The sequence below is a fragment of the Eublepharis macularius genome, chromosome 17 (assembly GCF_028583425.1).
Source record: "Eublepharis macularius isolate TG4126 chromosome 17, MPM_Emac_v1.0, whole genome shotgun sequence".
NCBI lineage: Eukaryota > Metazoa > Chordata > Lepidosauria > Squamata > Eublepharidae > Eublepharis > Eublepharis macularius.
Genome location: NC_072806.1, coordinates 28,630,136 through 28,771,773, shown reverse-complemented (window position 1 = coordinate 28,771,773; position 141,638 = coordinate 28,630,136). Strand labels below are relative to the sequence as shown.

At 48.6% G+C, this 141,638-nt stretch overlaps 3 protein-coding genes across 5 annotated transcripts; all 3 read left to right on the top strand.

The window, feature by feature from the left end:
- The first annotated feature begins 53,466 nt into the window (after positions 1-53,466).
- Positions 53,467-76,520, top strand: SEZ6 (seizure related 6 homolog). Its single transcript, XM_055001564.1, has 14 exons — positions 53,467-53,581; positions 55,495-55,680; positions 55,780-55,948; positions 57,011-57,177; positions 59,408-59,602; positions 62,945-63,083; positions 66,443-66,639; positions 67,337-67,531; positions 69,638-69,829; positions 73,784-73,981; positions 74,483-74,521; positions 74,765-74,885; positions 74,960-75,062; positions 76,488-76,520. Exons 1-14 carry the CDS (start codon positions 53,482-53,484, stop codon positions 76,518-76,520), a joined length of 2,034 nt encoding a protein of 677 aa, XP_054857539.1. The 5' UTR covers positions 53,467-53,481.
- An 11,314-nt stretch (positions 76,521-87,834) lies between these two features.
- On the top strand, positions 87,835-118,338 carry PHF12 (PHD finger protein 12). Of its 3 annotated transcripts, none has more exons than XM_055001629.1 (15): positions 87,835-88,195; positions 88,296-88,615; positions 102,206-102,278; positions 103,647-104,040; positions 104,369-104,489; positions 104,982-105,114; positions 105,242-105,406; positions 105,725-105,886; positions 106,751-107,543; positions 112,518-112,628; positions 114,051-114,194; positions 115,622-115,720; positions 116,031-116,113; positions 116,229-116,367; positions 117,121-118,338. In XM_055001629.1, the coding sequence occupies exons 1-15, from the start codon at positions 88,130-88,132 to the stop codon at positions 117,486-117,488; spliced, it is 3,171 nt and encodes a 1,056-aa protein (XP_054857604.1). In that variant the 5' UTR covers positions 87,835-88,129; the 3' UTR covers positions 117,489-118,338. The 3 variants fall into 3 exon arrangements, with proteins under 3 accessions (XP_054857604.1, XP_054857603.1, XP_054857605.1); XM_055001628.1 differs by having other exon boundaries at positions 114,048-114,194; XM_055001630.1 differs by lacking the exon at positions 115,622-115,720 and having other exon boundaries at positions 114,048-114,194.
- Positions 118,339-121,102: 2,764 nt separating this feature from the next.
- On the top strand, positions 121,103-129,528 carry LOC129344692 (dehydrogenase/reductase SDR family member 13-like). Its single transcript, XM_055001527.1, has 5 exons — positions 121,103-121,251; positions 124,771-124,889; positions 127,448-127,571; positions 127,789-128,100; positions 128,963-129,528. Exons 1-5 carry the CDS (start codon positions 121,122-121,124, stop codon positions 129,223-129,225), a joined length of 948 nt encoding a protein of 315 aa, XP_054857502.1. The 5' UTR covers positions 121,103-121,121; the 3' UTR covers positions 129,226-129,528.
- Positions 129,529-141,638: the final 12,110 nt, after the last annotated feature.

Sequence of the window (141,638 nt, the reverse complement as noted above, 5' to 3'; positions counted from 1 at the left end):
AGTTTTCCCTCACTTTCTTTCTCCATTGTGAATTGTATGTTCAGGTGGATGTTGTTGAGATGATTCAAAAACTCCCTCAATTCTTCCTCCCCATGGCTCCAAATGATGAATGTATCATCCACAAACCGGAACCATACACTGGGTTTGTGGGGTGCTGATTCTAGAGCTGTTTTTTCAAAATGTTCCATGTTCTCCGGCCGTGAAAGCCTTCGACAATACATCAATAACCCATCTCCATCAGGAGTTGCGGTCCATCCCAATCTGGGGAGGGGGGGGAACAACCCTGGAACCGCACTCCTGGCATTCCCACCCCACTTCTCTCCAGGATCTCAAAGAGGACATTGTCCATGTGTCTGCCCCCAGCCCAGTCTACCAGACATGGGCTCCAAGCTCCAAGCTCAAAATTGAATTTCCAGGCAGGTGGGGGCCAATTTGGATTGGGAGGGCCACGGCACATAAGAAGAGGAGGGCTGAGCCTCCCCGGTGCCATTTTCCAACCTGAAGGGGCTCCAGGAAGCTGCTGTTTGCCCCAGTGGGAAAAGTTATGCCTACCAATGGGAACCTCAGATCATAAGAGGGAGGACAGGAGGGGTTACATCAGTGCTTAGTTCTCTTGGCTTCTTCTTACATGCTCAGGATTGGGCCCAGTGCCACCTTGGGGTCAGGTAGCAATTTCCCCCAGGCCAGTTTGGCTAGAGATCCTGACTATACTTTGCCATCTTCTGGGCACGGAGTAAAAGTCACTGGGTGTGTGTGTGTGTGTATTTGTGAATTTCCTGCATTGTGCAGGGGGTTGGACTAGATGACCCTGGAGGTCCCTTCCAATGCTATGATTCTATGAATGAGACCTGGGTGCATCCTGGCCTACGTGCTTTTCCCACTGGGGCAAACAGTGACTCCTTAACGCTAGGGAGGCTTAAGTGCTACGATCCCAACCGGATCTCTGAATGCTTCGGAAGTCAGTTCCCAGTGCGTGCCTGGCAGACAGGACCCGTGGCCATGGGGTGGGGGACATGGGATGGGCGACAGGCGAACCATGCAATTAGCACCACAGTGCCTGAGCTGGGTTTGGGCAAGCCCGTGTGGCTCTGTAATGAGCGCTGCCCGCAACTGCAATCCAGGTTGGGAGCCCAGGTTTGCATTTGCAAGCCCACGTCCCTCGACCCCCGACCTGAAATCGGCCTCCGGATTAAAAGGCTTTCCAGATCCTCCATTCCAAGCGCCGGCTTTTAAGCGCTGATCCGGTGAATCCAGACTGTGCACATTTTGCAATGTGGTTCAGCCCGCTTGATCCGCGGCAGCGTCTGCCAGGAGCCGCCGCGTCCGAAGCCGAATTTCGCGATGGCAGGAGGGAGTTTGGGGCTCGCCTGACACCCGCCCCCCCCCTCCTCCTCCTCCTTCCCAGGCAGGCGAAAAACAGCCGTGGGCAGGTCCGCAGCTCTCCGGCGCTTCCAGCTGCGCCCAGCCGCCGCCGTGAATGTAACGAGGCCACGAAGTCTTCGCGCACCCGCGGGACCGTCTGGGGGCTGCGCGCGGCTGCCGAGGAATCTCGGGCGAGCTCCGCGGAGGCTGCGGCGGAGAGGCCGGCGGAAGAGCCGGTGCCGCTGCCTTTGTTAGTCCCCGGCCATTAGCCTGCCTGGGAGGCCCGGGAAACGCCGGCGCGCCTGGGTGTGAAGCGCGTTTACTTCCCTGGCATGAATAAGGGAAGGCAGGGAGGAGAGAGGAGGCGGAGAGCCCAGGGGAGCCGCGGCCCGAAAAGCAACCCAAAAGCAGCGCCGGGTGCCCTCGTGTTGCGGGCAGGGTGGCCCCTCTGGGTTAGGAAGTTCCCGGGGGGGGGGGGGATGCAACCTGAGCGCGTTTGGGGACGGGAGGGACCTCAGCGGGGTATAATGCCACAGAGCCCGCCCTCCAAAGCAGCCATTATCTCCAGGGGAACGGATCCCTGCTGCCTGGAGATTAGTTGCCATTCCGGGAGATCTCCAGGCCCCGCATGGATGTTGGTAACCATCTGCTGCCCTCTTTCTGCAGCAAACCCCAAGGATTCTTGGGCCGGACCAGCGAGGGAGTGGGGGGGGGGGCTTTCGGACCCCAGGGGCAGGGGCGAGACACTGTAGGGCTCTCCGCAGCGCAAGGGGTCCGTTCCCGAGAGCGAGGGCGGCCGAGGGGGGCTTTTACACAGCGCCGATAATGCGCCGCCGCTCCTCGCTCGACGAGAAGATCGTTCGGCCGCCGATCGATGCTTTAAACACGCCCGATTGAAAGATTGCCTTTGAAAAGCGGCCCATACACAGAAGCGCCTTAATGGCCTGGTCTCTTGTCTGCAGTCAGCCTCCGGAGCCCCAAACGAGGCAGAGCGGCCACGGCAGGGCCCTGAAACCGCTTCCTGGGAGGAAATGAGGAGGGGGCAGCTGCCCCTTCCAAGAGACCCCACACACACACACACAGCTGGGAGAAAGGACTGCCCCTCCCCGCTCTCCTATCCTCTTGGTACATTCCCAGTCCTTCAAGTTGAGGATAGTTGGGTGGGTGTCTGTCAAGATGAGAAGGCAGTGATAAGGAGGGCCCTACCTGGACCTCATGGAAATGGCCTTCTCTGGGGTGTAGCCTCATAGCCTGTTTTGAGCACCATGACTTAACCTTTGGACTCCTGAAAGCCTCAGACAGCACCTTGGTGTACCTGCAGTATGCAGACTTTCATGTTTAAGGAAGTCGAGGAGCTATCCAGAACCCTGGGGTTTTAAGAAGCTGGAGTTTAGCATGGCATCAGAGCCGTCCCTAAGAAGGGCCAAGAATCTTGACCCTTGGATGAGCCAGGCCTGGCGGAAGACAGAAGTGGAGCTGGGCTTGGTGGAGAGGCATTTGCAGGTCTGGGTACAGCTCTGGGTCTCAACAATGATGGTGCAGAGCTTAGAATGGGCAGGAAACGGCATCACCAAAGAGGAAGGGAGGCACGGTTGGGGAGTCTGGAGTGTTTCGGCCTAGAAACAAGATAAAGAGAGGGCTATGGGGTAGAGAATGTAGACAGAGAGGACTTTTTCTCCCTCTCCCATAATACTAGAAATCAGGGGTGCCTAATGAGGTTGTGGGTTGCCACCTATCAGGAGCAGATAAAAGAAAGGACTTCTTTGCCAAATGGCTAATTAACCTGCAGGACTCACCACCACAGAGTGTCATGATCACCACTAGGTTAAAATACTTTAAAAGGAGATAAGACAAACATGACAAACTCCACGGATGGCTATCAGCCACGATGGCTAAATGAAACCTCCATATTCAGGGGTAGTCTGCCTGTGAATTATGGCTGCTGGAGGAGGGCAGCAACAGAGGAAGCTGTATGCCCCTGATTATCGGCCTTCTGGGGCATCCAGTTGGCCACTGTAGGAAGCAAGACTAGATAAACCTTGGCCTCATCCCATCGGGATCTCGGTCTCACTCCTGTTTCATTTCGAAACTGCAGAAAATTCAAAATCTAGTCCTGGAATTCTGCGGAAACATTCCCCTCGGAGCAATGTAACCCAAGCTGTGTGCATATGGGACAGAGGCTCTTTCTTCCAGCTTGGCTCAGTGCAGTGTGGGCTTGTGAGTGTGTATTTACCTGCTCCATCCCTCCCTGTAAATCATGCGCTCGAGCATGATAGAACTGCTCTTGCGTCGCGCTGCTGCATGTTGTGGCACGGCCCTGGGCCTTCTAATAAGAGAGGCTGCTTGCTGGGGAGGAATCTGCAGCAGTTTGCTGGTGGAGAGAAACGGTCTCTGCTCGTGGGGGCGAAGGGCCTGGCGGAACCTCTGGAATTCATTGAAAAGCCATTATGGGGAGGCTCGCAAGCGCCGAATCCCATCGGGGGCTGTTGCATATATAATTCAAATCCAGTAACAAGATGTGCTGGAGGGTTAAAATATTAATCAGCCTGGAGAACGTCACTCTGACTGGGGGAGGAAAAAAATGGAGCGAGGCGCTTGAATTTAAGATTGGTTGTTGCTCAGGTGATCGCTCCAGTGACCGAATGTCTTTCCATGCCTTCCCCAAGTCTCTGCTACCCCCCCCCTTGTCTGAGCTTCTCCAGGTGTGGAAGGTGGACTCAGAGCTGTGCAGATGCTTGATTTAAGAGAATGCAGGCAGAAGGGCACCTTCACCAGCAGCTGCAGCTTACCCAGGCACGAACTACCTCTGCCTTCTTTAAGGCAGTAATTCTTAATTGCGTCAGCCATGAAAAACTAGGTTAGTTAAATAATTCCACAGAAGGGTCTGCCTGCTGCATCTCTGCATGAGTCACTATGCAGGCCTCACCTCCTTGGGATCAGCCTCCACAAACAAGGAGAATCTTTGCAATGGGTGTGATAAAACCATGCATGGAGAGCTCTTGGAGGAGGCTGTTTGTTGCCTCCCTGCAGGAGTCATTGCTCATTGCCTTGTCTCTGTCTGATCAACCATGTTGAACAGGATGGCACTATGGGTCAGTAGCAGAGTGCCTTCTTTGCTTGCCAGACACCCCAGATTCAGTCTCTGGTGTTTCAGGAAAGGGTTTTGGATGGCAGGTGCTGGGAAAGACCTTTTCTGTGTTTGAGACCTTAGAGAGTGCCTGCTGGTCACACAGACTCAGAAAAGGGGAACTGAGGGAAACATTGTGAAGGTCATAGATCTAGAGGGAAGCTGCTGAATTGGAATTCATATGTAAATTTGACTCAGTCAGACTTGGATTAAAAAGAGACTATGAATGGTTATCTCATTATCAGAAGTAACTGATTTCATTATCAGAAGCAAACTGATCCCGTTATCAGAAGCTACTGATTGCATCTACTCCCCCCCTCCCCTCCCCACCTATATATATCTGACCAGTTTCTTCATACCCTCCATGCATCTGACAAAGAGAGCTGTGGTTCTCGAAAGCTGACGATGCATCTGACAAAGAGAGCTGTGGTTCTAAAAAGCTTATGCTACAATAAAGTTGGTTAATCTTAAAGGTGCTACTGGACTCTTTTCTATTGTGAAGGTGGATTTGCAAATTGTTCGGGGAGTAAGAGTGAAGTCTCCTTCCCATTTTGATTCAGAAACAAGAGTTCCTGGATTTCCTAACATTTGGGAAATGCAGGTGAACTATCTACCAAATCCTCCCTTCTGTCCCACCTTTTCTCAAGGTCTGTAGGTAGGAGCCAATACTTTCATCCTAAGCACTAATCACTATAAAACCAATGAGGTAAAATACCCATTAAATGTAAGATCAGAGAGAGGACAGTTATGAGAGGAGAAAGCAGGAGCTAGAGAGAAATTACTCTCTCTCCTAGAAATGTCAGTGGACTATTGAATTGACTCTGAGTGCTATTTACCAATCTTATTTTGACCCTGCCACAGCACTCAGGGCTGCGTACACGTTGCTCCGCTCTTATCCTCACAACAACCCTGGGCGGTAAGGCCAGGCTGAGACGGTGACTGGTCCATAGTCATTCAACAGGCTTTCATAGCCCTGTGGCAACTTGAACCTGTATCTCCCTGGCCCTAGTCCAGCTTTTTAACCACTGCCCCACACCAGGTCTTGTTTATTACTGACCTCTGATGGTGTCTTTAAAAAAACCCACAAATCCACAGAAAGTTGAAGAGCCTAAGAATGATTTTGCTGGACCATGTCTTGTCGAACATTTTGTTGCCAACAGCATCCACAATCGAACAAAAAACGGGGAGAAAATCCTATGGAAAATTCTACACCCTAGAATTAGGATTCCAGATTGTGTGAATTATTTAAGCTACCCTTTTGTTGCTGTCCTTTAGTGCTAAAGCCAATGAACTGGAGTCCAGGGTTGAAATTTTACTATGTGAAACTCATAAAATGTTGCAAATTGTGCCATATTATTAACACTGGAACCAAGCTGGATTTTAAACCACCAGCTCTAGCGATGCAGACATAATGAAATGCACAGTACCCACTTTGAAAGCATATAAAATTGTACAACCCTCGTCGCCAACATTGGTTTAAAAAAAACTGTCTGGATGCATTTTGTCATGCTACTAGTTTCCCTCAGCAGCAGAAACTTCGAAATGGACTTGAAATCAATTCCAGAAGAGCAAAATCATCCATCTTTTGGGCGAGTGTGGCTCCCACAAAGGAACCAAACAATAAACCTGGGAACAATTCTTTTTCCTGGAGAAAATGGAGGTCAGAGACGTGCTCCTAATGAAGTTTCTTTGTAAATAAGCTATATGGACATATGGTATTATATATGTATGAGGAAATGCATATAGAAAATGTGTTTGACAGTAAGAAAGAAAAATTGAATACTGTGGGAGCAGATGGGTCCTTCAGTTGTTATTGTTTTAAATCTCTTGCCTTTTCAGAAGAGAAATTATTTGGCTGGGAATATATGGTTCACACACCTGAAAGAGAGCCAGAAGAGACAGCTCTTGGGTGTATGTTTATTTATTCACTTCATTTATACCCCACTTTTCATCCCAAGTAAAGACCCAGAACAGTTTACAGCATTTTTTCCCTTTCCTCTATTTTATCTGCACAACAACCCTGAAAGGTAGGCTGAGATTATATGACTGTCCCAAGGTCACCCACCAGGCTTCCATGGCAGAGTGGGGATTTGAACTGGGGTCTCCCAAATCCTAGTCTGACACATTAACCACTGTGCTACACTGGCTGTTGTGATGTGCTGTGATGCCTTGTACATTTCTGCCTACCTGGGATGGGTAATTTGCTAACTGGAGTTATTTCCAAGATGCTGCTCCAGAGGAGGACTAGCAAATAGGATCACATCCAGCAATTGAGAAGTTTTTCATGTAAACCTTTTGGCAAAGAGGGTTATACAATGAACGTTTTCTCCATAAATTGAGATGGGTAGCTGTGTTTGTCTGCAGCAGTAGAAAAGAACAGGAGTCCACTAGCACCTATAAGACTAACAAAATTAGTGGTAGGGTATGAGCTTTCATGAGCCACAGCTCACTTCTTCAAATACAGCTAGAATATCAGATATGCAGAGGTATCTGCAGAAGTGAGCTGTGGTTCACAAAAGCTCATACTCTACCACAAATGTTGTTAGTCTTAGGCTGATTCCGCACACGTTGGATAATGCACTTTCAATGCACTTTATCAATCGTTTGAGGTGGATTTTTTGTTCCGCACATGAAAAAATCCGTTCCAAATGATCTATAAAGAGGATTGGAAGTGCATTATCCAATGTGTGCGGAATCACTCTTATAGGTGCTACTGGACTTTTGCTCTTTTCTACTTCTCCATAAATAACAGTCGTATAATATCTTTTAATTAGGATGTAAATATCACAAAATAGCAAGCTTTTGAGTTCTCTAGAAGTCTTTACAAGGCTGAATGTTTAGTACAAAGACCTGCGGGGGATGGGGGGATGATTCAGGGCGAGATGGGAAGTCCTCTACGGCTGTAATGTATAAAGACTTAAAACGGTACACAGTACAGATTTAATTGGGAAAGATGGTACTGAGTGCAAAACAGGTTTCAAGATGCACCAAATGTTACCGGAGAAGACAAAACCGAAATAAATGTTTAACCCTTTAAGAGTGTTAAAAGCCAGCAGAAATAAGAAGGGACAAATGACAGGCGCGCCGCAGGAGAATGTAATGGTCTTTTGTTGAAGAAAGTAGAGGTTAATTTTAGGTGATGCTCTATATGTTTGAAAAATGAGGACTGCGTATTCCATTGCTTCTGCCTCAGTAGGACTGGGGGTTAATAATCCAAAACTGTTTTAGACTTAATGATATGGAACAATTTGCAACACTATATTTAGTGGACTTTTCACATGGTAACAAATGCTTTTAAGAGACTGTCTTGACTTGGAGAAAACCTGCTCTGCCCAATTTGAGACCTTTGGTTTGTCCAGCCAGATGGCCCTGGGGAAAAGAGTACACAAAGCAGATGCCCTGAATCCTGCCCCTAGTCTCTGGTTCTCAAAGGTACACTGCCTCTGAAAGTATGGAAGCTCCATTGAGCTGTCATGAAGGTATCTAACAGTGAAATCCTAAGCAGAGTTGCTCCAGTCTATGCCCATTAAATGGGCTTAAACAGGAGTAACTCTGCTTAGCAGGGCCAGATCTAGGGTTGCTGGCACCCAGGGCAACCCAAGTCCATCCCCTGCGCATGTGCACAGCGCGCATGCGCTCCCAGCACTGCATGGGCAGAGCATGCCGCCAGCACAGCAAACCGGCTGCTTTGGTGTACAGTGTACAGTGGAGCTGGCAGCAGCAGCGCAGATGGCTGGGAGGCCACCCATGCCATTCACCTGCCCCACTGAGGGGGCAGCCAGCTTGCTGCACACTCCCTGTCCTGCAGGGCAGGCAAATGGCACAGGCGGCCTCCCCCCTCCACTCAGCTGCCCGCACTGCCGTCAGTGTGCTCCCAGCGGCTGATAGCTGTGCCCAGTACCCCCTCTTTGGCAGCACCGGGGGCAGACTACCTCCCCTGCCCCCCCCAGTCGATCCAGCTCTGCTGCTTAGGATTTCACGAACCAACTTTATAAGCTTTCGAGAACCACAGCTCTCTTTGTCAGACGCCATGCAATAAAGTTGGTTAGTCTTAAAGGTGCTACTGGACTCTTTATTATTTTGCAACTACAGACTAACACAGCTAACTCCTCTGGATCTAGAATTTCACTGTGAGTTTTTTAGAAGCCATCTCAGCAAGGCAGCCAGGCTCCCCAGAGCTGGTGGCCTGAAGTCCCATGAACACATGAAGTTGTAGACCGAATCTGACCTTTGGTCCATCAAGGTTAGTATTATCAAGTCAGACTCTCAGGCAGAGGTCTTTCAAACCACCTACTACCAAATCCCTTTTTTAGATGGAGATGCCAGGGATTGAACCTGCGACCTTCTGCATACCAAGCAGATGCTCTATCACTGTGCCACAGCCCTCTCCTTTAAAGTCTCATTGGTGAATTGCCCATTTATGTGAAAAGCTGTCTTCCTTTTCTCCTCTGCTCTGCTGGGTGACCCTAGGCTCTGTTAGGGGGAAAGAAAGGGTGGATGAAACTGAATGAAGGATGGGATCGCCATGCTCAGAGCCAACGTACCAGAGACTGCAGAGAGGCATCCCTTCCAGGCCCAGCAACTGTTTCCATGCTCGCGGTCCATGGCCCCAGGGAGGCCCGCCTGGCCTCGACCAGAGCCAGGGCCTTTTCGGTCCTGGCTCCAACCTGGTGGAATGCTCTGTCTAATGAGGCCAGGACCAGGCAGGATCTGATATCTTTCTGCTGGGTCTGTAAGATGGAGCTATTCTGCCAGGCGTATGGTTGGGGCTGAGTCAGGCACCGCCGGCCGTTTTGGAGAAGAACGTGGCCCTCTCTATTAGAGAACTTATCAGTGACGGTTGGGTGAGAGATTGCTATTGAAATTTTGTAATGTTCTAATTTTAAATATTTATATTGTATCTATTTGTGGTTTTAAATTTTTTTCTTAAATGTAAATTTTATTGGAATGATGTAAAGTGTAATCCGCCCTGAGCCTGCTGGTGCAGGGAGGGCGGAATATAAATTCAAATATATAAATAAATAAAGTTTATGTTCATCAGCCATCGGCCGTCATAATATGCAGGGGGAGAATAAACAAGAAAGACAGCAAAGGGAGCCAAGTATCTGGCCAGCTTTCATCACCATCATAAAACCAATGGGTGGGCGGGATTCCAGGAAAGCAGCAGGGGGGCTTTGACAAACGCTAAGGCATGGGTTGCCAGCTGGTTGGTCACGCTGGCCACAGTTGGGACAACAGTGCCTAACTTAAGGGGCCCAGGATCCAATCCAGCCAGGCTTTCTTTGCTCAGGCTCAGCTCAGGCTCCATCCTTGAGACCTTACAGCAGACACAAGATAGAGAAGAGGTCAGTGATGCCATGGGATGGGGTGGGATATGCATTTAAAAGGCTAGCTGGGATCAGGAAGCATTTTGCTGACCGCACATCTTTTGCTAGGGAGTAGGAAACGAGTTGACCCAGTGGAGCAGACTCAGCATAAGAAGCACCCTCCTAAGTTTGCACATAGAAACCCCCAGCATCTCCAGAGAGAGGACCTTGGGGAGCAGAAGCTGGGAGAGAGCATTCTCTGCCCAAGAGCCACTGCAGGGGGAGAGATGGTGCAAGGCCAGACTTGGTGGAAGGCGGGTTCATACAATCACAGTGCTAAGGAGGGGCAGCATAGCTTTGAGACAGATAACCTGTTTGTCATGCAAAAAGCCTTAGGATCACCCTCCAGTGAAAGGCAGGCTGCGGCAGCTAGGAAAAAGTCCAGGGAACTGCTTCCAGGCAGAGGAGGTGAGGCTGGGATGGAATGGTGGTCCGACTCAGGAGAAGGCATATCCCGTGGCCCTTGGACACAGGAGATAAGCAGGGCTGTCTTGAAGCAAGTGCTCATGCCGCTGCTGGGAGTGAGAATGATGCAGGCTCTGAGATTTCGGAACTTGCCTCTGCCTCCTTGAGGACTAGACACTTGCCTTTTCTCGAATGGCAGCTGGGGTCCTCAGAACGCTGGATTCCATATCTGAGATCAGCTGTTGCACGATGCTGTCTGGGGTCAATGAGATGAGCAGCAGTAATGTGGGGAAAGGGGTGTAACAAGAAAGACAGCAAAGGGAGCAAAGTATTTGGCCAGCTTTCATCACCATCATAAAGCCAATGGGTGGGCGGGATTCCAGGATCCCTGCTAATCTCTCCCTGCAGAAAACAGACAAGAGGGGAGTTATGGGTATATCTTGGGTCTCGCTCTCCCCTCCTTCCACAGTTCGCACAAGGCAATGAGACGTCCCAGCATGTTTCACTAAAACCTCTGGGAAACTTAGGAAAACTGGGAGTGCATCCTAAGGGATGTTATGGAATCTTCCGCCATGAGCAAGAGGAAAGAGAGGGGAATGGGCCAGAGGGTAGCATTAGCAGGAGGACCTGTGAGAAGCCAGCGAGAGTGAGATGGTGGAAGGATGTGGCTATGTGAGGCGGTCCCACCTGGAAGCAAGAGGGCAGCGCCTGGTCAGGATCTAGGATGGTTTGGGGCCTTGTTATGGGGAAGGGTCCGTTTTCTGTTCACTTCCATCAGTGGGACAAAATATTCCTGCCCCCTCCCCATACACTGCAGCTCATTGATCCCCCTGAAATGGTGCTCCTGGTAGAAAGGAAAGCCCCAGCAACAGCATGAAAAGGGAAGTCCGCAGCAAGACGAGGGGATTGGTGGAAATTGCCCCACCTCTTCCATTAGCTGAAAACTTAGTCTGCTATAACCCAGTTTGTTGTGCCAGTGAGAAAAGTTGTTCTTTCTTTTTCCAGCATTGCACGGAGAGAACGTGGCAGCCCCTAGCAGCTGGCATCTCTGCCCATCTGTGCAACTGGCAGAGGGTCCAGCTGCCAGCATGGAGGTGTGCCAAGCTGAAGCATGACGGGAGAAGCAGCTGGGTTGGCAAGGGGCTCCGCAGTGCTTTCCTACACATGCCCTTCTCCAGACACAGCAGGCTGTCACTCCCAAATAGGGACTCTGGATCTAGCCTGATTTCCATGGGGACGGACAGAGAAAGGGAACTTCAGCATGTAGCTTGGATGGCTTCAGAAAGGCTGTAGGCAAATGCAGGGGGCTGGACAGCATCTGTGCCAATTGCTGTTAGCCATGATCGCTGGCTGGAAAATCTACTTGCTTGTGGACTAGCTGCTTGGCTGCTGTTGAAATATAGAACACTGGGCCAGATAAACCTTTATTCTGAACCAGTAATCCAATTCTTACGTTATTTTAACAGGAAAATGTTGTCTTAACCTCACCCACCCAAGCTCTTGGGCCTGCTGTCTTTCTGGAAACGATAATTTAATAAAAATTAGTATTTATACAGTGGAGTGAGGGTTTTTTAAAAAGCATTTGTTCATTTTATTTATACCCGATGTGATGGGCATCTGTTATCATTCCCCAGATAGGAGATGAGAAAGAGAGGGACACATTGGTAAGTCCAGGTTCTCAGCTCCTGGGAGAAGCAAAATTTCATTTGGAGGGGGCCCTCCTGATTCATAGCCCACCTCCTGAGCCACAGGAGCTCTCGCAAGCAGTTCTAATCATCACCGCTAAACATCTGATCGAATGGATCATAATAATATCAGAGAAAAAACTGAAATAGTTGCATGAATTTAAAACAATTTTTTCCTAAAACTGAATTGGGGTAGTGGAGGGTGGCCCAGGAAGTGCCCTGTTCAAATCTCAGCAAAACCACAACCCCAGTGGCCTTTGGCAAGCCTCTCAGCCCCCATTTGCAGTGCGTAGATATTAATCTAAGGCTGTGGTCGTTTATGTAAGAATGACATTGCTCATGCAAGATACCCTGTGGGTTTTTTCTTAATGAGGCAGGTGTCTAGACAGAAATCAAAGCATGTGGGCAGTACCTGGTGGTGGAAGGTGGGCATAGGGCCAAGCAGTGCCCTGCAAAGCCTTTCCCTCATTATCAAGGAAATAAATGGTGTCAGAGGAGCCAATGAGATAAACGGAAGTTGCAGAACGTGCATTCCCTGAGTGCAGAATTGTGATTTTCTTCCTTTCTGGTGCAGATTATTCACATTGTCAGATCAAGCTGAGTCACATGGAAGCTTTACATGCTCAGCCCCCCCCTCTCTCTTAGATTACAAGGTCAAACTGCATTGCTCCCCCCCCGCCCCGCTTCTGAGTAGCTGGCTTATCTCATACACACATAATCTCAGGGGGACTGTGTTGCTGGCGTGCTGGCAGAACACATCCTCTGCCGCCATGGGCAAACATTGCTGTCCCTCCCCCCTACACACACACAACAGGAAGGCATTAAATTCAGCAATCCAGTGGAGCTGGCAGGAGGTGGGCGCCATGTGGGCTGGGGTGGGACGAGCAGAAACACTGGGACCCTTTCCAATTGTGCCTGGAGAGAGAGACAGAGAGAGCTTGGAAAAGCAACCAGAAGAACGCAGGGCCACCATGTCATATTTCAGTGAAGGGAAACAATTTTTACAAGGGAGGGGACAGAGCTCCTCTGAGCCATTTTTTAAAAAAAGATATAAGCTGATCAAAGTAGTTTTTTTAAAAAAAAATCCATGATTTTTCAGATCGTTGGTTAGAATTATGCCACATAGGCTGCAATTCTCTTTCCTGGGGATAACCTCATTGAATAAAATGGGATTTAGTTCCAAGTAGACCTGCTTAGCCTTGCTCCCCTAGTCACTCAAACAATACAAGAAAATCCATCAGCCTGCTTTTTTGAAGCCAAGTGTTTTATGACTTTGGCCTGCATATTCATAGCTTTATTTTATTCCACTGCCCTGCAGAAGGGCAGAAGAAAATGACAACATGTAGTTTTAGGTGCAGAATTTGAATTTCTGAGAAACGTGATTGGGTTTTATTTGTCGATTTCTAGTCCTTGGGTCTGCGAAGATATGCTCAAAAGTGTAAGGTCAATGCCTGCTGAAATCTCAAAACCCAGAGGGGCAGAGAGCAGGAATTCTGGTATCCTACGGAGCCCAATGCTGTGTCCATGATAAGCAAAACCACAATAAATGGTTTCATTTTTAGAAGATTTGTCAGCCACTTCTCCAAAGACCTCCTCGAGTCAGTCTGCAAAGTAAAAAACAACACAAACGTAAAATCACAAACATTGTATAAATATTAAAAGAAGACATAAAACAAACCAAGCATCCACCAGAGGCATAAAACAATATTGGTAGCCTCAAATGGCATGCATAAAACAGCCCTTGGGCCAGAAGCCAACCATAGAATCACTTTAAAGATGATGGGACCCCTCAATTAAAAGCCTGAATAAAAAGAAGGCATTGGAGCTTTCACTTAAAGTAAAATAAGGTAGGCACTGGGCAGGACCAAAGGGGAGAGCATTCTGAAGGTGAGGTGCCAACACTGAAAAAGCCCTATCTCTGGTTGCCACCACTTCATCTCTGCAAGCAACAGCATGTGAGCAGGACTTGGGAAGAGGGTCTTAACCAGCAGGCTGGAGAGTGTAGGAGAACCATGCAATTGTGCCAAAGAAGGGGAATTATTCATTCTCTGTAACTTATTCAGCTTGCAGAATCTTAGCATGTCATTACATGGTTTATATCCAGCTCTTAGACCATTTCTCAGTATGCAGAACCAGAGAGCTAGCCCAGAATGCTCTCAGGGGAGAGGACAGAGGTGCCCCTTGTCCTTCTTGAAGTATCTGCAGTACCTTGAAGAACCAAGAAGTACCTGAAGGAAAACGAGGCGGCAATAGGGAGCTGAAGCTGAGGGTCGCAGAATGGGCTGCAGGGAGGGAAGGCTCCAAGACCCTTTGCATAAAATATTCCCTAGAAATAGGAAGTGAACATACAGATGGAGTTAAATCAGTCAGAAGATACGGCTGTAGCAGAGGAGGAGAAACTGTGAGTTCTTCAAAGATGGATGAGGTGAGATTTCTGTGCCAAACCCCAAAAGTGTGCAAGACTAGCCTACGAGAGCTTCGGCCACAAGACTCCTTTTTATCTTTGCTGCTCCAGCTGGAATTTGCAACCAGGCCGGAAATCCGGCTTGGGTGTTGACAGCCACACATGGCTATGCCACATATGTGGGTTTCGTGGCAGGAGCTATATGCCGTGCAGAACCACATCTGTGAACAGCCCTGGCAAGGCAAGGCAGCAGCTCGTGCAGTGTGTGCGCGCGTGCTGTGTGTGTGTGTTATGTGTGATTCTTCGCAGAAGCCGGCGGAGGCTTTTCGTCGCGCCCTCCGTGGTGCTCACCAATTGTTTGCCTGGCATGGCAGCTGCTCTTTCTTTGGGCTTTCTTCTGTTGTTTGAACAAGGCTCTTTCAAGCCGGCCAGGGAATTTAGACTCCTGAGTAATTTCGCTTCAAAAGGATCCCGTAGTTTCAGGAGCGGGCTGTAATTATTTTTCCCTTATCTCTCTCTCTTTCTCTCTTGCACATCGGCACACTAAAAAGGGGGAACAAAAGGCTGAAAGAATGCCGAGCCGGGCAAGGAGAGGCATCACTTTCAAGGTGGCTGGGAGCATTCCTCTCACCACTCCAAAAGGCTCCAGAGAGGGACCAGGCCTGACCTGGGCGCCGGGGATGGTCAGCTGCAGGCAAGGCCTCTTTAGGGAACAAAGGACCACATGGGTATGCTATTGTCTAGAAAGCACCCAGGATGCCCTGGGCAGACACCTCATCCAATGATGTGAAGCACCTGTATGCAAGGAGTCCCAAACTTAACCCCCTCCCCCCCAGGCATCTCCAGCGACTGGGAAGGATCACCCTCTTCCCTTGGCAGAGGCCTTGGAGAGCTGTTGCCAGCCAGAGCAGACCATGCTTAGCTAGATGGGTGGGTGGGCTGGTTTGGTACCAGGAAGCTTCACATGAGTAACAAAAGGAAAAGAGAAACATGGCCTCTGCCTGAAGAGCTTTCACTTCTCCGCGTCAAGAGAAATTGCTCTTCTAATACCAAACGTAATTAAGGACAAGGGATTGGTCACCAGTTCAGAAGTAGCCAAAGGAAGTATTGTTTCACATAATACTAGTTTATAGAATTCCTGACTTTTGGAGGTGAGATCCAGAGGAGTTCATCTGTAGTTGCAAAAATAGTAGAATCCAGTAACACCTTTAAGACTAACCAACTTTATTGTAGCATAAGCTTTCGAGAACCACAGCTGACAATGAGCCAGTTTGGTGTAGTGGTTAACTTAAGAGTGCAGAACTCTAATCTGGAGAACCGGGTTTGATTTCCCCACTTCTCTGCTTGAAGCCAGCTGGGTGACCTTGGGTGAGCCACAGCTTCTAAGAGTTCTCTCAGCCCCACCCACCTCACAGGGTGATTATTGTTGTGCGGATAATAATATTTTTTGTAAACTTCTCTGAGTGGGCGTTAAGTTGTCCTGAAGGGCAGTATATAAATTGAATGTTGATATGTGGTTGTTGTTTTGGAAGTGACAGGCACTGGCTTTAAGAAAGGGGTAAAAGGAGGTGCAGGGAGAAGTCTGGAAGCATCTGGCGGGGCAGCTAAGCATGTGTGAACCTGATCAGCTCTTTGAGTAGGAGACTCTTGCATGTTCTGTGTCACAGCAGGATAGAAGCATTATTTTAAAAGTATTTTAAATTGATCTTTATAGAACTTCCATGTGCAAAAGCAGGCTACCTCTGAATACCAGCTGCTCTGGGACAAAGAGGGGATGGCTGTGATCTTTCTGGATGGGTTCCCCGGGGGACAGCCAGCTAGCTACTGTCAGCAGTAGAGAGCCAAATTTGATGGCCTTTTGGTCTGATCTTGTTCATCTTATGTTCTTATGGCAGGCAGTGAAAGGACAGAAGGAAGAAGTTAGGTTAGCAGAGGATGCATGCCAGGAAATGCAATTTCGCTTTCATTCCATGTGCTTTCTTTGCCCCTTCCTTCCCTGATTGGTGCAGCCAAAGAATGTTGAAACGCCCAGCTTTCCCAAAGACCCATTCAAGATCAGACAGGGGGCTGCTTGATTCACCCGAGAAGAACATGCTGGATGGCTTAATCTAGAATAAAAACGTTAATATTGATTGAAATGGGTCTCTGATCCCGTTACTTGGCTGGAGGGGAAAGGGCACCTAAGCAAGGGGTTCTGGTGCCTTTGTTGAAAGGGGCAGGAATCCCCGACAGGGAGCTGGGTGGGAGGAGACTGCGGCACCTGACTCTGTGTACCATCTCCGGCCATGTGCCAGCGGTGGGAGCGGATGCCCCGCCTCTCTCTCCTGCTGCAGCAGGGCCCCGGAAATGGCTAAACGTGGCACTGCCCTGCCCATTGAGCAAGCATCAGGAGATGGAAGGGGCTGGTGGGCTTCTCCGGCTCTTCATTCTGAGCAACCTGTTCCTTGGGCACACAGATGGAGAAGGTCTTCAGCAGCCGTGACATGAGCCAATGCCAGACACAAGCACAGCCTGCCTCTCGCCTCACTCTGAGCGGCAAAAAACAGTTTTGCACAAAACATGGGCTCTGATGGTTCTGGGGTCTTGCCAGGGCCTGCTGCCCTCAGGGGTAACCTGAGCCACTTTTCTGAGCATTTCCCCCGGTATATCCCTAGGCCTGTTGTTCCCTGTCGCCTGCCCCTGCATTCCAGAGGCTTCGGTGAAGGAATAAAAAGGCAACAGGAGGGCTGGCAAACGTTTGTTATGAAAGTTATTACATTTATGTAATAACATTAGACTAATCATATTAGCTGGTTAGCAATGGCATATGGTGTTCTCCCACACCCACACCCACACCCACAGCTACTACTCCTACATCTCTCATTTGCAAATGAGAAGAGAGCCCTATAGAACTTCTGCCTTGAGGGGCAGTCTACCTGGAGGGGGCTGAATTCCTTCCTTCCTCCCTCTGCACCCACCACCCCCATTTTTCTTGACCTCATTTATACACCTGCCCTTTGTCTCCAAGGGGACCCAAAGTGGCTTGCAACATTCTACCAACGTTTTACCCTTCCAACAACCCTTTCAGTCCTGCCCCCTCCCTAGTCTGTAGACACTCCCCCCCCAAGGTTGCCTGCGGCTTGAGGTGGCTCTCCTGGGTTTGCAGCAGACTTGGGCATGTAACAGGCCTCATCCCAGCTGCAAATCCATCTGTTATCCCGATGGATGGCTGGATCCATCTGTTTGGGGGATGGATCCATCGGTTATCCCGAAATTTCAGGAAAGGACCAAAGAAAGTCTCGGATTTGTGGTGCTCCATGAAGGAGCGGATCTGACCCTGGGGCCCCACTGACTTGGGCTGGGGCTGCAGTAGCTGCGTTCCAGTGCAGACTGCGGCTCCAGCTGCCACCCAAACTGCCCAGGTTGCCTTTCTGTGCCTCAGTCTCCCCCTCGCAAAGGTTTCTGGGGCTGGACCCGCTCCCTGGAAGGAGAGGAGTCTGGAGTGCCGCTTGGCTCAGGCCACCGGGCCCCTGGCGAAGGAGCCAGGCGTCTCCACCCCCAGCCAGCCTTCAGGGCCACTCTGCCCCGGGGAGGGGGGAGGCTGCAGGGCCTCAGAGATCCTTGGCTGGGGGTGTGCAGTGCGCCCGCCTGTGTGCGTGTGGGGAGCCCAGGGCTCCCGGGAGCCGGACAAGCTGTGGCCAGGTGCCTGCCTGCCTGCCTGCCAGCCAGAGGGCAGCTTTGTCTGGGCCCAGGACTGCTCTTGGCAGCGGCGATTGGGAGGCTGGGCCGCCTTGGGGAGGGGAGGGGAGCGGCGCCTGCCTGCTCTGTGCGCCTGGCTCAGCTCGAGAAGCGTCGGGGGCCCGGCGAGGCGGGAGACGCGCAATCTGTCATCTGCGCTGTTCATGGAAATTGCTGTACAAATGCATTAGCTCCGCAGGGAGAGCCGGCGAATTGGAATTACGCGGGTGGCGGCGCGGCCGCGAAGGGGAGGGAGCAGGAGCCGGCGGCCGGGCAGCGAGTCCGGCTGCGGATGTCGGCTCGGCCGGAGAGACCCTCGGCCCCAGCCAGGCCCCGGACCCCGGCCGAGGGGCTGCGCGGGCGCCCCGATCCTGCGAGGGAAAGACCGCACGAAAGCAGCTGTGGGTCTACCCAGGAGCGGACCCGTTCTATTCCTGTCTGGCTTCACTGCAGGCCTACGGAACGGCTGGCCAGGAAGGTGGCGGGGCCAAAGGTCGGGCTGTCGGGTCTTGGGACCGGGCAGAGCTGCCCGTTCTGCTTTAAAAACCGCCTGTGCCTTCTTCGGTTTTTCAAGTTGCGGAAACTGCGTCGCGTTGGGCACGGAATTGCAATTGTTTAAAACTGCCTGAACACGTTCGCAAAGGGTTCGCCAAGCGAAGCCGTCTATTGCAAAGTACGTTGAAACCAGTATTGTTACAATTCAGCAAAAGGTCACTGCTGCGCCTCTCTCTCTCTCTCTCTCTCTCATACACACACACACACACACACACACACACACGGCGTCTGACCTCTGTGGCCCTTCTTTAAGCTTGTTAGGCACTTGAATTTTGATTTTTTTAAAGAACGTGGCTTGCGCAGTTCTGTATGCCGTGCCAAGCGGCAATGGAGCAGGAGGGTGGGACGGAGAGGTAAGGCGGGACCCTGCCAGGGGCGACCTGGAAAGCCGGGAGCTGAACCCGGGAGGAAGTCCTGTGCCCCAGGAGGTGCCAGTCGTCCGGGTTCCTCCCGCTGATTGGCATATGCAAAATGAACTCAGTTGCTCCAAGTCAACGATTCCCCCTTCTCCGGGCGCAGAGTTGACTCGCTTTCACTCTTGCTCTGAGTATTTATTTTACCTGCTCTGTAAAGCCGGTCAGCGTGCCCCCCATTTTACAGCTGGGGCCTCGAGGCTGAGAGATCCAGAGAGGGCATTTTGCTGTTCTCACTGTGGTCATGCCTGCCCGGGTCGCAGCGGTGACGAGGATTTGGCTGAATATATTTGCAATACATTTCAGGTTGCCAAAACCGTGGCCCACAGCTCGCTCCCTCCTGGGCACGCTGCCAGAGCTCCAGCAGACCCAGAAGTTTTGCTCCGACCTAGGATTGCCAGGTGTCTTCTGGCCTTGCTCCTGGCACCGTTCAGACCCTTTGCAAAAGAAGCTTTTCCGTGCGGGAAGAGGACCTGTGTGTCCGGCTGCTGTTAAAGCCCTAGGAGGAAGGAACCGTAATACCCCCTCTTTTATGATGGGAGGGGGCCCCCTGCCTTGCTCCGAGCCAATCAGCCACGCCCACCTGCTGGCAGCGGAGAGTGCCAGCTTCAGGTGCCCAGAAAGGCCATAAAACAAGGATCAATGGGTCGTAAAAAAGACAACATTGCATTAATTCAATGGCGCGGGGATGCCGCGGCCACCTGGCTGGAATTAGGGACATCTGGACGGAAGAGAAACCCGCAGGTTCCTTCGTGGGGGCGGGGGCGGGCTTGTCCTTTGATGCCCACCGGGATTCAGCCACAGATTCTCTAGGTCGGGACGTGGGGAAGAGGCTGATATTAGGAACCAGAACCCTGCTGGGTCGGTTCTCCCAGCAACTGCAGTTCCAAGGAACGCTGCTTCTGCAGATGAAGGGACGCCTCCCCCCCCGCTCCTGTGCATTAAAGACCCTCGGCAAAAACAAAGCAAAAAAGCTCTCCTGTCATGGTTGATAGCCACTAATAACATGTCCTCCCCATGCCTAACAGGGCTTTATAAAATTATGAAAGGGAGAGGAGAGAAAGAAATTCTCTTCCTCCCTTGTCGGGATGCTAGCAATTGGGCTGGCTCGAGGAAACGTCTAGGCTGGAAAATCAGAAAGTACTTTCTCATCAGTATATGTCTAATTCTCAACACAGCCAGATCTGCGGTTAGGTAGACCATGAACAGACTAGGCACATCTTTCCACAAACCTGAAAAACACCCCAGGTTTGCAGAAAAATCTGAACTCTAAAAAACAACAACTCCAACTCCAAAACAATAGAAGCAGCACCTGTAGCTTTACTGAATGAATGTCCTCAGTGGCTGTTGCTAGGCAACCACAACAGTATTGCCAGCCTTCAAGCTTTAGCTTCTGGCAGCCAAAGGCAAGAGGAGCAGGCCTTTAAAGAAGGACTTACTGGGACCAGGCCAGGCAGCAACCACCAGGCAACTCCTACCATCTGCCTGGTTCATCTAGGACTGGCTGCTTGCTGCTGTTCAATGGCAGTTCCCCTATGAAAGCCAGTGTTGAGGTCAGAGTGTCAAACTAGGTTCTGGGAGATCCAGGTTGGAATGGTCACTTTGCCATGGAAGCTCACTGGATGACCTTAGGCCAGTTACACACAGTCAACCTAATCTACCTTTTAGGGATGTTGTGAGGATAAACTGGAGTAGAGAAGGATGTAAGCTGCTCTGGGTTCCCATTATGAAGAAAGGCAGGGTATAAATGAAGTAAATAAATAATAAATATAGCTGAAGATGGGAGGGGGCAGATAAAAAGTTGGTGGCTAGGAAGCAGAGGGGGAAAAGCAGGAAAGGTGAGTGGGTAAAGGGGCTACCAGGAGGCGGGAAAGAGGAAATAGTGGGGGGGGATTCAGAGGGGAAATGAGGTGCCCACTGAAAGTCCTAGAGGGTTCCACATTGTACCACTGGATGTAGCCCTACAGCCATTAACCCCCGACTGGGCCCGGCTGGGCAGCTGGCATTGCAGAACTAGGCCATAGTAGAGGGTGCCAGGGGGCGGGCAGTGGGGAAGTTGAAGGAGGTGGGCAGATAAAAGGTAGGTTGGCTGGTGGGTGGAAAGGAGAGAAGGAAGCAGGCAAAGGGGAAAGGCTATGGGGTCTCAGGAGACAGAGGAAACAGGGAGGGAGAGAAAATTAGATGTCCCTGTGGCCCTCCACTCGTACTTCACCAATGAGCCAACAGCCAGCGACTTGGAGGGTTTATTTAATTGAACACAATCACGAGGGACCATCAAAAGCTGTTTTTCATAACAGCTAAATGGAACCTCCAGGTTCAGCGGCAGTATACCTTTCCTTTGAGTATCAGGAGTTGGAAGCAAACCAAGCCCATTGCCTTTCAATGCTGCTTGTGAGCTCCTAAAGGTGCCTGGCTGCTCTTGATGAAAAGAGGATGGACTAGGCGGCCCTTTGATGGGCATCTCCTCCGTGCCAGCAACTGCGGGGTGGGGGAATCGACGGAAGGAGGCTCCGCAGGAGGGAAGGAGGGCAGGGCGGCCTCCCGTCTGGGATGCCCGCCCTCCCCCCTGGCCCGTGGAGGGTTGTCTCCCACCAACTCCCCCCCTCCCCCCCGGGTGCACCGGGCCGGGTCTCCTCCGCGGGGTAGCTCCATTAGGGCGACATGACTGTAATTTCCAAACATGGTATTTGATCTGTCATCCATCATTTGTCATTTCTGCCTTCCTCCCTGATGCTCCGGGGAGCCCATTGAGACGACATGTGACAAGTGTCACCGGGTAAATGACTGTTCAATTCAAGGAGAATCGCGCAACACGCAAGGTCAAACGCTTCCCGGAAAGCCGCCGCATGAATATTAATCCAGCCCGGGCTTGGGAGCGCCGTGCTGGAAGGATGGAGGGGGCGGCGGCAGGTGGCCCGGGGGGGGGGCAGGGGCTGAGCAGCTTCGGCTAGATGCCAGGGACCCTCGGCGCCGCCCGCGCGTCTGCTGCGATTCTGCCCAAAGGATTGCAGGATCCAGCCCCTTTTGTCTGGCTCCTTTGAAAAGAAAGGGACAAGGCGCTGTCTCTCATGCCAGCCTGCGATCTCCCGAGCCAGACGGGCAGCCGAGGCAGATTCCCAGTGATTGGGGTCAGAGCCTCGAGTGCAGGAAAGCAAAACGATGCGAAGTAGGAGGGAAGGTTCCCCCGAACGTTTTGCAACACAAGGAGGGAAATATGCAAATCGACTCAACAACTGCAACAACTCGGAATTATGCAGCACTTGGAAAGGGGGCCGGTGGGTGGGCTTCTTTGGCCGTAATTCGCCTTTGCTATTGAGAAGCAACATTTAAAAAATCCAAACCGATGAACTCTTACAAAGGCCCTAAGACGGCGGCCTGTTCAGGTCACAGACTGAGAGCTGCTAGGGAGGCGTTCAGCATTTGTTTAGTTGCAGCCTAAGGATAGCCCCGACTCATTTTGCTTATACATTTAACACCCGAACATGTCAGTCCCGCCGCGTGTCATATTCTTGTTGGCCGCAGTGTCTAGGGCGCAGAAACCTGGGTTTGCTGCTGGGACGTGTGGAATGGCACCCCAGGAGTCGGTTTCTGTTGGATAAGTATAGTTGCGGAGTAGAATAGGCGCAGCACATAATCGCAGGCACGTGCGTGTTTTAGCTTCTAGAATAAATGCTTACTACATATATGGGAAAATAGGGTACATTGGAGATAAAATAATGAATAGCTAACTTAGCTCCTACATCCTTACATCTTGATGATCTAAAGGTAACGGTCTAACTAACTGGAGAGCAATGGAGTCCTGAGAAAAGGAAAGAATGTCAATTTGCTCCCCCCCCCCAATAAAACTGGTCAGCCAAGAGCATGCAATTCGCCTTTTACCCTGTTGGGAAGAACAACTCGACATCTAGCTGGTCTCATGCAAACTAGTTGTCTCTAACTAAACACAATTTAACTTTTTCATGACGGAAGAGCATGACACTTGTAAAAATCCCAATAGCTTCTCACCCTTCCCCTGCCCGCTGCTTGTGAAACTCAGAAGCTCCGCCCACCCCGCACCTGGGGTTCGCACCAGCAAAGCAAAAGGGAAGAAAAACTGAGATTCTTGAGCTGCCATAGCTCATTTCCTTCAGTTCCTCAAAAACAAATCAAAGTCGAGCCTCGAGAAGTCTGTTCTCGCAGAGAAGGAGGATTGATTCGAGTTATGGCCGAACAGCTTTTTGCCCTGTCCTAGGTAATCTGGAAGATGCTGCTAGAAAAACCCAACAGAACTGTCAAACTTTTTCAAAAAGTCCAATTATTCCCTTTTGACTTTGATCCACGTTTTAGGAAGCATGGGTCTATAAACTGGTTGTTTTTATAGATAACATTAGTTTTTATTAGAAGAGGAAAAGACTTTTCTAGTGCTGTGTACAGATTTTAAACAGTTTTTCCCCCCAATGCCCTGATTGGGTTGGTTGGCTGAAAGAGGCAGGCGGGTGCACTTAAGAAACAGGGTTGCGATGGGGTTCAGTTCTGCTTTGCTGGGAAAGATGAGAAGTCTGTCTAGACCAGCAGTCTGTTTCCAGACAGGACCAGGCGTTTCCCTTGCAGATTGTTAGTATTATTGATAGTATTGTTGTTGTTAAGCATTTGTATACCGCTTTCAAGTATTCAGAGCGTTTCACATTGGTCACAACAACCGGCTAAACTCAATATTATCCCCAATATAGCAAAACTAGTAAAGAGTCCAGTAGCAACTTGAAGACTAACCAACTTATTTGTAGCATAAGCTTTCGAGAGCCACAGCTCTCTTCGTCAGATGCATCTGACGAAGAGAGCTGTGGTTCTCAAAAGCTTATGCTACAAATAAATTGGTTAGTCTTCAAGGTGCCACTGGACTCTTTACTATTTTGCAATTACAGACTAACACGGCTCACTCCTCTGGATCTATAGCAAAACTAAATCTGGTCGATCAGAGGGAAGCTTTTCCTGCGGTTTGTCTCTAGTATCAGCCCCAGCTAGACTGCCTCTGGATATCGAGGATTCACTTTGAGCATGATAAAGCTCACCCTTCATGAAAGAGTCTTTCCTCTGGTGCTTTAAAGTTGGTCTTTCCCAATAGCCAAGACTCAGCTCTTGACTGCCAAGACTGGCTAGCCAACATCTAAGAACTGCTAAACCGAACAAAGCGGGTTTCTTGGGAGGATAAAAGGCATTGCAGTATCAGCTCCGGTTGCTCCCAAAATTGCCCACTGGCCGGTTGCGATGCATGTGGTGGAAACGGCAAAGGGTTCGCGAATGTTTTTCGCTGATGGAATGCGCGCCCCGCAGCGGCATCTCAGCTCTGTCTACAGGTGTCGCCCTTGCCCTGTAAAAACAACCAACTCCCTGCAGCTGGAAAGCTAGCACAGCAAAAGGCGGCGCGCCTAGAACTTTTCCCCTTTTTGTAATGCGGGGGAGCGCTCCACATGGAATCTCAGCAGCCTGAAGTGCTACAATCCAGCCAGCCACTTCAGGACTCTGCCACTTCGTTCTGCCACCTGTGTAGACCCACCGAAGGGCAGGGGAGCCTTTGAAAGGTCCCGTGCCCAGGTCGCAGCGCCAGGCTTAGCCAACAAAACCACAGGCGACAGAGGTTGAAATAAGGACACCTGGATGGTGGCCAAGCTAGCCCCCCTTGCCGTGGGCTCCCCATGCCAGCTGGTAAGTTACTCTGCCGGCCTCCCCTTCCAGCCATCTCGGGCGCTTTCCTCCCGCTCAATCCCGGCCTTTCCGGAACTTGTTTCGGGGATGAAGGCTGCTGCGTTCAGCTGGCTGTCAGGCTGCAGATTAGCTGCCGCCCTCGCCCAGGCAGCCCGTCCCGTCTCATTAGCGCCACCCGCCGTCGCCCGCCCGGCCTGCCGGCTCCCTAATGCCTGCTTATCATCCCGCGAACGGAGCTGGCTCTTAGCAGCACCTGCCAATTCCGTCCTTCCTCGGCCCAGCGCTCCCTGGACAGGCGGCGGCAGAGAGGCTCTGCATAGGGATGAGCCGGGCGATTGCTCCCTCCCCTGCGCCCTGGCACGGCGGGGGCGCCACCAGCAATGCCCATCGCAGCAGCAGGGCGTGCCAGGGTCGGACTGGATTGTCCCAAGCCTACCCGGCTGGCTGGCTGTGGGCCCGCTTCGCTCCTCCGGGGGCTGCGTGCAGATGCCGGGCGCTGCCTGCGCCCTCAGTCCACCTGGGCCCGGAAGCTTCTTTGCAGCAGAGGGCAAGCAGGAGTCTCTGGAGAGTCCACGGGCCGGGCAGGAAGGCAACCGTTCTCCCGCTCCGGCAATCCAGGACTGGGCTAGACTGCCTCTGAATATGGGAGCTCGGTTTCGCCTTCGTGACTCATCCAACTACCTCCCCAGAATCTCTCAGGATACTCTCTGGGAGTTCCTGGCCAGGCGAGGAAGCACTGGGGGTCCAGAGGAGAGGCAAAGGGGCTGGGGGGCCCCGAAGGCTCCCCTGGGGCCAAGCTCCCCCGTCCCGAGGCGAAGAAGAGCTTCACCTGGCCCAGAGGCCAGCGCCGGGGATGCTGTGCAGGAGAAAGGCGGGTGGCCGGGCCTTGCTGCACCCAGGTGGAGGCGCTTAAGGAGAAGCAGCCGCTCGCCCCCTCCCCGCTTCTGGCTACGAGAGGCAGCCCCAGCCCGGCCCTGTGGAGCGACTCCGCTGTTCCTGGGCTGCAGCGCCGCTTGGCTGGGAAAGAGCGACTGGCGTTTCGGTGCAAGAATCCCCGGGGTGAAAACTTCACCGCCTCTCGGGGCCTCTCTGGGCTCTGTGATGCTGCAGGCAGAACCCCAGACCCCGGGGCAGCCTGGTCAGAGGCAAACGGGCGAAGGAGACGCTCCCCAAAGAGACGATACCCGAGGCAGCGCCGCCCCTCGGATTTCGCTTCTCTTTTCCGAGAAACGAAGCCGCGATGCTTTCTTTTTTGCATTAGTTTCGCTTTCCTTGCGCTGAATCTCCCTTGTTAAAGTTAACGCGTTTTCCAACATTATTTTTGCATAATGGAATAGCTCGGGAGGTCGCTTTATACGGGAATAGGGCTGCGGTCTATTGCGATGTGTATCGGGTGTATCAGCTTGCTCTGTTGTCTTCCAGCTTTGTAACCCACTTTTTGCGTTCTGGGATCTCAGGCCTTGGACTGGTGTCCCCTTTGTTTGCATTGGTTTTCAACTCTGTAATCCTAGCCGTACTACACCGTTCATTGGATATCTTATGATGCCTGGTCGATTTTTGTCCCCTACTTTGTATTCCGCCTTGGATCTCAGTGAGAAAGGGGGCTGTTAATGAAGTAAATCAAACAATAAAAAAATCAATTGCTACGCAGGAATGACATAAAAGTGGCATGAAATGACGTCAAAATGCCAGGAAAGAAACCAGAAAATTGCTCCTCCCTGGGGCAGGCGTCCCTTTAATCAATCAATCAATCAATCAATCAATCAATCAATCAATCAATCAATCAAGTACCTTTAATGGCATACAACGTCCCTTTCATACCCGCAGTGATTTACAGGGAGAATGCAAATCCCTGTTCCCCGCCTCTTCTGTAGGAGCACCAAACTGGGCTGGTGGTTCAACTAAGGAGCAGAGACTCATGCAGAGACCCATCGGAGAGTTTCACAAGAACAGAGGCCAGGATTGTCTGCTCCAAGGTGATTCTCCAGGGCCTCGGGTGGATGAGGCCTAGCTGAGCCTTTTTTTTCCCCAGGAGAGGCCGAGGATTGAACCGGCGCCCTTATCCATGCCAAGAGGTCGTTCTACCACAGCCCTTCCACGCTTCGTCTAAGCACCATTGTCCTGCCCCATTTCGAACGATCTGATCATGCCCGATGCTGAATTCTCCATAATCCCTGAAGGATCCAGCTCTGTGGGGACTCAGGTGCCATCTGAGAGGAGCTGGTACCCCAGCAAACATGAGGAGCAAGCATGCCAGACTGACTGGGAATGTTCCCGCAGTGCTGGTCCCCCCCCCCACATCCCTTCCCTATGAAGCTTGCTTCTGGTCCGAAGGGGCTCCACAAAGGCCCAAAGAGGGGGACTATCCTACCAGGCAGAAACCCAAGAGTGCACTCCTCTGGTGTCAGCCAATCCTAACTCATTCACATACTAAGAAGAAAAGCCCTTCAAAGGGGGGAGAGGAAAGAGGGTGATTAAAGTAGGGAAGAAGTGGCCAGAGATCACTTCTGGGGCATTCAATGAAGACAATGGACAGTTGATCCAGGACAGCCAAAGAAAGCCCTTCTTCCTACAATGTGTAATTGTAGGGATCTTTGCCGTGGGATGTAGTGATGGCAGCTACACAGAAGTCTTTTTAAGGGCATCACACAAATACATAGAGGATAGGCCAGTAGGGGTTCTTAGCCAGGAAGACATGATGGAACCTCCATGTCCAGAAGCAGTATACATGTGAATGGCAGTTGCTTTGGCCTCTGGGCTTGGGGACTTCAAGGGCTGGGCTGGAGAGACATGATCTAATCCAGAAGCAAGACTCTTTTAACGTTCTATTGGATCACACCAATGGTCTAGCTAGGCCAGCGTCCAGGGCAAATGGAGAGCAGGTTGAGTCCTTTGAGAAGGAAGGGCAGATCCAGCAGGTCACACCATTGCCAAGACCAGAAGAGGGCAGACAATATTCCTAGCTGCAGCATGCTGGGGTAGAGACCCCAAAGCAAGGAGAAAATGTGCAGGGCGGTGGAGTGAGGGGCGCTCTCACAAGAATCAGCCCTTTGCCAGAGAAGCCACCCTGCTCTTTCTCTTGCCTCGATTCCTTCCTCCCTGCAATCAAAACTCATTTCTGTGCCTCCAATTTTGCCATACCTTTTTTCATGCCACGGTAAAGGTTATTCCTACCAGAGGCAGCAGTTGCGCCCCTCCAGTGTAAAAACTGAGCAAGCAAATGGCTCGATTGTGGGAGCTCATTTTGTCGTCTCTGCTGTGGTGATCACAGCAAGACTTCTAGCTGGAGGGGAGGGAGGGATAGGGTAAAAATTCCCAAGGCAAAAGTGTTGCCACCTTTCTTCCGAGCCCTGCCCCAGTGCCTTCAACCACAGCCCAGACCCAGAGAAACTAACCTTCTCTCCTGTTGTCTGTTTTTTCTTTCTTTCCATGCTTGCTCCATTTTGCAGTGTTAAAGGCAAAGAGCAAAAAGTTGCTGGTGGGCAGTTAGGGACATGGTACCGTCACTAGGGGGTCATTGATGCAACCATGTGATGCCACCAATGACCCCGTCCTACTGCTCACCATACGCCCTATTTTTTTACCTAGAGAAGGACTGAATGTCCTGCCTTTGGCTCCGCAAACCAGTTCAACTTGCAGTTTACACCACTAGGAAATACAGGCCACCGTCCTGCTTCCTTTGTCCAGAAAGTTAAATTGGGATTCTATGTTCAGAAGCAGCATACCTGACTACCAGCTAGCAGCTGATGGCATCAAGGTCTGGTCGAGAATTCCCCAGGTCATGACCTGGAAACAGGATAATTGGACTACACAGACCCGTGGGTCTGATCCAGTGAGACAGCTCTGGCATTTTTTGGCATTGCATTTCTTGCAGCCAGCAGATTTGGCATGTTTGTTCCTGCTGTGTTGCTATAACTGCAGCAGCTAATGCTCCTGCGCACATCTGGGTCACGGCGCCATTCTCTCCTGATGGGGCCATTATTAGTATTTCAATTTATTTACCCGTTTTCCCAGCACATGAGTGCCCATTCAGTAGTTCCATCTCATTATCGGTGCTATCGAGAGAGCAGCAGGAAAAGTTATAACAGTGAGTGATGGAGGGAGAAGGGAGGGAAAGCCGGAGAGCTGGAGGGAGAGAATCCAGCATTTGGGGGTGGGTGAGGGTTCCCCAGTGGCCAGGAACAAACCCAGCCTAGAATTGGCCCCTGGTTAGCAGGGGGAAGCTTTCCCAAGCAGGAAAGGTTGCATTCGCAGGTACCAGCATCTACAAATCAAGCAACTATTGCTGGCACAGGAGCATGGCACAGCTGAAAAGTTGGCATCCCTACCCCTGACATGTGTGCTAGGTTTGACTGCCCAATGCCCACCTCGGCAGGAGAAGTCTTAATTCTCACCCCAAAAAGGTGCATTCCTTAGCCAGTGTGTTGAATGCCAGGACTAATTTCAGGGGAGTGTACAAAGCCCTAACCAAAGTGCCTCAGAGCAGGTACAAAGTGCCTTGCCGTTGCCAGTAAGGAGCCACAACCAATTTTATCCAAGAATTTTATATCTATGCATGGCTTCTAGACTAGAGGAGGAACCTTTGGGTGGGGGTATTTAGCCCCTGCACCTCACTGCACACTTTCCTGGCCTACAAAAACTTGTTGGGGGCTTGCAGAGGAGAGAAAGCTGGCAGAGCCCTGCCCCCCTCCCAGTTAACAAGCCAGCGCCAGAGTCTGGGACGCCACGCTAATCCCCTATTAAGACCTTAAAAGGAATGCTGGCGCCTTTCCGTATAAACTCATTAACTTTTATGGGGTAATAAATGGATTCTATTAAAACATAATTCCCTCCATGCTGGGGGCAAGTTAACCTCTTTAAGCATCAGCCGCGGAGTGGATTCTTCCCTTTTCTCTGTCATGCAGGGAGGCTGGCACCATCTTGGTGGCATCAATGCCTGTGGGTGGCTGCCGTGCCCCTGGCTGGCTTCACTACGGCTGCCACCATTTTTAGCAATCTGCTCCTGTGCCTGTAAGTGGCATTCTGAAATAGACATGGGCACAAAGCGGAAAAAAACTGAAATGAGTTTTGTGTTTCATCACAATCCACAAATTGCAAATCACGAAACTTCACAAAATTGACATGTTTGCCGAAATGATTCGTTGGTTTCGTGATTTGTCAGAACCCGGGGCATTTCAACAGCCCCCTTCATACCTGGAGATGCCAAACTCACAGGGAGACTTCAGCAGGCTCTCCTCCACCCACCCTCCCAGTTTGCAATATGTTGATCGGGAAGGTCAACAAGAAGGGTAGGAAGGGAAGTGCTGCCAGAGTGCATAACAGACTGGGAGTTGCTGGATCGGAGGAGGATGAAGGATTGGCCGTGGTGTGGAGCTGGGCCAGGAAGACGGAGTGAGGGGTGGATGGCAGGCAGGGCCAGTCCCAAGAGTTTGAGATGTGGAGGACGTGCTGGATGTTTCTCCAAAACCCCACCATTCATCCCGAGAACAGGAGGTCTGTGGTTGGCTGACAGACCTGCCTAACAGGGTTTGGAGGGGTGAGATTGGTGTGCCCATGGCTACAGAAGGCCCATCTCTTTGGTTGTCTAGGGGATTGACCCTCCAGCTCCTGGCTGTATAGGGCAGAATGGAAGCTCTCCAGATGGCTAGGAGAGCTGCCAGTCAAGGGTAAGTGGGCTATGATTGGGGTTTCCAATGGCAACAAAAGATCTGGGCCCATCGTTGCCTAAAGAATCAACGGATCGGCGCCAGCCTGTCTGCAATTACACATTGTTCACAAAGCTAACGAAACAGGCCAAAAAGTCGTGAATTTCATGATAATTTTGTGATAACCACGGCCCTACAAAATGCTGTTTCGCGATACACGAAACGGGCAGTTTCGTGACAAAATTTGCTTCATATTTCAATTCGTGCCCATGTCTATTCTGAAATTTTGCAAGGGCAAGTTTTCCTGGCAGGGAGAGAGAAGCAAGCTCTGGAGTCAGCTGCGCATGTTAGTTGGCACAGCCCGTTCTGGAAGCCATTCGGAGCAGGTCACTTGCCTCTCTTCTTGTGGCAAGGAATCAGCAAATAATACCCATTTCCATTTCTTGTTGTTTTTGTAGGCTATCCATTTCTGCAGCTGGTGTTCCCAACCGATGTATATATTACATACCAATTAATGCAAAAAAAAAAATGTAGACATTTAACAGGACCCCCAGAGGCCAGTCTGTGTGTGCACCTTGGCCAGAGGGTGGGATTCTGTTACCCATGATCCTTTGTCCTCACCGCACTGCTGCGGAGGCTGTTGGGCCTGGGCGCTGGCACCATCAACGTCAACAAGCAGAAAGGAAGGCCAAGGCTCCGTGAAGTTTAGAGAGGGATTGGGTTGGATTATTTATTGATTTGATTTATACCCCGCCTTCCCCACGAATGGGCTCAGGGCAGCTCATAACATTAATCAAATACAATAAATCAATCATAAAACTATAAAATCAGTAATAATCTTAAAACAGTCATTAAAATAGTCCAGACACCGTATCCATAGGCGACTTAAATAGATAGTTGGGAGTCTGTATATAGGCATACATATGGGCATAGCACATGGCCAAGGGCAGTCCCAGAAAAAGTGGTGGTCTTAGGTGGAAGGGGGGGACATCCGCTGGTCCTCAGCCAAAGACCTGCAGAACATCTCTGTTTTACAGGCCCTGTGGAATCATAACAGGTCCTACAGGGCCTGGATCTCCAGCAGGAGACCATTCCACCAGGCTGGGGCCAGGGCAGAAAAGGCCCTGGCCCTGGTCAAGGCCAGACGGATGTCCTTCGGCTGGGGACCACCAGGAGTTGCTTGTCTGCAAAGCGCAAAGCCCTGCAGGGGACGTAATGGGGGAGGCTGCCCTGCAGGCATGCAGATATGCAGGGAGAGGTGGTCTCACAGGTATGAAACTCCATCTTGAGAACGGTCTGCTGGGAAAATGGGTTGCCAACTGTCCCACTGGGTTTTGCAACTGTGCCTTTTGCAGCAGCAGCAGGCAGCAGGCATTAACAAGGGACCCTGTTTATCTCTACCCTTGCGAAATCATGTGTTGTTCAAGGCAGAACAGCAGGCCAGGCTCGTTTTTTCCTGGTCAGATGGTCGCCCTGCTTGTAGATAGTGTAGAGGAGAGGGAGGGAGGGCTCGATCCCACACACAACCCAATGTGTACACAGGGGTGCCAGTGACGAAGCAGACAGGCGGAGATGCTCTCCCTACAATCCTTGATGATGTTTAGCCCTGACCAGGAGCAGCCTGGACAAACAAGCAGGGGTGTAGCCTCATGCTGTGTTTGCACTTCATCCGAGCAGCGGATCGCCCAAGGGTTTGGGTGCATGGTGTGTGTCATCCGTTAACATACCCATTTTTGCCTGGTTCATACATGCAGGAGAATGTGATGGCAAGCTATTTGCGGGCTGTAGCATACAAGTTAAGTGGTCGGGCTGTGCATCAGCATTCTGCTTGTTCAAATCCCACTGCTGTATTGAGCTCAGTAGGTAGCCTTGGGTCAGCCACTCCTCTCAGCCCCAGCTCCCCAGCTGTACTGTGAGGATAATAATAATGCTGTCTTTGTTCCCCGCTCTGAGCGGGGGAACTAATCTGCCTAGAACAGTATATAAGCGCAGTTATTATTATCCCCTGCATCACTTGAGACTCCATGCAAACAGAAAACGAGCAGAGCAGAGAGGAACGTTCTCCCCCTTCTGTATTGGTTTTCTGCCTGCAGGGAGCTTTTTTGACAAGCAGAAATATTTCCAAATGTGACCCTCCAGTTGCACCCTGAAAGGGGTGCTTTCTGTGACCTTGTTCTCCTGCATGTGTGAACAGACAGGGCAGTGTGTGCGGTGTGTGTGTGTGTGTGCAGTGGTTCTGCCTTCTGCCTTTGTTGTGCTGAAACATGTTCTTCCCTGGTGGTGCCATATCAGCCACAGGATCTGCAGCTGATGGGTTGGGCCCGCTACGTCCTGGGGAGACGGTGCCATGTGGCCTCTCCCCGGTGCCCGCCCCTCCACCAGCCGCAGCGCCGTGAACGAGGCCAACCCACCGGGGAGGCATTTTCGATGGCTCATTAAGGGCTAATGAAAGCAGTCTTCCATTTAGTCTAACAACTCTAAATGGCTCTGTGTGCATAGCTTAGTTAGGAGATAATGTGCCGGGATGAACGGGAGCGACACCAGGGAACGAGTCTTGACACTGTTCAGAGTCTGCAGAGCTGTGATAACATGCTCCCCCCCCTTCCTCCTTTAACCCAGTCCCTTTGGGCCACCCCTCCCCTCTTTGGCCCTGCCCCATCTTTATTGACAGTACAGCCCGCCTTTCCCTTGCGGCTCAAGGCAGCTTACCATTCCAAGTTTAAAACCATGCACAAAACAGGGAAATCCCAGGAGCCCCCCACCAAGGAAATGCCTGCCCATCCACGAATAAAATGTACTTACAACGCCGCCTGGTTTCACAAAGTGAGAGCCGCAGCTGGAAAAGACAGAACTCTGCTCGATGCCAAAAAGGGCAACCTTAAGTGAGAGAACAATAAACCGTAACAACCGTTTCAGGTGTGTAGTCGTGTTGGTCTGCAAAGTCAAAGCTTTGAATCTCGAAAGCTCATACCTCGGAAATTCAGTTAGAGCAGAACCACAAGTGACAAAAGGCACAGATTGGACACTGGTTAGCTTCCCTCAAGTTTTGATGGGAAATGTAGGCAGCTTGGCGGAATGTTGGAGAAGTGACAGTTGAAAAGTCCATTGGACAGCAGTCAGAGAGCGAAGCTGCGAGACCAGGATGCCTACATTTCCCATCAAAACTTGAGGGAAGCTGACAAGTGTCCAATCTGTGCCTTTTGTCACTTGTGGTTCTGCTCTTAGTCTTTAAGGTGCTATTGGAGCTGGATATTGCTCTTTCACCAAAGGACCATAACAGGGACAAGCAGATATATGGGAGGGCATGGACTTTAGTTGACTCCTAGGCCATGAAGGGCTTTAAGGGTCATAACCAGCCCCTTGAACAGAACTTGGAAACAAATGTGCAGCCTGGGTAACTGTTGTAAAATAAAATTGTAAAGAGTCCAGCAGCACCTTTAAGACTAACCAATTTATTTGTAGCATAAGCTTTTGAGAACCACAGCTCTCTTCGTCTTCATCTGACGAAGAGAGCTGTGGTTCTTGAAACCTTATGCCACAAATAAATTGGTTAGTCTTAAAGGTGCTGCTGGACTCTTTACAATTTTGCAACTGCAGACTAACACGGCTAATTCCTTTGTTTTAAAATAAGCAAAAGGTATTTGTGTTGGCTAGCCCCTAACAACAGACAGGCTACTGCATTCTGAACCCATTGTAGTTTTCAGTTGTCCAAGAGGAGCCCAGCATAGCAAATGATATACTGCAGCCCAAATGTGATGTTATAAAAGTATGAATAAATGCAGCCAGATCGGCTGAGTCTAGGAAAGGAGAGCGCTGGCGCTAGATGCAGCTGATAGAAGCTTTTGATCACCCCAGCAACACACATTTCAAACAGCGAGGTTGGGTCCGTGAGCATCCCTAGCTTCTTAACCTGCTCTGTGAATGTCAGCTCCTTTCCAGCCAAAATGAGTGGATCCAGCCCCTCCAAAGCATCAGCCATCATTATCTCTGTCTTGTCTGGGTTTAGCCTTAGCCCTGACCTCAGAGCATTGCCTCAGAGCCAAGACAGATTAATCTGGAGGCTTAGATGATGAAATACAGTATAGCTCTCAGTGTTATCTGCAAGGTTGACGATGTCCAAGCGCAAGGCTCCGGACCTCGAAGTTCAGCATCCTCATGTAAACACCAAAGAACACAGGTGATAAAATGGACTCTGAGACAGATTGTTGATTTGGCTCCTCCAATGGAAACTAGTCTCTGTGGCAGAAAAGTCAGAAACTACCAAAACTAGTCCTCCAAGACCACCTCCGTATTCCAACTGATAAATGATGGAACGGTCACCTGTATCAAAGGCCGCTGATGGATCTGATCATATCAACAGGCCAGACTGCCTCCTGTTGTGCTTTAAATGAAGGTCATCCTTCAGGGCAGCCCAGGTCCAAACCCAGGCCTGAAATCAGGCTGAGATGGATCTTCAGAGTGGCTCCAGTGGGCAAATGCTCCATATAGATCTAATGATCAAGGCTTCCTTCCAGAGCAGATGGCAGCCCGCCAAAGTGGGCCTTCGCCATCGCCGCTCTTTCTTTAGAATTCCACACAAAGCTCTCATGTTTTCTTAACAGCCCCAGAATGTTTTTGGTGGAGTGAGGATGACCCAGTCTGGCCATTTCCTTCCTTCCTTCCTTCCCTTCCTTCCGTCCGTCCGTCCTTTTCATTTTTGCACATTGCCACTGGCATCAGTTTCCATCTGCCTTATGTTTGTTACTGTCCTTGATGATTCTTTGGTGTTATTTTAATGAAATTAATTAAGGTGTTAATTTTTTTAAAAAAAATTATTTTATGTTTTTTAACAATTTAACTACAAAACAACAGTATAGAACACAATATGAACTTATACTCAAAAACAGTGTAAATGTAACATTAAATGTGAATCTTTACGGTCTGACCTAAAGGTGTTAATTGTGAACATTTGGTGGAGGGGGAGGGGGGAAGAGAAACTGTAGGAGAGATAAATTCTTAATACTTAAATTAGCAGAGTTTAGCAGAAATGTGCATTGGATATAACAAGAATAAACAAACACTCCAGTTTAGCTCTATAAAAAAGTTTACTACATACAGGATAAAAATAGGGTTACACTGGTAGAAAATAAGAAATGGCTAACTAGGTAGGCTACATGTTTGCTAGATAGAGAGAGGCCAAAGACTGACTGCTAACAGGACAAAGAGCAATAAAACTTCAGTATATATCTTCACTTAATTGCCCCCCCCCATAAACCAGTTGCCCAATAGAGAATCCTAATTCTACTTCATTAAGAATAGTGACTCCCCTTTCTCTGGTGGGAATCCTGACTCAAGGCCTAAGTGGTTATATGCAAATAAGTTTACTAACTAAATAACACAAACAGTTTAACTCTTTCATGACTGAAACAAAAACACTTGCTAAATCCCAATAGAAACTGGTCCAGTTCTCCCCCAGTTCCACATTAATGATTATTAAAAATAGTAACATTACGTAAATTCACAACATACGATATTACCAGGGCTTTTTTTCAGCTGGAACGCGGTGGAACGGAGTTCCGGCACCTCTTGGAAATGGTCACATGGCGGGTGACCCCGCCCCCTGATCTCCAGACAGAGGGGAGTTTAGATTGCCCTCCACGCAGCGGCATGGAGGGCAATCTAAACTCCCTTCTGTCTGGAGATCAGGCAGCGGGGCCACCCGCCATGTGACCATTTTCACCAATGGCAATTTAAACTTTAAAAAACTCCCCCCTTGTTCCAGCTGACCCAAAGTGACGTCATTGTGAGGTCCTGGGAGTGTGCACACACTTTGCGCGCGTGCATGTAGTACCAGGGGCACCACCTCCCACCAGGAGTTGCCCCCAGTGCTGGCAACCCACTGAGTTCCACCACCTCTTTTCCCAGAAAAAAAGCCCTGGATATTACTATAACCACCATGTCCCCACAGCTACCACTATAATTAAAAATTCCTTATTTATAATGGTTCTAACCAGGAGAAAGGATTCAAGTGTATTTTAATATGATCTTTTTTGTCCGCTTATTAAGTTTATTTCTGTTCCGATATGCTATGCAGGGATGCTGGATCTCGATAAATCTCTCCTGTACAAGAGAGAAATGAAATTGACTCTGGGGATACTGGAATCAGACCAGCCAGCCTTCCAAATTCAGCCTCTCTCCTAGTTTAGAGCAGCTTGGTGCTGCTGGGCCACCACAAATTCTGATGTTCTCTGCACAAACTGACTCATTTTCTACCGAGATCCAAAACACTTTTTGGATTAAGCAGCAGCAAGCCAAAGAGCTGTTCCTCTCCTTTACGAGTCCCTTAAGTATGACCTGTGAGCAATCTCTGGAAGTTTGTCTTTGTAAGCAACTGCCTTTGATTACTTAAAACATGTCCCTCTTAGAAAGTTTCAGCCTCAGGGATCAAGTCTATAGAGAGGCCTGGCCATTTCCCCAAATTATGGTTTCAGAGTTGTGCTGAAAGAAATCACTGCATAATTGCTTATTGAACTTCAATGTTAGCAGAAGAATGCTTTGCAAAACTGCCAGCACCTGGCCTGCGTGTCTGTTTGTGTGTAAATCATGCCCTGAGCGCACCCTTGTTTAAACCTGTTTGCCTCGCACGTTGTTTTTTTCCTTGCTCTTTCCCTTTGTCTGATAAATGAGCAAATTATAATTGTTTAAGTGGATTCAGCATCCTGTTCTTGAGCTTACCGACCAGAACAAAAGATGCATTGTACTGAAACCCGGCACTGAAGTGGGAAACTGAGCACCATAGAATCCCTAATAGAGCCTCCCCAAATTGGTTACTTGCCACACTCAAATGGCAAGATTTGGTGATGGCTTTGAGGTTAGAATGAATGAACACATTAAAGTGCCTTACAGTGAGCCAGATCCTTGGCCTATCCAGATCAGTTTTGTCGGCAGCAGCTTTCCAGAGTCTCAGAGAGAGGACTTTCAAATCATCCACTACCTGAAATCTTTTAACTGAGGATTCCAGGGACTAAATAGCTTCAGCATGCAAAGCACGTGTTTTGTCACTGAGCCAGACCTCCCTTTCTTACCCTCAAAGTTTAGGCCTGGAATGATTAGAATCCGGGCTTTTTTTCAGCTGGAACGCAGTGGAATGGAGTTCTGGAACCTCTTGAAAATGGTCACATGGCGGGTGGCCCCGCCCCCTGACCTCCAGACAGAGGGGAGTTGAGATTGCCCACTGCACAGGCATGGAGGGCAATCTAAACTCCCTTCTGTCTGGAGATCAGGGGGCGGGGCCACCAACCATGTGACCATTTTCTCCAAGGGCGATTTAAACTTTAAAAAACTCCCCCCTTGTTCCAGCTGACCCAAAGTGACATCATTGTGAGGTCCTGGGAGCATGCACGCACTTTGCGCACACAAATGTGGCACCAGGGACACCACCTCCTGCCAAGAGTTGCCTCCTCTGCTGGCAGCCCACTGAGTTCCACCACCTCTTTTCCCAGAAAAAAAAGCCCTGGTTAGAATCAAATATGGCCCAGAGAAAGAGGGATACCCCACACCAACCTTTAGCCTGAATCAAGGCTCAAATCTCACTCCTGGAACCTTTCCTCAGTGCCAAGGTTCAGTTCCAGAACTTCTGAAATGCCTCTGTACATGGGAAGAGTATTTTGCTGTCTTCACAAAGAAATGCACAATCATGAGGAAGGGGTGTGTTGAGGGGCCACTTGGCTTAGTTGACAAGTGAATGGAGGGAAGGCCTGTGGGGGGGCAGTTCTTTCTCCCTCCCTCCCTTGTTTATAATCCATCTTTCTTGCTGAGACGGGAGGCAGATTACAAAAGAAACACTGCAATAAAGGAAAACCATGCAACCACCAGATTGCAAACTACTGGAATTGTTACAAGTGTCATTCTCTTCAGTCATGAAAGAGTTAAATTGTTTGTGTTTAGTCAGAGACAACTAGTTTGCATGAGACCAGTTAAATGGTGAGTTGTTCTTCCCAATAGGGTAAAAGGGGAGCTGTGTGCTTAATGAACAGATTGAGGATTGATTATTAGCTGACCGGTTTTATTGGGGGGGGGGGGGGAATTGACATTCTGTCCAGTTCTCAGGACGCCATCGCTCTCCAGTTAGTTAGACCATTACCTTCAGATCATCAGGATGTAGAAGCTAAGTTAGCTACTCTTTATTTTATCTCCAATGTATCCTATTTTTCCTTCTACGTAGTACCCAGTTTCCTGGAGCTAAAGTGTAGATAACCGGGGAAGGCAATGGCAAACCACCCTGTAAAAAAGTCTGCCAAGAAAACGACATAATGCAACGTCCCCCCATGGGTCAGTAATGACTTGGTGCTTGCACAGGGGACTACCTTTACCTTTTACGTAGTAAACTTTATTTTTAGAAGCTAAAACACACACATGTCTGTGATTCTTTATCTGCTGTGCATATTCTACTCTGCAACAATACTCATCCAACACAGACATTAGCAAGCCATGCTGGGGCCACAGAATGGTGGACCTGGGGACCTTTGGTCTGATTTATGAGGATTCATCTTCTGTTGCTCTGTTTGCCTGGGGCTGAATACATGAAGCTATTTCAACCAAAGTGACCCTTGGTTCATCAAGGTCCGTATCACCTACTCAGGCAGGCAGCTGCTCTCCAGGGTCTCAGGTAGGGGTCTTTCATGTCACCTACTTCCTGATCCACCCTGACCTGGATAGCCCAGGTAAGCCTGATCTCATCAGGTCTCAGAAGCTAAGCAGGGTCAGCCTTGGTTAGTAATTGGATGGGAAACCTCCAACCAAGACCAGGGTTACAGAGGCAGGCAATGGCAAACCACCTCCGTTAGTCTCTTGCCATGAAAACCCCACCAGGGGTTGCTGTAAGTCAGCTATGACTTGAGGGCACCACACAAACACTTACTACTGGATATACAGGGATTGAACCTGGGAACTTCTGTGTGCAAAGTAGAGGCTGAACCTCCGAGCCATGACTCTTCACCTTCACAGGCTGTTTGCATTGGTGTCCCCTCCCTGCTGTCACTGACTTAACCTTGTCTTTCCTTATTCCAGGCCTCTCCCCTCAGGAATCCGAGATACCAGGAAACTCTGAAGCCGATGTGGAGCACACGGTGCCCCCCACCCCTGATGAGCCAGAGCACGAGGCCCGCTTTGTCACCACAGCCCCCACCTTGAAGCTGCTCAACCACCACCCACTGCTGGAGGATTTCCTTCACGAGGCACTCCTGAAGAAAGACTACCTGCGGCAGATTCCCTTTATGGCTGCTGGCCTGATTGGCCCTGGGCCCGTCTTGCCTGATGCTGACCTTGCCCTGGCTCCTGTGAACAACATGGCCAATCCAGCGCTCTCTGATACCACCACAGAGGCACCCACGTCACCCATGGCTATGGCAACTTCCCCGACACTGGTGGACAAAACAGGAGAAGGCAGGGACTCCGAGAAGCCCCCGGAGATGGCCAAGCCAGCCTTCACTCCTGACCTGCTGACCACAGCTATGGGGCCTCGAGCGGAACTAGGCCCGGAGGCCTCCCAAACCAGCCTAGTCTCTGAGCACATGCAGTTCCCTTTCACCCCTGCAGTGGCCTTTCCCAAGGCTGGGCTCCCCAACTCAGACCCAGCCGCTGTATCGACAGGGTCTAGTGACAACAAGCGTCCCTTCCCTGCCACCCCTACAATGTACCCCGAAGTTGTCACCCCCAGCGTGGTGCCCGATGAAAACGAAGAGACAGCAGCAACCACGATCACCACCACCACGGTGATCACCAGTGTGCCAGCGGCGGGTGCAGGTGGGTGGCTGGCACTCGAATCCGAGCAACCCAGGAGAGTGAAAGGAAATGGTGGCTTGGCTAATCTGATCCTAAAGCAGCCAAACCTCTGGCTAGCTGGTGCAGATTTAGGGTTTTGCACCATCTGTGCTGTTAAGCAAAGTTATTTTAACCTGCAGACATCTAGCAGTATAAGGCTAAGGTCTAGCAAGCAAAGTCTATCAAAGCTTTGTGTGGGAGACGGCATGCCTCCCGAAAGTCCTTGGCTTTGACATTGCCAGTTCAGGTCCGGAAAAGCTTGTCATTTAATTCTCAATAACACTGTCCAGAGAACCAAACAGAAGGCTTAAAACTGATTGGTGCAAAGCAAAACCCAGAGGAAAGCAACCGGCTTTAAAATCCACTGGAGACTTTCCTCCTTGCCCTAACTACGACCCGGAGCAGCCCCTTTGAGATAAACGGAGCCATTGCTTGGAATGGTTTCCAGCCTTTTCAGTTTGCACAGAGGAATTCCCCCCCCCCCCATGGACTGCCCCTCATGGACAGTTGTGACCCATTCACACTCACAGAGAGCGGTCTGTTCCTTGCGCTGCACACAGAACTGGGAGCACCTTTCTTGCGATCTCACTCTAATTGTCGCCCTTAAAACTTATTTATTCCCTCTGATATTTGGAGCCAATGCTCACTTTTCCTCCCCTGAATTTGACAATATTTACAGCCAGCTCTGAATATGCCTGCAGCAGGCAGCTGCTCAGAAAAAGATCCTGACACTCTGTAGAGGGTCTCCATTGGTCTCCAGAAGGCACTTGGTGTACGCAGTGGACTGGGGTGGGGGGCATGGCGCAACTGCAGAGCAACAATGCTAGTTGCAGAATGCAGATTCCCAAGAATCTTGGCCTTCTCCCTTTCTTCTTAAAAAAAGAAATTGCTAGTCCCAGTGGTAGAGAAGGTGGGCTTTCAAGCGCATGGTTGATGCCCATAGAGGTCATGGGCAGGAATTATGGGGAAACTCCTCCCACCCCTGTTTTTATTAGAACCCTGGATCTGACCTCTTGTAAATAATTTTTAGTAATATGGCACTCCAAAATCCAATGAGAAACACAGCAGAGGTGAGATTCATAAGAATCGCTAGAGCTGAACCCTCTCTTTGCTGCTGTGGAAGGATCCGCCGTCTTCCACCCATGTAACTCCCCTGCCCTTGGATTGCACCCAGGCATCGTGGCATGTAGAACTGGGGCAGACTCACATTTAAAGCCAGGCCTCAGGGCCATCCAGTCCAGTTTATTTGTCACAATTATCAATCAGCCGAGCATAACAAACAAGTCATCAACACATAAAAGGAGTATATACATACCTGGAGGATTCCATATCCTCTTTAATTCTAATAACATATTAAAATATGAAGCCAACTGCTTCAGTCTGAGCATGCTGAAGCACAGAATTTAGCCACTTTAAGGGAGGTTTCATTAGAACAGTCGGCAAGGAGGACCTTCAGTGTTGGGGACCAGGGCTAACACATAAGGAGGACTTATTCTGTGTTGCTTGGAGAAGTCAAGAGTACAGGTGTGGATGCTGTATTGGGCAAAGGGTGGATGTGGTGGGGTGCGAAACAGTTCAAGTCCAAGAACATCCTGTGACTAAATGTGAGGGACATTTATTGATGGGCTTTAGCTCAAGCATAGATGCAAAGGAGAGAATCAGAGCCAAACTACAAGTGACGCCTGACACAGGTTGGACACTTGTCAGCCTCCCTCAAGTTTTGATGGGAAATGTAGGCATCCTGGTCCTGCAGCTTGGCTCTCCCTTTAATTGAAGTTTACAGAGTGGCACTCTATGGGAGGGAAAACATGCCGTCGGGAGGGGATTGCGGGCGTCGGGCTCTCACCGGGTGCCCCCCTTCCCCTCCGCTGGGTGTGTGCGTGTGGGTTTCTGTAAACGTCAATTAAATGGAGAGCCAAGCTGTAAGACCAGGATGCCTACATTTCCCATCAAAACTTGAGGGAAGCTGACAAGTGTCCAGCCTGTGTCAGGCGTCACTTGTAGCTTGGCTCTCAGATTTCCGGGGGCCCTTCTGTCTTAGCTCTATAGCTGTCTTGGGAGGAGGGAGGGAGTTGCAGCTGGAACTTCTGGACGAAGCCCCAAGAGGCAGATAGTGGGCCAGGAAATATCTCCTCCAGTCCAGGAGACATGATCCAGAGCCCTTGGATCTCCATGTCTATCCAGGTGGTGGTGGAGAGTGCCCTCAAGTCAGAGTTGACTTTTGGTGACCCCTGGTGGGGTTTTCATGGCAAGAGACTAACAGAGGTGGTTTGCCATTGCCTGCCTCTGTAATGTTGGAGGACTCCCATCCAATTACTAACCAAGGCAGACCCTGCTTAGCTTCTGAGACCTGATGAGATCAGGCTTACCTGGGCTATCCAGGTCAGGGTGGATCAGGAAGTAGGTGACATGAAAGACCCCTACCTGAGACCCTGGAGAGCAGCTGCCTGCCTGAGTAGGTGATACGGACCTTGATGAACCAAGGGTCAGGTTTGGTAGAAAGTAGCTTCATGTATTCAGCCCCAGACAAACAGAGCAACAGAAGATGAATCCTCGTAAATCAGACCAAAGGTCCCCAGGTCCACTGTTCTGTGGCCCCAGAAGGGCTTGCTAATATCTGTGTTGGACCTGCAATCCTGGTCATCGTTGGAAGTCTCCCACATTGGAGGACTCCCATCCAATCACTAACCGTGGCTGACCCTGCTTAGCTTCTGAGATCTGACAAGATCAGGCTCACCTGGGCCATCCAGGTCAGAGTGGCTACCCGGGACAGAGACATAAAAGGACCGGTGCGAAGATGTACTAGGCATCACAAACCACAATGAGAAAAACATAACCTGGATGGCTCTGGCTCATTTCATGTTGGGCTGACGTGCTGTTTTGCCCATGATAAGAGACCAGTGTGGAGGGTGGGCCGCATGCGAATACTTGCAGAGCTACAAAAGCCTTTTGTGGGTCCTGGTGGGACAGCCATTGACTCAGGACACGAAGCCCTCCTTCCTTCCTTCCTTCCTTCCTTCCTTCCTTCCTTCCTTCCTTCCTTCCTTCCTTCCTTCCTTCCTTCCTTCCTTCCTTCCTTCCTTCCTTCCTTCCTTCCTTCCTCACACTCTCTTTGTTGCCAGGTCCTTGCAGCTGGAACCTTACTGGCCCCGAAGGCTCCTTGGCCTCCCCACTGCCCTCTGGCCTACCCTACGAAGGAAACACCCTTGAATGCATCTACACCATCTCTGTGTACCCTGGTTATGGCGTGGAAATCCGGGTGAGTGATTGACATATGAAGACCATGGAGGAGGGTGGCAAGATCTGTTTTATAGTCCTTGGTGATTGGCAGGCTGCTGCATTTTGCCTACAGCAAAGGTTAGACTGGATTAGGGGAACCAAACGACTCTAGGGGCATTTGCGGACACTGCAATAAACCTCCGTTTCTAAGCTACAGTTTGAGCTCATTCGGGTTTATTGTGACATCTGAATGCAGGCCGGCCAACAAAGTGGGGTTTGGTGGTAATTGCATGCAAAACCGGGATTCTAAACAACTGTTTGTATTTGGCTTGGCAACTGTGGTTCAGCCTAACTGAGGTTTCTCTTTACATCCAAATTCAAAATCGTAGTTGGTTCAGCAGTTGCATCCCTCTTGGGGCCTAGACTGATGAGACATCTAGTCGTGCCCACAAAATGCAAACTTCTGACTTGAGTAACTTCCATTTGACAAGGAAAAAAGAGGCCTGAGGTACAATTCTAATCAGAGCTATACTCCTCTAAGTCCATATGAGTAAATGGGTTTAGAAGGGTGTAACTCTGTCTAAGACTGCAGTAAAATTTGTTCATCCTCTTTACTCAAAGTTCTCATAGCAGAGCAGTGGAGCCCGTTTCAAAGAGCAAAGCCAAGTGGAGTTGGAAGGACTGAACCCCTTTCTTCTCCGTGTGGCTCTATGGCAAACTGAGACTGTGCAGGCCTGCAGTCTACATTTTGGGGCTGGAGTGAGACACCATGCTGTAGCTGCAAATCAGCACTCTGCTGGTTCGAATCCCACTACTACAATGAGTTCAGCACTCTGCTGGTTCAAATCCCACTCCTGCCATGAGTTCAGTAGTGAAGTGGTAGGGTTGCAAATTAGCACTTTGCTGGTTCGAATCCCACTCTTGCCATGAGTTCAGCTCGCCAGCTGTATTGTGATAATAATACTGACTGTTTTCACTGCTCTGAGTGGGGCTAAGCTGTTTAGAAGAGTGGGATATAAGCACAGTTATTATTATTCTTATGACCTGTGTGTGTCTGAGCCCTCATCCTCCTTCATATAGAGTCCGCTGCACAGATCAGCAGAAAAAAACCAACAGTTCACCTGCGCTCAGCTATGGATTGTGCTCCCATAAGGCACACCCTCTCTCTGAGAAGCAGGGCTCATTTCGAGGGGGAACGCACAGGAACGCAGTTCCGGCAGTTCCCCAAAGAGGTCACATGTCAGGTGGCCCCACCCACCTGACTCTCAGCCATTTTGGGCCCGTTTCGTCCCGGACTGGGGCCGAAACGGGGTGGTGGATCATTCTTCTGCTCAGCAGCGGCCCGATCCTGACCATTTGGGGCCCTTTTTCAGCCATTTTCAGCCCCTTTTTGCCATTTTGGGCCCAGTTTCGGCCCTGAATGGCCAGGATTGGGTCCAAAACAGCCAGGATAAGTGATGCCAGGGGATGTGGCATATGCAAATCAGTTATGCTAATGAAACATTTCCAGTGATAGAAAGGGGTGTGGCATATGTTAATGAGCTATGCTAATGAGCTATGCTAATGAGTTCCTCCAGCTTTTTTTCTACAAAATGACCCCTGCTGAGAAGCAAACTCAGTTGCCTGTCCTCAGGCTTTGATTTAGGTAGGAATGAGGACAGCAGGGTGAAATTCAAAGGGATTAAATTCAAAGAACATTCAGGAGGGGGTAAGGGAGAGGAGGCACCAGGAAGATGCCCTGAGATTCCCTGAGTTCACAAGGTAAGAATCAGCACAGAGCAAGAGGCTGAGTCATTTGAAATGGGGGGGGGCAGCAGTTGCAACTGGGAGAACTGCAGAGATGCCTCTGGGCAGAGGCATTCTGAGAAGTGTCTAAGGGTATAAGCTGGAGGGCACAGAATCCTGCCCCCCTCCCCAGGCTGAAGCTAAGTGGATCTCGGTCCATGCCTGAATTCCTGAGACCCTCTTTCCATGGACATCGCCTGGCGCTCCAGGATGAACGAGACGTGAGATATATCTGTAATCAGGGGTCATTTCGTAGAAAAAGAGCTGGAGGGACTCATTAGCATAGCTCATTAGCATAACTCATTAACATATGCCACACACCCTTCTATCACTGGAAATGTTTCATTAGCATAACTGATTTGCATATGCCACATCCCCTGGCATCACTTATCCTGGCTGTTTTGGACCCAATCCTGGCCATTCAGGGCCGAAACTGGGCCCAAAATGGCAAAAAGGGGCTGAAAATGGCTGAAAAGGGGCCCCAAATGGTCAGGATCGGGCCACTGCTGAGCAGAAGAGTGATCCACCACCCGTCAGAGGCCCGATCCGGGATGTTTCGTCCCCAATCCAGGATGAAACGGGCCCAAAATGGCCGCGTCAGGTGGGCGGGGCCACCTGACATGTGACCTCTTTGGGGAACTCCCGGAACTGCGTTCCTGTGCGTTCCCCCTCGAAATGAGCCCTGTCTGTAACTAATCCATATGAGCAGAAAGACAGAACGAGACAAAGACACAGAGACTTAAAAGGAAATGAGTATCTGCTGGATGTAGGCTGGGAATTTGTGGGAAATTGTTGAGAGGAGTGTCAGCGTCACAAAAATCAAGCGTTGGCTGGGCTATCTTGGCAAACTTTGGGATGGATTTTTAAACATAATTAAAAACTGGCCAATGTCTACATTTCCAAATGAGCCCGCCCTCCTCCAGCAATATAAGATAAACACTTTTGCTGCAAGGGCAGAGCGCGGGGAGGACGGAAGAGAGAGGGAAAGGACGGGGCTCTGCTGGCCTTCTGAGCGCAGCTGGGAACAGGGGACCGGCCTGCATTTTAATAAGCACTTACAAATACAGACATCTCGTTTAAGGGATGCAGCCAGCCATCCCAGCGCTGAAACACATCACAGCAAATGTCAAATCAATATACGTGGCATTTGGCCGACATTTCAACAATACCTGTTTCCCCGTTCCCCTGGGGCATCATTAGGGCTGCAGAGAAGAAGGGCTTCCCGAGCAGAGGCTTGACAAGAGCAGAAGGGACAGGGCTTGGATTGGCAAGACCGGCCACTGTTGCCACATTCGGCCCAAAGCCTCCTGAGCGTAGTCTCAGGTGAGCCTGGAAGTTGGGTTACTGGATGCAGCCCTGAAAACCTGGTGTGGGTTATTCCTTAGTTTCCCAGGAAGGAGTCTGTGCATGTGAGTCGTTGCCATATTTTTGCCTGAAGTCATGTTGGCAGGTCCAAAGGCTCTGGCTGATGCAGCTTTGTCCCCCTGAAAGGTTCTGTAACGTTCAGCTATTTGCTGTGCGGGGGGAAATATCCTCCCAGAGCCAGAGGGGAATCTGGCTCCTTGTCACAGGTAAGCTGTAGTCTCAAATGGTTCCAGGCAAAGTGATGGAGCAGAGGTGAGGTCAGTGACAGTTAACCAAGGGCAGCGTGCCTCTGAATGCTGGTTCCAGGGAGGAGGCCAATGACACGGGTAGGCTTTGGGGGAGGTAGTGCAATCCTCACCCTGATTTTTCCACCAGTTGGACCCCTGCCATTTCTCCATCTTCCACCCCATAGAATGTTTGGTTGGGGTTGGAAGTACTGGCCGCTGTCTAGAGCTGTTTTATTACTGAATTGTATTGTATATAAAAAAACAGAGGCTATCGTACTTTGGTCACATCATGAGAAGACAAGATTCTCATGGAAAATCAATAATGCTAGGAAAAGTGGAAGGCAGTAGGAAAAGAGGAAGACCTAAAATGAGATGGCTGGACTCAATAAAGGAAGCCACGTCCTCCAGTTTGCAGGATCTGAGCAAGTCTGTTAATGAGAGGACATTTTGGCAGTCTGTCATTCATAGGGTCACCATAGGTTGGAGCAGACTTGATGGCACATAACACAGAGAGAGAGATCAAATCAAGCCCGAATTCTCCCTAGAAGCTAAAATGTCAAAACTAAGGCTATGGTACTTTGGTCACTTTACCAGAAGACAAGATTCACTAGAAAAGACAATAATGCTAGGAAAAGTGGAAGTGAGTAGGACAAGAGGAAGACCTAAAACAAGATGGCTGGACTCAATAAAAGAAGCCACTTCGCAGGATCTGAGCAAGTCAGTTAATGATAGGACATTTTGGAGGTCTCTCATTCATAGGATTGCCATAGGTTGGAGGCCACTTGATGGCACATAACACACACATATTTATTTATGGTTTTAAAGCAAATTTTATTGTAAATTTTAATACTGTTGTTATCCATTCTGAGCCCATTCAAGGGGATAAATCTAATCAATCAATCAGCTTTGACTCTCCTGGTGGGCCTTCTCGGAGGCATCTAGTGGGCCACAGTGGAGAAAGTGGATACTGAACTAGGTAGACCTACCTTGGTCTTACCCAGCAGAGATTTTCTGGGGTCTTTACTTCTTTGGTCCAGCAAAACTCCCAGCACCTGGTCCATCAGGCAGAAAGTGGGGAAGGGGCAAAAGTCTCAGCCCACAGCAGGATTCTGAACTCGTACCCTAAGGGATGCCAGATGCCATCCAGCTCTGACTAAAGGGGGGGCACTCCAGAGCAACTAGGCAGGCCAACAAAAGGCCAGGTTGGGTTGTGTGGCTGACCACTAAGAAGGCCTCCAGGGCAGGTTTGCTTTTTGATCTGAGCTCTAGGGGGTGTGCCGTTCCTGCTCCTTGTGTTACCACACATGCACACACCAGTCCCTGAGCAATGAGATCAAGAAGCATGGCAGCTGGCAGCAGAGATGGATGCAAGAGAGCCTGTCGGAAGAGTCCTGCCACAACTGGGACAGTACCCTGTTCCCCACAGTGACCAGTCACATGTTCCCATAAGGCCCACAGCTGGGTCACAGAGTGATCAAGCCCCTCTGTTGTTTCCCCCCAGCAACTGGCATTCAGAGGTACACTGCTTCAGAACATGGAGGGTCTGTGTACTCCTTCCTACATGTGCTCAATCCACTTTTCAAGCCTTCTAAATTAGTTGGCATTAGTGAATCATAAGGACATAAGCAGAGCTTGCTGAATCAGCGATCCATCTAGTCCAGCATCCTCTATCATGCAGTGGCCAACCAGTTACTCTGGAGGGCCATCAAACAGGCTACGGGGGCCAAAGCACTCCCATGCTGCTGCCTCTCAGCACTGGTATTAAGAGGTTTGCTGCCTCTGTATATGGAGGTTCTCTTTACTTACCACAGCCAGTAGCCACTGGTGGACTTATCCTCCGCGAATCTGTCTGACCCCCCTTTTAAAGCTATCTATGCTCATGGCTATCTCTGCCTCTGCTAGCAGCAAATTCCACAGTCTAATTGCTCATTTAGTTTAAAGAAGCATTTCCTTTTGCCCATCCTGAACCTATTTCCTAGCTACTTCATTGGCTGTCCCTGAGCTAGTATTACAGGAAAAGGAGAAAAAGCTCTGTCTATCCACTTTCTCTGTGCGACATGCATGATTTCATAAACTCGAACACGTTCCATCCCCCCAGCTGTCTTTTTGTAGTCGGAAACGTCACAGATTCTCCAACCTTTCCTCGTAGGAAAGGTGCTCCAACTGCTTAATCATCTTGGTTGCCCTCTTCTGCATTTTTTCCAGTTCTGCGATGTCTTTTTTGATACAGTGACCAGAACTGCACATAAAATTCCAAGTAAGGCTGCAGTGTAGCTCTGTACAGACGTGTTACAATAAGGGCTGTTTTATTCTCACGCCCTTTCCTAATAATCCTCAACATGGGGTTTGCCAGCATGTCCACATTTTCATTGAGCTATCAACTACATCCCCACGATCTATTTCAATCTACTTCAGGCTCCATCAGCATATATTTAGAATGAGGATCTTTTTTTTTGTTCCAGTACGCATCGCCTTACATTTACCCCATGTTGAACTTTGTTGCCCAAATTTGGCCACTGTACCACTGGCTCCAGTTCCAGACGGTGCGCGAACAAATGAAATTACAAGGGCTCCGATACCAATCCTTGTGGGATTACATTGCTCACTTCCCTCCATTGCGAGAACTGTCAGTTTATTCCTACTTTATGCTTCCTATCATTTAACTGATTTTTAATCCATACGGGCGCCTGTCTTCTTATTCCATGACTGCAACACTTATTCATGAGTCTCTGGTGAGGTACCTTGTCAATAGTCTTTTGAAAGTTCAAGTATATAATGCTCAAAGAATTCCAGAAGGTTGGTGAGGCAGGACTTCCCTACGCAGAAGCCATATTTATTTCCCCTCACTATTAGTTTATCTGCGAGAGATGTTAGGCTAACTATTCTGTAATTTTCTGGATCCTCTCTTTGAAAAAACTGGTGTGACATTTGCCACTTTCCAGTCCTTGGGAGCAGCTTTTAGTGACAAATTACATATATGTGTTAGTAGATTAACAATTTAAGAACCCTTGGGTGTATGCCATCCAGACCTGGAGATTTACCTATTTTCAATTTGCCCAACAGTCCTAGAAATTCATCTCTAGTCAATTCTACTTGACTCAGTTGTTCTTTAGAAACCATTCCCCAAAACTACTGCTCAGGTGTGGATATGCATCTCATATTTTGCACAGTAAAAATAAATGCAAAGAATTCCTTTGGCAGGGGCTTCCCATGGAGAGATGAGAGAAAAGAGGCTTGTTGGCCTGATGAGAGCCACTTACAACAACAACATTTGATTTATATACTGCCCTTCAGGACAACTTAATGCCCACTCAGAGCGGTTTGCAAAGTGTGTTATTATTATCCCCACAACAATCACTCTGAAGTGGTAGAGCTGAGAGAGCTCTGAGAGAGCTGTGACTGACCCAGGGTCACCCAGATTTATATACCGCCCTTCAGAACAACTTAACACTCAGTCAGAGCGGTTTACAAAGTGTGTTATTATTTTCCTCATGATAATCACCCTGTGAGGTGGGTGTGGCTGAGAGAGCCCTGAGAGAGCTGTAACTGACCCAAGGTCACCCAGCTGGCTTCAAGTGGAGGAGAGAGGAATCAAACCCGGTTCTCCAGATTAGAGTCCTGCGCTCTTAATCACTACACCAAACTTGGTGGACTCCTCATGGACCTCTGCTGTTAGAGGGAAGAACTTGAGGCTTCTTTTCCTTCCTAATGTCTATTATGGGAGGTCCCCCCCAAAAAAAACCCTATCACATCTCCGAACAGGAAAAAAAATTAGAAGTGATTAAACACGGGTTTTTGAGAGCTGTTTGAGAAATCAGAGCAAGCCTTTCTTGCCCCCAAACCCCTTTTTGCTTTGCTGTTTTGGCATAGCAAGTTACAGCCATCTGCAGTATAAGTGAGCTGGGCATGAGCTGCACACGAGGAGGGCACCGGCACTAGCCACCCCCCCTCTCTGAGCTCCCAGCCCATAAATCACATGGCATCCCGGATTATATGCCCACAGAGAAGTGTCTCCCGTACCAGCCGCCTCTCCCCATATGGTTCTTTATTTCCCTCCCCTCTGCACTACTTTCTCCCCATCACCAATACGTCTCTGGCACCTTTGGTGTAATTAGTGTGAGAAGGCTCCTGCCTTCAGCCGTTTATCACCAAGCGGTGCGGTTTAATTACCGTAATTAATATACAATCACCACTTTAATGAGAGACAGCAGCAGAGTCTCGTTTATCAAGATAAGTTACTCTGCTGCCACCATCAGAGGATACGGCATTCTGGACCTCGCTGGGGTGGGAAATAAGTTGGCACACTGTCGCACAAGGCCACAATCCAGCAATCTGGGATGACACCAAGGTATAAAGCTCTTACTCCCCAGACATTTGGCTGAGTACATGCGGAGTGCCTTTCCTTCCGCAGGGAGGAACCACAACCAATACCCATATATTTGTCAAGTTACAAGGCAGCCCCCTTCCTTAGGACAGCCATACTGGTTTGAGAATCAGGCTGTGGAAGGAGGGAAGGAAGGAAGGAAGGAAGGAAGGAAGGAAGGAAGAGGGAAAGAGAGGGAGGGAGAAGGAAGGAAGGAAGAGGGAGGGAAAGAGAGAGAGGGAGGGAGGGAGAAGAGAAGGAAGGGAGGAAGGAAGGAAGGAAGGAAGAGGGAGGGAGAAGGAAGGAAGGAGGGGAAGAGAAGGAAGGGCATACTTTTTTGTGGGGCCAGATCTAGAGAAGCAGCATTTCCTGTTTCTCTAATGCTTGGCTTCACTTGCTCTACAAAAGGGGTCCTATATGATTCCCCCCACAACTGCAGCTTCACCCAAATGTTCTATCCGTGCCAGATTCAGCATTCCACTTCATCTCATATTACAGAACGTGGCTTCAGCTGCCCCCTGCGGAGGGTTTCTAGCTTCCTTAAGTGGAAGTGTCCTATGTCTGGCATGGGCTGGTAGGCAAAGGGCCTGCTCCTGGGGGCAGGATTTGGGGGAGGGGAGGGACCACCATGATATACAATGCTAAAGAGTCCACTTTCCAAAGCCACCATTTTCTCCCAGGGAACTGATCTCTATAGTCAAAATCAGTTGTAATTCCAGGAGATCTCCAGAGCCCACCTGAAGGTTGGCAACACTAACAGACGAGAGGGTTAAGAGTCAAGAACGTATGCAGTCTAGCTGCTTCTGATCGGCTTGTCTACTGAACATGGCTAAAGAAGCACTTCTTCTGCCTGTGAAGGACCAAGGGCAGGCAGGGCTCAGCAGATGAGCTGCCCTGGACTCTATGCTCAAAGCCACCTTCAGGCATAGAACAGGGCAAAATCAGGCTGTATTGGCAGGCAGGCTGTAGCCTCTGATTGGCTAGGACACCAGGAGGCTGGCTCCAGCTTGCCCAGAGCCCTCCAGGCTTCCTTGCAGGAATGGCAGCCTGCAGACTGGGCCAAGGAGAAGGCTCGTATACTCTCTAGGGAGCTGCAGGTTTTCTAGGGAGCTGCAGGTTCATGAAGTGATTGGCTAGGATACCTGGAGGCTGGCAACTCTGCTTGCCAGGATTCCTCGTTCTTGTCCACCCCTACTCTTGCTGGATGGGCCCTTTCCAGTGGTGGCAGACGCCCTTGCAGTCTGGTCTACACCTGCAGGGGACCTGAGGTGGCAGAGCCTGATGTGTCTGAGATGGACTGGGCCATGTCTGGCTGCAGGGGGATGGTCCAGACTTTGATATTCCTCTGCTTTAAAAGCAAGCAGAGCTGGAAGAAAAGTGAGGTCCACGTTCTGGGCTTGCTCTGCTAGCTTCTCACGGGCATGGCATTTTCCTGTAACGTAGGGGAGCATTCCAAGAGGCATGGTGGTGATTCATTCTGCCACCTCATTCTCCAGAGTAAGAATAAGTCCTTTGCGCCTGGGAATAGCCCTTCTCTGAGCAGCCAGTGTGGTTGAGCCTTCTGCTTTTTTAATTTATTATTCATTTACTTCATTTATACGCTACCGTTCGCCTCCGCCTTATCCTCACAACAACCCCGTGGGTAGGTTAAGCTGAGAAGAGGTGTCTGGCCTCTTTCAAGGCTTTCCATAGATATTGACAAGCAAACGCCTCTGTTGGCATGCAAATGCTCTTCTCCAGGGGTTCAGAATGCCGCCTTCTCACCGTAATCCTAATCCTGCTCCCAGACTCTTTTTTTGCTTGGTTTTGCTCCTGCCTACAGGGACCCGGAGAGGCTCATGTAGGCAGCAGGGGACTGCTGGTGAATGTGGAAGCTCTCCTGGCTGGGTGGGTCTTGGGCAGGGCACCAAGGGGCGCAGGGGAACAGAGTGCTCCCGCCAGCCCTTTGGCTCTGGCCACTTAGAATCATAGCATCATAGGGTTGGAAGGAACCTCTAGGGTCATCTAGTCCAACCCCCTGCACAATGCAGGAAATTCACAACTCCCTCCCCTTCCCCACACACACCCAGTGACCCTTGCTCCATTCCCCAAAGATGGAAAAATAACATTAGGATCACCAGCCAAACTGGACTGGGGGAAATTGCTACCTGACCCCCAAGGTGGCAGTCGGCATTTCCGTGGGCATGTAAGAACTTAAAAGAGAGAGAACTTATAAGTTTGTGAATGTGCCACAGCCACAGGCTTTCTCACGCTTGCTTCCTTTGCAGGTCCAGAATATCAGCCTTGTGGAAGGTGAGACGGTCACCGTGGAGACCCTTGGAGGGGTGGAGCCTGTTGCCTTGGCCAATGAATCGTTTCTGATGCGTGGGCAGGTAATCCGTGGCCCAAACAACCAGGTGGTGGTTCGCTTCCAGAGCCCAGCACCTGCAAATCCTGGAACCTTCCATTTCCATTTCCAAGGTGAGGATCATGTTGGGGGGGGCATGCCATGATCTAGAGGCTGCCTTTCAGCTACCACTTGGAAGGGACATTGATCAGGCGCTTCAGAAATAGGGGCAGGAGTTGTGCAGGGGGAGGGCATAGCACAAACAATATATCCCATCCTAAGATTAAGCTTGGGAGGTCGCCTGAAGAAACCTGAATGGCAGCAAGTAAAGACTGAGAACAGATAGATGCATGGTTAGCTTAGGAAATTTGCTGCCACATGATGTGGGGAAGGCTATTATCTTATGATGAAAAGGGGCACTGCGCTGGGACAATAATCTATGATCGGATCTTCCTGCCATTTTCAAAGAACTCCATTTCAGGCCCATGAGCTCCCCCATGCAGATTGGGGCTGAGCGGGGAGGAAGAGAGGAAGGTTGATCCTCCCACCCTGCCCAGTTTTGCCTCTCAGACCCCTCTTCTCCCCGCTTTGCAGTTCTAGGGTAGAACTATGCAGGGGTGGGAGGAGTAACCCTTCTCTCGCACCCCCAGAGTCTAGGTCCCAATCAGAACTGTGCAGTCATGGGAAGATACCAGGAAATCTGAGATTGCCATCTTGCCAAATTCCTCCTGTAGTTGATGGAGGGGTGTGTGTGTGTGATTGTACAAATTCATGGTGGGCAGGTCTATCAAAAGCTATTACCTACGACAGATAAATAGAGCCTCCATGTTCCAGGGCAGTGCACTTCTGCTAGGGATAAACAACACCCGAAAACTTCCCTGTCCAGGCTGGGCTGGTGGGTTTTCCAAAGGCATGTGGATGGGGGAGGAGGCTTCGGTCTAATCCATCAGGCCTCCCTGCTATTGGTGGGGGATAGGCCAAGGGGCGGCCTTCTCCAATGGGATGCAGCCAATGCCATAACCTCCCCCCCGCCCCCCCCGCTCAACCCGTACAGCCAGCACAGGGCTGTCTCCGCACCAGGGCTTCCCTTGCAGCTGCAGCACAATTAGCTAATTGGGAGCTTGCTAATCACTGCCGGAGCTAATCGCCGATGCTGCCAGGTTAAAGCGGGCACCCACCGAAGAGACACTTAATGGGGAGCTAATTGGTCCCAGCAATTAAAGTAATTTGCATGGAGCGGGGGGGGGGGTTGCTGTCGTGTCTCCCCCATCGTGCATGGCTGGTGTTGGCACCTGCATACCTTTTCACCCCTCCTGCCTCCCCTGATACCAGGCAGTGCCCCACCACCAAGTCTGTGCCAGTCGATAACGCTTTGAGTCAAGTATTCAAAATTCCCCAGAGAATCCTGGCAAAAGCCTCCTCTGAGATAGTCCAGCCCCACTGCCCCCTTCGTTTAGTCTGGGTTGCCAACCTTCACGAGGGACCTAGAAATCTTCTAGAATTACAACTGATCTCCAGACAGCAGAGAGCAGTTCCTCCTAGAGAAAATGGCTGCCTTGGAGGGTGGAATCTGCAGCATTACACCCCGCTGAGGTCCCACACCTCTGGGCCCATCCCAAGCTCCATGAATTTGCCAGCCTGGAGCTGGGCACCCACCTTCAGCTCACACACCCACAGCACAATGTATTTATTGAATGACTTCACTTTCAGACCGGCTTTCTCACGGAGCCTCAAGGAAGAGGATCTCCTTGCCCTCCCCTCTCCCAGCCCCCATGGGGATAATGCCTCAAATGTCTCGCCCCACACTTCATTATCAAACCCTCCACAGCTTCATCAGCCCTCAGAGCCTTGCCCGGCTCACCTAGGCAGGGAAGAAGGGGACGGAAGGGACTGCAGCACGTCAGATGGGGGGGGGTCACCTTCTGGAATGCTCTCCCAAGGTGAGATGCCTCACCTGGCATCATGTTCCAGTCAGCGTTCCTCCACCCAAAGGGAAAGCAAGCTTCATTCACAGCTGCCAGCATCAATCCTTTCTTCCTTTCCACAGCCTATTTACTGAGCTGTGCCTTCCCTACACGTCCGGCTTACGGCGACGTCTCTGTCACCAGCTTGCATTCTGGGGGTAACGCCTACTTCTCTTGCGCCACCGGCTACCAGCTTGTGGGCCAGCCTCACCTCACCTGTCTCAATGCCACACGCCCCTTTTGGAGTGCTCGGGAGCCAACTTGTGTCGGTCAGTGAAGGTTACAGCGCCCAGGGAAGGACTTGGGGGATTGGGGTCTTCCCCATTCAGGCTTTCGTCCAGCCCTCTGTCAATCCCCTCTCATTGCAGCCGCTTGTGGTGGAGTGATCCGGAATGCCACAGTTGGACGCATCGTGTCTCCGGGCTTCCCTGCCAGCTACAGCAACAATCTGACTTGCCACTGGCTGCTGGAGGCACCACCAGGGCAGCGCCTGCACCTCCATTTTGAGAAGGTTTCATTGGCTGAAGATGATGACAGGTGAGTGTGTGGGAGCCTCCCCTTCCCCGGACGGCCATCTTGGGGCCACCACAGAGAACTCCTCTTGTCAAAGCCCTTTAACAGAGTGATTGGTTGGCAGAACAATTGCCTCTTCACTGGGGTGTGGGCCACTCCTTTGCGTAAGAAGCTGAAGCTCTCCCACCTCCCTTTGCATGACTGTCTGGAGTATCTCTGTCCCGCTTCTTTGCTGCCAACAATGGCTGCAGACATTGAGTAAGAGAGTAGGACCACTGCCTTTGAAAAAGGCGACTCGGCCCACTAATATAAGCAGCCGAAACTCCAGCAAACCCGGGCCAAGTAAGAAGGCTGCTGTGGTAGTCACGGCAGGAAGCAAGTGATAAGACAGTGGTGTGTCCATATCTTACCTCTGTTTCACTCTTGGAATACATAGGCAAAGATGTACGATGACTTTGGGTGTGTCCTGCTCAGGATAGATGTGAAAACGGACTCAGGGTGGAAAGAAGGGTAGAGAGAGGACTGAAGGCCCACCCTGACTCTGTTCTCATGGCCCAAGCAGGCATTGTTTTGGATCCCACTGCTGCCACCATGCACAGTTCAATGGGCTGCCCAGATGCCGTGAAGTGGTGAAACACAGAGCCGTTTCTATTGCTCACATGATCAAGTGTCTTTATATTGGACCACTGCAAAGAATGCTACTAGACTCCCCATTTCCCCAAGCCTGTCAAGAGGAGGCTGGGATTTGAAGCAGCAGCCTCTTAATCTTTCCCTTCTAGCAGCACAGGGAAGGCTGATGCTGATAGGTTTTCCTCCTAGTTTCAGGCATAACTCTACCCACAACTTGACTGGAGAACCTGGGCCTTGCCTGTAAAGTTTTACAGCGGGCTACAAAGCCCCTGGGCTTCACAGCTATCATTTTTCCCCTCCCTGCCTGCCTGCCTGCCAATCGTCTACCTCTCCTGCTCCCCTGCAGCTGGGATTCCATCTGCAGCACCCTGTTCTCCTGGCTGCCTACATCCCAGTGCTGAATGCTCCCCGCCCCGGTCTGGTCCCTTGGAGGCATTCTCTCCGTTTTCCTTTCAGGCTCATCATTCGGAATGGAAATGATATTGAAGCGCCCCCTGTCTATGATTCCTACGAGGTGGAGTACCTGCCGATCGAGGGTCTGGTCAGCGCGGCACGCGGCTTCTTCATCGAGCTGACCACAGACAGCAGTGGCGTGGCAGCAGGCATGGCACTGCGCTATGAGGGTGAGGAAAGAGGGCTGCCAGGAAAGCCATATCCGTGCTTCTGTCCAATGACTAAGTGAGCGGATCCCAACCAGCATCCCAATAGAGAGATATCCCAATCAGGACTATGGACCTCATTTAAACCAAGGTAGAAATAAAGGCATAATAAGAGAAAAGTTTATTGGAGAAAACTCAAATAATCGGATGTACTTCAGACAAATCTGGCAGAATGCATACCTCGCAAGGCAGGCACCCACTTTTACACCTTCTTACAAACAAACTCATCAGAAAAAATGTTTACAATAGCAAGGTAGTTTACAAAAGACAAACAAACGTAAGTCAGTCATCTCTAAAAAGTTGGTAGGCCATATAAACCATAAGGGGTGGCATTAAACTCCTTTTTGGTACTCCTTGTTATTTCTCGAAGAACTAGAGGGATACATTGGTGAGATGATAAAAGGAGTGCTGGAAAAACAAAGTCAACCAAACATTTTCAAAGCCATGTCCTGTTGTAAATCTAAAACACTCTTTTGCTTCCAGAGAGAAACAGTGAAATGAAAATGGAGAAAAGGGCAAATAGGATAAGGTAGCCGAGACTCGTCCCATAATGCCCTTTGAAAGGAGCAAACTCAGAGGACAGCTATAGCTAAAACAATGGCCATTTTCACACTGCTTACTGGCCACGGAACATCGCGCCGAGCTCCTGGAACGACAGCGTCTTCCTGGCGTGATTTCGCACAAGAACGGCTGTTCTCGCACGAAATCGAGCCAGGAAGACACTGTTGTTCCGGGAGCTCGGCGCGATGTTCCGTGGCCAGTAAGCAGTGTGAAAACAGCCTATGTGACTATATAAAATCCCTAAACGCTTTACTCAGCTGACACCCCTCAAACTAGCTGCCCGGTTTTCTTGTCTGCACATGGGTGTGCTCAGTTCACATGCTCATTGTCCTATGGGAAATGGACCCTCGGGCTATTCTTGAGAAGGAGCTGATCTAGCAGTTTTCTTTTCTTTTTTATTCCATATGCTGTTGTTGTCACCAGTTTGGGTTTATCTCAGTTTTGTTGCTGTTGCCAGTAATGCTTTTTATACCAGTGAGACCCTGTTGATGCCACAACAATGCTGAAAGGCGTGCCAAGAAATATTTGATGCATGGAAAGAGAAGCTGTTGCAAAAAAATTAAGACCAACAGGTTCATTTCTCACAAAGGAGAAGCAAAACCAGAATGGAGAGACTCAAACTGGTCCCAACAGCTTTCAGAATTCAGCCTTGTGCCAAGCAGCCAGCAGAGTGAGGGCAATGGAGGAGAGGGTGCAGGCACCCTCTCGTTGGAGGCGTCTAGCAAGTCTGCAGTGGGCACACAGACACCTCTGCTGTCCAAGGAAGTAGGTGGAGCTCTAAGCATTTATACTGGGCATGGCCAATCCAGAGGCTTCATACTTCCTGCCAATCAAACTTGCATGCTGCAATTCTTTTTTCTGCCAGAAGAGGGCTCTGAGCAAACTCAAACCGCGGTAGCTCACCTGGGTGTTGGGCCACAAGGGTCAAGCCACGGTGGCCAGTAAGGAAGGCAAAGGCTGAGGACCCATCATGTTGCCGCTTACTGTCTCACATCACCGCAATGTCCAAATTTCCTATGCTCTTCACTTGGTTCTGGGGGTGGTGGAAGGTGCCATCAAGTCATAGCTGACTTATGGCAACCCCTGGTGGGGTTTTTAAGGCAAGAGACTAACAGAGGTGGTTTGCCATTGCATGCCTTGCAACCACTGTCTTCTTTGGAGGTCTCCCATCCAATTACTAACAAAGGCTGCCCCTGCTTTAGCTTTTGAGATCTGACGAGATCAAGACTGCCTGGGCTATGCAGGTCAGGGCATGCTGGTACTAGTATTAAAATAAGAAGATCCTTATTGGATCGGACAAAAGGTCTATCTAGTGTAGCATCTGGTTTCACACAGAAGACAACCAGAATGCCTACAAGCAGGACCACAGAAGACAAACACTTCTCCCTGGTGTTAACTCTACCCAGGCACCTGGCATTTACAGATATTAATGTTCCATTTAGCCGTTGTGGCTAATAGCCCTTGATAGAGCTCTCCTCCATGGATTTGTCTGATCTCCTTTCCAAGCCATCTAAGCTAGCGGCCATCACGGCTTCCTGCGGCAGTGAGTCCCACAGGTTCATTGCATGTTGAATGAAGATACTTTCTTTTCTCTGTTCTACACCCTTCCTCCCTTCCCTTCAATCCGCTGCAGCCTTTGAACCAGGGCACTGTTACGAGCCATTTGTCAAGTACGGGAACTTCACCACCAGCGATACGACCTATACTCTGGGGACCACAGTGGAGTTTGCCTGTGAGGCCGGCTACACCTTGGAGCAAGGCTCTGTCATCATCGAGTGTGTCGACCCCACCAACCCCCAGTGGAATGAGACGGAGCCCGCCTGCCGAGGTAGGTCTGTGGAGCTTCCTGACTTGAGGTTAGACTAAGTACCTTGCTTCTGAGGTTTGGGGTAAAATTTGCTAGGGCTGCCAACTCTGGATTGGAAAATTCCAGGAGATTTAGGGGTGGAGCTTGGGGAGGATGGGATTTAGGAATGGGAGGGACCTCAGTAGAGTATAATGCAATACAGTTCACCCTCTGTACGAGCCACTAGTTTTCTCCAGGGGAACTGATCTCTGTCATCTGAAGATCAGTTGTAATTCTGGGAGATTGCCAGGCCCAACTGTGAGGTTGGCAACCCTAAACTTTGATGAGCCTCCAGGGTATTTATTTTGAAAGTGCATAGGCCATCTCTCCAGATACTTCCTCAAGGTGGCTAACAAGATTTTTTTTTAAATCAGCAATAAAAGCATAAAAAATTCATAAAACTCCACCATAAAAACCATCAATAAAATAATTGATAAACTAGAGAAAACTGGAAAGATAAAATGACAGAATATGTGGCAATGGCAAAATTAACAAATTATATAAGAAGAAGACCTATTAAAGAATTTGAAAAGAAATGGGAAAATGACTTCACCTATTATAGATAAAGATGAGAAATAAAAGATAGGAACAATGTAAATTTGGACATGAACTTTGACTAACAGAGGTGATAGAAATGCTGTTTACTTTAAGTTTTAAATTTTTCAGAATAGGGGCATCGCTCCCCTGATGAGCTCTGTCTTAAAACTCCACCCTTCCCAGGCTCCACCCCATAACCGCCAGGAATTTTCCTACCAAGAGTTGGCAACCCTACCATGAACGGGCATTTAAACAGCATGAATAGTACAAAAGAGGCGACAGGCCACTCCAATGTAAGACACAAAACAGCACTCTGGTGGGCCATAAAACAAAGGATGGGATTAAATTTCATGTAAAAGTCTGGCTCAAGAGAAGTGTTTTGGCCTGGTGCCTAAAGGAAAATGGAGCAGGCACCAGGAGAGGCTCAAGGTGCCACCTCTGAGAAAGCTCTGCCTCTGGTCACCACCACCAGCCTCACTTCTATGGGTGGAAGCACAGAAAACAGGGACTGGGCTGAACAGCTTAACTGCATTAAGGAGAGGATAGTCCTTCGGGTACCCCCTTTCCAAGCCTTTCTGGACTTTAAAAACAAGGACACGTGCTTAGAATTGTGCTTGGAAATGAATGGACCTGTGACCCCTGCCTCCAGCCCCTGTCAGCATCCTGGATGCCCCATTTTAGACCAAATGGCATTTCCAGACCGTTCTCAGAGGCATCCCCATGTAGAGCATATTACAGTGCTCTGACCTGTATGGGATCAGAGACTGGATCACCACAGCCAGATCACATCTTTGCTGAATGATCATAGTCAAAGAAGATGCTGCATGCCCCAAAGGAAATCTGAACCTCCAACCACAGGCCAGGATCCAGAAGCACCTTTGGGCTACGAAGCTGCTCTTTCAAAGGGAGGGCAGCCCCCCCAGGACAGGCTCACTTTTCCTTCTGAGTGACCTCCTCTTTGACCAGCAGCGCCTTGACCTCAGTTTATTGCCCTCGTCCATCCCAGTCCCTTCTCCAAGCATTTCTTCAGAATTTCCACATCCCCATGTTACTCAGCTTTAGAGAAACAGAGTTGGGTGTGAGACACAGACTGGTGCCCCCTCATTCCAAATCCCTGGACAATTCTTTCCAATAGTTTCATATAGGCTGTTTTCACACTTCTTACCTGCTGCTGGAACATCGTGCAAAACCCCCAGAAGACAGCATCTTCTTGTGTGAAATCGCACCAGGAAGATGCTTTCATCTGGGAGTTCTGCGCAAAATTGCGTCTTCCTGGCGCGATTTCGTGCAAGAAGACGCTGTCTTCCGGGTGTTTTGCGCGATGTTCCGGCAGCAGGTAAGATGTGTGAAAACGGCCATAGATGTTAAAATGCTGGGGGAGGGGGGGATGAACCTAGGTGAAATCTCATCGCATAAATGCCATGGGGCATGCAGCAGTTTGCCATGCAGTCAGTGCCATCATCTGAAAACAGCTGGCTGGGTAAGAGTGGAGCCACCTTATCATGGCACACACACACCACTCCCAACTCAGCCAGTATCCCCAGAAGGATACCATGCTCAATGGCACACACGGCCCTGAAAGGTCATTCTCCGGATGCATATCGTCAGTCATGGCAACCGAGGCTGTTTCCATCCCAATTCCGTGGCTGCATCCAGATTCAAATGGGTTAATTTAATCTGTCTCCTCCAAGGTACCTTGAAGCTGAGTGGCCATCACCCACTTGGGCACCTTGCCCAAGAATGAAACGTAGGCCGCCAGGTGGCAGTTATTTAGGTCATTTGGATGCCTTCTTCAAGGTAAGAGCTTTTCAGAAAGCTTCTGAAATAAGCTTGATATTAGACCTCTTCTTCAGAGGTCATCTTTGGATCAGAGGAAAGTGAACAATTATCGACCAGTGTCCTGCCTCCCTTTTCTGAGCAAGGTGACTTAGCGGGCTGTGGCAGAGAAACTGCAGGCATTTGTGGTCTGACCCATTTCAGTTGGGCTTCAGGCCTGGATTTGGGTCTAAAATGACACACACAAGTCAGTGGCCCTGCTGGCTGATCTTCGCTTACAGAGCTGCTAATTCTGCCACACCTGTCAGCAGCATTTGATACAGGCGACCACAATATTTAGGTGGACTGACTGCATCAGTATTTGTGGCATTGGCTTCATTCTTTTTTGCTTGCACAAAGCAAAGAGTTTTCCACAGGAGAGGCAGAATCGGCTAGTTGGGATTTGCTGTGTGGGGTGCCCCAAGGGAAACCTGTACCGCTGTTCCTTATACATACACACACATACCCAAGGCTCATTTCGAGGGGGAACACGCAGGAATGCAGTTCCAGCAGTTCCCCAAAGAGGTCACATGTCAGGTGGCCCCGCCCACCTGAATCTCAGCCATTTTGGGCCCGTTTCAGCCTGGATTGGGACCGAAACGGCCTAGATCGATCAGTCTCCCACTCAGCAGCGGCCCCATCCTGACCATTTTGGGCCCCTTTTCGGCCATTTTCAGCTCCTTTTTGCCATTTTCGGCCCAATTTCAGCCCTGAATGGCCAGGATTGCATCCAAAACAGCCAGGATATGTGACATCAGGGAGTGTGGCATGCAAATCAGTTTTGCTAATGACACACTTCTGGTGATGGCAAGGGTGTGGCATATGCTAATGAGTTATGCTAATGAGTTATGCTGATGAGTTCCTCCTGCTCTTTTTCTACGAAATGACCCCTGCACATACCTGTCTCTGGCTGCCTTCCTGACACCTGCACAGCCAAGGACCCTTCTGACCCCTCTTTTCTGGATCCCACAGCAGTGTGCAGCGGGGAGATCACGGATGCAGCTGGCGTGGTGCTTTCTCCTAATTGGCCAGAGCCCTACGGGAAGGGTCAGGACTGCATCTGGGGATTGCACGTGGAAGAGGACAAACGCATCATGCTGAATATCAAAGTGTGAGTATACCACTGATGTTGTGCCACGTGTGGTACCAAGAAATCCCGGATGCAGTGGAGAGGGGTGGCAATGGACTCCCCAAGAAAAAAAATCTGGGGAAATCTGCGGGTGAAAACTCTCTCTGTGGATATATTCTTAACTCTCATTTGCCTTCAGAAACACTTTACTTATCTGGTACTCGTTTAGGAAGGCAAAAAGGAGATATTTGACGACTACATTTTAATGTTGGGGGGGAAATGAAATTGTATTAAGGATTAATGTTTGTTTCTCATTTTGGGATGGCATCTGGTGATCAGTGTTCACTCCTTGAAAGGCCTATAGCCCCCTAATACCTGACTTAGGCACTTTCCCCCCTATCAGCTCATAATTTCCCAGAGGTATTTTTTTTTAAAAAATGAAATGTGTTAACGGTTCACACTTCCTTCTTTTAACTGCTACATCAATGTTAAAGTAGCTATAATGTTGGCAAATGAGAATTTCCTTCGTGGTGGGTCAGTGAACGGTGGGTTTGTCTGTGATGATTTTCCCGCCTTTTAAAAAAATGGTGGCAGACACAGGGCCCCAACTGACAGAGATGAGAGGAACTGTAACTCTCTTTTCATACTTTTTTTTCTTCCAAGATCACCACACTCACACACCAGCTGTTTTTACCTGTTCAGGGCAAACACTATGAGTACCCATAAATTTTCCTCAGCACAGGTCACTTGGGGGGTGGCAACTTTTAGCAGGAAAATAACAAAAGGTGAAATAGTCCCACTTCTCACCACAGCGTCCTTTTCCAGACTGATCCTTTGAATCACTTCCTTTGTGGATGCTATAGGTTTTTAAAACCACAACTAGACATACTGTTTTGTTCCATCACTGAGCTGCCAGTATCTTGAATTGGCAGTGTTCCCTCCCACCCATCATTTGCTTTTGGGAGTTTTAACAGGCTCCAATAACCAATTAATAGGGTTGCCAGCCTCCAGGTAGTCACTGGAGATCTCCCAGAATTACAACTGGTCTCCAGGCCATAGAGATCAGTTCACTTGGATAAAATGGCTACTTTGAGGGGTGGACTCTATGGAATTATGCCATGCCAAAGTCCTTTCCCTCCCCGAACCCCACTTTCTTCAGGTTTCTCCAGGTTTCACCCCCCAGAGCTCCAGGAATTTCCCAACTTGGAGCTGGCAACCCTACTGATTAACTGTAAAAAAAGAAAACATGGGGAGTGTGTGTCTGGGAGGGGATCAGACTGTGCATGTCTAAAGCATCCCCCCAAACTGAATTTCCTAAATACAACTTGAAGATTTCAAAAGCTCAGGTTTGAATTTGGGAAAACTTTGCCCTCTTTCACAGGTAGATAGATCAAGATGGGTAGCCACGTTAGTCTATCTGTAGCAGTAGGAAAGAGCAAGAATCCAGTAGCAGCTATAAGACTAACAAAATTTGTGATAAGATATGAGCTTTCATCAGTCACAGCTCATTTCTTCAGATACCAAATGGTGGCAGACACAGGGCTGCAACTGAAGAAGTGAGCTGTGATTCACGAAAGCTCATACTCTACCACAAATTTTGTCAGTCTTATAGGTGCTACTGGACTCTTGCTCTTTCCTACTCTTTTAAATGTGAGCGTGAAATTTTATCACAGGCAGAGAATAAAAACATGTCACACTGTACAGCCAAGTGTGAAAAAACTGGAAAATATTGAATGGATGTCTCCAGATCTCAGGTTTTTGTGTGTTTGTTTGTTTTACACCTTCAAATTTGGGAGTTTTGAGACTATAAAGATCATGCCAGAGGCTGATTGACTTTAGCACCCTGTTTTGAAACAATCACCAGACACCAGATGCCTATAAAAGGCTTTCGCAAGCAGGGTACAAAGTGAACGTATTGCTGTGTGTCCCTAGCTCTGGCAAGGGGAAGTATGCTGTGTCTCTGAACATGGAGATTCCATTTGATCAGGGCTTTTTTTCAGGGGGAATGCAGGGGAACGGAGTTCCGGAACCTCTTGAAAATGGTCACATGGCTGGTGGCCCCGCCCCCTGATCTCCAGACAGAGGGGAGTTTAGATCGCCCTCCGCGCCGCTAAGCAGCACGGAGGGCAATCTCAACTCCCCTCTGTCTGGAGATCAGGGGGCAGGGCCACCAGCCATGTGACCATTTTCTCTGAGGGCAACCCACTGAGTTCCACCACCTCTTTTCTCAGAAAAAAAGCCCTGCATTTGATTATTTTCCTTCTCCTCGATGAACTTGCCTAACCCTTTTACAAACCATCTAACCTAGCAGCCATCACCAAAGCTCGTGGTAATGAATTCTAAATGTTAACGACACACTGTGTGAAAGGGTGTTTCCTTTGTACTATCGACAATATGCTTTGTTGAGTGACCTTCAACAAGGGATTCCCAGAAACAGTATTCTGGGGGCATTTAGGCCTGCAAGGGGAGGGGGAGGCAAAATGTCACCCTCTGCAAGCAGAAATCCTTCTGCCCACAGAAACACTCGGTTGGATCCAAGCCCAGTTACAAAGAAAAAAAGAGACCATTTGAGAAAAAAGCCTCAAAGATGGCCTTGAAGTCTGGGTATACTCTGGGGTTTTTTTCTGGGAAAAGAGGTGGCGGAACTCTCAAGAGGGAAATGAGGAAGAAACACACGGGATTCTTTGAAATCATATTATTTTCAAGCACTATAGCTGAGTATTTTCAAGAGGTGCCGGAACTCCATTCCCCCACATTCCCCCTGAAAAAACGCCCTGGGTATACTTAAGGGTGAAAGGTAAGCGTAGTCCCCAGTGCAAGCACCGTCATTACTGACCCATGGGGGGACGTCACATCAAAATGTTTTCTTGACAGACTTTTTGTTACGGGGTGGTTTGCCATTGCCTTCCCCAGTCAACTACACTTTACCCCCTGCAAACTGGGTACTCATTTTACCAGCCTCGGAAGGATGGAAGGCCCAGTCAACCTTGAGCCGGCTACCTGGACCCAGCTTCTGCCGGGATTGAACTCAGGTCTTGAGCAGAGCTTGGGCTGCAGTACTGCAGCTTACCACTCTGCACCACAGGGCTCTTTTTTATACTCATGGGGGCACAGAATATTTAGAGCAACTAAGAGTCAGTTCAAAGGAGGAGTCGTTTAGCCTACTCAAGTTATCCGTCTTTTAACTAAAAATGCCCAGAATTTCTTCCTCTCCCACACTTTGTTCCAGCTGTAGTTGCTTTCATATCACTATTCTTAACACATCTTTTTTTGCCCCCTTTATGCAAACTGAGGACATTTGTTTTAGAATAGAAATTCCCTGCTTTGGAGATAGCTGGGAAAGAGCGTCACAAAACCATCCACCCCCCCTTGCTGAGAGCTGTCCTGCCACCTTCCTTCAGGTTGTGCCTGGGCAAGGGAGATGTGCTGACCTTCTACGATGGAGATGACCTGACGGCACGCATCCTGGGCCAGTACTCTGGCCTCAACCGGCACTTCAAGCTGTTCACCTCGACCGCTGATGTCACCATCCAGTTTCAGTCTGATCCTGGCAGCAGCGGCTTAGGCTACCAACAGGGATTCATCATCCACTTCACCGGTGAGCATCGTGTTTTTTGGACATTTGGAAGGCACTGTGCAGTAAAAAAAAAAACCCAGCTTTCTCTGCTTAATTTGCCTTTTTTGTAGAGCAGCAAAAGAAATCCCGAAAGAATCTGAAACGTTCACTTTGAACATTGTACACTGCTTGATTCTACTCAAGTGCAGGATTCAGCAATGGAAACAGAACTGAACTACTGAACAATTTCAGCAGTTGTGGTTACAAAAAAGTTAGTTAGGAGGCAGTTAGATCATATGCCCAATTCAAAGCTGCTGGAATCAGCAGCTCCAGGCTGAGTTCTCCTCCTCTGTGAAACTTACCCTGTGTCATGAAATAACATTTTTTTGCATTTCTCTGCATTAGTGGGAGCCAATTTGGTGTAGTGAGAGCAATAGGACTCTAATCTGGAGAACTGGGTTTGATTCTCCACGCCTCCACCTGAAGCCGGCTGGGTCAGTCACAGCTCTTCCAGAGCTCTCTCAGACCCACCTACCTAATTATCATGAGGATAATAATAGTACACTTTATAAACCGCTCTGAGTGGGTGTTAAGTTGTCCTGAAGGACAGTATATAAATCGAATGGCATTGTTGTTGTATGGAGGGCAAGGAAATATGCTAGAGCGCTTGTGGCTGGCCAGGGAGCAGGCCAGTCCAATCTCCCCTCTTGCCAATCAACATGTGCCCTTCCTCCCACAGAGGTGCCCCGCAATGACACATGCCCTGAACTGCCAGAGATCCCCAATGGCTGGAAGACTGTGTCCCACCCAGAGCTGATCCACGGTACTGTGGTCACCTACCACTGCTATCCTGGCTATGACTTGGTGGGTACGGAGCTCCTGATGTGCCACTGGGACTTGACCTGGAGTGGGGACCTGCCCTCTTGCCAGCGAGGTGAGTACATGGAGGGAAGGCACGCCTGTGCCAGAGAGAGAAAGGCCACACCTCCTTTCCTGCATGTTTTGTTCCCCCACTGATTCAACTGCTCTCTTTTATCTGAACCCACCCGATAAGCAAAGAGGGAAGTTGAGAAAGGGGAGAGCACTTCCCAAGCTTGGGATAGCTCAGGAGCAGGGAGTGTGTGTGTGTGTGTGTGTGTGTGTGTGTGTGTGTGTGCGTGCGCGCACATGTGCACACTGAAACCATGGTTGCTAACCGCCAGGTGGGACTTGGAGAGCTCCCAGAACTACAGCTGATCTCCAAACTACAAGATTGGGTCCCCTGAAGAAAATGGCTGCCATGGAGGGCAAACTCTATGGCACTATACCACATTAAGGTCTCTCCCCTCCTCAGGCTCCACCCCCAAATCTCCAGGAATTTCCCAACCTGGAGTTGGCGAACCTAATTGAAACTGGAGGCACACTTCACTCTGAATACTCAAGAAACACACAAATATTTTCTGGATCAGCGCTTGGAAGAATGGGCAGGCATCCACCCGTCCTTGCAAACTCAAGGATAGCCCAGTTTTAATGTTACCCCTCGGTGCCCCACCCACCCCTTTGCCCAGTCGTTTGGAGTCTGGGGATGGGACAAAGCTTTCTGGACTCCCCCTGGCCTGTCAGCAGGCTGCATCAAGGACTGGCACTGCACCGGGTCTCCTTGCTCAGCGGAGAGTTGGGGCATACATGCATTCAACAAAGCGGCATCATTTTGCCAAGTGTATACTTTGGCCTCTCTTTACTGGGGCCTTTGTCCCAGTACACAGTTTGGGGATGGCAGGCAATGAGAATGCAATTGCCCGAGCCTGTCAAGTTTTGGTTATGCTATGAGCTCCCCCTGCTGGCATTGTGTAGGCCTTGCTAGGCCTGTCATTGCAAGGGGGGTGGTATTCATTCAAAGGAACAGAGAAGTGCATTCTTTTCAGAGATAACATGAATTAGCAGGGCAGGATTTACAAAGAAATCCCTTCTCACTCAAATTCTCTAGCCACTAAATTACTGTTTACTAAGTTTGTGTTAACCTAATTGGAAAAGGTGTTTTTTTGTTGCTGTCGTTGGCAACTTTCCCAAATACTGGAATGAATGCAGTTATTTTTAAAGGAGAGTGGGGGTGGTAGAGTGAAACTCAATAATATCACCTTCAAATGTGTTGAAAAAAGTGAAGTTTTCTTGAATTCAGAAATGTTATTAAATTTGTGCAATGTTTCTCACCAGCTTACAAACAGAGGGTGTTGTCCTAGGTCAAAGAGGACCACTGGCTCACTTTGCCCAGTAATGCCTCTGCACCAAAGCAATGGCTCTCCAACGCTTCAGTCTCTTCCAGCCCATTTACCTGTGTTGGCATTACCAAGGTCTTGATTTAGGTTCTTCTGCACATGCATTCTATCAAGCCCCTTCCTTACCATAATAGTAGAGTCCAGTAGCACCTTTAAGACTAACCAACTTTATTGTAGCATAAGCTTTCTAGAGCCACAGTTCTGTTTGTCAGATTCCTTATCATACTTGATCATTATTGTAGGAAAAAATGTATTGACAAGTTATAAACAATTGTCTTGTTAGCAGGGCTTTTTTTCAGCAGGAACGCGGTGGAACAGAGTTCCGGAACCTCTTGAAAATGGTCACGTGGCTGGTGGCCCCTCCCCCTGATCTCCAGACAGAGGGGAGTTTAGATTGCCCTCCGCGCCGCGGGAGTGGCGCGGAGGGCAATCTAAACTCCCCTCTGTCTGGAGATCAGGGGGCGGGGCCACCAGCCATGTGACCATTTTCTCCAAGGGCAACCCATTGCGTTCCACCACCTCTTTTCCCAGAAAAAAAGCCCTGCTTGTTAGTCATATTACTAAAATCTGAACTTCATAAATATTTTTCAGATGTGGTTTTCAAAGTTTTGCTTCATTCTGAATTTTTGTGCAGAAATGTCAGTCCTGCCAGTTAGGGCTCTAAGCATCGAGGCGTGGATGATGCCCAGCAGACAGGGAGCATAAATGGAGCCAGTGTAAGGCAGATGTCATCTTCCATGCCCTGCCTCACTTGCTCTTCTATCCTCTTTCTTCTCTCCATATAGTGACCACATGCCGAGATCCTGGAGACGTGGATCACAGCCGCCGCATGGTCTCCAGCAGCAAATTCCCTGTTGGCTCCACAGTCCAGTTCATCTGTGACAAGGGCTACACGCTAGCTGGGAGCGGAATGATCACTTGTCATGATCGACAAGCTGGAGATCCCAAGTGGAGTGATCGTCTTCCCAAATGCATCCGTAAGTCAGGCTTGATATGAATGGGGTTGCTCATCAGGGACTGATTCAGAACCTCCATGTCCGAAGATCCAGAGGAGTTAGCCGTGTTAGTCTGTAGTAGCAAAACAGTAAAGAGTCCAGTAGCACCTTTAAGACTAACCAACTTTATTGTAGCATAAGCTTTTGAGAGCCACAGCTCTCTTCATCAGATGCAACTTTATTGTAGCATAAGCTTTCAAGAACCAAAGCTCTCTTCATCAGCTGCATCTGACAAAGAGAGCTGTGGCTCTCGAAAGCTTATGCTACAATAAAGTTGTTTAGTCTTAAAGGTGCTACCGAACTCTTTACTATTTTCCATATCCAAAGAAATTCTTGCTCTCTGTGCGAGGTGTTTGGGGGAAAGGATGAGAGATGGCCCTAATTTTCCTGTCTTCCAAAGGCATCACGTGATCCGGGGGCTGGAGTATTTTCCTAATGAGGCAAAAAAACTAAAAAATATGGAGCTTTTCAGTTTAGAAAAAAAGATGCCAAGAGAAGGCCGTGGCACAGGCATGGAGGAGAGAAAGTGGAAAGAATTTTTTTCTCCCTCTCAGTTTAGGAGCCCTCGATGAAGTTGATGGGTAGTAGATACAAGAAAAGAGTTTCTTGAAACAATGGATGCCGAGAATAAAAAGGCTTTCTTTCAAGTTATGTTCCAAATAAGAGGAAGGAAATGGCGGACCTATTCCTCAGTGAGCTTGGTGAAATTTTAATGGGTAACAAAAGGAACTGCTCAAGTCCTGCTCCATCTCAGTCATCTCCCAGAAGAATTATGCACAGCCTAGCAAAAGTGGTGTGAATGGTGAAGGCACAGGACACCAACTCCAACTGATAAGGAGTGGCTCAGGGAATGCCCGGCTACTTGAAACGAGTTCAGGTCTTCTGGGCCAGATGAAGTGCATCCTAGGTTGCTAAAGGAACTTGCTGAGAGACTCAAAACTTCTGTCACGATGCTGATCTTCCAAAAAGAGAAAAGGGAAGATACGGGAAACAGCTGACCCATCAGTTTGACGGTGATGCTAGATGGAATTTTAAGGCCATCTCTCTATAAGGATTTTGGAAAAATTGCGGTGATCTACAGAAGCCAGTATGGGCTTGTTAAGAATAAATCCTGCTAGATCAATCTTAACTTGCTTTTCAACTGGGTTACTAGCCTAGTGGATCGTAGAAATGCAGTGCATGTGCCATACCTTAACTTCTACAAGGCGTTTGATGAAGCTCCCTTCTCCCCCTGATATTTTGGTGATTTAAACACGGGCCATTGGACAGGACCATTCACAGCTGGTTGGAGAATCGTACTTGAAGAGTGCAACTCAACGACATTTTGTCAAGCAAAAGGGCAGGTCTTGAGTGGGAGGCTACAGGACTCTGTCCTTGGCCTGATACTCTTCAACATTATTATCAATGGCTTGGATTTAATTTAATTTATTAGATTTGTATTCCGCCCTCCCTACGCCAGCAGGCTCAGGGTGGATAACAATTTGCATGCAAAGTTAAAATTACATCAGATACCATTTTAAACCATAATATATATATATATATTATATATATAATATATATAATATATAATATATATATATTATATATATATATATATATATATATATATATATATATATATATATATATATATATATATATATATATATATATATATATATATATATATATATAGACAGAGCGTTCCACTAGGCTGGGGCCAGGACCGAAAAAGCCCTGGCCCTGGTCGATGCCAGGCAGGCCTCCCTAGGGCCAGGGACCTTCAACAGATGTTTACCATTGGAGTGAAGAGTCCTCTGGGGTTCATATGGTGAGAGGCAGTCTCGTAGATATGCCAGTCCCAGTCTGCACAGGGCTTTATAGGTTAATACCAAAACATTGAACCTGATTCAGTACTCCACTGGTAACCAGTGCAGCAGGATGAAGGTTGCAGGGAGTTTTGATCATATCTGCAGGTGACATAAAACTGGGAGGGATAACTAGTGCCTTAGAGGACAGCGATAAGATTCGTGATGATCTTGATAGATTGGAAAGTTTGGCTGAAAGTAACAAAATGAAATTCTGCAGGACAAATGCAAAGCTGTGCATTTAGGTAAAAAAAAACATATGGTGGAAACTTGACTTGACAGCAAGACATGTTTAAAAGGGTCCCAGTCTCACAATCAATCACAAGTTGAACAAGAGTCGGCAACGCGGTGCAGCTGCAAAAAAGGCTAATACAATTTTAGGTTGTTTTAATAGATGCATGACCCTGACCTGGATAGGCCAGGAGAGCCTGATCTTGTCAGATCTCAGAAGCTAAGCAGGGCCGGCCTTGGTTAATAATTGGATGGGAGACTTCCAAGGAAGACCAGGGTTGCAGAGCCAGGCAATAGCAAACCACCTCTGTTAGTCTCTTGCCATGAAAACCACACCAGGGATTGTCAAGGGCCGGATTTCATTCAATAGAAGCATGGTGGCCGAGTCATGAGGAATACTCATTTCCCTCGATGCTGTGCTGGTCAGACCTCATCTGGAGTGTTCTGTCCAGTTTTGTTTGTCTCCCTTTAAGAAGGAGGAAGATGAACTGGAATAGGGTTCAGAGGAAGGTGATGAAGAAGATTGTGGGTTTGGAAAACAATCCCTGCAAGGAAAGATTAAAGGAACAGGGTATAAGTTTAGCCTAGGGAGGAGAAAAACCAGGCACTTCACAAACCAGGAGGCCTGTTCCTGAGGAGAAGAACCAGACTTATTCTCTGCTGTTCCAGCGGGCACAATGCAGGAAGGGACATTTTGCTTGAACGTTAAAAGAAAATTCCCAGTGAACAGTGAAAGCGGTTCAAAGATGGAACCAGTTACATTGGAGGGGGGGGGGGGGCTGTCCCTTGCTGGAAGTCTCCAAGCAGTCTTCTTGACAGAAGTGCTCTAGCTTTTGAATTTCCTGCATCAAGATTATTGGACTAGATGGCCTCTGGGACAATGAATAATTAACTTTTGGAACTTACTGCTGCAAGATGTGATGACATCCACTTTCAAAGAGGATGACACAAACTGGCAGAAGAGGAAAGGTCCCTCAAAGGCTATTTACCATGATAGTTAAATGGACTTTATGATCAGAAGCAGTATAGTTTAAATATCAGCTGCTGAGAAGGGGCAGCCATGGGGTACCTCTGGAGGCTCTGTATGCCTGCTGTAGAGCTTCTTGCATGAATGGCTGGCCACTGTAGGAAATGGGATGCTGGGCTTGATGGCTGATGGGACTGGTCCAACAAGGCAATTCATGATTGGTCCACCTAACTCCCAATCTGTCAATGAAAAGGACTGAAAGGAGCTTTTCGGAGCAGACAACTGGGGGAAAGGGCTTTACACAATTCCTAATTTAAATTGCCCCCAACATGCAGGGATGGATGGCAATTATCTTTTGCAAAAGGGCAGAACAAATTCAGATGTTCCTCTTAATAAAAGGTCAGGAAGTTTGGGACTCAGGCTGGGCTTTTGATGAGGGACACTCAGTGCAGAGGGACCTTGCCTGGGTGGTTATCAGGGGTGCCCTCTGGCTCCTTACTCCCTACTGTTGTGCAGTGGGCAGGTGGGGAGAGGAAAGGACAGCCCCAAAGACTATTGCTAGATTCTGTTGTGGATATTTCCCCAACCCTGTGCCAAGGTCAACTGCTTTCTGGAACCTGAGAGCCAGCTTGGTGTAGTGGTTAAGAGCGCGAGACTCTAATCTGGAGAGCCGGGTTTAATTCCCCACTCCTCCGCTTGAAGCCAGCTGGGTGACCTTGGCTCAATCACAACTTCTAGGAGCTCTTGCGACCCCACCCACCTCACAGTGTGATTATCATGAGGAAAATAACAACACTTTGTAAACCGCTCTGAGTGAGTGTTAAGTTTTTTCCTGAAGGGCGGTATATAAATCAAATGTTGCTGTTGATGATGATATTCTGCTTTTCCTAGCGGAGGTCTACGAGCCCTGCCACAATCCTGGCATTCCTGACCATGGAGCTCAGAGTCCAGAGAAGAGGGTGTACCAGGCAGGGGCACTGCTGCGCTTCTCTTGCACTGCAGGCTACACGCTGCTGGGCGATGCCACTTTGCGCTGTGTGCCAGGTCACCCTTCCCAATGGAATGGCACCCCACCACTTTGCAAGACAGGTAAGTCTATCGGAGGAGTCCATTATCCATAGAGCACCATTGACAATTTCAGGTGCCCATTCATCAGGGGAGGAGGATTCGGATCCAAAAATGCTTCACGCTATTTCCCCAACCCTATGCCAAGGTCAACTGCATTCTGGAACCTGAATGTATTGTGCAAATACATTTCCTTATTTGCAAAACGTATTCCACCTCCAAAGGGACGACAAGAAAGTCTGCAGAAGCACGGTTACCTTCTCTCTTTAGCTTGTGAGATTTCACTGTTAAGTGCTGGCTTATGTTACCAAACATCTCTTGGCAGCCATGAGGACTAGAAACTTGGGGATGGGGGGAAATCCATGCTTACACAACAGGATCACAGATATAGAAAAGGCTCACAGCTTGGAAAGGGCACCAGCACGCTGGTGTACTACAATAGTCTGGGGGTGGGTTCCTGGAGGCCCGAGCCCTGCTCAGCCTGGAGCCCCGCCCCACAGCCCTCCCCTTTCACTTCTTTTGCAGCCTCCTCTGAGCAATTCTACACCAATCGCAACCTAGATGGTAAGAAGGAGGGCCACGATCCATTGGCTGCCAGAAGGGTTCCCTGAGCCAGCTTTGATACTGAGAAGGGAGGGAGGCTGTTGCATGCTACAGGCCTGTTTCTGGCCCTGTGTACACCTCTTCTCCCCTCTGGCTGTGCTGGATCCCATTTGCATGATCTCCTTGTCCCCAGGTTATGCCCCCCCCACTTGGTGAGCAGAGCTCCCCTTTTATTTGCCCCTATTGTTTTCTTCTCCCCACTAGTTGTGGCTAAAATGACACCCGCTGGGGACCTCCTGGAAGGCTCAAATGTGGCCTTTGCCATCTTCCTGCCCGTGGCTGCTGTGGGACTTCTCCTGGGCACCCTGTACCTCTACGTCTCCAGGTAAGTCACTATTTCAGTGGCCCAGAATCCTCCAAAGGGGGCGAAGCCTTGAGCATCTTTGTGTCTCCTTGCAGGCACCAAGGAAAGCCGTCGCTCCAGCTGCCCCTGTCCGGTTCCCACCCTTATGATCACATCACTGTGGATTCAGCCTTTGAAAACCCCACCTATGAAACCGGAGTAAGTGCCAACTCTTTCCTGAGGCCTGCTCTGGGGCACCCCTGGGTTGGGGGCCAGTAGGAGGGGATCCCTGACAGAAAACTTCCGTATCGCCTGCAAGGGGCAATTTGGGCACTCTTTGGTCCCCGGCTCAGTCCCTTATTGGGAGTGACTTTATCACAAGAGCCACATTTGGGATGGAGCTAAGGTGGAGGGAGGGGCAGGGAGCCACAGAGACTCAAGATGCTCCAACAGGGGGCTCAGGCAAAGCTTTTCCCCCTTGGGAACCTCCCACCAGCCCTGTCTTGGCTCACCCGGAAGAGCCATCCGTTGAGGAGCAAGACTCCCCCCAAAGCCTCTGTGGCTGTTTCTGTTGGGGGACTAGGGTCGCAGAGTGCGCCAGATTGAAAGCCTGCTGCTGTTTGGACTGGGGAGGGGGCTTGACTGCCTTTCCCAATCCGAAGCTGAAGAAGTGACCCTTCTGACCGCCTGGCACAATGTGTGTAGAGGGTCAGGTGGGGGAACAAGTTTTTAATGCGTGTGTGTGTTGGGGTGGGGGAAGGATCAGTAGGCAGGTCTTTCAGCATTGAATCCCAAGGACGGAATACATAGACGGGGTTAAACTTGACAGATTTTCCTGGGCTAGCTTAAGATGAGACTGGAGTGTGTAAATTTGGGGGTTTCACAGGCTTCTTCATTACAAGATGAGAGAGATGGCAAGATTTCTTTTAGAAAAGGGCAGAGATAGGTTATGAGTAGCTGGAAAATGCATAGTTAACACATCAGCCTGGGTCACAGCATTGGTCCGTCTGCCTTATCTATGACTGGCTCTCCAGAGACTCAGACAGAGACCTCCATGCCCAAGGCACTGAGGTTTGCAAAGCCGCAGGCTCACTGTGCGGGCTTTGACCCTTCCCTGACTCACAGTGAAATCCTAAGCAGAGTTACTCCAGCCTAAGCCCACTGAAATCACTGGGCTTAGACCGGAGTAACTCTGCTTATGATTTCACTGTCAGAGTGGGAAAAGAGGGCTGCTTTGTGAAACCAGACTGTGCTACCACCAAGGAGCTTGGGGAGTCATTGGTTTGCCCATGTGTTGAAAGCTCCTTATGTTTACAGAAGATTCAGCAGAGGAAGAGCTTTGTGAAAGCTGGCGCATTCCTCTGCTCACTAAGATGGGTCAAGAGGAAAGGTGGGGGCATATCTATTTGAATAAATAAACAAAATACAAGAAATGTAATGTTACCTGCTCCGTATGGTATGGAGTGGGGAGTCCAGTTCAGTGTTGGGGGCTCTAACAGGGTTGGTAGGGAGAGGGGGAGCTGACCTTGTTAGCTAGAGCAAGGTGGGGGACGGGAGGCAGACTTGGAGGGGCTTTGGGGGTGAGAGGGGAGGGGATGGATTCTTTGCTGCTGAAATGACAAGCAAGCAGCCAACCTCCTGCAGGCTTTTTCCTCTCCAGGAGATGCGGGAGTATGAAGTTTCCATCTAGGGTGGTGCCGCCCTCAAGGCGGGAGCCAGAGGGGCAGGCCCCGCTCCTGAACCACGCTGCCCTCCACCCTCTTCACACGCCAACGATCGACTGACTCTAAGGTCGGCTGACCTGACCACCTGCAGCGGCAAAGACCAGTGAATACCTCCCACCCGTCCCTCAAGATGGATCTTCTGGGGAGAGAACTCGGAACTCTGTGCCCGCAGTGGCCCCCCTCCCCCTCTAAGGCTTCCTCCCTTTCAGGCCGAGCTCTGGAATGGGGTCGGATCTGTGCTCGATGTGGCAGGTAGCCCTTGCCTGCTTCCACTAACATCCCCCCCCCCATACATCTTTGGAACGTTCTAGAACATCCTGACCAGGTGCCACCTGGTTCCTGCTTCCACTCTGTTGAACCACCCTCCGCAGCCTTTGCCAAAAGACTCCCCAGAGGCCAGAAGCTTCTGAACATGTACAGGAAAGGGGTTTCAGGAGCCGCCCCCTTCCCTCTGCTGAAGTTTGCTTGCACCTTGAGTTCAATTGCCCACCTAGGTCTTGCTCAAGCAAGAGACATATGTATGGAATGTGGATGCCTTTTCTCATGAGTTGCGGGGGGGGGGGGTCACATGCATCTCTCCCCCCCCCCATTTGGCTGCCAGGTATTGTCCCTTTCTCCTAGCAAAGAGAAAGATTTGGTGGAACACAGCCTCACACCCAACGTCCCTTCTCGAGAGAGCCAATGGGGCTGGGCAAAGGTTGCTTCTTCTTGCAGGGGTGTGGAGTCCAGGGAGCTGCCGCTGGGTGCGGCTAGAAGATGGAGCGGCCAGAGTTGGACTGTGGGAGCCCAAGCCTAGCAAATGGCAAAGAAGAGCAGCGGGCACGATTGTTGCAAGACCTTGCTGAACTTGGGGCACTCTCTTTGCCCCGCAGGAGAGTCTGGGTGGGAATGGTTACCTATCCAAAGGCAGGAGTAAGTAAAGCGAACATAACTGCTAAGCCTGAATACTCTCCCAAGAACACCCTAGCTTACAAGGTCGCTTGTGAAGATCACTCTGCCTCCCCTTGCTTGTGATTTCTTACCAAAAAAGACAGGTGGGAAAGAACTCTTTGGCAAGTAACCCATCACAATTGAAGCCTCAGCTTGGAAAGAATGGCACAAGTGCGTGGGGGCGGGGGGGGACTCCTCCCCAAGTTCAGCCAAGTCTTGCAAGGCCCCCAGTGTGTGCTCTGCTTCTTAGCAGCAGCTAGTTTCGAAAGGATTCCTGTTCATTGTTCAATCTGTCTTTGGGTAACGGAAGCCTCTGATGAGGGTTTAGGGTGTCCCTCCCAGCACTGTCTCTCCAAAGCACGATTCTTGCATGTACACACGCAACCAGAGTCTGCACCGCCCCCTACATAATGTCCATCTTCACCCTTGGTGTCCATTAGCAGTCTCCCTTTCATGTTTCCAATTGATTAATTACTTAGTAAGAGAGCATACGTCCCCCCCCCATCACGAGCATATTGAATCGACCTTTTAGATGAGGGGAGGAGCCCTTTTACCTTCCTCTCCCACCCAGGTTTGGAGACCATGCTTGAGTATGCGCCCTTCAGTCAAGGGCACCTGGGCCCAAAGTCCCTGCCCACTTCTCCCACCTCCGGCCTGTACAATGGGTGTCCAACCAGGACACAAACCAGTTATCCAGACATGCGCTCTGCCTGGGCACTATCCCTTCACGCTCTCTGTGGCTTTCCTAAGCCAGCCAATAGTGAGTTCCCTTGCCGTACAGGCTGCCAGAGAGCCTCTTTAGGATCCCTGCCTGTCAGTTTCTATGAGGGACGTTCCAAACATCCCGTTTCTGTAAGACACTTGGTTGCTTGAGCTGGAGAACTCTGAATGGCTCACTCAGCAATGAATGTGGGACTCAGTCCAACAGGAAGTTCTCTAGCACAAGCCTAATTGAAATAAGCTGGAACTACGCAAGAGAGTTACAGTCCGGGGAGATCTTCCTGGTGGACCGTAGGACCCCCCCCCCCGCCAATCCTCTCAGGTTCCTGTTCTGTTGCTCTTAATGATGCTCTGAATCTGGACTGCCCCCTCCTGCCCTGGGGAGGCCCACATCTGGGCAAGATTTCCCCATTAGACTTCTGCTTTGGCTCTCTGACGGCAATCTTTTGCTGCATCTGTTAGGATGGAACTGGTTTCTTTTAAAATGTTTCTCATGATGTTAACCAAGGGAGGCATCTTTGATTGCTGATCTTGGCGGAGTTTTCCTTATAATCACCTCCAGCAAACCTGTGGCTACAAAGAAAGTTGGGCTACTGCCTTGGTCTCCTTACCAGGATACAAGAGTAGCATCTCCCCCCCCCCAAACAAAATTGCAGCTTTGGAGGGAGGGGCCGGCTACAGGTGCCCTCCTCCTGAATCCTGGTACCTTGCCAAAGTTGCTCCTTCTCTCTTGTACAGTGGGGGGGGCAGCTGTGATGTTTCATTGCTCTGGAGTCCAGTCTCTTTCAACGTGGGAATGGAACCATGACTCCTGTAGGCATTTCACAGCCTGGTCAGCATTTAGATTTTATAAGGTGATGAAAATGGAAAGGCCAGGCCGTGCAAAGGGGGTTAGGAAAACCCAGGGAGGATAATTCTAACAATAGCTGTTAGCAGCAGCGTCTCAACACAACCTCCATGTTCAGAAGCAGTGTACCTCTGAAGGCCAGGTGCTGGGGACGGGGGGTGGGGGTGGGCTCTGTGCTGCTAGGATTTCCAGGGCATCCTGTTGGCCGCTGTGGGAAATGGGATGCTGGACTATGAATTTGATCCTGCAAGGCTCCGATTGCCATTTTCAAAGCTGCCTGCCCTCTGTCTCCTTCTTTTATCCCTGGGAAGGGAGACCAACAAACACTTCTTGGATGGGGAGTTGCCACTGAGCTCAGGGGCCGTTTCTGCAGGTCAGCCAAACATGAAACCATGTTTATCCATCCTTGAGTCTTCAGCCACTCCTGGAGCTCAGAATTAGGGACGGCCTCTCCCCTCCTCACCCTCATGGCTTTTTGGTCACCCTCCTCATGTTCCTCTGAGGCCAATGTTGGTGGATTTGATGGCAGAAGCAGCAGCCACCACCGCCCCCCCCTCGTGCATTCAGCCAAAAATATGGCTGGTCCCCCTTCTCTATGAGAAGGCGGCCACCCTAGCTGGGCTTTTGGGGGCGGGGGGTGTCAGGGAGGCTGATGGGATGGGGAGTCCTGTGGGAGGTTTTTTATCTGTAAAGTGTAACATAGAGTCAAATTCTGAGCTGCTCCAACTGTTCTGGGGGGAGGAACCAACCTTTTGGATTGTTTCATGAATAAACTGGTGTTTTAGAAGAAACTTGCTAAGCTGTGGTGAATTGTGTTCTGGTAGAACCCCCGTTTTCTGATTGGTTTCGCAGGCGGCCTGTGTTGCTCTGGAAGCTTGTGAGAGGCAGCGTGTTGTTGTGATTAGAGGGTTGGCTCTGGGAGGCCAAGGTTCGAATCCCCACTCTGCCATGGACCCTGGCTCAGTGACCTTGGGCCAGTCGCTGTTTCTCAACCTAACCTACCTCACAGGGTGGTTGTGAGGATAAAATGGAAGAGGGGGGATTATATTATTAGCTGCTTTGTGTCCCCATTGAGGAGAAAAGTTGCTAAAAATATCTACAGAAATAATAAACAGCATCGTTGTTTAAAAAACGAGGGGGTGGTAGCCAAGAGCACCTTCTATCAGCCGTGTTCAGTTTGCCAACTCTCTCTTTTCCCCAACTCAGCTGACCTGGACATGCTGATCCACGCTTTTGAAACCTCACAGATGGGTGACTCTGATGCACTCAGCATTGGGCTGTCCTCAGAGATGTCAGAAACAGCCGGTTTAGGAGGCAGCAGGCCAATTCTTGTGACGTGTTCGCTGATGAGAAAATGTCTTACCCATCTTAAAACAGCTACGCCGACTGCCTGTTTCTGAGTTCAGTCCAAGGTGCTAGTTATGATCTTTCAAGCTCTTTGGGGCCTGGGACCCACATATCTTAATGGCCGTCTCTTCCCATCTGTCCCTTTGCATCAGGTGTGGTCCTCAGGCTGCCAGCTGCTAGCTCTCTCCCCCTCCCCACTTTGAGCAGCCCAGCCAGCACTGACCAGAGCCTGTGCTTTTTATAGTGTACCTCCCATTTTGTGGAATGGACTACTCGAGGCGGTTGGGGGGAAATTTTCTCTAGAGGTGCACGAGAAGGTTCTGCAAGGCTCTTTTATTCTCTAGGGCTTATAATGGGGTGTAGGCTGTTGGCAGTTTTTTTAGGGACAGAGGCAGTAATGTGGGGTTTTATTGTATATTGTAAATTTGTACGCTGCCTTGATATCTAGGCAAGGTACATACATACAAAATAACCCTAAACCAGCCAACGGGTTCCTCAGTGAAAAGAATATTAATGTCTGATAAGCTTCCCTCGGAGCTGGCTGCTAGGCACCAAAGCAGAGCTGCAGAGGGACTTTAGGTGTATTCCAGGGAACGCCCCATATCATGCGGAGTGACAGAATAAAGCCCCAGAGTTTGCCCTAATACTCTGCAAGGTGCAGTGTGGAACAAGCTCTCCTACACCCAAGATCTGCTCGTCACCAGCCACTTTCCACAATCAACTTGCTACAAGAACCTCCGTTGTGAAATTTTTCTAACACCAGAAGCAGCAACTGGAATCTTTCCGGAGTCCCCATTTCACATGTTGCAGGTGAGCAACAGACAGAGCATCCATGGTGAACTGCGGAGAAAGGAATGCTCATCGGAACAGGATCCAGCCAGAGAGACCTCGTCTTTGCAAACTGGAGCAAACGAGACCCAGACCATGGGACAGGGAGGGTTGGCATGACCAAAAGCTCAGGACCAGGTTATACAGTCAACGGGATCAGAGCCTGGACAGTACTATTTCAGGCAACGGGTGGTGGCTCACATGTTCGAATGCTCCCGAGCCTTCTCATGAAAAATAAAAAGGCCCTGCCAATCAAAAACAAACATCAGCACGAAAACTTCAGTCCAGCTTTCCCCCAGTCAGGCAGGAAGGACACAAAGCACTGAGTGATGTAAAGAACTCTATCCCATATATACGTTCCTTTCTGCAACCTGTGGTGATACAGTCCCAGAATAGCTTTCTATTTTGGCTCATGAATAAAGTGAGCCCCGCAAGAGCCCCAGACCTGGTTCTTGCATGTAGGAATGGAGTGGCAGCGCTCTGAGGTGGCGGAGTGAGTACATCAACTGAGGCTGCAGGAGGTGGATTCCAATTTTGAATCAACCTTTGTGTAGAAAACTCCCTGCAAGCGGAAAACTAGCACAAGGGGAAAGGTTCTATCCTCCCCACTTCTTGCTGTGCTGGGAGCATGTTGGTTTGCAAGGAGTTTTTTTTCATAAGGGAACATTCCAAAAGGTTGGAAGTCAGAAAGGGTCCGGCCCATTCTGCCACCTCATACCTTCACATGTATGAACCAACCTCCAAGTCTGAGCTAATTTCCAAACACAGAGAAAAATACTCACGAGGGAAACTGTTGCTCCTGAAAACAAGCGTGAGCAGGAAGGAAAAAATCTCATCCTGAATACTTATTTACTGGGATGTCTTTGCTCTTCCAACATTAAATGAAGCCACTCCCCAAAGGCCTTTCAAACAGCCAGCCTTTGCCAGGCTTATCTTAAGATACGAATCTTTCCTCGCTGTTCTGCAAACATCCTAGTTATATTTGCACTCATTGCAAATTTGCCTGTAGGCAAATTCTGATAATGCACTGGACTAGGCCCTAGTCCTACACCACCGCATGCAAAGAGCCCGTATCTTCAATGGCAGAGGAGGAAGCTCAGAGGGGTCCTCAACACCAGTGAGTTCACAGTTTCTTTTCAACGTCTTCTCAGGCAGTGATGATAGCCCTTCTGTAGTATATCCTATTTTGAGTGGTTTCATATCTGCAACACATCAAATGCACAATTATTAGTGACTACCTATTATCAAAACATTAGCCCTTAAGGGAAATTGTATCCTGGGCTTTAGCAAGTGCATCTACCTCCTTCTCTAGACCTTCCCACCAATGAATTTTTGTAGAGAATCCTTCCTTGGTGTTAAAGCTGAATGTGCCCTGAAAGTAGATATCCTAGCTTTATTTCTATGCATATATTTATTTATTTATTTCCATACATTCTGCACCCTGAATTACTCTCCTTAATACACACTGCTAAAGCATCTAATTTGCATCTTTCAGTGGTCAGGCTTGACGGATGACTTACTAGCTGGTTTGCCTGTGATTTCTCAAAAGGCATTCCCCAAATCTGAATTGTTGGGAAGAAACTTACCTCGGTGTAAACTGAATTTACCTGCAAAGTTGGGTTAGGACCAGAATAACCAACCTTGTTTTATGAGCATGCAAACATTAATTCCACTATGTAGACTGGGACTGTATGATTATTGAGCTATTTGAAAACAAAACAGGCATGCAGTTTGCCAGAAGTGACATATTTCTCTGTTCCCATGGCCCACTAGCATGGAAAGCACCAGTCATCATGTCGCAACGGCAAGAATACCATGACAACCTCACAACTGTATAATGTCTCCTTCCTACACACGGCATGCACAAATACTGCCAGCAAGATCCACCACCCTTCCCTCCAGTACAGCAGATGGTATATCTCCATGGTCAGCCCTAAACTCTGTATTTATTGATTTGATTTTTATACCCCTTCTCTTCAATTAAGAGCTGGAAGTGGCCCACATCAAAGAGAATTACATCAGTTAAAAACAAACAGAAAACATAACATGGTCAATAAAATCACAATAAAACGACGACATAGTACAAATACCTAGAACTGTCACAAGCAATAAGAGATCCAGAGGAGTTAGCTGTGTTCGTCCGTAGTTGTAAAATACAGTCCAGTAGCACAAAACAGAGTCCAGTAGCACCTTTAAGACTAACCAACTTTATTGTCACATAAGCTTTCGAGAACCACAGCAGAGCTTCGTCGCATCACGACATTTTCTTGGCAGACTTTTTGGTACGGGGTGGTTTGCCATTGCCTTCCCCAGACATCCCCCCCCATGGGTCAGTAATGACTCGGTGCTCGCACAGGGGACTACAAAATAGAAAAGAGTCCAGTAGCACCTTTAAGACTAACCAACTTTACTGTAGTATAAGCTTTCGACAATCACTCTTCTCTTCGTCAGATGCATCTGACTGTGATTCTCAAAAGCTTATGCTACAGTAAAGTTGGTTAGTCTTAAAGGTGCTACTGGACTCTTTTCTATTTTGCTGCTACAGACTAACACGGCTAACTCCTATGGAACAGGGGACTACCTTTACCTTTAAAGGAGCTACAAGCAGTAAGGCAGCTCCTGGACATGGATTTCAATCCCTGGCCACACCAATAGTTAAGCTACCAGAGAGCAAGCACCCTCTGGCTGGAGAAAAACCAGGACCGCACAGCAGCCTGCCAGCTGTGTCGCCCAATGTGGGGGGAAGGGGAGGGAGAAGGTATGCCTGAAGAAGGGGGGAGGTTCAAGGCCCAGTCACCTCCAGCAGGTCTGGAGAGGGAGCATGCAAATTTTCTAAATAAATACATCCGACTATAGGAGCAATGCTCTTGGGCATACCCTCACTGGAACACCCTGCAAGCTGCGGTTGTATCACAGTCCATTTGAAAGGAAGGGAAAGAAATCACATGGAAGAGAGGAAGTAATAAGAGCAAAGCTTACAAAGGAGGCAAAGCCTGGAGCTGAATAGTAGAGGGTGGGGGTGGGGGAGAGTACTGCAATGGAAAACAGGAGGCTGGTGTGTTAAATCCCACCCCAGGAGATACAAATGCAAGGAGACAAGCCTAGCTAGGGGAGGGGGGGAAATCTGGCAAAAATAATTTTAGATGGGAAACGAGGGAGGGTTGGGGGACCATATTCTCATCAGAAGCAGGCAGAACAAAGCGCAGGCTTGAGTCCCACGCTCTCCCTGCCATGTGCCCTTCCCTCCAATCCCATCCCAGGACCGTGTACAGACTGACCTCAGCCACAGAGCCTGATGGGGAGGGAGCTTGTTTAGGGTTGTAACTCACAGCAAGTACAGCAGGGGAGAGTCTTCAGCCACGATCTCCCAGGAGAAAGAGCCAGGAGGAGACACAGAGGCCAGCCGGAAAGCAGCACAAGGTTCAGCAGCGCCGTTCAGCAAGCTGCCTGAATCAGACAGGCCCCTGCTGACCTGTCCAATCTCCCTTTTGGGGCAAGGGGACTGAGTGGGCTGTAGCAGAGCAGCTAAAGGATTTCTGGATGAAATATCTGCCCTTGACTCATTTCAATCGGGCTTTAGGGACTGAAAAACCACCAGCGGTCTTGCTTGTTGACCTTCGCTTGCTTCTGATGCTGCCAGACCTATCTGCAGCATTTGATATGGGCAATTACAATATTTAGGTGGATCAACTGCATTTGGGGTAAAGGAGACAGCCCTCCGCTGGTTTTGTTCCTTTCTTCTGCTGGCAGGAAGCAAAGAGTTTTCATAGGAGACGCAGAGCCAGCTAAATTGGGACCCGTGGGGGGGGGGGGGTGCCCCAAGGGTCCATTTTACCTTTTCATGAAACCATTGGTTGAGATCATCAGAAGCTTTGGATTGGACTTTCACCAATCTGCAAATGATACGCATCTTTATATTTTGTTATCTAAGCACCTGGAAGCTGCTGTGAAAGTCCTAAGTCAATGTTTTCAGGCTGTGATCAAGTGGTTCAGGGCGAATAAACTAAATTTTAATCCAGACAAGACTGAAGTGAGGCTGGTTGGGATGACAGGGTGCTTAGCTGGTGTCAACCTACCAGTCTTAAGCTCTCTTTAGTAGATCAAGTTAAGAGCTTGGAGGGTGCTTATGAACTCTGGATAAACAGGTCGGTTCTGTTGCTAACAGTGCCTCTTATCAGTCACTTCTGGCTCACACGTGTGTAAAGTGGCGTCAAGTCACATCTGACTTATGGCGATCCCTGCTGGGGCTTTCAAGGCAAGCGAGAAGCAGAGGTGGTTCGCCATTGCTTTCCTCTACAGTCTCCCATCCAAGCACTGACCCTGCTTAACTTCCAAGATCTGACAAAATTGAGCTATACGATGCTACCTTCCGTCCCCTCGCTCATACATCTGATCCATTATTCAGACTTTGCAGACCTAGCCATACTGATCCATGCTACCGTAACCTCCAGCTACGTCGGGTTGCCTTTGAAGACACCTTTGAAGCGTCAATTGGTACAAAATGCAATTGCAAGTCTGCTGTCTGGAGTCAGCTGCTTGGAACACACAATTCCAGTAAAGCATCAACTGTGTCAGGTCCAATTCAAAGTACTGGTTCTCTCACCTTTAAAGCCCTTTAAAACCAGATGCATCTGATGAAGAGAGCTGTGGTTCTTGAAAGCTTATGCTACAATAAAGCTGGTTAGTCTTAAAGGTGCTACTGGACTCTTTACTATTTTGCAACTACAGACTAACATGGCTAACTGCTCCAGAAAGCTGCCTTATAGTTACTAAGACTATTGGTTCATCACAGTCAATTTGGTCTAAGACTGGCAGTGGTTCTCCAGGTCGAAGTCTGTCACGCCACCTACCAGATTATTTTTCACTGGATTTGCTTGAACCCCAGACCTTCTGCATAACAAGGGGATGCTCTATCATTGAGCCACAGCCCCTCCTGTTTAACTCTGCATTATTTTTTATTTCAGCCTGGAGGCTGAGGAAACAAGATTTCTCAACATGTTCCCATCTGTTCTATGGAGCCAAGAACAGACAAGTGTAGTCTTTCCACAAACCTGAAAAAAGCCTTCCATTTTCAGAAAAATCTGACATACATATTAAAAAATACATTGGGGGGGGGATTAGCCACCTCCAGCACAATAGACGCAGAACCTGTACCTTTAAGAAATGAATGCCCTCTGAGATCTTAGTGGCCATTGTAGGGGGGTTACTAAGCGACCACAACGATATTGCCAGCCTTCAAACATTGGTTTCTGTCCGTAAATGGCAGGGGGCCTCCTAATCCACCCCTGCTCCCTCCTCCTCTGGAGAGAGGACCAGTCAGAGCTAGACCCAGCAGCAATCATTATACAAATTGCTACCATGCAATTTTTGCAACTCCCACAGTGCAGCAGCAGCTATGAACTGATGCCACGCAAGGCGCCTGGACCCAGCAACACTCTCCACATAACTCATCCGAGTGACTTGCTAGCCAAGGCTTTTGCAACCTGGCTAGAATTTTTCCAGGAAGAGGCTGCCAGGGAAGGAGGGAAACTGAAAGTCAGTACGGTGTAGCTATCTGTGTCAGGCTAGGATCTGGGAAACACAGGTTCAAATCCTGACTCTGCCTTGGGCTTGTCACTCTCTCTCCACCTAATCTACCTCACAGGGTTGTTGTGATGATAAAATGGAGGAAAACACTGTGTGCTGCTTTAGGTATAAATGAAGTAAATCATAAATAAAGCTGAACTTTAGGGAGGGAGGAAAAGTAAAAGATCGGGTTTGGGGTGGAGAGAAAGAAGCAGGGAAAAGGGAGAGGTTATGGAGGCTGTGAGGAGGAAAGAGGAAATAGGTGAGGATCTTGCGGGTTCCCCACTCGCAAATACTTAAAAAGGCATACATGGCGGAGCTGTGGGATGCCACAGACGCCCCGCCTCCAAAGTTGCAATGGAAGGAGACTGCCTCTAGGCCTCCGCCACCCACAACCCTCTTGCTTGGACCGTTTAGTGCCCTCCCGCGCCCGCAGAGCAGGACGCGTTGGAGGGATTTTATGAAAATAGCCCACCAAAGGCCACCTTTTGCCACTTTGATTTTGGCAAAATCAGTGGCGTTTGCTTCTGTGTTATTTTTATTATTTTATTATTATTATTTTAGGAGAAGGCTGCTGTGTGATCAGATTAATTCGATGATAAAAGTCCGCCGTCTCTAGCGAGGAGCTTCCACCTCTGCGGCTTCCAAAAGAATTTGGAAGTCTCTTCTGCACACAAAAGAATTACCCCGGGTAGAATTTTTCTCGCTCTTCCCCTTCCTTCCACATCTGGCCCGCAGCGCGCGTGCGCCACTTTACGACCCTGGCGCCAGGGTCGGAAACGGCCGACGACCGTTGCAAAGAAGCCGTCCGAGTCCGTCAGATCAAGACGCACGCGCCGTGCGAGACGCGCCTGCGTTCAAGCGGACTTGGAAAGGAAGCAACACGCCTGCGCGGAACGAGGGGGGTGGGGGGTGAGCGGAGAGAAACCGCGATTGATTCCAGCCGTGTTGGTGCTGTCTCGCGCGCCTGCGCGGTGGGGGCCGGGCGCCCTGCGCATGCTCCCCGCGCGGAGGGGAGGGCGCTGTGCGCCTGCGTGGGGAGCGCTGTGGCGGCGGGGCCCTGTGTCTGAGGCGGCGGCGCCCGACCGAGCCCGCCCGTTCCTCTGGCGGAGGCAGCGCGGGCCCCGCCCCCTATCATGGCAGCCGCGGCCTCCGACTACCCGGGCCCCTGCGGGCGCTTCCTGCGCAGGCCGACGCCGACCAGGCCCGTTGGGTAGGCCGAGAAGGAAGAAGCGAGCGAGCAGAGGCAGGCGGCCGCCCTCCCCCCTCCTCACAGGCACCCGCGACAGGCGCCCGCGAAGCCCCTCCGGCGGGGCCGCCCGTGGATGTGGGAGAGGATGGAGGCCAAGACGGTGGTCTACGACCTGGACACCTCGGGGGGCCTGATGGAGGTGAGCGGCGGCGGCGGCGGCCCTCCCCCGGCCCTCCCTCCCCCCGCCCTGCCCCGGCCCTCCCCCCGCCCCGGCTGACCCTCTCTCTGCTTCCCCGCAGCAAATCCAGGCGCTGCTGGCGCCCCCGCGGAGCGACGAGAGCGGCGGCGAGAAGCGGAGCCGGCGGCCGGAGCGGGGCGAGCCGCACCCGGCGGGCCCCCACGCGCCGCACCACGCGCACCACCCCCACCACGCGCCGCCCGGCGCCGCGCACCACCACCACCCGGCCCAGCACCACCCGCCGCACCACCACCCGGCCGCCGCGGCGCAGCACCGGCGGAGCGGCCGCGCCACCAACCACGACAGCTGCGACAGCTGCAAGGAAGGCGGCGACCTGCTCTGCTGCGATCACTGCCCCGCCGCCTTCCACCTCCAGTGCTGGTGAGTGGCCGCCGCGCCCCCCGCCGGCGCCCCCCGGCCCCGCTTCTTTGACAGCCGCCCGGGACCCGCTCCCTCGGCGGCCCGTCGCTTGCCCGCGCGCCCCGCCGGCCGAGGGCCCGTTACACCGCTGGGAGCGGAAACGCGTCTGCGCTCCGGCCGGCCCGGCTCCTCCGTCCGCTCGGCCGGCCTCCCTCCCTCCCTCCGCTTGCGCTTGACAACATGGCGACCTGCCTGAAATTGTGATATTTTATTCCCAGCGCCATTTTGCCCATACCGACTCTTCGGGCCGCCCCTCTGGTCCCCCCCGCCCCGATCTCCTGCCTTTGCTCGCGAACGCCTTGGCCCGCCGCCCCCGCGTCTCTTCCAGACGTGGCAGCGGGCGATGGCCGCTGCCTCGCAGGAGACGCCCTGGGGCATGCTGCGAAAGGCTACCGGGGGAGGCGGGCGGGCGGCAGGGACGGCTGGAAGGAAGACGATCTCTTTCCTTGTGGGCTGCGCTCACCTCCCGAGTCAGTGCCTAGGATCGGGCCCTTTCTCCTTCCAGAGTTTGGCTTCCTGGGGTTATTTCGGGTCTTCTTCAAGCCGAATAGCTGCTCTCCCCCCTGCGCCCGTTTCTCTTTAGCAGCCCATTGTTCCGCTCATGGGGCATTCCTCGGTGCTCCTTGCAGCTCCCGTTCTTGGACCTGCTTTTTTTCTTTCTTCGCCTGGTTAGAAAACAGTGTTGCGGTTTGTTTAGCCAGGTCTTACTTCAGAGCAATAGTGTTCAGAGGAGGAGGCATGGTGGGGAGGGGGGAACGTGCCATGGTCTCCTTGCAAACAGTGCTGGTTTGGAAAAGGGAAGTGGGTGGTTGTAAAAAAGGAGCTGCTCTAATTGGCAAGGCGCTGCCGCTCGCACCCGGTCTGAACTCTTGCTTGTGAGCAAAGCCTTGAAGACTCTGAGGAACCCTGGAGAAAAGATTCTCCAATCCCTGTTATCTATGAGTGAGTGTGTGTGTTTAAACTGTTTTCCTAGAGCTGAAGTGGTGTTTCTGTGGTGAGAATGGTTGGAGCGAGAGGAGAAGATGCAGGCTTTTCAGTATTAGAGTTGGTTAACAAGAAGGGAGGCGGTGACTGTCCTGCTTGGAGGTTTCTGGAAAGTGGTTTGGCTCTCCTGTTTGTAGGGTTTTTGTTGCTTGGGATCAAAACAAGTGGGGCTGTAGGGAGAAGAAAGGTGACAAGAGGATGTATCTTGTGGTGTAGTTGCTGAAGTGTGAATTTTTTTCTCAGGTCCTTTTTGGAGAATGCTTTTTTTGTTGTTGTTTCCTTCAGCAAGTGCAGAGCTAGTGGTAACCTTCCCAGAGGTGCAACTTGAGACTTGGTTATTACCTCTCTTACGAATGCCTGCAAATCGGCCATTTTGCCTCCCAGCAGGCAAGATGCGTTGGGGTCTGTGCATCTGTATTTGGTACATTATGGTTGCCTCACTGGATGTGCACAGCGACTCCAGTAGAGGTGGGCATACTGTTGTCAATCTGAACTTATTATTCTGCTCTGCACCCTCCAAAAGCCTTCAAAGGGAATATACATTACAAAAATACTGATTTAGAACTCTTCAAGAAATTACGCACCTGTCATCTTGCCTTAAACAGACTTGAGTTTCCTTACTATAACTTCTAATAGTTCAACAAGACTGGCTTTTCTTAATATGTTGTATTATAGTATGGCCCTTCACTGATGTCAGTTAATTTTCTTATGCTTTGAATGGATCCCTCCCTGTTTAGTTGTTTATCCAACTAAATTACACATTTGTTTTTCTGTACCCTACGAAAGAGAGGTTGGAAGTTCCGACTTATCATAATCCATTATATGTAACAACCTAATTCGTTCCAATCCGTTATGCAGAGAATTGCACCTGAAAGATTTATGATGGGATTCACACTAAGCCTCTCTCTGCCCCAGTGCCCCTCCCCTTTCTGTAATTTTCCTTACGGAAACATAGAAAACGATTTCCTCTTCACAGCATCTGAAGAAGTGAGCTCTGACTCACAACAGCTCATACTTGAACAAATAATAGTCTTTAAATTACTGTAGTAAAGAATTGTCTATGACTTGCAATTGCTGAAGGTGTGTGGCACTGCCATTGATTCTAATTGTGTTCAGTCCATACTTCTGTTCAAACTTCATTGACTTTAGACACCTTAGATTATTTTCTTTGACATTTAATTGTGGTTCTTTTTTGAGTGGGGATAACTTCCTGTGTTTATAATTATTACATCTCTTTTCTCAGATGCAAATAGAATTTATTTACTATATTTCTATACTGCTTTTCCTCCCTGCTTGAAGTGGTTTACTGTGAAACAAGCAAATTAAAACTGACCCAGAGACATGGCATTTTAAAACATAACAATTAAAAGCAAGTGATGAAAAAGCCCACCTAAACAAATACAGTCTTATACTGCCTTCTCAACTAGATAAGAGAAGAGGTAGCCCAGACTTTAACTGGCAGTCGCTTCCATAAGGATGAGGTTGCCATAGAAAACTCTTTTGCCCAGGCCCTTGGATCTCATCTCCCTTAAGGCGGGAGGCGAGAGCACTAACCTTGTGAAGTTCTTAAGGTCAGCCAAGGCTTGCATGGAGAAGAGGCGGTCTTTCATGTACAGGGGACCCAGCCTGTAAAGGGCTTTAAAAGTCAAGACCAGCATTTTGCACTGGATCTGGAAGCAACCAGGGAATTAATGCATATTACTATCATGTCGGTGGTGTAGTTAATACCTATTAGTAAACGGGCTGCTGCATTCTGGACCAGTTTGCAGTTCCCAAGTCTGCACCTGGGGAAACCCCATATAGAACACATTGCAGTAATCTAGTCTCGAAGTTACAGCAGCATGGACCAGTGTTGCCTGATCAGCTGTGTCTAAAAATGGGCAAATTATTCTGTCCAGAGGTAGGTGAAAGAAGGCATTTCTAGTAACAGTATCAAGTTCTTTGTCCATTGATGAAGGTCTTTACTAAGTCCACCAACTTCAGTGTCACCTCATCTAACACAGGTTACAGAATCCCTTCCAGGACACTAACTTTCCCAAACAATATAACTTCAGTTTTATCTGGATTTAACTTCAGCTTGTTCATCTTTTGCCACTTGATCATGGCCTCAAGACAGTGGCCAAGAACCGAGACAGTGGTATCTGGAGGCTTTCACAAAAAATATTTATCTTGGTGTTATTAGTACATTGATGACACCCACCCCCAGAGCTATGAATAATCTCTCTTAATGGTCTTACATAAATATTAAACAGCTCAGGAGAGAACATGTCCCTCTGGCTGCCTTTATGTCAGTTCCCAGGGAATGGACTCCATATCTCATTTCACTAACTTTCTATCCTGCAACTTGTTGCTTTTTTTTGTTTCGTTTGTTTTCAAGCAAAGCGTTTGTACCTGGATTGAATCTTTTGGATAACGGTGGGGTAAAAATGCCATGAAATAAACTAAAGCACAAGACTTACAGTAACAACACCTACTGTTGCTTTAAGCATTCTCATTTAGGAACTGTGTGCAGTAAACAACAGAACTTAAGATCCTAACCCACAGTTCTCAGGAGAGATTCAGGATGCACGTGGGAAAGCAGACCCTCCTTGGTTGATCTAGGTAGGTAGGAGCTTTAGAGCTTTTTAAGAGCCTGGAGGCACCTGATGGTCAAAGGTGTGCAAATTTGGGCTGGCCAGAATATGTAGTTGCTGTAATCTTGCCTTGGAGAAGGAGAAGTGGATTCTTGTCTCTGTCGCTGCATTGAACTTTGTAGACATCCAGACTGTCCCTGAAATACAGTGCAAGATCAGTGATGTTCCTCCCCTTAGTCTCCTGTCCAACTCCAAGCCTGGGAGTTGGGTAGGGGCGTGCCCATGTTGAGCTGCATTTTATTCCCTGAGTATTTGGTGGATGAACATGAGCCCATCTCCTGAGATTGGAAGTAGAGAGGGCCATTGAAGAGTTTGTCACCACAGTTGTGTTTCCCAAATGCTCCAAGCTCAGATGCAGCATTGCTGTAGCTAGAGAAGGGGGAGAGTAAGCAATTTAATTGATCCTTGCAAAGATGCAGGGGAAATGTTCACAAGGAAAACGAGTGGCACGACATACTTCTGCGATGAAACAGTTTGTGTCTGAAAGGCTGCAGTTGTGAGGGGAACCCTATTGAAAGCTATGCCTTTGAATTTATCCTGTATCTGTTTCTTCTGCTTGTTTAGAATGTCATTACAGCATATCAGATGGCAAATAATTGCTTCTGTAACATTTATCGTATTTTAGCTTGTCTTCCATCTTGGCAGCATAGCCTAGCCTGAAAAAGAAGTCCTATTTGTTCCTGGGTTGTCAAGAATTTGCATCGTCTGAGGTTCCCTAATGCTCAAGTTCATCTAGTTAGGACACCTTTTAGGATGAAGTTTGGTATACATGCCTGTGCTAGCATGCTTTCTATAGCAGTAATTCCATAAAGACTGCAACATGAACTTGAGAGGCAAATCAAAGCAATATAGCTTACAACTGTGTCTGTGAGGGGATAAACTTTATTTTTAAAAAAAACCTTAGGTGATTCTTACTTTGTTGCTTCCTTGTACATCTCTTCATCTATAGGAACCGGTTGAAACAGCCTTCACCCCCCTACCCTTTAAAGCAAGCATATGTACATGCACTCCACCCAAATAAAACCTCTCTTGTGTGTGTTCCCAGAATGAATGCATAATCCTGCAAGTGAACTCAGTCCACTAAAGGCCATGTTGCCTCACACACTTGGTTTCACAGAGGAATTAAAAGAATGTTGGGAAAGGCACATGCTGTATAAAACAGGTATCTAGCAAGAAGAAAAGTTAGTTGCAGAATCAAGCGCAGGTGAACTGGCTTTTCTCCAGAGTGCAAAAAAACCCCTCTTTTGAACTCTGAACTGTGGTATTCATGTAGGTCAAATCCCATTTACAGCTTCCTGTTTGGCTCTCAAGTTGAGGTCGCTGTAGCAACAAAACCACTTAACTTCCTGTGGAAGAGAATACAGGCCCTTGTAAGAGAATTTGCCTTTTCACGCCCAACTTCTGACAGATTCCCCAGTTGCCTTAAAAGTGCCTTTAAGTCGTCTCCCCAGTCTAGGTTGTTCCCACGGTTCTGTTTCTTTTCTGGGGACTGCTTGCTTCTCAGGTTACTGGTCTGAGTGACTGGCTCAGCCTCCTCTGTCTGATGTATTGGCACACCCCTCTCCATATAGTTCTGTTGTTCAGAGTTGCAGTGAGTGCAAAAAATAAGTTGGCAAAGGCTTGTGGAGTCAAGTGGACTTTATTTTTCTATGAGACTGTACCAGTTAACTTTCCTTGCAGTACACAGCGTGGGATTTTCTGTGCTTGTGGAAGTTAGTGCTGTACATTATTGCCTGTATTTCTCTGCTGTTCGGTCCACCTTCATAACCACCACCACCCCAGTTTGTTCAGTTTTGTACCCAAAACTTGAAGGTAGTATACACTTTCCAGCCCTGGGAGGTATTTGGATGGGAGACCACCAAGGAAGGCTAGGGTTGCTATGCAGAGGCAGGCAGTGGCAAACCACATCTGATCATCTCTTACCTGAAACCCGTATGGGGTCACCATAAGTCGGCTACGATTTGATGACACACACAAACTCTCTTCCTCCTTCTGCATGTACACTAGTTTAGCAACAAAGTTGATAGGCTTATTAATGATGTCTTCCTGGGCTAGCAAAGACCACAGCAGTTGTTCTATGGCATAGAGACTAATGGATGATAACACTGGAAGGTTTTGTATGTGACAACAAGCACTAAATTAATGTAAAAATTGACCCGGCATAGGGTACTATGACATCTGGGTTGAACCTGGGACCTCTGTAGTCATGCTCTGTGATTTCTAACTTGCCTGAATATTTTATTGTCACTCTCCTGTGGCATTTTATCAGTGCTGCAATTGTAGTATATGGAGGATTGCTTTGTGTGTGTGTGTATAGAAAGATTTTTTTGGGTACCTTTCCTGGTAATAAGGTTTCCTCAATATTAATATTCATCAGTTAATGGGTGTTTAAGGGTTGCAGATTGTGTGGAAGGCCTATAGGACATTCTTCACTTGGAGGAAGATTCCAGGTTCAATCTGAAAGCATCTCACGTCTTGGAAAGACTTCTGAGCCCTTGGAGAGCTGCTGCCAGTCACAACAGATAGCCTTCGGTTGGGTAAATACATGCTGTGACTGGGAATAAGGCAGCTTAACATCTTCAGTGTTGCATTTGCCACAACATCTGACTGGAATGAATGTGTTCTGGGATTTTTTTGGAGAATAGCCCCAGAGAATGCCCCAGAGATCCATGGCTGGCAGAGGAATCTCTGGATACTTATTGGCTGAAGTGGTCACATTCTAAATCTTTGGTCATTGACTGAACACCAAGAACAGGAGCAGGGAAGAAAAAGCAGGGGGACTAGAAGAAAAGGTGGCAGTGTGCCGAAGGAAACAGGAAAACCTGGGGAAGGAGATCTGTGACTGGCCTATTCTCTTTATTACTCTGAACTAGCAGAGTGTTTTACGTAGTTGCCAGGAATTTCATATTGAGTTCAACCAGGTCTTTGCTTGCAGCTCCTCTAGCTTATCTTCATCAGTGCTAGGTTTGCATTCCCCGCCCCCAGCAACAGCTTAGTCTGAATTTAGAATGATTACCATGATGAGCCAGCATGAGTTACATACAAAGACCCACACCAAGTTCTGAGTAGAGGGTAACTTCTTCCCCAGGTAGAAACATTCAGTTCAGGTGCCCCTCTTCCAAAGGGTCTTTTCTGACGCCCAGAGTTATTTCATACATACATGATTCTCATGAAGATGGTCCAAGTGGCAACTTACACATGCAAACGAGCCACCAAAGATCAACCATTGCACAGAAACTTATATTTGATGCTTTTCAGTGAAGCAAGTTAATGCATTCAGCTCTGTTGTATAGGCATATGTGAACTGGGTTGGGGGGGGGAATGAGAAGCTAAATGAGCGTGAATGTTGTCAATGGAAAGAAACTAATACTGTGGAAAAGAAAGAAAGGTATGTGTCGACCCTGGCATTGTTTACTGGTGTGAGTTCTATGCTCCGCCTACCCCCTCCAAAAAAACCCAGGGTTGGAGCAGATGCTGCACTGAATTTGCTTGAAGCCAATACAGAATTTTTAAAGAATGTTCTTAAAAAGAACTGCAGTAAGGAAGGGGTTTTCCTCCCCTACAAACTGACTATCAGAAGAGAAAATGAAACCATCCCCGAAGCTGCATCCTTTAAGATGTGACTGATAAAACCAACCTGGTAACTTCAGAAACCTTTTTCAGAAGCTAAAGTTTTCACAAAGATCCCTGTTCCAGGCTGGGCAATCGGATAAGCGCCCAGGTTGGTCTTGTGGCGCCAACGTGCACCTTGGGCCTCTGGAAGCGAATGGTTGTAATTAAGAATCTGGGTTTATTGTAATTTGAGCCTAACTTCTCCCAAGCTTGACTGCCTTTCTCATGGGAGGCCAGGATTCCACTGTGCCTGATGTGCAGCCAGCTTAAAGTGCTGTTTCAGCTTTTATGGCCGTATTTATTGTTGAGTTCCCTAAAAATGATTCTGAAGCACATATAGCTGTGAGGGAGCAGACTCTTGAGGGAAGAGCATGGGTCAGTGGTACAGTGCATGTTTTGCTGGAATAAAATCCTACATTGAAACCTTGATCTTGTTAAAGGCTCTTGGGTGGCAAGACTCCCACCAGTGGTCGGGTGGACTGTTTATTTACATTATTTATAATCTGCCTTTCTGCCTAGTCAAGGCCTTCTTGAATTGACTTGGTGTCAGTTCAGCGACTTTATAGCCCTGCGCTAACTGGATAGCCCAGTTTTGTCAGATCTTGGAAGTAATGCAGGATCAACCCTCATTAGTACTTGGATAGGAGACCACCAAGGAATTCTAGGATCGGTAGCGTTCATCTCTTGTCTTGAAAACCATGTGGGGTCACCCTAAGTCGACTGCAACTTGACAGCATTTTCCAGCACCACCACTGTATGTAGTCCTACCTCTTCCTGAGGTGGACCTGTAAACACTGCCGAGACAGGTGATGACAATTCAAGTGAAGTGCATACTGCTTCAGAATTTGGATCTCTTAACTCCCTTGTTCTTGGGGTCCTTTTTTTAGAGTTTAGAGAATAGTAGAAGCCTGTTTGGAGAGAGATAGCAAGTAACACCCTGGAAGGTTTTGAGAGAAGTAAGAAGGAAGCAACTGGCAACTTGGCAAACTGGACTGGTGGCCAAGGTGGACTTGGAAACTATTTGACAAATTTAAATGATATACCAAAACTTGTGTTCTCAGACTGAGAATGCCAGTTGAGAATAGAGGCCTTCCTGAGCAGAAGTACCCTGCCACGTTGAGTTCTTGGCTGGGGCCATCTGCATCATTCTGAAAAAGAGGCTTGGAATCTGCTTTGATTTGGTAATTTGGCACGGCCCACCTTAGTACAACAACTTTGCTTCCTGCTGTAGCTCCCTGTGTGCTATTTGTGTGGCTTTCTCTGTGGATTCTTGTGCAGCAAGCAGGGCTGTTGCAAATTAGGAAGCCAAAGAAAAACCCTGACTGGAAAAGATGGCTTTATGGAGCTTGGATCAAACATTTGTGTGTGTGTGTGTGTGGGGGGGGGGTTCCTTCACTGTGCAAATAGCTCTGTTTATAAAGAGTTTGCCAAGATGGGGGAAGAGAAAACACTAAACTTCCTGAGAAGCATTCAGCATGCTGGGTCTTAAGCATGCAAAACACACACACATCAGGCAAATCTTTCAGCAGTGGGCCAGAAGGAAATAACATATCCTGAGCTGCCCAGGAGTCTTTCGTGCACACTGAGAGCTCAGCTATGCATGACACTAGGAGATGCATGGGTGGAGCTCCTACCCTGTTTTCAGATTTAATTTTCAGGTTATGGGGCCCTGGCTCAGATAAGACCTCAGTATTAGGGGCAGCCTTCCTTTTTGCCTTTTCCCCTTTGATCTGAAATGGTCCCGGGAAGTTATTCCTTGCTTTATGGGTTTCATATCAGGAAAATGAATTGAGGGAAAGGTGCTGGTGGTGCCATTTCAGATTGCTGCCCAGCACTCCTGAAAATTGGATTTTATAAACTACAGGGAGCTCTGACTGCCGAATTCCCAGTCAAGTCACAATCAGTGGAGCCCTAAGCTGAGCAGGAAACTGCAGTCTACAGGGTTTGAACTTAACAGTGGCCTGAGGGCAGGGCTTTGCAACTGGGGGGGGGGACTTCCCCAGTTGTCTGACAAGTAGCATCCACCTTTGTTTTCATTGCAAAATACTGCTCTGATTGTAGAAGTGATAGCATGTTGAGAGTAGGTCCTCCAGGAATTCTTCATAGTTGGGTCAGGGGAGGAAAGAAGGATCTGAATGCAAGAAGGTATAAAAGGCCGCGTCCTATGAAAGGAAACCAGTTTGCTTGGCTTGCCTTGTCATAGGGAATTCTGTGACTTGCTGAAAGGCTTGGGAGGATAAGTAAGCATTGAGAGTTCATGGCAACGTAGAAGCAACTTCATTTGGGGGGGTCAGGTTTAAATGGAATGTGGCCCACACCACTATCATCAGTGTATTTGGTTTTAAATAGTGTTTTGTTGACTTGCAGTGGTGTGTGAGATTAACAGCAAACATTAAGGGATCTAATGAAATGGCCCACTTGTTTCATGCTTCTAAAAGACTTGTAGTTTTCAGTATGCAAAGACAGCAGTTGTGTATTGTGTTTCATGCAAATATCAGGTTTCATCCCTAAAGGATTTTGGATCAGTTTGCAAACCTATATATAGAATTCAGAAGGCAGCCATATCAGGGATGAAACACAGTCCCTACCAGCTCCCAGGACCTCCTCATCCAGTCAAGCCATAGGATCCAAGTATACCAGAATGCCAGGTTAAGTAAAGCAGGTACTAATTGGGGCAAAGTAGGGGTGAGTCTTCCACCAGGAAGGGCACTATAACGAGGCAATGTCAAGAAGTCTTGCAGCGGATCCTTCTGTGTGGATGTCTCTGTGGCCACAACTTCTTCCTCGGTTCTGTTGCTTCCACCAGGAAAGAGATAACTTGCAAATGCTAGTATCTGAATGGCAGAATTTGTTTTAAAAGGCAGGTGGATTTTTAGTGATTGGATTGGAGTAACAGAGGCTCTTGTGACTGCTATTTTTCCCCCTTCCTTGCTTCCCCCTGCTGGCAGGATCTCAACAAAGAGCTCCACTGTGTGGAGGGAAGGGAGCTGTTTCCTGATCACTAATCTGTCTCTTGGAAAAGATGAGCTGTTTCCATTTCTCTGGTGGCGGCTGACAGCAGGGAGCTGTGGCTTGGGAAAATGTCTGCCAGAGAAAACAGTGGCCTAGCTGCATCTGGCTGCTGTTTCTTTGTGGCAGGAGTAGGTCATGGTCAAGACAATTTACAGGCAGGTGTTCTTGCCCTGGAAAAGCCTTAGGGGACAGCTGCAGAGAAGCATGTATGACTCAGGTGCAACACAGCTCTTTTTGCAGAACTGAGAGTTTTCTGGTGCTGCACTCCCCCCCCCCCCCCTTCCTCAGTGGATCCCAGTTGAAAGTCATTAAATTGCTTAGTTATGGGAGCTGGGTATGTTGTTGCGGCCTCTGGGCTGTGACCCAGCACATAAATAACAGAACTTGGAAAATCTGTCTCTTGCTGTAAACTGTGTGATAAGTTTCAAACTGGGGTTGGGCTCCTTCCAGAATTCCCAATACAGAACTGTATAAATGCAAGAGACTAAAGTCTAACCCAACCACACAACAGAGGATCCACCAGCATGAAGTGCAGGTGAACCTTGGAAATCCAACCTCCCCCCCATCCCAAACACCCATACATTTAGGGGAGGGTGGAAACCGTTCCTAATAAATAGGATCAGAATCACAAATGTGGAAGCTCTATAAATGTTTACCCCGAGGGTGGTGAGGTGTGACTTCTGGTGTCAGGAGGCAGGATTAGTGTTTTTTCTGCATTGCCAGATTGGGTGTTGGGACACCTAAACTGGGCTGAGTGCTGAAGGGCAGCAAGCTTGTGGGGATGAGCAAGCTGCACTCCACAAAGAGGCCTTTTGTGTGTTGTCTGTGGCACACTTTGCATGGATGGGTGTTTGTGTGCCTTCTGTAGCTGAGGCCGGATACGTTAGTGCATGTCACCTTCCTAACTCTACAGGCTGGATCCTGCTTTTTCTTGCGCTGTGCTCCAGAATGCCATCGTTATACCCCCAAGCAACTCCAGCAGTGCTGACAGCCTTCCCTCTCAGGTCTGTTGATAAAAGAGATTCATGATAAAGCTGGCAAACTCTTCAAGTTGCAGAGGGCAGCTTTTCATTGGAAAAATTAACTCTTAAATGCTAGCGCTTTTTTCTTTTTAAAGACTGGTTATCACCTTCAGCTATGCTCCCCAGACTGCCTGCCAGGTTGTTGAGATTTTGGAGTCAAGAGGTTTTGCTTGTGGTTTTTTCCCCATTGTGCCCAAACTTTTTGCATGCCATGCTTGGTAATGTGTGGTTTCTTTTAGCCGTCAGACCTGAGTGGTGTTATAAGGGTGGCAAAGGGTGGGTTTCTCGTTGTCCTCTGGAGATTGCCATCTTGTGGTGGCCTCCAGTAGCTGTTCTCAAAATCCCAGCAGTATCCACAGGCTCTATAAGTTTGCAGACCCCTGATGTAAAGCCGTTTTCTAACTTTGCAGATTCCAGGTAAGTGGTGGGGTTGCACCAAACGTGGCAGACTTTCAGACCTTGATCTGTCCCAATTTCCAGTCTGCACTACAACAATTATAATATATATATATTGTTGCAGTAGCCTTTACAAAGGCAGCACTGCAAGGTAGGCTAACATTATAATTGTTGTATTGCAGACTGGAAATTGGGACAGATTAAGGTCTGGAAGTCTGCCACGTTTGGTGCAACCCCACCACTTACCTGGAATCTTAATCTTGTCTTGGGGTCACATTGCTGAGCATTTCTCTCTGTCTCACAAGCCAAGAGCAGCCTCAGTATATTTGTTGCTGTTGTCAGAAGGCACTGTGTGTTTGCAGGGCTCTGAAGCCTTAATGTAATCAAACGTTGCTGATGGAAATAATGCACAATCATGAGGTCCAACTGCTGGTCACATATTTTAAAGTGCTTTCTTACCATCATGTTTGCATACCAACATTTTTTTCCCAGGCAGCATTTCTTACCGTCCCCCTGACATTTCTGTGAAGCACATTAGCCTCAGAGCTTTACAGTTGAGTAAGCATTGGAACCTGGGTCTCTCCTGTGCCCAAACTCTACCCAAAGCACAAGTCCAGTTCCCTACCTTACAACAGTTTAAGGGGGTTGCCATGTTGGTCTGCAGTAGAACAGCTAGATGCAAGTCCAGTGGCATCTTAAAGACCAGCAAGATTTCCAGGATATATAGTGCAGTAACTGAGATCTCAAAAAGAAAAGGACAGAATTGTGCGTGTGTCTGAGAGAGATAGAAACAGATCTTGACATTCTGGTGCTTGTTGAATCCTTAAAAGCAGAGGCTGTCATTTCTACACAGAGGAGCCTTTGCTGGCCCAGGAGCAAAGCAAAGGGAAGAGAAGTGGCTTGCCCTTGAGAGGGGCTCTATCTTTGACAGTGTAAGCAGGCTGTGTTCCGGCTTAAGGTGGTGTCCAGACTTTTCAGATCTAGTATCCTCTCTGTGCAGAGCCTCCTTGCTCGTTTTGCTGTCTTTCCTGTCTGACTTTCCTCTGGTTCCTTCCTTGTGCTGCTTATTTTGGGCTTCTGCACAGTTTAGACTTTCCCCTGCTTCCTGATACATAGTGCATGGTTCTTTTCTTTGCACCCCTGCTTCTCTAACTGGCAGCATTAAAAATGAAGAGAGGCAGCACTCACTGGCACAACCCAGGTAAAATCTGGTCACAATCTGCAGCTGCCCCTGTGTGAGATCTCTCTCTATGCTGAGGAGGTAGCTTTGGCCCTTAATAATAAACAATACCTAGGTACATTTGGGAAAGTCGGATACGTTCTGTTCTTTCTAGCAAAGTACAGCCATGCGTTCGTGCACAGAGTAAGTGCTTGGTAATATGGGACCCCCACCCCTTTGCAAGCCTTGTGTGCCCTTGTATACTAACAGTTGCCCTTCTGTCAATAAATTTAAGGTGACTGTATGTGATTCTGGATGGGAGTTCTTGCCTCTAGGAGAACTTGGAGAAGGTGTGGAGCAACAGTGTCACCACCCTTGTGCTTTGTGAAGTCTCTTCATAAAGGTAGAGGATGACTGGCAGCCTCCAGTTCATCAGGCAAAGAGGTTTGCAATATGTCTGGCCAGCTGGTGTGGTCCTAGAGGGTAGGGGCTGTGGTTCAGTGGAAGAACTTCTGCTTTACATGCAGAAGATTTCCAGCTCAATCCCCAGCATCTCCAGGTCAAATGTCCAGGTGGAAGGAGATGTGAAAGACCTTTTTCTGGAACTTGGAAAGCCACTGCCAGTCTGAGTAGATAATGATGACCGTAAAATTTCTGACTCGAAACGGATGTGTGTCCAAATCACATGCTGGAGCTGAAGAATAACTTATTTGCTTTTTGTCTCTTCTCGTAGTAACCCTCCATTAAGCGAGGAGATGCTGCCTCCAGGGGAGTGGATGTGTCATCGCTGCACTGTGCGTAGAAAGGTAAAGACGAAGTGTTTCCCCTGTTGAACCTCCCAGGTGGATATAATCTCTGCCTGTCTGTTGCTGGAAAGAGCACAAGAGACCCAGCAGCTCTGGGGGAGGAAGCAGCAGTGACTGGGCTTAATTCCCAGTGTGTATCAGTTGTCTTCAGCCAAGGGGAAAAAATACTTCCTAAGTCTACAAAAAAGGTGGATGAATTAAGTCACAGAGCTGCTGTGATGAATAGCCCACCTGTGCATCTACGGCTCCTTAACATGTAAATCTACTCTAAGTCGCTGTCCTTGCTTAGCATGGCAGTGACCTGCCACCTTCTCTACCTCCTTAAAACAGCTGTATTGCGAGTGCTTTGTAACTGTCAAGGGAGGGAGTGCTTGCTCTGTTTGGCACAGGCTTCTGCCTTTTTCAGGCTGGCAGCTTGGACTGCCAAGCAGCCTAGTTCCTTCCGGCTAGCTTTAAAAGAATGAAGTGACCTCCCGTTGTTGCCATAGCAGCAAAAGGGGAAATGAGCTATGCCTGCCTTGTGTGTGGGAAATGGGCGAGGGAGATGATTGGGCCAGGTTCTGGCATGTCGTCAGAGATGTCTGCCCAGTCTCCTGCAGCCAACAAGCCAGCACAGCTGAATGCAAATATTGACTTTTGAGGTTGCCAGCTTGAAGGTGTGCCTGAAGAATAAGAGGGATAGAAAAATATTTCAGAGTATGAGACCCCAGAGACTTCTGGGGTGCCTAGCAGTTCACTGCCTTACATCATGAGATGCTCCAAATATTAGTGTGTTGCCTGTGTACCTGTTTAAAAATCCCGTTGTGCAGACACAAATTGTGCAGTGCGCTTGAAGATGGCACAAGCGCTAGAAGTCATCAAATCCCCCAGACTGCTAGTGGTATCAAGCAGTTTGGAAGATAGCTCTAATGGAGGAACTTACCCATCAAATGAAACTGTCAAAAGGGTTAGTCAGGCAAGGCATTTGTCAAGAAGGACAGCATTATTTTTCTTAACGTAAAGGCTTGCTCAGCAAATGCGAAGCCATCACCTTCTCAAGACTCCTTTTCAAAGGGTGTTGCGGTTTAATGCACTTTCATATATGTGATGAGAATGTAAAGAATCTGTCTGCTCTAATTTAAGTAATCAGTACTTTTCAGATGCTCCCATTGAATACTGCTATTTCGTGGTAACTGTGTGAGTGCCTTATAAGATCTCATCATAAAATTTTGTATTGCTCAACTTTGTGTTTATATATAAATAAATCATAATCTTCAGTTTTTAAACATGCTAGCTGTTGTACATTCCCTGGTGCTGAGAGAAGACACCCTCACAACCTTTCCATTCTGCCTGCTGTGTTAAGATTGGCTGTCTGGTTGTGTCTTGCAGAAGCGCGAGCAGAAGAAGGAACTGGGTCATGTGAATGGCTTGGTGGACAAGTCTGGGAAGAGGACCACATCTCCCACCAGTGATGCTGACTTCTTGGACCGGTCAAGTGGCGGCAGCCTCCGGGCCCTCTCTCACACGCGCCTCTTGGAGCGGAGGGCAAGCCGGCCTGGCACACCTACATCCAACGCCAGCACTGAAACTCCCAACTCAGAGCAGAATGATGTGGATGAGGACATCATTGACGTGGATGAGGACTCTGTCCCCACCACAGAAATAGACTGTGGGCAGCCCCATCTGAAGCGGCCTTTTGAGCTGCTCATTGCCGCTGCCATGGAACGGAACCCAACCCAGTTCCAGCTGCCCAATGAACTGACCTGCACCACAGCACTTCCAGGTGAGTGGAGCACCGTCTGTGTGCATGCTTTGGGTTCCTGAGGTGCCATCTTGTTTCTCCCAGCTCCTGTAACTAGGTGCCAAAGGATGTACGGGATGCCAGAAGTGAAGAACCTGAACTGTGCTAGCTGTGGTAGGCTTTAACTCCCACCCTTTTGTTCCCTGGGGAGCCCTGGGGAGTGGAGGTGCCCTCCATAGGCAGAGAACTTGGCATGCTTAGTTCTTCCTCTAATGCCCACGTTTTCTCCTCTCGTTGCCCCTGCTTCCTGTACCTGCAAGCTTAGGTATTATAGAAGAACCAAGGAGCTGTTTTCTCTCTTCTCCTCTAGGTACTAGCAAGAGGAGAAGGAAGGAGGAATCCAGTGGAAAAAATGTCAAGAAAGCACAGCATGAATTGGACCACAATGGATTGGTTCCTTTGCCAGTGAAAGTCTGCTTCACATGCAGCAGGTATCCATGTGGTGAAGGGGCAGAGTGAGGCATGCTGTTGTGTTCTTTGTGGGCTCAAGGGCCAAAGTGGAGTTCTATGCCTGTTCACTGGAGACAGGGGGTGGGAGGTTAGGAGTTTCAGCCGCACCAGAAAGGTGTGTTGATATTGTCTCTGTCCAAAATAAACAGCTTGTGAGAGGAAGAATGCACACATCGCTCCCCCGCCCTTTCCCAAGTGCAGGTATGTCCACCTGTCACCCTCAGGAACAGCTGTTCCCTTCTATGCTGCTGTTGAGCTGTAGAGTCCTCCAGTTCATCTTCCTGTGCAGTCCTGCCGATTCCGGAGATTTCTTTAGCTCAACGCCAGCAGGGGCGCTCTCGCCTTCCACCGCACATGCGCGGCCATTTTCCCGCCTAAATGGACTATAGAAGGCGGAGCGCCCCACACATACCCTCAGTTTCCTTCTGCTGTTCCTCGCCCCACCCAATGTAACATTTCCTCCCTATTTTCAGGAGCTGCCGAGTGGCCCCTCTCATCCAGTGTGATTACTGCCCGCTGCTGTTTCATATGGATTGCTTGGAGCCTCCGCTCACAGCCATGCCTTTAGGCAGGTGGATGTGTCCAAATCACATTGAGCATGTTGTGGTAAGCCAGCACCCCCACGCTGCCACCGTCCTGCAGTTGCCTTGCCTGTGGATGTGCCTCTTGCTTTTGAAAGTCGCATCATCCCCCTTGTGGGGGTTGTAATGTGGCACTGCCTCTCCTTTTCCAGCTGAACCAGAAGAACATGACCCTGAGCAACCGGTGTCGGGTATTCGATCGCTTCCAGGACACTATCTCCCAGCATGTGGTCAAGGTGGATTTCCTGAATCGGATTCACAAGAAGCATCCGCCCAATCGACGGGTGGTGCAGTCAATGAAGAGAAGGGGCTTGAAGGTAGGGACAACATTGCTGATGGGTGGACCGAAAGGAATGGAATTGGCTGGGCTGGCTTCCACATTTCAATACAGAGGGGACTGGGCTGTGAGGCTTGTTGCCTTCAGTCTCGCAGCTTCGGTGCCTGCCATGATGCTGCATGGTTCATACAAGGAGGTGATGCAGTCTCCAATTGATAAGGTCGTTTCCCTTCTGACGGTCACTGTCTTGGTTGCTGCTCCCAATAAGGAGCTTTCCATCCTGCTATGTTTGTTTGCCATAAAAACTAAAGCAAGTATGTGAGGCAGAAGGTCCTGACCGGTCTCTTCTTCTTCACAGGTTCCTGATGCTATAAAGTCCCAGTATCGGATCCCACCTCCATTGCTGGCACCTGCAGCCATCAGGGATGGGGAGCTCATCTGCAACGGGGTCCCAGAGGAGTCCATACAAAAGCACCTTTGGAATTCAGAGCACTTAGCCACCCAAACAGAGCAGCAAGAGGTAAATGCAGAGAAGCATTCTCTGAGGCGGGCTCTGTAGATCTGCTTTCCTGGCAGTCTGAAGGGGATCCTCCTTAAGCCTTCTGCATTAGGTTAAGGGGTAGCCGGTACTTGGGTACAGCCTTCCCAACAACTCTGATAGCTGACATGGGATGTGGTTTTGAAATATTCCCTCCAGCAGCTCAGCTGAGAGTCCCCAGTTGAAGAGTTTGCGTGGAAAATTCTCTCTCTCGCTAAGCGAGATTCCTGGTGAGCTGCTTTGGGAGTGGCTCTGGCTGAAAAGCAGGAGAAAGATCTCACTGTTTCCCTGCCACCGCCTAGGAGGTGTGCCACCTTGTGGCAGTCATGTGCTTTTCTCCCCAAGCATTTTAGATCTGCCAGGAAGGAGGTGGATTCTATTATGGGAGGGACCCAGTTGTGGAATACTTAAACTGTAAGGTGGAAGATGCATCCTTTGAGCTGTCTGTCTGCATCCTGGGGACTGGAACTAGGTGTTTAGACTCTTCCATGTGGGGCATTAAACTCTCCAATTCCTTTATTGTGAACGATCAGTCTCTCTTTAGTATGCATAGGAAAGAGTCAATAATATCTATACTACCCCCTCCCCCAGTAACAAAGTTGGGTCCCTAACATGGGTGCACTGGACACCCAGATGGTAGGAAGGAGAGAGCCACTGGCCAGGGGTAAGGACAGAGGGTATTTCTGGGGACACCAGTAGCTTCCAGATTGAGCACTTACTTCCTAGTTAATTTTGATTTGTCCATCCTCCCCTGTTGGAGGGTCTTGGTGGCTCAGGCCTAAATATAGGACTGTGCATTGGTAAGGGCCTCTTCTCACTGTATGACTTGTCTCTCTCTGCTTCCAGTGGTTGTGCAGTGTCATTGCCCTGCAGTGCAGCATCTTAAAACACTTGTCTGCTAAGCAGATGCCTTCACTTTGGGACTCTGAACAGGCAGAAACGGCCGATGTTAAACCAGCAGTTGTGGCCGACGGCACCCTCACAGGCCCATACCAGGCAGCTGACAAGGCAACTGTCCCTTCGATCTACCCAGCATCCTGTGGCCCTGGGATTGCCACCCAGAACTCCCTGGGCTCTCTGCAGGAGGATCCCCATTACCCCACCTGTCCGGACAGGCCCAAGAAGGCATCCCCTTGCGGGACATCTAATGGCCCCAGCACTGCCTCGGATGTGAAAGTCAACGGCCCACATTTCTACGGTGACTCTCCAGCACACTTGACTGACTCGCCAAGGTTAAGTGGGCAGGGCAGCATGATACCTCCTGCCGTGTCTCATCGGCAGCCATGGCCCAGGCCCTCCACACCTCCTGCAGCTTGCGGGCTCCTCAATCACATGGCTGGAGCCATCGTAAAGACCGAGAATGCGGTGGGGCCTGTTTCTTGTGTGCACAGGAGTTCTGTGCCAGTTGCAGGCATGCCAGCTTCCATCCTGAGCTCATGCACCAGCCTTGAAGCGGCCAGCACTTTGCAGAGGAAGAACGCACAGACACAGATTGGGCCTTTGCTGGCCGCAGACTTGGGGACAATGGATTCGCCGCTGACGGCCACCCGGGCTCTCACTCCTCCCCAGGCAACAATGGGTGACGGGATCTCTGCTGTTGGAGCCGCTCATGGATTTTGCTCTCCAGCACCGCCTCCAGGTGAGCAGGGGGCAGCGGCACATTGGAGTATGCAGGAGAATTCCCGAGCGTGGGAGTTGCTGCCCCCAGCTCAGTGTGGTGTGCTAAGGAGAGTGCTGTGGGGATCCTTCAGGGAGGAACTGTGGCTCAGAGCACCTGCTTTGTACGCAGAAGATCTTGGGTGCAGTCTGGTAGTAGATGTTGGGAAAGACCTTTCTCTTCCCCAGGGAGCCACTGCCAGTTGTGATCCAACTTTCTGTAAGGCGGCTCCATCGGTTTTCACGCTTGCCCAAAACTCCTTTCCCTTTTTCCTTTGGCAGCTTGACAGTGTTCAGGGCTGTAGGGAGGGCAGTCCTTGTATGCTGCTTGTTGGGGAAACTTGCTCAGTCCCGCTGTCAAGGAGGTAGCCCGGTTGATGTCTTCGGTTGTCCTCTGCTTTGGTTGTAGGGTGCCAATGACTTTTTTGAACCCAGAACAGGGTTGGAGCACCAGCCCTGTGTGTGTTCTTCTGCCAAAGGAAAGTACACTCTCTGCCCCCTTGCATTCATATTTATTGCATCGTGTGGCCATTGTGGAAGAAATTATATCACTCTATATGAAATGACATGATCAGTGTCTGGAGCCAGAGAGCTTCACACCAGCACCAAACTTGTGCACAATATGCAGTTTCCACAAAGATACTACTACTACTACTTGAGATCTGTACCAGCAGATCTCAAGCCTAAGGATTCAGGTTGACACTCTGGGGCAGATTGAAGTCCTCCCCTCCTCCTTCACCAGTGCCCACCATGTTCCGGAGAGCTCCTTTTCAGAATGCCCCACAAGCCACACCTGCCCTGTGGAGGCTTCCATCCTCTTGTGTTGTCAAAACAATACAGTGAGATCAGCTATGCTTAATAAACACCCTTTAAATTAAAATGTTTTATATTATCCACACAAAGTGATGCATTGCTGATTTTTTGGGGCCACAACTCCAAAGACTCTGGCCCAAGTTCTAATCAGTCTCATCCCTTGATCAGATGGTGCTTTGTGCCAGAGGCAGCAAGAAATGTATGGGAATGGGTGGGAAGGGGCTGCTTACAGAAATGGAAAATGACCAGCATGACACCCAACTGAACTCATGGAAGCCTTTTCGCTGTTATTCTGTATGGACACCAGAGTCCCATCTCCCCGTCTCTATGGTGAAATCCTTTGCATTGGAAAAGCAGAGTGAGAAATGAGTTCCTCTTTAAACCTGAAGCAGCTGGGATGACTGCATCATGACTACCGTTGGTACCTTGATGCCACACAGCCAATTAAGAGTTACAGGTGTTGGGCTATTGGATCCTAGCAGCCAAACAATGTGTATTCCAGTTTGTGCTCTGAGATGTTCTGGAAGTTAAGCGACTGCAAGTGATGGTGGTAATATGAGACCCTGCTTCTTGAAAGTGGAGGGGGGATTCCTCCCTCCCTCCCCATACCTATTCTGTTTCCTAGAAAGTGGGGAGAGTTCTGCTTTCACGTTAACCAAATGGCATGATAAGAGAGTGCCCTCTGTTCTTACAAAGGATGCATGGGCCTCAGTTTGAGAGAAACTGCAGTTGCAAGACTGCGTTCTAGAGAGACGTTCAAATATAAAAAGAATATAGAGGCTTAGAAAGGTGAATGATTATAGGATGGGAGGGCCAACAACTTAACAGAAGAGAAGCCCTCCTATATTGGACCAAAGATTCATGGTATCTAGCACCTTGTTTACAACAGTGGCTGCCAAATGTTTTTGAGAAGGAGACAAACAGCATGAAGGCGGCAGCCTTGCCAACACAGCAGTTGGCATTGGTGTAGACTGCCTTTGAAGATGGGGGTTCTGTAAAGCTATTGCAGGTAATTCCTGCTGATAGACCTATCGTATGAATTTGTCTGATTCTTTTTAGAAGCCTGGGGGAATAGCATACACCTACCTACAGAGTTAGTGGGGAACAGAGGTTGGGACGCTTAGCTCTGAGAATGAAAAGACAGACACAATGCTGGCTGGGTACCATTGGGCCAGTCTCTCCACCTACTTTGTGTAGTGTTAATATGCCAATAGGGTGCTGAACTAATATTTGTGAGTGGTGGTGACAAGTCAGCTCAGCTCAGCTCTGCTCTCCAGCAGGGCTTCGTTCTAAGAATGGTGGGATACAAATATGATAAATGAGGCCACAGAAACACTACTTTGCTGGGAGCTGTGGCTGAAGCCTGTTCTTCACTCCGGCCTAGGTTCACATGCCTTTAACCTCCACAATTGGTACATAGTAGAGGCTCATGCATGGCAAAAAGTGGGATAGCTTTTCCTCCCATAATATTATACTTCAGGGACACTCCAAGTGTTCAGAGGTTGGATCTGGAAGATGTAGATTTGAATCTCCACTCTGCCATGGATGCTGGCTGGTTGACCTTGGGCCAATCACACACAGTCAGCCTAACCTAATTCACAGGGTGGTTGTTCAACAGCCTTTGGCTATTTGCAATAAATAGATGCTAGAGGGTGGTGATAAAATGAAGGAGAGGAGAGCATGTTACAGGGTGCTTTTGGTCCCCATTTGCAGGAAAAGGGGGGTATAAATACCTAAATTTTAAAAAGTCAGTGGGTAGTAGATTTAGGGCATGGAAAAAGAGAGTCACAATGAATAACTGTGGAACATACAGGATTTATTTTCTCAGCTTTTCTCTGGGGGGGGGGAATACCTTTTAACTACTGAAAAGGCTGTCCTAGGGATCACAGGAGCCATATTTGACTGGCACTATGTGGAAGAGCTAACTGACTCCACCTTGCTGCCAAAGGATATGGTGATGGCTGCAGGGTTAGTTAGCTTTAAAAGGGAAAGATTCATGCCAGAAAGATCCGTCAAAGATTATTGGCTGTGATGGCTAGATGAATTGCAAGTTGCTTGGCAGCAACAAGAAAAAGCTTTGGCCTCTGTGCTCTGTTTATATGGCACTTCCAGGGAGGCGTTCTAATATGGAGTCACAGACTGATAAAAATTTGGCCTGGAGCTGTGATGGTTTTGTGCAGCTCTTTGCTGATAATGTCACAGATCCAACCTTACTTGGATGCTGACTTCTAAGTAGCTTCAGCAATAGGGGTGGCTGCTGCCCCTTTTGGGGCCCCATTTGTATGGATTGTTTCAGTTTTATCTCTTGTTGGGAAGTTGGCAAAGTTCTGGGTTCTGAGAATAACTCGTGTGGACCCTTGCCCATCATGGCTTGTGATAAGTACTGGGGGTTTGCTTTGGAGGCTGGAGGGTAGCTCTGCTGTGGTTTGGGTTTCTTTGCTTGGTTTGAGTGCAGAAGGTGATGGCAGGAGATGAGGAATTGACTACGTGCATTCTGCTGTGGAGATCCCTTGAAGCGATCATCTGGAGTTCTAGAGTGGGTGCTCAGAGGTATGCAGATGACTCCCAGTTTTACATACCATTAAATAAGCCACCTGATATTGCAGTCTCGGCAGTGGAGAAACGGCTAACAGAAAATAAACTGAAATTGGATCTTGATCACAGTTAGGTTAGAAAAACTAAGCATCTGCTGGGTGGGGTGGGGAGCGGAGTATTGTTCCTCACGTTCGATGGAGTTCAGCTTTCTTTGACCGACACTGTGATATGAAGAGCTTTGGAGTCCTCCTGGGCCCAGCTGTGTTATTGGAGTAAAAGTGCTTTTTACCAACTATGTTTGGACTGTAAGATTTCTCCCTAGATGGAGACTGCTGATCTGTGCAGCAGTAACCGCAAGGCTTGACTATTGTAACACCCTCTGCCTAGGGCTGCCTTTGAACATGATTCAGAAACTGCAGTTGGTGCAAAATGCAACAGCCTTTTATCAGGGTAGACCATAGGAATCATAATGTGTTTGTCTTGTGATCTTTGCATTAGCTGCTTATATGTTTCTAGATGCAGTGCACAGTTCTGATGCTTTATAAAGCCCTTAAGGACCTGGGACCTACATGCTTGGGTCATATCTCCTGATATGAGCCTGTACTGCAGCTTTGCTCAGCACTGCAGCACCTGCTGGCTAACCCAAACGCTGCAAGCGTCCCTTAATTTGTAGCTGCTCCAGCACTGTGGGACAGCCTTGCAGAAGAAATAGGGGGATGCTTTTGCAATTTTATGAGGGGCTCGAGATTGGCCTTTTAAAAAGAGAATTTAGTATCTCCTGGTAGTTAGGGTACTGCATTGTTCCTTAGGGGCAGAGATCTCTTGGTGGATGTCATTTATACAGGGTTTTTTCCTGGGAGTTTTAATAGCTCTGTGTTCAACTTTCTGTGATTAAAAACCAAATAAGTCTGTTTCCCACATAAATCTGGTCCCAGTTGTATGGGGAAAACACAGGCTTAAAATATCTCCAATAAAATAAATCTGGCTGCTATGGGGGAATGGTGCTGAACGTGATGAACCTTTGGTCTGATTTATCAGGTCTCTTTTGATGTACTTTATAGGCCAAGCGTATGTACTTTTGCCATCATGGCTGTGTCCAATGAAAGCTCAGAAAGCAAAGGGGTGGTTGCGCAAGGAGGAGATTTGAGCATCTTGGTGCCAGGCTCCCCTTCCTGTGACTGCTGTTCTGTGGGCCTGCTCGGACTAACCGTAGAAACCTCTTGTCTCTTACCTTATTTCCTGGCACAGGCACCCAAGATTGGCTTATAGTGACGTACTAAATTACTAAGAAGCATCATTGCAAAAGCCCCAATAGTACTTAACAGCAGGTGTAAAAATCAATTAGTTCGCTCTGTCCGGATGCTTCCAGGTGCTCAGTGGAGGCCAGGACGAGTGGATCTGAGGGCTTGTGCTAGAAATGGCTTTTAGAAAGAGGTCTCTCTGGTGGGCTTGAAGGCTTCACTGGATGTTTTGGGTCTGTTGTGTAACAACTGTTACTGTAAAGCGTTTTGTGAACTAGCTGCGGAGCACTCTAGAAATGGTCCAACCCCATTTTGGGAAGGCAGCAAAAAGACTGACCTCTTTTGGTTCTCTTGCCTTCTTTCTCCAGATGGCAAGGTCAGCCCAAGCATTTTAACGGCGCCCTCCGTGCTGCCTTCCAACTCTGCAGCCCCCCTGGACCTCTCCTGTTCCCTGAAAGCATTAATGGATGGCAGTGGAGGTGAGTCCCAGCTTCTTTATGTTGCCTCTTTCCAGCAAGGGATGTGCTGCTCTGCTGGCAGCCAGTCACTAGCATGTTAATCCTGCCTGGTGCTGTGATGGCAGTGTCTGTGTGACCTGAAGTGACCTCTTCTTCGCCTGGGCTGGCTTTGGCTCCCAATGTGTCCCAAGTAGAGGTGTAAAATTTCCCGGAATGTTGAAGCCTTGAGGGTGAGGCTCTTTTTGGGGACAGAATTATTGAAAAAAAAATTGAAATATATGTAATACTGTACTATTAACCCACATTTTATTTTATTAATTTAACAATAACATGCATAATTTATAACAGCATATAAAATTATACTATCTGGCATATTTATGGAATTTAGTTTTCTATAAGAAATTTCAAACATACCTACCACTTGTAACCCACAAGCCACAGCGTTGTAAATTGCTGCACCCTGTGCTACCTTAGCACATGTATATTTAATTTTTGCTGTCTTGAGAGGTGGGGAAAAATAAAAATTGAAGATAGAAACAAATTCTTTAGTAATTATTTGGACAGAAACAGTCTCTTCACAGAGTCACAGTACTCAGGACTGCCAGCATATTTGGGTTACTTATAACAGTGAAAACACTGGACTCGTTGAGAGTGTATAGTCATTAACAGTGCAATCCTATGCAGAGTTACTCCAGTCTAAGCCCATTGAAGTCAATGGCCTTAGACTGGAGTAACTCTCCATAGGATTGCACTGTAAAGCATATTAACTGTTGCCAAAATTATTCCCATTTAAACAGTAAACATATTCTTGAAAATATTTTGTATATGTCTTCAGTATGCCTAGGAATTAACATTGTCTTAACACCTTAGCTGTTCTTGCATAACATTTTTATACTACACATTTTGAGTAAAACTTTGCCTTAGAAAACACTGTTCATTCCAAAAGAAAAAAAAACTTAGTTCAGAGGACTTTTTTTTTCAGTGCGCCTCAAAAATTTCCCAGTTTTTTCCTCCCGGAAAAGAATTGGGAGGGGGAATTGAGAGGGAAAAGATTTTTTTTTTTTCGGAATTACATCTCTGCTTCCAACCTGGTCAGTCAGCCTTTACCAGGAATGTTGCAACTGCTGTAGGCTTTAAGCTGGCTGACCCACTGCAGTCTCTTATTACTTGCCATCTCCCTACCAAAAAGACGAGGATGGTTATGCCAGATGACGCACAGAGGGGGGGTGGGGAATAGAAATGCCGTGTTCCTTAGTGTGAAAGCTGGTTCTGGGAGGGCAGGAGAGCAGCTGAGCCTATTTGATCGTGTTTGCTACTGCTGTTTCCCTCCTGGGGAGTGGCATTTGCCTTAGGACTGGATGCTTTGCTTCTGGTGGCCCAGAGAGGCATACTTGGCAGTCACATTCACAATCTACCCTTTCCCTTTTTCTTTTCTCTCAGCAGAGATTGAGATTAGCATGCTGGATGAGAAGTTGATCAAGTTCCTGGCCTTGCAAAGAATCCATCAGCTATTTGCTTCCAAAGTTCAGCCCCTCACGGGCAGCGTTGGTACCACCCAGCCCAGTCCTGTGGGCAGTCAAGCCGAGGGTAAGTGTGCATGCAGAGTTTGGTGTCATGTATGTGCAGCAGCTGCCACCTTGCAGTTGAGCTGTGTCCCCTGATCCTCCAAAGCAATGATGGAGGTGAGGAAACAGCGGGATTCAGGAGCATCGGTTCCACTCCCCAGCTTCCTCCAGGCTTCTGTTGACAATTTGGTGGCTTTTCTCTTTTGCAGTTTCTTACCTTCTGTCTTGGGGCAAGGGGGTCTGTCAGTTGAAGTTGGATTGGGCTGTTTCCTTCCCTCTGCTCTGAACTGTTGGTCTCCTCTGGCCTTGCATTTGGGTGCCGCATAAGAAGGAGCTAAGGAAAGGTGGAGTGGCAGGTGCTTTGGGGGAAGGCAGTGGAAGCTCTCCCAAGGGGGTCTGGATAGAAACGTGGAGCTTATTCCCTTCCAAGCATGTTCTGTTTTGAAAAAACATATTTCATTGCAGTTGCTCAAAAGTATACACCTTTTTAAGCATAACGTTTCCAATCCTGTTGAGTCTGGGCCCCCTTCCCACTCTTAAAGGAAGTGTTCCAAGTTACAGATTCAAAATAAGGACAGCACTAGGACTACCCGGGGGTGGGGATGGGCAGGGGGCAGGAAGCAAGGTGAGGAAGACACAGAAATCCAGTTTTTAAAAAGATGGCCTTTTCCTTCCCATTCAAAAGCAAACCAACCCCTCCAAGCAGGGGCCAAGGGCTGTGCATGTGTGCATTGCATTCTCCTGCCTCAAGCAGTTGTTGGCAGCAAGTTGTGGCACATGGCCCTTGATTTCAGACTCTAGAACTCAGCTGAAGAAAAGCATACACCCCCACCTCAGACTGAAGGGTATAAGGTTGGGCTCAGGGCTCACACAGCTGAGATCCTTTCAATCCTTTACACCTGGTTGGACACCCACCCACCCACCCCCGATCCTTCTCAACCTCTTGAAATTTTAAAGAATGGTGGGGAGGGGAAGGGAGATCTCCAGGAACCTCCAGTTGCAGGTGTGGCTGTTCATAGATGGCCACGAGGATGCCTGCAGGACCATGGAGCCAGTTCATGTGCCATCTGAGCACAGAAATTGCCCATCCACATTGCTTGTTCCTTTTTGTCAAAAGCAATGGTGCGTAGGTAGACATCATGTGCATTCAGAGGAACACCCAGTTTAGGCTGTGGTTCATGATCCAGGGCACGGCATCTAGGTGGAAGGCTGTTTCAGCCCCTGAATTGTCTTAATTGGATCAGGTGTAGAAGCCAGGGGAGGGGAGGAATTTAGAAGGAAGTGGAGTCCTCTTCTTTGCCTGGCTTCCTCTCTTTGTTCCTCGGGGTCTGAGATCTGCTCTTCCCTTCTAATGAGCATCTGTACTCTGCCATAAAGGGAGGAGTTACAAGGTGGGCTTCTCTTTCTTTGTGAGGGACTTGCTATTGAGGTCAACTTTCTGTCTTGCAGGGCAGAGGAAGGAGGTGCAAGCCCGGGCTGTCTTCTACCCTCTGCTGGGGATGGGCAGCGCCGTGAACATGTGCTACAGAACCCTCTACATTGGGACAGGCAAGGGCCCTCTCATTGCATGACTAGGGGTCCTGGCTAGGGGGCAGCTCACATCATCGCCCTCTGCATCCAGCAAAGCTCCATGTTACTATGCTGCAAGCCTTTCTGCTGCCAGACCCATTGGAAAAGGGGTTGCCTTGAGGGCTTTTAACTAGCAATGGGGCGGGGCGGGGAGGGGGTGCTTCCCCTTCCTCCCGGGGTGGCTGAGTTCCCTTCCAGCCTGTTTCCTGGTCCCTGTTTGCAGTTGCATTCTCCCTGCATCCAAGCTGCCTTTGACCCAGAGCCTCATCCCCTCCCTTTCCCTTGCCAGGAGCTGACATGGATGTGTGCCTTACAAACTATGGTCACTGCAACTACGTGTCTGGCAAGCATGCCTGCATTTTCTACGACGAGGTGAGTTGCAGGTCATGTCCTCCGCATAAAAGAAGCCTTGTGATGCAACAGTTCTTCTGGTCCTCACTATCCTAGTACTTTTGTGGTGAGTTTATTTCCTTTCCCTCCTTCCCAGAACACCAAGCATTATGAGCTGCTCAACTACAGTGAGCATGGCACAACAGTGGACAACGTCCTGTACTCTTGTGACTTCTCAGAGAAGACAGCACTCACCCCTCCCAGCAGTATGGTTGCCAAAGTGCAGAGCGTGATCAGTAAGTCCTAGATACCATGGCCTTTTGACTGGAGAAGGTGCTTGGCTTCTTCCTTCCACCACAGTGTGTATCCCTGCAGCAGAGCTAGCCCCATAACCCACAGCATCGCCCCCTTTGTATGAAGATTCGCCTAAGCTTTTTTGTCCCTTCCTTGCACAGTTCCAAGCTCCTGAGCAGTTTGCAAAGAGGCCTAGCATCTCCGACTGCCACCCTTTCTTAGTTTCAACGGACAGTTTGCTCTCTTGAAATCATGTGCATCCCCTTCCCGCCAGCCCCCCGTGTTCTGCTGGGAATGCATCTAGCAGCTTAATCCCAGAACGTGGCCCCAGAACACTGTGCCTGTGAGGGATTCTGGTCTTGCTCGTGGTGCCTTTTCCAGTCTGCTTTGTGACAGGATTGGGTGCTGTGGCAGTCTTGGTGCAGCTTTTAATGTTTTGAAAGTAGCAATCTGGGCTTGTGTGTTGCATTTCCTTGGAAGCACAGAGGAGAGTGCCAGGAAGTGCTCAGCGATGGCAACATCCCCAAGCCAGCCCCTCTCGCTAGCTCCACCCAGTGCACTCTCCAAGTGCTGCAGTTTCCTTTTCCATATCCCCCCCCCCCCCCAGAAACCCCACATCACTGGCTTTGGTGTCCTTGCTGTCCCCATGACTAGCAAATCCGGAATGAATGTACATAGTCACGCTCCCTCTGGAGAGTCCAGGTGGTTCTCTTCTCTCCTAGTACCTGTTCTCATCTGTCTCTTCTTCTTTCCAGAGCGCCACAAGAACCGGAAACAGGAGGAGGAGCAGCAGCAGCAGCAGCAGCCGCAGCCGAGCGAAGAGGCAGCAGTGATGAGATCCCAGGCGCAAGGCCCTCTCCGGAAGCCCTGCAGCTGCAAAGCCAGCAGCTCAAGCTTGATTGGGGGCAGTGGGGCTGGCTGGGAGGGGACGGCCCTTCTGCACCATGGCAGCTACATCAAACTGGGCTGCCTGCAGTTTGTCTTCAGCATTACGGAGTTTGCGACCAAACAGCCAAAAGGGGATGCTGCTGCTGCCGCCTTAGCACAAGACACGGACTTGGCAGAGAAGCTGTCCCTCAAGCCTCACCAGGTCCCTGTGCTGCGCTCCAATTCGGTGCCCTAGGGGTGGGAGGGGAGGCCTCCCTCCAGATCAAGGCAAACCCTATTGACTTGCAAACCATGTCTTCTGGATTTTTTTCCTATGTGGGCCACAAGACTGTTGCCGCCCTTTGCATGAAGTGAAGAACTTTTACCTTTTTTATTGTTTGCTCAAGTTTTAGGGGCATTTGCACATATATTTGTACTATACATTTCATTTAAAAACAAAAAGGAAACTGCAGCGCATGGGGGCCACCCTGGGTGGAGCTGGCGAGAACAGCTGGCTTGTGGACATTGCCTGGCTGAGCGCTCCCTTGCGGTTGTAAAATAATCAAAAACTTGTTCTATTTTGTGCCAGTGACAATAGTTTTATATTAAAAAAAGAGAAATACAGTTTTCATACAGCAAAATCTCTATACAATTATCACTGTTTTATTTAATGTAAAGACGTGCTATTCTCCTGCCAGTTTCTTTCCCCCCTGCCCTACCTCTGGTGCCCCCTCCCCTCCCTGCTACAGTTGCACTAGGTGGATTGTGGGCAGTGAGAACAGAGGTCTTATTTTCCAACATCCATCCTCTTTTCTTTTGGGATAACAAGGAGAAGTATTTGGGTTCTGTGTAAATACATCCAGTGACGGCATTGTTCCGTGTTTTTTAAGCTGTGTACAGTGCTACATGTGGTATGACGTTGCCTCCAGTTGTCTATTGTAGCAGAGCGTTTCTTTGTCGTAAGCCTGTTTTGTCCTTTTGTTCCACCACCTCCTCTCTTCCCCCACCCCGTTCCTAAGTTCTGATGTACAGAAGTAATTGCAATGTTTTAGGCTTTACAGAAACTTTTTCCCTGTATTCTGTATATAAAACAACAAAATCTGTCACTCGCTGGTTTCTGCCTGTCTGTCCAGACCTTGGGCTGGCCCTGCCTTGGCTGTGAAAAGCCCCGCCGGCTGGGGTGCCTGGAGGCAGGCTGCCTCCGCCCTCCAGAGCTGCTGCTCCTGTGTGACTCGGAGTGGACTGGGGCCAGCCGCTTCTCCTCCACCAGGTGAGGAGTGGGTTTCCGGGGGGCCGAGAGAGGCTGCCCCTTCCCGCCCTTGCACTGTGGAGGAGAACTGGCCAGCAGCCCTGCTCCCGCAGGCACAGGCGGCCTGCCTCTTACTGCCACCACTCACTCGGCCCTGGAGGTGAGGGCGACTGAGTTTTAAATGGTCCTAATACACATTTCTGATCTGGACGTTCTTAACTTCCTTTTTTGTATGAAACCTTTCAGCTTTGATGACTGTTCCAGTGGCATTAAGTCTGTATTAATAAACTCACACGCTACGATTTAAAAATCACGCTGCTGGGCTAGGCCTGCACCATTCGTTTATTTTGCTCTCCTTAGCCCCTCCTCTCCTGTGACGTCACCCCAGAGGTGCCTGGAGGCCGAGCGTCTGCTTTGTCTGCAGGCATCCCTGGGCATCTCTAGGTCAACAGGGATGCAGGACTTAGCCAGAATTCTGCTAGGGCCGCTGCCAGCCAATGGAAATGGGGCAGACCCATTGCTGTGAATCTGGGTAAATCTGCTTCAACAACTGGCCCTCCCTCGTCTGTGCTCCTGCTGCAGAGAAAGTACCATTTCCTGCCCTACTGAGTTGTCCCTCCGGACACGGTGAAACAGAAGACTTCCATCCATGTCACAAGAGGGCTGGTTCGGGTAAGGGCATTCATCTGCTGCGGTGGCAGTGCCCAGGTCGATTGATGGAGTAAAGTACCAAAGGGGTGGGGGGGACAAGTCTCTGTTATAAAGAATTTGCAGCCTGAATTTTTGGCAACATGAAGATAGTGGGAGGGATAGCAAAGGACTAATGTGATCTTTGCTGAGACTGAAGGGAAGAATCCAAAGAGGTGCATCAGTGGAGTTCTGCCCCTTGAGGATTCCTAATTGTTTCTGGAGTGTGATGATGTGGAAGCAGGGTGTTATGGTGGCTTTCCTCAAAAGAGTTTGGAGCTTGCCTGGGGGGTGGGGTGAGTTACAATCGCTGGTCCCACTCATACTGGGCTCATTTACAGGAACCTGTTGCCAGGTCAGCTCTAGTCTACCCCTCTGCCACAGCCAACCTGGGAAGGAAGGGTTTGCGGAAAGTGAAGATGCCCAGTTCCTCATTTCCATGCTCCCAAGATCTTGTATGGCTCTTGTTTGAGCCCCCAGGCAAGTGCCCGTGACATATGCTCAAATAATGTTATCTCCCCATGACAATCTAACAAAACAGTATTTAACAAGTTCTCAGTTTTACTGTGCGCGCGCGTGTGCACGCAAGTGTGCACCTGCATGTCGTGTGTTTCTGGCTACGGCAAATTTTGACATGCTCTCTGCTTGCTGATGGAGGAATCTTATTATTTCTGGCTTTTGAGCTATAGCCTATGTGCCTTCTGTGTTGTGAGCCAGGTGTGAATATCAGGTAAGATGCAAAGTTTATGTTGCAGGCAGCCCTGCTTACGTAGTTTTGTAGGGTATCTCCAGGCTCTTCACACTGACTCAGCCAGTGGTGATGGTTCCCAGGCCCCAGGATTCACTTCAGCAGAAACATAATAGAAAGACGGTGCTTCCTGCTTTTTGCTCTCCAGCCCTCTGGCACAGGCCTGGGGGTAGGGGGGGCGGTATTCATGCTTCTGCCCAGCAGCCAAAGGGACTTGCCTCTGATGCTCGTGGTGTTAAGCATGCCGAGGAATAAACTTGTTTGTGCCATGAATCGTTTCACCTTCCTATATTTGTTCCTAGGAGCTGTGATATGGGCTCAGTTCAAGGGCTCTTTTGTTTCCAACAGGCAGAGTATTTGGCAATCTGCAAACGAGGGATGGGCCAGGGGATAGCCCCAGTGGGTTGCAGCATTTGATGCTCACAGCTCTCCTGCCCAGGAGGGGGCAGCGGAGTGTCTTCGGTTAATTCATCCAATCCTCTTTGGGGTGGGCTATCAAAAATGCTCGGAAGTTGCAAGTGGCTTTACTGAACCAGCTGGTTGCTTATCCAGCAGGGGCGGGGGGGGGGGGGTCCTCCGTTAGGGCTTCTTTAAGACACAAGCAGAGAGCCAGCTCGGAAGCTCTTTGGGACTCTCAAGCCATCCTCCCCTCAAAACGAGCACATTTGGGCGTGGTGTGTGTGTGTGGCTGTGTTGGTCTGTAGTAAAAAAGCAAGACGGGGGTCCAGCAGCACTCTAAAGACCAACCAAATTTTCAGACTACGACGAAGGAAGCGTTGACTCTCGAAAGCTCATCCCCTGCAAATCTAGTTATTCAAGGTGCTCCTGGATCCCAATCTTTCGCTCGCAAAAAGGGGAAAGATCCGTGTCAGTCTTGCTTCCGCATGGAGCCCTTAGGCCGCGGCTTCTCCACCCCCGCGGCGGCGTTTCTTTCGGCTTCCTCAGTCTTCCTCTGGCTCCCCCCAAAGATCTTCCGGGCGCCCTTTCCTGAACGACGGCGCTTTGGGGAGCTCCCGCTTAGAGGCTCCCCTGCAGAATGTCCGGCGCCCAGGAGCGGAGGGCGAGGCCCACCGGAGGGCGCCGCCTGCCAGCCAGCCAGCCCGCCTCCGAACCCGCCTGCAGCCTGCAATTAGCGGCGCGGCAGGGGCGGCGCAGGCGGAGCTCATTGCGGCTGACGGCGCCGAGAGCGAGCGAGGCAGGCAGGCATGGCGGCGACACTGCTGGCCGGGCTGGCGCTGCTGGCCGGGCTCTACGTGTGGTTCTACTACAACTTTGTGCGCGGGCCCAAGTGCCCCAACGAGAGGAGCCTGCGCGGCAAGACGGTGCTGCTCACGGGTGAGCGCGGGCAGGGCTGGGGGCGCGCGCGAGAGAAGCGGGAATGAGGGCCGGGGCCGGGGCCGGGGCCGGGGCCGCTGCGGAGGAGGCCCCGTCGCCTTGGGCTGCGAGATCTCCCCGGATCGGGAGCCCGGCCGCCCTGTAGGGATCCACTGCACAGGCTGCTAGTCTGTTGCAGGCGGGCCGAAATGAGCAGCACTTGCCCAGCTCTTCTGAGTAATGTTGCCAGCCTTAAGATGATGGCTGGAGATCTTCCAGAATCACAACTGATCTCCAGGCCACAGAGATCAGTTCACCTGGAGAAAATAGCTGCTTTGGAGGGTGGACAGTATGGAATTATACCATGCTGAAGTCGTTTTTCTCCCCAAACCCTCTTGATCCGCGCCTCATGCCCCAAATCTCCAGGAATTTCCCAACGTAGAGCTGGCAACCCTACTTCCAAAACGAACACGCTTTTATTCTATCCCAAGCTTTGTGTACTGGGCTTAAAACTTCCTGTAACATTTTCTCCCACGTTGGTAGAAATCTTCGGGTGGACCAGTAAGATAACACGTCGCTGGTTTAGACTTGTTGTGTGTTGCAAGATCCACAGAAAGAGAAGTGAGTGAGGCTTAAAAGGGAGACTGGTTCTTTTTAACACAGCCCTGCTTTGTTCACATCATCTTATTGTACTGGACTGTTTACAACAACCCTGGAAGGTAGGTTACCAAGAGAGAGAGAAAGTAGCACCAGCTTATCCAGAGAGCAATGCAAAGAGTAACTAGCAGAGTTATGGCGTTGCAGTGAGCGCTTGGAGAACCGGCTCATTAAGGACTGGGCCCATAATGAGAATTCATTCTATCCGGTGCTGTTGCTTGAAAAGCGTTTCCCCTGGACTATAGCAGCACCTTTCATTCCTGCTGGTCTGACGCTTGCTGCTTTTACAGCAGATTGTAACACTGACCGCCCCCCAGACATGCTGCATTCCAGCTGAACCAGCTGGCTGGGATCTAGAGAGTATGCCGAGTCCCACGCCCAGCCAGTTTGTCTCTTCGCACAACTTGGTTAGGAACTGTTTCAGAGTTGAATGCATTTAGTGGCGGTTTTGCTGTTCTCTCAGCTCAGGAGTTTTAATGCCTTCGTCTGGCTTCCGAGGGAGAAGGGGCACAGCTACAAAGAAAGGGGGGCTGTCATGGGAGCCTAGGTCCCTTGGGGGGGGGGGAAGCACATGGGGCAGAAAGACTGGGTGCCATTTGTAGTGCCTCTCCTCAGCTGCACTGGAGACTAAATCCACCTGGGAACTAAATATGTCTGGTCCTCTGGAGAGAGATGGGTGGGGCTCTTAAATCTGCCAGCTGACTTGTGGAGTGGTTGTGCCTGTGAACTAGAAAGTTCTGCCTCATCCCTAGGCAAGGATGAAGTCCTAAAAATTGTTCAAAGCAGAAACTTGGCCAATCCTGAGGAGACCTCGCAAAGAAAACTGCTTTAATCTTCTTCTTTGCTGTGTCCTGGAGAGGAGCGAAGACAAAGCAAAAAGCCAGGAAAACTAATTAGAAAAACAACTAAGGAAAGTCTGAAGCAATGTAACTCGTTCCTTTAACTAGCCTGGTGAAAATTAATGCATATTATATAAAGCTGTACATATTATACTTAACAAATAATTCTTCCAGTAAACCATATAATTATATATAATCAGTGACAAGCTCAGACTGGGCAAATTCAAGACCATATGAACAGAGCAGGAAGCCATTCATTAAAAATGATGATGTACCTTAAGAGAATCTCCATTCAGTAAAGTACCTGCGCCTATTAATCCTACAGAGAATATACAATAAATAATCAGATACAATCATGTATACGAAACTAGTATCTAGAAAAGTATATAAAACAATTCAGGACAATACAGTCTGGAATATATTCAAAAACGTTCATAAATATTCATGAATAAGTGATTGCATCTTAGAGGGTCCTGTATAAACATCCTATACAACTGCAAACAGGTTCAACAAACCTGTTTGATGAGAGACGAAAGAGTGCTGTTTGCAACTGTATAAGATGTTTATTAGTTTGTGACTACTTTGAGGAAGTAGTCACAACTACTCAAAGAGACATGAGCCCCGTGGCGCAGAGTGGTAAGCTGCAGTACTGCAGCCCAAGCTCTGCTCACGACCGGAGTTCGATCTTGGTGGAAGCAGGGTTCAGGTAGCTGGCTCAATGTTAACTCAGCCTTCCATCCTTCCGAGTTTGGTAAAATGAGTACCCAGTTTCCTGGGGGTAAAGTGTAGATGACTGGGGAAGGCAATGACAAACCACCCCGTAAAAAGTCTGCCAAGAAAATGCCATGGTGCGACATCCCCCCATGGGTCAGTAATGACTCGGTGCTTGCACAGGGGACTACCTTTACCTTTTTACTTTGAGGAAGATGGATTGAAACGGGGAAAACACACTGGACCACCCATTTGGTCACAACTAGAAGAATTTGCTCCACCAGCCATGTGACCATTTTCACCAAGGGCGATTTAAACTTTAAAAAACTCCCCCCTTGTTCCAGCTGACCAAAAGTGACATCCTGAGTTCCACCACCTCTTTTCCCAGAAAAAAAGCCCTGCATTTGAGTATTGAGAAACGTTGAAAACACATCATTTTAATAATGTCTTATTATCATATGCAATATAGTATACTAATTGTGGGAAGAATTTGTCACTTTTAAGTTATGTTTAACTCCTTGGATAATTTATGTATGTATTTAGTGTACACTGGAATCCTTGTTTCAGCTGTAGACTGCTATATACCAAAAATCATCAGAGTACACATTTTAAGTAGCATCTTGACTTAAAAATCATTCCAACAAGAAAATATTTCATAGGAGGTTTGTTTAGTGATTTCCAAAATTTCCATTTTTTTTCTGTTGGAAAAATTGAACAAAAGGTGTTCTTTGAAAAAATGGGGAAATCTGGGTAGTAGGTTCTCAATTTTTCTGGCTGCGGGGGGGTCACATCTCTAGAAGCCGCTCGGGACAAATAGTTGGGGAGTGGTGATAGTATGGACTTGGAAGTAACTGTTCTCTTGGACAGTTCATGCCCATGAATTGCTTCCAGGTTGCTGAGAAGGGGAAATTTTAATAAAAAGAATTGGGGGAGAAATGCTTACTTTTCTTCTTCCTGGCCTTCCTAGAGAGGCATATTGGTGGGAGTTTCTTAGTAACTTTTCTTGCATGCACAGGCTTGCTGATTTGTTTCCCGTGTGCTTTTCTTATTTAGGTTCCTTAACACTTTGTGGCTGCTTCTTAATAATTTTGTGGTAAGTTGTAGGAAAGGAAGATTGTTCTTCATCGCTGTGGTAGATCATTTCCTGCTCACTAGATCTTTCCTTCCCCTTCTGTACCAGCTGAGCTGGTTGAAATGATATGATGTGCAAAGAAGTTTTCACATACTGCCTAGAGAAGCATGTTGGTAAATGAGGAAGATTTGTGCTTGCACCCAGTGCGGTGCCTGGACTGTACTAGGTCCTCGACTTCATCTCTCTGCTGGGCTTTTCCAGGGGGAAACACGGGAATTGGGAAAGCGACGGCAATGGACTTGGCCCGGAGAGGAGCTCGTGTCATTCTGGCGTGCCGCAACAAAGAACGAGGAGAAACAGCTGTCTATGACATCCGGAGGGTGAGAGCTCCCTGCCGTCCACAAAAAGGGGTTGTGTCACACCTTGACTCTCCAGTCCCTGCCAAGTGGAAAGTTAGGGTGTCAGGGTTACTTTGTAATGGGAACATTACCAGGAGGCACCCAGGAGGATGCTTTTCCACATCTGCCGAAGGGCTTTGTGTGTGGCAATCTAACACATGAATGCACAGAAGATCTGCCTTCATTTTTCCGTCTGTGTTCCTACCAAGACATTTGCTGACATGACTCAGAGTAGAGAAGAAGGGGGCTGCACCAAGGCAAAATGAGGAAAAAAGACAAAGGGTGCAAAGGGAAGAGTAATGTTTATATAACTCCTATGCGTCTCACCACAGCTTCAGGAAGAATACAAAATATATAGCCATAATTTTTAAAAACCTTAAAAATTAGTAAAACATATAATAAAGCATAGTTAAAACACAGGACAATTTCACAGAGGGCAGAGTGCAATTCGTATGTGCAGAGTGCACTTCATAATAAATACTTAATATCTAGATAATTAAACTAATATTAATATACACTCCATGTTTCCTTATTACAAAAAAATTATCTCTTTACACAACTTTACTGGCCTTCCAAACTCCTTTTAGTATCCTTCCCGAGTATGCACTACAGTAGAATCTGGGGTGCCTAGGCTCTTATCTAAATAAGCGCATGTCAAGAAATGCTTGCACTTAACCCATTAGGATGGCTAAGGGCCAAGCTACAAGTGACGAATGACACTTGGCTGGCAAGCGAACAGACTCACGTGTATTCCTCCCTGTTTACTTGCCATTCACTTGCGCTCCACTCGATCAAGTGGAGCGCAAGTGAACGGCAAGTGAACAGGGAGGAATACGTGTGAGTCTGTTCACTTGCCAGGCAAGTGTCATTCGTCACTTGTAGCTTGGCCCTTAGCCTCCTTTCTTAACAGAATTTTATCAACTTGTCTGTTGCATTTCAATATAACCCAAAATAAAAAGAATTTTATCATCTTGTCTGTTATATTCAAATATTACCCAAAATAAAAAGTCAGTGGGTTTGTGTTCATGCTCTAAAAAATGTTCTACCAGAGGAGCATCAGTTCTTTCATTTGAAAAGTTACTTTTGTGTTCAGAGACTTTTAACAGGTCTGCTCGTCCTGCCTATATACATTTTACTACAAACACATAGTATTGCATAAACCACATAATCACTATTACACGTAGTGAATTCCTTAAAGTAATATTGTTTGTTATCTACAGGATTAATGAAGTATTTTATTGATTTTGTATTTTTATAAAAACAACAAGGCCCAAAGGGGAAATGGCCAATTGGAGGGCTAGATCCTGGTAACACAGATTGTAGACTCCTTTTCTGATGGTTATTGCTGTGTACTAAAAGATCTTTCAAGCTCACTGCTTTCTTGTAAGCAGCAATGGGTTCATCTTCGTTCTTCTGTGCCTCCACACACGGGACTGCGCAGGCACAGGCCCATGTGTGTCAGCACAGAAGAACTCGATGAACACAAGTTACAGGTATGTTAACCCTGTTTTCTTTTCCTACATATAGGTATGCCATCTAGTATGTTTCAGCTCTCCCATGCGTCTTGCTGTTCTTTGTGCTTCAATTTTAGTAGAATGAAATTCAGCAAAAGCCAATGGTGCAAGTAAAGAAAGTTATTATCTAAATAAAAATTATCTATGCATTTTGCTACAAAGCTTTATCAGGAGAATCTGTGAGTCATTCATTTTCTTACACCAAAAAACATCACCCCTGAAGTCGGGGCCAGCACACCCATTGATGCAGGTCCAGCCCCTGCCTCAAGCACTGAGGTGCTGGAGGGGGCACCAGGGGTGGGGGCATGCGCTGTGGAGCTGGCGTCCCTGACCCGCAGCTGCTGCAGCCTGCCAGCCCTCCTGCGCCACCGCTGCCGCCAACACATGCCCCCGGCCGGGCGCAGCAGGTGCAGCAGGCATCTGGGGCGGCGTGCAGAATCTCCCCAGCCATGCACCACGCCCAACTGGGAGCGCGGGCAGCCTCTGCGCGCCGTCCCAGCGGCCCACCAACCAATGGGGCCGGTTTGCTGTGTGATGACGTCACATGCGGTGACATCATCACGCAGTCCAGGGGTGTGTGTGCATGCACTCTGTGCGCACGTGCATAGGGGCAGCCGTGGGCACCAGAAAAGCTGGCGCCACCCCTGCCTGAAGTACCTTTGTACTGAAATGCATAGTGAATTTCTACTTGAATAATAAATACCCTTCATTTGCACCACTGGCTTTAAGCTATTTTCATTCTTCTGCGCTGCTTCTTCTCTCCTGTTTTCTTCTTGTTTCCAGTTTAGTCTCATTCTAGTACCAACTGCCGTTCCAAGTATACAGAAACATCTGCTTTGATTTCTGTGCCATCAAATCTACTAAGCTATTCAGGAGAATAGACATGTTAATCTGCAATAGAAGAGCAATATTCGGTTCCAGTAGCACCTTAATGACCAAGTCTTTAAAAGTCAAAGCTCCTGTCTTTGGATACATTTAAAAGAATCAAATCCAGTGAGCTCTCCTCCCGCTTTTCTCTGTTCTCAGGAAAGCGGAAACAATGAGGTCCTCTTCATGAGCTTGGATCTGGCCAACCTGAGTTCAGTGCGGTCCTTTGCAGATGCATTCTTGAGATCTGAGCCGCGCCTCGACATTCTGATAAACAATGCAGGTGAGTACGGAGACTCCAGGTAGAGACAGAGGTAACAGGCAGGTGCAGCTTTCTGCTCAATGTACAAAACAGATCAACAGTGATGGCATGAGAGCCACCAGGTTGTTGAAGTGGGACAACCGTTCCCAAGAGATTCCTCTATTGCTCCCTGCTTGTGGCTTGGTAAGTGGAAAGGTGCTCAGTTGCAACTGTTTAATGCTGCTGGATTCCCTAACAGGTGTTGAGTATGGGGGCACAAGCGCCGAAGGCTTCAATTTGGCTTTCCAGGTTAACCACCTGAGTCACTTCCTGCTCACTCACCTCCTCTTGGATCGGCTGAAGCACTGTGCTCCTAGCCGTGTGGTGGTACTGGCATCTAGAGCACACAGAGTGGGAAAGATTGACTTCCAGAACATTCACAGGCCGGTAGATGGGCAGCTGAAATCTTTCCAGGCCTACTGCAACAGCAAATTGGCCAATATCCTGTATACTCGAGAGCTGGCTAACAGACTGGAAGGGACCAACATTACCTGCTATGCAGTTCATCCAGGTGAGTGAAGTTGGCTCTTGCAAAGTGGGGGTGGGGGTGTTTAAATCAAACAATTTATTTCATAATCATAGGAAGGTTCTCTAGGCATGAAGCTGCCTTATACTGAATCAGACCATTGGTCTACCAAAGTCAGTACAGTCTGCTCAGACTGGCAGCGGCTCTCCCGGGTCTCAAGCTGAGCTTTTTCACATCAGCTGGAACCTGCAATCTTCCGCATGCATAGCCGAGGCTCTTCCACTGAAGAGCCAAGTATGGTGGACTTGGACCTAGAGTTGAGATTGGGTGGAGCTATGATGATATGAATAGGATGGTGGTGATAGTGCCACCTGCTGGCAGTTGAACCTTCTGGGCATTCTGAGGACCCAGTCTGTGTATGTGTAGAGTGCTGTAGGAGCTGATTTATGGGGAGTCCAAAGGGTTTTCAAGGCAAGAGGCATTCAGAAGGGTTTTACCATTGCCTGCCCCTGCATAGCAACTCTGGACTTCCTTGGTGGTCTCCATCCAAGTACTAACCCTGCTTAACTTCCGAGATCTGATTGGATTAGGCTTGCCTGAACTATCCAGGTCAGCCCAAAGTCCTACTAGGGGCAGCTAATACCTTTCTTGGAACCAACTAAGAAATTCTGTGGAACAAAGCAAGCTTTAAAGCCCATGCTTTCAGTCCAAGCCATTGCCTGTGCTAAGGGCCGTGGTGGATACTTCTCAAAGCAGTCTCCTGAAATGGCCTGCCCATGCTCTTGATTTCTGAGTAGTAGCAGGAGTAGTAGCAAAAGTGAAACTCCACATCCGAGGGACAGGTCTTCTTTCCTCTTCCCTGGCTCATCAGTATCTAACAAGAAATATGGCTTCCTTTCACTTTCAGGGGTCGTTAACACAGAGCTCTTTCGCCACTTTCCCATCTGGCTGAGGCCAGTAATGGACGCGTTTAGCTGGGTCTTCTTACGCGATCCTGTGGATGGAGCTCAGACGTCTATCTATTGTGCTACTCAGGAGGGGATCGAGAGGTTTAGTGGCCACTATTTTGCCAACTGCAAGCTGCTAGAGCCCTATCCCAATGCCCGTGATGATGCTGTCGCCAAGAAGCTTTGGGAGTTCAGTGAGAGAATGTTAGGACTCACAGAGTAAACTTGTTGGTGCTTGGAAGGTGTCTCTGCCGTAGGATCGGAGGGACTGGGGAGGGGAGCTTTATGATATGCTTTGAACAGCAAGAAGAGGTTGTGAAAGAGAAAATGGCACTGGACCAACAGAGGCACAACATTCAGGCACTTTTGGAGTTGGACCTGAAGTCCTGACAGTTCCCTCTTTTCACTCGCTGCTTTCTCTGGGGTCTCACTAGCTACTTTCCCTGCTTTATCGATTATGAGGCCTTAGAATTCTGTGAAATGTACAACAATGAACACATTTTCTAATAAAATCTATTCCAGGAGGCAGAGGGATTCTCGCTCTCTGTTTTTCAAACAATTCCTGAGTGGAATTTGTGTTTTCCTCCCATGCTCCTTGTCACTGGAAATTGGTTCGCTGGTCCTGCATTTCATCTAGAGTTGGTATTTGGTAAAACGGTTGATTTTTCTTTTCACTTGCAAGGATGTCAAAACCGCCAGTTTGCAAAAAAAAAAATATATCAGGTGGTCTCTGTCAAGGAGGCTCCCAAGGGATTAGAGAGCAGGTAACAGGAGTATGTTTCAGAGATTTCCGTGTCTCGAGCCAGTTCAACAGATTTGAAATGTTCGAATGAAACATGAGTTCTGAAAGAGCTTTCATTTTCTGAGGGTGCAGTTTCCATCGTGTTCATAAAGAGATAGTTCAAGGACCATTTTCTGATACTGAGGCTGACTTCAGACTTCTTGGCTGTGTGGGACTACCTTTGGGATCTAATGCAGCAGCCAGTAGCACCACCACTGCTCTTAGCAACAGCTGTTGTCCCAGGATCTCTAGCGGCTCTCATGTAATTCTTCAGTCCCAACACTGCACACTGTTACCTCAATGTTACTTGTACAGGAGACTAACAAAGAAAAAAAGGGGGAAACAAACTCAACCCAAAATATACTGAAGATATTACAAGGGTCAAGCTACAACAGATCAAATATATTCAAAATAAATTTTTATTATATGATGCACACCATAGTAAAGTTAAAAATGTACGGCCTGAATGGCTGCATTCAGAGTCAGAGCAAGCTTTATATAAGCTGTTAATATTTTCCTAACGGTGAACATGTCAAATGATCAGCACAAGACCATACGTGTTTCAGCCTCAGGTCCTTCCTCAATGGTCAATAATGCACAATTATACAAAAATCAAACACACACATCCAGAAACTAATATATATCATTTCTGACCAGATGTTATCTAGAGATACAAATGGAAAAAATTAGAGGGTGAATTTAATAGCTATAATAAAAATTAATTTAAAATTTTTTTAAAAGATTTTTTGCAGACAAATACAGAATCATTTCTAGCTCTGATATTGTGTGATATAATGAAAATGTAGGCCGTGGATCCCTTCACATCTGATCCCTTTTTCTCAGCAGCCTTTACACATTTAGTTGCGTCACTTAGCAACGTTAGAGCAATCATCCTCTTGTTGTTTTTGTCTCCACTTTTTTAGTTTTGCTTCCTTCTCCTTTTCATGGTCTATCTTCTTAAACCTAACTCTGCATTTTCCCTTTCTTTTCCTTTTATTTTTGCTGCTTCCCTTGAATGGCAAAGGTAACAAAAGAGCTGTCCCAAGGGCACCAAACAAGCAGAAAATACAAAGAGCCCTTAGGAAAATGCAATCAACAATTATCCCAAATTCATATATTTAAGGTGCTAAAAGTGCTCAGTGCGAGTAAGTCCATCATACGAATTGTTCCATCATACAAATTGTCATATAACAAATACCAGCGATGGTATGAAATCACAAATTCCCTTTAGACATCAACGGTGGTATACAAGTCACAAAATTTCTACAAGCAGTACATGTAAACAGTACATAAGGTGCTTGGAAGCCCTAATAGTCCCATGTAAAGCCAGAGTTTTCCACAAGAATTGAGCTTCCAGGTCATAGAAGCCTTCTCTTGAGTAATGTACGCTGCCTATGGGGTTCGCCGGCATGCAAAAAGTCCAGTCCCATTTCGCCCCAAAGGCTTCTTCATAGGCAAGATATCAAGTAACAGTCAATCTCATTCCACCATTGCAATTCTTTCCAGTCCATCTAGTGTGTCTAGTGCTCTTGCCATCTGAAAAAGCTCCTGTGTGATATTAACGTGGTATACCTTGTTTTCTTATACATGATATAAAGTTCCTTTGACCATCAGGTGGGCATTCAAAGTTCTCTCTGACATGGTGGCCCTTTCATCAGTCAAAATGCGTCCAAATTTTGAAGACCCTCTTTCTATGTTAGCTCTACCATGCGATAACGATAATGCTGCTTTGACTGCCTTGGTAACCAACGGATATTTTGGATCTCCAGGTGGCTTTGTTTTTTCAAAGAACTGATTCTAGTACGTATCTATGTGGCAAGTTTCACTGGCAGTTTCATCTTGTAGTTTCCCTTCATCTGCAATCACGTCCAGTGGAATTGGGAGCGCTGCTGCTACTTTTGTTATATCTTTGTGGGTTCCTTCCTTGGCTTGCTGTGCTGGAGCTAAACAGAGAAGATTTCTGAGGATGGGTTGGTCCAAAGATAACAAGTAAAAGGTATTTGCAGGCGGCTGTGAAATGTTCTTTTGCTCCCGTTATAAAGAGTAGCTGTTTCTTTTCAGAAAGTTTTTTTCAGTTTGTCTACTTTAACTGATTACTTCTCACAGTTATGTAGTGCTCATCACTGAAGGTGTCAAGAGACAATGGTGCTGAACTCTTACAAACACAGAGCCAAGCTACAAGTGACGACACAGGTTGGACTTACCTCAAGTTTTGATGGGAAATGGAGGCATCCTGGTCTTACAGCTTGGCTCTCCATTTAATGAAAGTTTACAGAAACCCCCCACACACACCCAGCGGAGGGGAAGGGGGGGCCCGGCGACAGCCTGATGCCTGCACTCCCCTCCTGACCGCATGTTCTCCCTCCCATAGACTGCAACTTCAATTAAATAGAGACCCAAGCTGCAAGACCTGGACGCCTACATTTCCCATCAGACTTTGAGGGAAGCTGACAAGTGTCCAACCTGTGTCAGGCGTCACTTGTAGCTTGGCTCACAGTTCATCACGGCTCTTGTGTTTTTACTTCACTGTGCATCACATGCACCAAAGGCTCTTCTTTCTGGAGCACTCCAGTGAACTTTCTAAATAAGCAAGCACTCGCGCAACAAAACATTACCTCTTCTTTCATTGTCTCACATTTTAAGAGGTTAATTATGTTTCTATACTTGGTGGAAGATTTCACCAGATCACTTGTACTCTTAAAGTATTTCGTAACTGCTGGCCACTGTTCAGTCAGTCTTGCAGCAGCACTCTCTAGTGATAACCACCTAGAAGGAATGATTCAAAAAAGTATTTGGGATACTGAGATCTCTTTGAATTTTTCTGAAATCCTCCTATCGTGATGGCTACCCATAAAACAAAAATTATGAAGGAAAAATTTGATGCATTGTCTCCCAGTTCTGACATGCCCTTACAGAACTCATTATGGACTATATGAATGTTACAAGTGCCAATATCTACCATAGGCTATCGCTGTCAAAATAAGATAATCATTCATGAGACAGCCTTGTTGACATTTGGCCCACCGTTACTTAGCATCAGCATTTTGATCACGGAAGTTGTGCCAAAGCTTCATTTGGTTTACGGTAAATATCTTTATTCTTTAGCTATTGCCGAACCAGTTAAAAAAGTCTGGAGACGCCTGATCACAATCACGGTTTTGGTTGGTGACCAGCTACCTGCTATTGAATGAATTTATTTGCAGTCAGAGACCATTACAATGGCAATACATCCTTAACAGTCAATAAAATAGTTAAATCCAGCATAAACGTGTAAAGGACATAGAAAAATACATTTAGCATTTAAAATTTTATCTTATCTTAGCTCAAGGTGTAATATGCACCATTAAAGTCCTTCAGCAACTCTTTTCTGAAGTATGGGGCCAGCGCATCTCTTGTTAGATTCCATGCCTTTGTCCTTGAGAGGGAAAATTCTTGGGGCACTGCATTTGAAAACATAAACTGGAAAGCTTTCCCAATATGTTCACAAGACAGCTCAAAAGTGAAGTCACCTGAAATTGTTTTCATTACCCAGGTAAGTTCTGCTCTGACACTATAAAGTGGAATCATTCTTTTGCAGTCTGTAGCCACAGCACGGCTACCAGAACTAGTTTCCTCCAGCACATCAGGATAAACTGCTGGCAGGTGTACCTGAGATGAAACCAGTTGATTCCTGCACTCATCCTGATGTTTACAAGATGCGGCGTGCTGTTCAACTGCTTCAAATCCCCATTTGATACACAAATGGCAATCACAAAAATAAAGAAATACTGACTTTACTGGCCATTTTTTTTAAAAAAAAACCTGACAAATTAATGACCAAAATGGAAAAACTGACTTTTACTAATTTTGCATGTTCTCTACCCTTCTCTGTTCCTGGGGAGAGGAAGGGAGGTGGTGCTGGAGGTCTCATAGAATAGTCTGCAGCCCATTACTTATGAGTATGGGGTGCCTTATTTAGCAGAAATTCCTACAGGATGTTTGCGTCTCAAGCCCAGGAAGGGTTTCTGAGCACAGTGTTAATCTACCCTTGACCGTTGCTTTTGCTGTCTGGTGGCTGTCCTAAATATGCCATCACCAAAGTCCTTTTTGTGTGGTCCTAGTTCTCTAGACATGGGGCCCAGCAATGCACTGCATGGCCACATGTATTCCTAGATGTGCTGCCATGATTGGTTGCAGGATTACTCAGAAGCTTATGCTCCCATGTGCTGGGAAGAGAGGGGATGTCATCTAGGGCTCTTGACTCCAACAGGAACATGTAAAACCATGTCACTTCTTTTGCAGATATACTATGCAAGAGGCAGGATTTTCCTTTGATCAAGCATATCATACTGGTTTAGCTCTGTTTCACCTACCCCTCCACCCCTTCTGCTTTACATTGCTGCCATTCCCTTGGAATAGTTTTTCCACCAACAGTGGTCTCAAAGTGGCACAAGTATTGCTACTCTGTTATAAGTTTTTCACACTGACATGTCTGTGTACAGTGGAACTTTGATGTGATCCTATACCACAAAAAGGATTAACTCAAAGACAGGAATGTTAGCGTATTTGACAGTATTCTGCTATTATTTTATTTTTATTTTTTACAATAACTAGAAGAAATAAGAAAAACACCAAAATAAAATTAGTGCATGGAACAGAGTTGCAACCTATGGTCTCTTGTGCTTTGTTTACAGATTGGATGTGTGTTGTAGTTTACATTGTTGATTAAACTTGCAGAAATCTTTATAAATGTCACTATCTTGAGCCAGAAAGAAATTGGGTTAGACTAATGAAGTGATAAAGATCTTTGTCTTTTAGATGGAAACTCTTAGCCTTAGTGTTTCTCCATCTGTCAAAGTAGATGTTTTAGGCAAAGAATTTTGGAACCCTTGATCAAAAACAGCTAGACCAATGACAGCATCCTTTTAGTTGACAAAACCAGCAAGAGGTCCACCATTGTCCTTCCAATCCAGTCGGGGAACCAAGTTGAGATAAGGATGACAGCTACTTTGATCTGGATCATCTCAGAGGACTGGATTGAAGCTGGAAGCAGTTGATGGAGGTGGAGGTGGGGAAGCATATAGAGCTGAGAAGGTTGGCAAGCATCTCTTAGGCCTTGATATATTTGCAAGAGGATTCTCACCCACCCACCCGCACCCTGGAGAGTGAAGCAATTTTGGATTCAGTCCAGGATTCGACAACAACTTACATCAGGAAAAACAGACATTCTGCTTTAGATACCTTGGTCTTACGGTTCTGCAGACACTCTTCTAAATGGCTAAGATGATTAGCACCCCAAGAACCCATAAGAGGCCACTGGGATGTGAGATCCTCTTTGTCCAGTGGTTCCATTTGTCCATGAAACTGCAGCTCTGGGGCCCTTTCTTAAAATACAGAAAATGTGCTCGGGTGCTTTTGGGGGAATTGGGTCTCCTTTGGATGACCTCCCGCCCATCTTGGAGGGCTTCTCTCCACACAGTCACATAAGAGGGAATGAGTTTGGGTGATACCTGGAGAAGAACAGAACAATGACCCCCTCCACTGTCTCCGAGAGGTGAACAAATCCTCTGGGCTGAACTCACCCTCTCCCTCCAAGTGTCACTCTCCGAGAGCCACACCATGAGTGCCGCCTACTGCTTCATCAAACGCTCATGCCAGGGTGGAATTCCAGCAAATGTCACCATCAGAGATCAGACAATGCTCCAGTATGCCTGTCCTGGCCCACTTCTGGGACCATTGGTGAACTGGTTTCATGCTGGATGAGAAGTGACTTGTGAGTCACTGGCATTTCCTGAGCAGACACTGGAACTCACAAGTTGTGGGGTCCTCTGCAGGTTCCTTGGAGGAACCCAGACCAAGAGCATCCTTCACCATGAGGTTGTGGGCCACACAGTAAATGCACTTGAGGCCCACTTGTGCAACCACTGCCTTTATGTTTGCACCACCATCAGTTACCATGTATCACATGCAGTAGCTGGCTCAGCAGCCCTCCATCTGGCCCTACCTGATGCTGGTTTCCCCACCCCCACCCTGAAGGTCATTGGGTCACCAACACTCCACAGTCAATGAGGGGTACTCATGCTGTGACTGAGGGCAGGTCCAGATGTCTGATGTGAAGTGCACAGTTCTCCCAGAGGTGAGAGAAAACTGTGCCTTGATGTGCTCCTTGGCAGTCCTGCTCAGCATGGTGGAAGCAGGGGGTGTGTACCCGGGATAAACTGGGGCAGCTCTCAGAACCGGAAAGCTTCAGCTAAGGAAAAAGGTTGCCAATCTACAGTGACCAAGCAACTAAATTTCTATAAAGTCCTAGCAACAAGGGAAAATAATACCCCCCCCCAAAGAACAACTAGCAAAAATTTAGAGCAACTAATGAAATGAAAGCACCTGCAACAGAAGAAAACACAGAACACTCCCCAAAAGAACAAATGAATTAAGAGGAACTATAAAATACCAAAAACAAAGCACCCCAACAGGAGAAAATATTTATATTATGTAAATTATAGTAAACTACAATTTTAATGATTGCCTGGATATTTTAAGTTTATATTGTTGCCAAATAATTATGCTTTTAGGACTGATCTATTTTATTTTATTTAAAGATTGGTTTATTAAGCAAATTTTAAAGGTGGTAAATGGTGGAAATATGTACCTTTAAAATATTTATTTTAAATGGCGTGTGTCTCGCTGATGTGCAATCATGTAATTCTGAATTGATTTTGAGAATGTGATGGCCTCTGGCTAATAAACTTTGTTGTTGTTGTAGCAAAATAAACACTAAATATAAAAAGCCAAGCCAAAGCTCTCTCTCTCTCTCTCTCTCTCTCTCTCTCTCTCACACACACACACACACACACACACACACAGCAAAAAAAACCCCACCCTCAACCCTATCCCTCCCAGGCACAAAGCCAACCCTCCTACCTTGAAAGACAGAAAAAAACCCCAGTAAGTCTATGACTCACAAACCAAGCAGATGGCAGAAGTCCTCCAGGTGCAGGACTCTCTCTCTCTCTTCTTGCTCAACAGGCACTGGGCAGGCAGCAGGCAGGAATCCACTGAGCAACAGAATCAGGAATCCACTCCAGAGCAGCCAGAGGGAGCCAACAGCCAGCAGCAGGCAGTGTCCCAAACTCCAAGGCCAGACCAAACACACCACACAAAATAGAGGCTACTCTTAAGCAAGCCTCCTTATTAAACTCCTTGCATAGCAGCTTTAAAAAGGCACTGTCCCTCTAGAGAATCTCATTGACCAGGGAACGATAGCTCGTGCATGGATTGGCCACTCACTCCCCCTCCCCTCCATTCCTCATTCCCTCTCCCTTCTGCCTCTTCCTTAGTCCCTGCTCCCATCTGGGAAAAAGGGCAGGAGACACTAATTCTTTGATGCTCCTTAGCAAAGGAACAGCAAAGGAACATTCCAGCTGTGGTTACCAAAGTTTCATCTATGGTCTTTGGTGCAGTCCCACATTGGGATTGCATTTGCGCTTGCCAGCCGCTCAGAACAGGACTTTTCTCATCTTAAAAGCTATTAAGGGGGCAACCTTCCCCGCAACCGCTCCAAGCCAGGTTTTTTCTGCCAAAACAGTCACTTGACTGGGGAGGTTGCCCCCTTTCTTCCCCAGCTTGTTTTTTGCCACCACAAAAAATGGACGTGTCTACAACTCTCTCAGTCTTTATCAGCTTGGTTTACTTCGTAGTTGTAAATAGTTGTTCATTAGTTAGCTTATAGTTAATAGTTATAGTTTATAGATAGTTTTTAGATGTTCTTGTTTTAAAAAGTAGTTGTTTTTGTTTTTGATAATTCAAGAAGTGTGTCATGGAGATCGGGTTAGTGGTGAGTCATGTTTTTGCATTCATGCCTGCTAGTTTGTTTGTCCTGATCCCAGAGGAGCCATAATGACGGACACATCACTCTTTAAAAAGTGCGCACAGTGTGGCACTAAGATGACCAAAATTGATGGACATTCACTCTGCCTACTGTGTCTCAGAGAAGGCCATATTGTTGAGCATTGCCAGCTTTTCACCCCCAAGGTGAGAGGGGATTGTGCCTCCCAACTGAAAGTAATGCTGTGGGAGAAAGCCATGTCAAGCGCCAGTAGCCCAGCAGTGAAAGTATCTGCCCCAGTTGAGCGCACAGCTCAAGCTGTTTCGGAGCCAGTGCTTGAGTCGGTGTTGACGTTGGACCCGAGAGCCATATTCCTGTCAGACCTGGCTGCTCGACCTCGAGGCTGGCAGCAAAAACAGTCATGGTCTTGAGAAACTTTCACCTTGGTCCGTTCACTCGCAAGTGTCACCCTAGTCAAGGATAGCTCCCATATGACCATGGAAAATGCGCCTGGATCCCCAGCACTGGCGGGGCCGGAGGGGGCTTCTTCGGAGCCACCACCTAAGAAATGCAAGGAGAAAACTAAACATCTAGGGAAGCCACAATGCAGGTCTCGGAGCCATGCCAAATCCACATTGGAGTCTGCACCGGAACTATGTGTAGAGAGACACTGTCCATGGGAGGTCAGGCTCACGGTTCCCTTCGCCTGGGAAAGACAACAGGATGGAGGTTGGATCTCAGCGACACAGCTACCTGCCTGTAGGTCAAGCAGAGCAAATTCACCAACGTCCTCAATGGTGCCCTCCTTACCCACCAACTGGAGACCCCTACGACTGGGACATGTACCTGCTTTTCCAGCACACATTGTCAGCTTCAGAGTGGATGGTTCTGGTAAAGCCTCCATGCTGTTTGGAACTGAGTTGGTACACTCAGTTATCCCTGGGATAGTTTGGCATACTGTATTGTTTTAATTAATTTTAGTAACTTATATAAACTGTGATAAGGGACTTAATTGTTTATTAGTCAATGTTTGGTGAATTGTGACGGCCTATGGCTATAGACAATAAACTCTTTTGATCTTGGTACACTCAGTCGCATGCCATCACCTCAGAACCAAGGTCAGAATCAAGGTTGGAGCTGGAGGTGGATCCGTTACAGGAGGAGATCGTGGGGGAATCACAACAGAACTGCCCCTATATCGATTTTAAGCTATACTCCAAGCAGATGCTCTGTATGGCTAAGTTTCTGAACATCGACATTTCGACAGTACAACAAAAGCCAAGGGACAGCATCTTGAAATTTATTTACTCTGATACACCGTGCATAGTGGCTTTCTGTGCTGGAATGCAGGCAGGGAGTCTGCCACGAGCCTCTCTGAACGTCCGGAGTTCAACCAAGCCAACGGGGGAGCAGGCAGGAAGCGTAGTCCAAGGAGCCGAATGCAAGGGTCAGAGCCAAAGAGCAGTCAGAGCAGACCTGAGTTGCAGTAGAACCGGACGGGTCTGTGCACAGGTGCTTCTGCAACGAGGGAAAGGGCGTCCTGGCTTAAGAGCTCTCACCTGCAGGGCAGTGCTACACCCTGTTACAACTCAAGGTCGTTATGTCGTTGTTTGAGTGCCTGGAGCCTTGCACTTCACCTCCTTTCCTGTGCAGCAAGACACTGTCTCCCTCTGCGCTGCCTATCAGGTTCAGGGGAGCTGGGTGGAGATTCTGCCCTGGACTCAGGAGCTGGTGCAGGTAAGGGAACAGCCTCTGTCCCTGAGTCTGCCCGGGATTCCTCAACCAGCTCTGGCGAGGGTTCCTGCTGCTCCGTTCCCTGCTGGTCTTCCAAGCAGCTGCCTCTGGAGGGGCTTGGAACAGTCCCACTCCTGTCGTCCTCCCCGAGGTCTTCATCCTCTGAGGACTCAGAGGCCACAGCACTTTCCCTATGATCAAAGGCTTTGTGAATATTATGGATGGTCTGTTCCAGAAACTTGCCTTGACTCCAGCTACTGCGAGGAAGGTGGAAGCCCTGTATAAAATTAAGCAGGGTAAATGCCCTTACCTCTTCACACATCCTCCAGCCTCTTCAATGATAGTAGAAGGGCTTCAATCCAAGCACAGACAAGGCACTATAGCAACACCTGCAGACAAGGAAGGAAGGAAGCTCGATTTGGTAGGCAGAAAGCTGTACTCAGGATCTACCCTGATGATTAAGATGGCAAACTACCTCACTATCATGAGTGGATACCAAATCTTTTTATGGAAAAAGATGCTGCCTTCATGGAAAGTTTACTAGAGGAAAAAAAAATATCTCCCCAAGCTCATTTATGACAAAGTGTTAGTGCTACGCAAGCAGCAAATTAGTGCCAGTAGGCATGTCCTGGACACTTCTGCAAGAGGACTCAACACTGTTGTAGTGCTACATAGGCATACATGGCTTATGGTTGTTGTGGGTTTTCCGGGCTGTATTGCCGTGGTCTTGGCATTGTAGTTCCTGACGTTTCGCCAGCAGCTGTGGCTGGCATCTTCAGAGGTGTAGCACCTCTGAAGATGCCAGCCACAGCTGCTGGCGAAACGTCAGGAACTACAATGCCAAGACCACGGCAATACAGCCCGGAAAACCCACAACAACCATCGTTCTCCGGCCGTGAAAGCCTTCGACAATACATACATGGCTTAGGTCGACAGCTTAGCATCTTGAGATGCGAGTAAAAATTGAGGATATGCCGTTTGAAGGGGCTTCCCTCTTTGCTGAAAAGATTATGAATATCTGTCTAAAAAGAAAAAAAATGGCTAGATCCTATGAGGTCTTACCTGCAGTAGCTGGAAGGCCAACATTTAGGCATTCAGGAAGGCGAGATTACCACCAGAGGCGTGATTTCTGCTCTTATCAGTTCCAACCATACCATCCACAGTATCCCTATAGAACAGCCTATACGGGCCAAAGTCAGTCAAGAAGGAGGCAGTCTGGACACCCAAAAGCTTTGCACCAAGGCCAAGCTAATAAGGAGCAGGGGCATAATCAGAAGGGCCAGTTCTGACTAGAGGTTCAGGAACCACTGGCTTCAACTTTGTTTGAGGACAGACTGTTTAAGTTCTTCCAGGCATGCCAGGACATTACATCTGATTGTTGTTTTGTCAATAATTAAAATAGGTTACAGGTCAGAATTCTACTCCTTGCCTCTTACTTCTTTACCATCATAGGCCCCTAACAATACCCTACCTGAATTACAAGAGGAGATCCACACTGTTACAGAAAGGAGTTCTTCAAAGGGTACCTGAATTGGAGACACCTTTTGGTTTCTTTTCACATTTCTTCCTAGTAGACAAAAAGGATGAAAACAACCAATTCTGGAACCTAAGGGGTTAAACGCCCATCTGAAGGTCTCAAAATTTAGGATGGTGACACTCCCGTGGGTTATAAACATAGTTCCACCCAATGCTTGGTTTGCGGTCTTAGACTTGCAAGATGCATATTTTCACATCTCAGTACACCAAAACCATAGGAAATATCTGAGGTTTGTGTTAAAGGGTGAAGTTTTCCAATATTTAGCATTTCCATTTGGCCTAGCCATGGTCTCGCGTATTTACAAAATGCATAGCAGTGGTTGTTGCTCACCTGAGGAGACTGGGATGCTCTATTTACCTCTACTTTGATGACTGGCTAATTACTGCTAGTTCATCAGGGGAGTTGGAAGAACACGTAAGTATTATCCTAAATACACGTGAGCCCTTAGGGCTGATAGTCAATAGGAAAAAATCGGAGCTGGTACCTAGGCGCACCATAAGTTTCATAGGGGTGGTGCTCAATTCCCTGACTAACAAGGCATACTTACCTTCTGATAGACTTGCTTGTCCAGCTTGGTCCACCATTTTCATTCCAATAGGTTCCAGTCTGCATAGTCCATACGGGTCTTATTGGGGCTGATGGCTTCCACCACTGCAGTGGTTCCATTGGCACGCTTAAAAATGCAAATATTACAGCTGTGGTTTATTAGGTGGTTCCATCCAGGGGTTCAATCCCTCCATACCAAATTGTCAATTCCTAGGAAGGTCCTGTGATCCTTAG

Excerpts from the sequence above, each read along its gene's own strand:
- PHF12 (XM_055001628.1), top strand. The coding sequence starts at position 88,130 with ATGTGGGAGAGGATGGAGGCCAAGACGGTGGTCTACGACCTGGACACC. Across the intron at positions 116,114-116,228 it reads CCTGCATTTTCTACGACGAG|AACACCAAGCATTATGAGCT; the intron begins GTGAGTTGCAGG and ends CCTCCTTCCCAG. Across the intron at positions 116,368-117,120 it reads CAAAGTGCAGAGCGTGATCA|AGCGCCACAAGAACCGGAAA; the intron begins GTAAGTCCTAGA and ends TCTTCTTTCCAG.
- LOC129344692 (XM_055001527.1), top strand. The coding sequence starts at position 121,122 with ATGGCGGCGACACTGCTGGCCGGGCTGGCGCTGCTGGCCGGGCTCTAC. Across the intron at positions 124,890-127,447 it reads CTGTCTATGACATCCGGAGG|GAAAGCGGAAACAATGAGGT; the intron begins GTGAGAGCTCCC and ends CTCTGTTCTCAG. Across the intron at positions 127,572-127,788 it reads CATTCTGATAAACAATGCAG|GTGTTGAGTATGGGGGCACA; the intron begins GTGAGTACGGAG and ends ATTCCCTAACAG.
- SEZ6 (XM_055001564.1), top strand. The coding sequence starts at position 53,482 with ATGCGTGGGCAGGTAATCCGTGGCCCAAACAACCAGGTGGTGGTTCGC. Across the intron at positions 67,532-69,637 it reads CCTGCCCTCTTGCCAGCGAG|TGACCACATGCCGAGATCCT; the intron begins GTGAGTACATGG and ends CTCTCCATATAG. Across the intron at positions 74,886-74,959 it reads CTGTACCTCTACGTCTCCAG|GCACCAAGGAAAGCCGTCGC; the intron begins GTAAGTCACTAT and ends GTCTCCTTGCAG.